Source organism: Equus caballus, chromosome 12, assembly GCF_041296265.1.
Source record: "Equus caballus isolate H_3958 breed thoroughbred chromosome 12, TB-T2T, whole genome shotgun sequence".
Lineage (NCBI taxonomy): Eukaryota > Metazoa > Chordata > Mammalia > Perissodactyla > Equidae > Equus > Equus caballus.
Window position 1 is genome coordinate 37,284,328 of NC_091695.1, and position 144,179 is coordinate 37,428,506.

Sequence of the window (144,179 nt, forward strand, 5' to 3'; positions counted from 1 at the left end):
AAGGATTTGGCAGCCCTAAGCAGGTGACATCTGATCACACTGGTTGACTGCTACCATTGTACTCTCCAGAGTATCAACGTGGATCTTTAAAAAAGGAGAGATCTTTGCAAAAGAAAGAAAGATGACAAACTTAAAAACAAAATGGAGCTTCAGCTGCAGGAAGAGAATAAGAGAGCACAGAGAGCCTTTCTTTCTTGGAACTATCTAGCAAAGGAATCAGAAGAGAAGCTGTGAAAAGGAGAGGATTAATCCATGGACTATGAATCAGAGGACTCTGGTCACTTGGAGCATGGTAACTTCCCTGGAAGACTAGCAACAAGAAGCTTGAAATAAAACCTTGATTTGGGAACATTGAGGAACACAGGGATATTATACATTATCCCACAAACCATCTTAAGGCTAGAGTAATTCTCATGGAAAGAGTAGGTTTTGCCAGATCAGAAAATAACAAGAAATCTAAGGATATGGGAAGAAAGAAAAGCAGGGTACAAATGCATACCATCCATGTATCAATGGGCGTAGGGGATTTATTAGCAGGAGGCTATGGAGTTCCACAGCCGCTTTGAAGCAGAGAAATGAGGTAAAACAACCTCTGGACTAACTCAGTGTGACATTTCCAAGGTTCTTATAGCTAAGCTTATAGAAATCCATAGGATATTTAGCTGATAAAGAACCAACCGAAATAAACTTTGGAAATAATGCAAACACAAAGCAAACAAAGCATCTGGCCACCATGATCAAAACGGTAATAATAATAGAAATAATACTTATTACTATTACTTTTATTATTACAATTTATTTAGCATCCATTATATGCCAGATGCTTTATAATTTACTTGCAATAACCATACAAGATAACAATTCTCATTCCCATTTTAGGATAAGAAATGCAATGTTTTAATAAATATGCAACCTAATATAAACATGTAAGTTAATAAATCACTTAGCCAAGACCCCATAACTAGCAAATAAAAGGACTTAGAGTTAATTCTAGGTTTTTATGCTCTGTGGATTGAGTCTTCAACTGTATCTCCAGAATTGGCTTGCATGAATTCAAAAATAACAAAAAGTTAAAGTTATCTTTCTACCATTTGTCAGATAGTTATTACAACATTGTTCTAGACATCATGCTTAGAGGAAAACAAAAAGAGAGAGAGTGAAACTGGAAAAGGTCCAGAGGAAAGCTGAAACATGAGCAATAGGATAAAATGGTATATTATAAAGGATATTAGAATCCAGTTTGCTTAACTCAGAGAACACTAACCCAACATCAGAGGATTTTCGTAAAGGATTATCACCATTAGGATTCTCTAGTGGAAAACTGAATGAGAGCAGATAAATTGAGAGAAGAGAAATTGTAAGGGGGGTGGTCCTTTAACATGTTCTTACTGGCAAGTGCCTAGAGGCTATCACATCAGGATTTCAATTTAGGAAGATCTGATCTTATTAGGAACATCAGAAGATGACAAAGTAGAGTGTATAAATGAACACACCACCTCCCTTCATCCACGTCCTTGCAATATGACAGTGCGGATCTTCCCATGAAGGTATGGAGTCTATTTACTTAACTCCTCGAGTCTGGGTTGCATATACAATTTGCTTAGGTCAATGGAACATCAGCACACATGAATTGGCAGAGGTTTGAAAAACATTTGTGAATCAGAGGAGAATCAAGAATCTGCCAACTGCCAGAAATGTGACTGAGACCATATTAAATCATCTAGCTCTGGTCGCTCCACCAGTTGACCACAGATGCATGAGAAAACCTGACAGAAAAGAGCTGAGCCAGACCAGACCAGCAGAACCACCCACAACTCATAGAATTGTGAGCAAGATCAAATGGTGGTTGTTTGGAGCCACTAAGTTTTAGAGTGATTTGTTCATAGCTAAAGCTAATAAAATCAGGCGGCAAAAAACAAACTTTTGACAGGCTAAATAGACACTATGTCTACTTCCAGAAGTGGCTAATTAATTCTGTGGCCTGAGAGGTTTCGTCTTCTACCATCTGAAGATAGACAACTAGAATAAGTGTTCATAATACTCATTGATTTGGGAATTGAAATGTCTATAGATCATCTAGTCCAAGCTGATCAATGTACATATAAGAAATCTGAAGCCAAGAGAGGGGAATGTGACTTGCCCAAGTCACAATTAGTTCCTGACTGAACCCAGACTGTCAGTCAGGTCCTCCAACCCCCACTCCTGGGCCTTTTGCTCGCTAACCTTCTTGAGATCTCGACCAGTCCTGAGATTCCGTGACTCTGTGACACTATGGTTCCATAATTCCAAGACAAAGTATAACAACGCCAGTGCTCCAGACAGCCTTGGTACAGGAGAAGAACATGGTCTAAACTGGAGTAGCAACTAAAGCATTTTTTCACTTCAAAATATCAACTACACCATCATGGATTCAAATCCTCCACGCAATCCTGTGTTTCTGGTATTTCCTCCAGAGATCGCCATTCCTGAATTTCAGTCAACGGACTTTACAGCTACGACCTATGAGTCTAGCAGTCCCTTTCCAAAATTACTTGCTGCAAAAATGAAAGTCTTAGGGGTAAGTGAGTTTGCCTCAATGTAAACTCTACTGAGGGTGTGTTATAGAATTAATGTTTGTGTTTCCCAAAATTCATATTTGAAACCATAATCTGAATGTGGTGATATTCGGAGGTGGGGCCTTTGGGAGGTAGTTTATGATGGTGGATCCTTCATGAATGGGATTAGTGCCCTTATAAAAAGTGGTCAGAGAGCCAGTGAGCTCTCTCTCCTTCATGTGAGGATGCAACAGAAAAGTCAGCAGTCTGCAACCCCGAAGAGGGTCTTCACCAGAAACTGACCATGCTAGCCCCTGACCTCAGACTTTCAGCCTCCAGAATTGTGAGAAGTACATTTCTGTTGTTTATAAGACCCCCCAGTCTATGGTACTTTGTTATAGCAGCACAAAACTACTAAGACAGAAATTGGTACCAAGAAGTGTGTGCTGCTGTATCAAACACCTAAAAATGTAGCCGCAGCTTTGGAACTGGGTAGAAGTTAGAAGAGTTTTGAGGCCATGTTAGAAGAAGCTGAGACTGTCATGAAGGGATTTGTATGTGTGTGTAAGATTGTCCCTGAGCTAACATCTGTTGCCAATCTTCCTCTTTTTGCTTGAGGAAGACTGTCACCAAACCAGCATCTACGCCAATCTTCCTCTACTTTATGTGGGATGGCACCACAACATGGCTTGACAAGTAGTGCTAGGTCTGTGCCTGAGATCTGAACCTGCGAACCCTGGGCCACTGCAGTGGAGCAGGCAAATTTAACCACTATGCCACCAGGCCGGCTTCATGAAGGAATTTTTAAAGGCAATTTCAGTGAGGGCTCAGAAAGAAAAGAGGAGAGCTGTAGAGAAAGCCTCCATCTTTTTAGAGGATACATAAGTAATCAGGAACAGAATAATGGTAGAAATACAGATAGCAAAGGCCATTCTGATGAGGTCTCAGATGAAAATGAGGAGCATGTCATTGGACAAAGAAGAAAACGAGATTCTGCAGAAGGCCAGTTAGAAAACAATTTTAATAGTTTACATGAGTGAGTAGTAGCTACTGACTTGAATTTACTCCCCAATATCAGGCTTTCCCATTGTAAGAGCAGTATTTGCCCCTAGAAAATTTAGGGCATTGAGAAACAGAAGAGAATGTTTGCTCCCTGTGAGAGCTCACTTTCAAGAAAAGGGCTGGGTTCTCATTACCCAACTTCTTCTTTGAAACTTACCAACTGTAGATGGAGAAAGGCAAGGAATATTTGTACATATGCATCTACGTATTGGAAGGACTTAGGGTGTACGGTCAGAACAGAATAAATGAAAGGAAAAAAAAGTCAAATATTTGCGATTTTGCAAGTACGGAGAAGAGGAAAGCTTGGCTACTTTTTGATTGTTGAAGATCAAGCGACATTAGGAGAACAGAAGATCATCTTAAGACTTAAAGCCTAAGAAAAAGATGGTGCTCAAAATACAGACAGAGGGGCCGGCCCTGTGGCCCAGTGGTTAAGTTCGCGTGCTGCCCTTTGGCGGCCCAAGGTTTCGCTGATTTGGATCCTGGGCGCGCACATGGCACTGCTCGTCAGGCCACACTGAGGCGGCATCCCACATGCCACAACTAGAAGGACCCACAACTAAAATTACAACTATGTACGGGGGGGATTTGGGGAGAAAAAGCGGAAAAAGAAAAAAAATGAAGATTGGCAACAGTTGTTAGCTCAAGTTCCAATCTTTAAAAAAAAAAAGCACAGAGAAGGCAGAAAGAACAAGGTTTAAAGAGAGAAAAGTGAAACTTGTTTTTGGACATATTGAATATAAGGTGGTAGTGGGACATTCAAGTAGGGATGTTTGACAAGAGCCAAAAATGTGGGTCTGGAGCTGAAGAAAATGAAACTGTTTACAGCTGATCCACTAACCCGTGATAGTTGTTTGAGAGTGAATGAGATTACTCAGACCGAGAAGGAGGATTGAGTGTAAAAGAGGGCAGAGGACAAAGGACAAACACTCATACATTGTCCACCTTCCATCCTTCACCTCGTTCTCATCAATCTTCCTTAGCATTAATCAATCCACTGTTTGGTGTTGTAGTGCATCACAATGTAGCATGGGGAGAAAAAAATAAAGACAAAGGATGGGAAGCGCTCTGTGTCTGAGGATGTGGCAATACCCCCACAGGCTCAGAGGACTGGTCATCAGCAGAAAGGTTTTCTGACAGTCCATTTCTGCTTGAGGCCAGGCTGGTATGGCGATTTAGAATTCAGTGCTTCTCAAACTTTAGCATTTATATGCTAAAGACTTGGAGTGGTTTTTTTTTCCAGCTTTATTGAGATGTAATCGACATCCAACATTGTGTAACTTTAAGATGTACAATATGATGATTTGAAACATATATCTTGCAAAATGTTTACCACAATAAGGTTAGTTATCACATCCTTCACCTCACATAATTACTATTTTGTTGTTGCTGTTATGATGAGAACATTAAAGCTCTACTCTCATAGCAGCTTTCAGTTATACAATATAGTATTGTTATAGTTTTGACATAGTATGTTAACTATGTCACCATGCTGTACCTTAGATCCCCGGAACTTATAACTGGAAATTTGTACCCTTTGACCAACATCTTCCCATTTCCCCCACCCCTCAGCTCCTGGTGATGTTTTTAGATTCTAACTATGAACAAGATCATACAGTATTTGTCTTTCTCTGTCTGACTCATTCCATTTAGCAAATGCCATCAAGTTTCATTCATGTTGTTGAAAATTGCAGGATTCCCTTCTTTTATGGCTGAATAATATTTCATTATATATATAATATATATATAAAATATCTTCTTTATTCATTCATCTGTCAATGAACACTTAGGTTGTTTCCATGACTTGCCCATTGTGAATAACGCTGCAATGAACATGAAAGCACAGATAGCTCTTCAAGACAGTAATTGTATTTCCTTTGGATATATATATACAGAATTGGGATTGCTGGATCACATGGTAGTTCTATTTTTAATTTTTTGAGGAATCTCCATACTGTTTTCCGTAGTGATACATTCCCATCTGGGTTCTCTTTTCTCCACATCTTCGCCACCATTTGCTATCTTGTCTATTTGATGATAGCCATTCTAACAGATATTGGGTAATCTCTCTTTGTGGTTCTCATTTACGTTTCCCTGATGCTTGGAGAGTTTATGACAACACAGACTTCTCAGCCTCACCTGGAGATTCTATCCAGGAAGTTTAGGATAGGGTCTGATAATTTGCATTTCTGATTCCCAGATGATCCTAATGTTGCCAATCCATGGACTACATTTTCAGGAGCATTAATTTAGATCATTTTACCTATTACCAAAGACCAGATAAAAGATTTCAAGAAAATACCTGGGAACATCATACATGGGCTTCTACTATCCTTCCCTTATCTATAAAAGAGGATAATTGCCAAATCTTTTTAACCCAAAGGAGATCTTCTACATTTTTCAGAAAGGGAACTCACCATTTTGCCTTTTCCTCACCATGACTTTTTCCTCTTTTTACAGACTATCCAGATTGTGCTTGGACTGATGAACTTTTCTTTTGGAGTTGTTTTCCTTTTCACCTTTGAAAACCCGTACCCAAGATTCCCCTTTATATTTGTTTCAGGATATCCATTCTGGAGCACCCTTTTGGTGAGTATAGTCAATCAACTTCAATTTGAAGCCATGCCAACAGCGATATTAAGGAATTCTTACTTATGAAATGAGCTGCATTCAGTTGTATGATATACATTGAAAAGTTAAAATAAAAATCCACCTTGTTGAAATTATTTCTCCATTAATTCATCAGAGTTACTAATATTCTATCATTGGGTCTTGAAGTTCCTTTGGGAATATTTTGGGGGGTCTTGATGTTATTTGTCCATTTATTCATTTAAAATTAATTATTCTCTCTTATAAGCCAGATACATAGAGATAAAATGAGGATCCAAAGGTCAATAATATGTGGGCTCTCACTATGGAAAACAGTATGGTGGCTGTTTGAAAATTCAAAATTTTAAATTAAATTTTTAATTAAAAAAATTAAAAACAGCACTACAATATGATTCAGCAATTCTATTTCTGGGAATATATCCAAAGGAAATGAAGACACTATGTCAAAGAGATATCTACCCCCATGTTCATAGCAGCATTATTTACAATAGGCAAGACATGGCAACAACCCAGGTGTCCATCGACAGACAAATGGATAAAAAAGTTGTGAGATACACATATATATACGTACATACATACATACATATATACAATGGAATATTATTCCACTACAAAAAAAACAAGGAAATCCTGCCACTTGTGACAACATAGATGAAACTTGAGCGCATTAAGCTAAGTTAAATAAGCCAGACACAAAAAGACAAATACTGTATGATCTCACTTATATGTGGAGTCTGAAAAAAAAAACCACACATGGAAAAAGAGATCAGATTGTGGTTACCAAAGGTGGGGAGTGGAGGAAGGGAATATTGGATAAAGATTGTCAGAAGGCACAAACTTCCAATTATAAGATACATAAGTTCTAGGAATGCACGTACAATGTGATGACTATAGTTAATACTGCTGTATGATATATAAAAAAATGTTTACAAGAGTAGATCCTAAAAGTTCCCATCACAAGAAAAAAATATATTTTTTCTTCTTTTTCCTTTTTTTGTTTTTGTTTTTTTTGTGTGTGTATCTATATGAGATGATGGCTGTTAACTAAGCTTATTGTGATAATCATTTCACAATATATTTAAGTCAAATCATTATGTACATCCTAAATTTATACAATGCTGTATGTCAGTTGTATCTCAATAAAACTGGGGGGGAAAAGCAAAAAACAAACAAAAATAATAATACTTTGGGCCCTTCCTTCAAAGTGCTCTCAGTCTAGCAAGAAAGAAAACATGTAAACAGGTCATTTCAAGGAAACGTGACAAATGATAATCACAGAGGTGTAGAAAGTGTGTATATAAGCAGAGATGAAGGATCAATTTACTCTTTAGAAAAATGAAATAGATGTACCTTCAAGCTGCACAGAGGCACCTATTTAATCGCATTTAATCACATTCAATAAACATTATTTTGGCAACTAATTTAGTGCAAAGAATGGGCAATGTGTGGGGATTCTGAGAAAAGGCAATCCCTCATTTCAAGATCCAGGTTGAGTGGAGACTCAGACAATTACAGTCATATGGTGTGATGAGTGGTGACAGAGGACACAGAAGCTGCCTCAAAGGAAAGGCACCTATGCAATGGAGGGTAGGCTGCTGAGAGACATTTACAGCTTGACTAGTTTTAGAGGATGAATCAGGTGAGGATACCTATGGAGGAAGGGGTGGGGGATATTGGGTGTAAAAGGTAGGGATATCTGGCCAGGGAAAAACATGAGTAAAAGGCTCAAGGGATGAGAGAACATTGTTTATTCTGAGAATTGTCAGAGTTCAGCACAGAGAGTGAGAGTGGAGGGATGAGGCTGAGGAAATATCAGGCAATAGGACTAGAAATTTAAAAGTGGATGTGCTGTAAATCAGATTTGAAATTTCTCCTAGACAATGATGCTACCACAGATGACTTACTTCCATGAAAATTCTAGGGATTTTTTCAGAATTTCTACCATATTAGCTGCAACTCCACCTATGTTCCCATCCAAGAGAAGACACTAGATTGCAAATAGGTATGAAAGATGTTTCTTATAAGAATGGTGGAATCTGATCCTATTGGTTGTAAACTGATTTGACGTTTGTGTTGTGATATCAACAGGGAGTCCACAGTAGCTATAAAAGGAAGATGGATGAGAAAACGCAAACCCAGTAAGGTTAAAAAAAATTCTCATGTTCAAATAGTTAAGGCTAAAGCAAGTTTCTAGTCCAGTATTTTGTCCACTATTCATTTGTGGACAATCATTAAAGGCGTCTCACCCTTCTCACTGCCCTAACGATTGTGTGAACTAGGAAGGAGGGTATGTAAAAGGAATATTTAGAGGTCTATTCTGTGACCACACTTTAATATCAGCTAAAGATGTCCATCACTAAGCCATTTATTCTTTTTAACAGTTCATTAATTCTGGAGCCTTCCTAATTGCATTGGAAAGAAAACCCACAGAAACTCTGGTGAGTTATATTTCCCCTTTATTAAAAAATTTATAACTTTATTATAATTCTTTATAGCCTTGGAAATGAATTTGGAAAATCATTAAGCCACCATATTGCACAAACTGTCAAGTATGGATACCAATCAATGGCATTTGCTTCTTTTTTCATAGAATCGTACAACATTAGTGCCAAAAGAGAGTTTTCTAGGTCATCCAGTTTAATTCTTAGTTTATATATGAAGACACTGAGGCATAGGATAACTGATTTGTCCCAGTTCCTCAGTCAAATGGCAGAGTGGGTCTCCGTATTCCAAGAACTCATTCATTCATTCTTTCTGTTAAGTATTTTTGGTGCTTACTACATGCCCGACATTTCGAAAGGCACCAGTTTGATTCATATGTTAGGCACACTGTATAGACAACCTAATTAAACCTTATAAACAGAATCTCAAAATAAATAATACGGCGTTAACAAATGCAAATTTTTACCTTGCAGATGAATTATAAGTAGAATATTTTTACTTTTCTTAAGGAATCAAAGATATGAGATATTAATTAATAAGCCAATAAATTATTTTCAGCAAAGGCCATCTCCTTAGTTTTGTAGTTGTAGGAAGAAATAAAAATTGCAAAGAAATACAATGTTTAGCTAAACAGAGTCATAAAACAAAAATGTAAATAGGTCATGACTTCTACTAGAGCATCAAAATGCAACACAGTGTGGCTACCTCTAAGTACGTCTTTTGTCCAGTGTGCATCCCTCCCTCCAATTGAATGAGAGTTAACTTAAGCACAAATTGTGGGGTATGGAAGGGTTATTAAAACTTCACTAGATTCCCTTATCCTGTGGATAAGGGCCTGAAGCCCAAAGAGGTGAAGCGACACATAAGATCACACAGATGCTTTGAGGCGTTGCAATGCTTTGACAACAGCCCTGCTCTCCAGTCTCCCCATCCATTGCTTTGTCTACAAACTCAGGCTGGGCCTGAGTCATTGTGTTATGTTCTCATTTTCTTTCAGGTGGCAAGGAGCCGAATAATGAATTTTCTTAGTGCCCTGGCAGCAACTGCTGGAATCATTCTCCTCACATTTGGCTTCATTCTAGATCAACACTACTTTTGTGGCTATTCTGAAGAAGTGAGTCAATGTCAACCTGTTACCACCCTATTCATTGTAAGTATGCTCCATTTTTAGGGTGAGGAGTGATGGGTTTAATCATATAGATGTATTAGTGTCCAATCAGCACCATCCAAATAATGTTGTGGACACATGTATTTTCTTTTATTCACAAACATTTACAGAAATCAGCATCTGATGGACGTTATACCAGGCATTGTGGAATAGAAAAATAAACACATTATAACCCCCACCTTTAGGAATTCATAGATGAGTAGAGGAGATAAAACATCTACACTAATGAGCATAATATAAAAGACAAAGTGATATACTAAAAGAAAACTACAGGTATAGAAGTATGGTGGTAGCTCATAGTCTTAGATTACATTAGAATCATGAGTGGAGTCTTTTTGTGGTTTTGTTTTTGTTTTTAATATTTAGATTGGACTTCCAATAAAACATAGTAGATTGAAAACAGGCATTTATTTCTATTTCCAAAACACCACTAAAATTAGTGTAAAGAAATGTAAAGACATGAATCTACAAGAAGAGAAAAAAAGTCAACAAGACCCGTCAAAAAACCACTGAGACAGCTGAAAACTAAGCACCTAAGGAAAAAGGAGTCCTAATAGAAGCAAAATATTTCGTCAGGCAGAATCTAAGAAATATTGAGCATTGGATGTACTAGGACCACAGAAGGCAGGGGAGAAGAGAAAAAATAGATTGTTTTTGGTAGTAGTGAATTGGGCTATTTGGTTCAACTCTCCTTTGAAAACAAAGAAAAAGCTACATTAAAAAAATTTTTAAAACACCTTAAAAGCATTGAAGAGCTGAAAAGTCAATTGGAATTCCTAGATCAACTTTTAGATGAAAGCCTAACCTGAAATCTCTCAATGGAACGCCGAAGACCAACAAAGCTGCTTATACCTCCAGTCCATTTGCCAGTGTTGTCCATTTGGAATCTGATTTCCAGCCTAAGTTTAATGAAGGAGATAGAAGCTAAAGCCCAGAATCCACTCAAAGTGGGAAGACTTAGAAGAGATTTTCTCCACATTGAACTAGGTCCTTGACAGACTACTACATTCTTCAGTTAAGGGCAAAAAGACATACAAAGTACTCTGGCCCATAATAGCAGAGACAAATAACTGAACGGAGTGAAAAGATAAAGATAGAAGTCCTTGAGAAATTGTGGCCACATGACAGACCTGACAGACTTCCTGACAACCTCCTCCACCCATCACTCCCACTGGAGTTTTAACCTTGGTAGACACAAACTGGGTGAGCCAAGAATGCTCAAGACATGAATTTGGTCTTGGTATTTGGTGCCCTAGCACCTGACTAAAGCAAAACCAAAGGCTCTCGGGGGGGCGGGGGGGAAACACCCAATAGTCTCACAAAACTCCTACTGAATTTGGTATCGTGTTTGATACTGCACACTAGATAGATGAGAATGGATCCTATTTCATGGAGAAAGGGGATCCAGAAGAGAGGGTAAGAGATATGAAATATACAGTGGAAAAGTCTAACATAAACTTGGGTAGAATTATAGACAGACAGAAAATGAGAAAGAGAAAATGACAATAGATTTTTAGATCAATGAAAAGCATTAGCCCACATATGCTAAGTCAACTGAATCCCAAACACCTAGACCCATTACACAGAAAATGCAGAAAAAAAAAGACAGAGAAAATTTCAAAGCAACTAGTGAAAAGAGGCAGATTATCTTCAAGAAATAGGCCATTAGAATACAGGTTACCTTGGGAGAAATAATAACTGGAAGGAAGTATGATGGGGACTCCGGGTGTTGGTCTATCCTTATGTTCAAAATAAACTTTCTAGGCTCAAACTCTTTTGACATTTTCTAATCTTGACCCATATAATTCTTCAAATGTATTTCAAAGATAAGGTTGCTGTTTTAGTTTACAAAATCTGACCAATCCCTACCTAGATCACCCTTTGACTAACTTTATCCCTTGAACCTTTATATATGCCCTTCTCTATATTCATCTTTTTGAAATACTACTGAGAATTAAACCTAAGAAAATTTTTTGAATTAGTTCATATGATCAATAGCTTTTCCTGGAAGCCTTTGTATGAGGACTTCTACAGGAAAAGACAGATATAATGTTGATGTGTTTGACATATTTTTACAACTTTTTAAAATTTAAGAATAAGTACGTAGCTTGATGAATTTTCATATACTGAATTCATCTGTGTATCAAGTTGTTTTTCCCCCTTTCTGTACATACTAGTCTTCGGAGTGAGGTCACTATGTACAACCAACAGTTAGAGGGAGTTAGGCTCCAACTCCTTCAGGATAGAGTGTAAGTAAATTATTTGAAATTCTTCTAAATGGGAGATTTGCCTATTCTTCCTCTATAACTTATTGACTCAATCATACAAATTTATGGGTATTTATTTTATACTTTGGATTACAATCTAAAAGTATTATTTATTTTGTAGTGCAAATTATTCAATTTTAGCCATTGGGACCTCTTTCAGTTGGCTCCTGTAATCCTCTGACATATCCCTATATTGTGTGTGTGGAGGTGGGGTCGTTTGTCTGTCTTTGCATTTCCTCACTTTCTAGCACTACAAGATACTCCAGATTCCTCTTGTATCTCTCCTGCCCTAGGCCTAAGATAGGCCATTTCTCCAAGGAGCCCTAGTTCCTTTTGTTGGAGAGCGGTATTAGAAACCAAGAAATGGGGACTAGATGTACTTGTTGCTACTGGAATGCCACTGTTTCTTAGACCCTCTCAGCTGATAGAGCAAGGAAATATATGTGTCTCCTAACCCATGTACATACACATAGCTATAAATACTTCTTTATGTATCCATCACTATCTACATTAGTCTGGGCATGAGTTTCATAATGATGTCTACAACTCTAGTCCATTACTATATGGATCATTTTAGCCTGCCTCATTGGTTATATGAAACCTTCCCCTCCAACAGTGAGGAGGAGTCTGACACCCACCATCCTCCATCCGTTTACTTAGTGTCTCAATTACAGTTCATACACGTACAGTAGTGTCAGAATTGTTAACTGATACCTCTGTGGGAAACAACTTATGAATAGTAAATATATCCATTATATTTAACTGATAACTCCATGGAAAACAGTGCTTATGAACAGTTCCTTTTGCATTTACTCTTACAGATTCCATTCCTTTCAAAGTAACTTCAATAAGCAGCTTCCCCCACCCCTAATCCTCTTCAGTGAGCTTATTTCATATATTTGTAATACTATTAGATTATTTTGTCACAGTCTGCTTTACACTCTGCGGTTCCTGGATCATCTAAAGTTTTTTTTTTTAATTTGCATGCATTAAAGTTCACTCTTTGTAAAGCAAAAGTTCTTAATTTAGATGAAGTCAAGTTTATCTATTTTCTCTTTTCTTGCTTGTGCTTTTGGTGTTGTATCTAAGAAACCACTGCTTAACTCAAGGTCATGAAGATGTATTCCTATGTTTTCTTCTAAGAGTTTTATTGTTTCAAGCCTTATATTTAGCTATATGATCCGTTTTGAGTTAATTTTTGTATATGCTGTGAGGAAAGGGTACAACTTCATTATTTTGCATGCTATCCAAGCACCATTTGTTGAAAAGATTATTTTTTAACCTATTTTATTTCCATGGCACACTTGATGAAAATCAATTGAGCATAAATGTAAGGATTTATTCTAGACTCTCAATTCTATTCTATTAATCTATATGTCTATCTTGGTGCCAGAACCACTCTGTCTGATTACTCTAGCTTTGTAGTAAGTTTTGGAAATGGGGACTTCAAGTTCCCCAAATTTGTTCTTTTTCAGGATTGTTTTGGCTGTTATGGGTTCTTGCATATCCATATGAATTTTAGGCTCATCCAGACAATTTCTGGGGGAAAAAAGCCATCTGGGATCTTTATAGGGATTACATTGAGCCTATAGACCAGTTATGAGGAGTACTGATATCTTAGCATACTAAGTCGTCTGATCCATGGACCTAGAATGTCTCTTCAATAAGTGGTATTGGGAAAACTTGACAGCCACATGCAACAGAATGAAACTGGCTCAGCATCTTACACCAGACACAAAAATCAACTCAAAATGGATTAAAAACTTGAACTTAAAACTTGAAATCATAAAACTCCTGGAGGACAACATAGGTGGTAAGCTCCTTGACACAGGTCATGGCAATGATTTTTTGCATTTGACATCAAAAGCAAATGCAACAGAACCAAAAATAAGTGGGACTACACCAAACTAAAAACCTTCTGCACAGGAAAGGAAACATCAGCAAAATGAAAAGGCAATCTATGGATTGGGAAAAGATTTTGCAAATCAAATATCTGAAAAAAGTTAACATATAAAATGTATAAAGAACTTACACAACTCAATGCAAAAAACCAATCCAATTAAAAATGGGCAGAGGATCTGAATAGACATTTTCCTAAAGAAGACATACAGGTGATCAACAGGTACATTAAAAGATGTTCAACATCATGAATCATCAGGAAAACACAAATTAAAACCACAATGAGATCATTTCACATCTCTTAGAATGGCTATTATCAAAAAGACAAAAAATAACAAGGGTTGTTGAGGATGTGGAGAAAAGGGAACTCTTGTACACTGTTGGTGGGAATGTAAATTGGTGCAACTGCTATGGAAAACAGTATGGCGGTTCCTCAAAAAATAAAAAATAGGACTACCATATGATCCAACAATTCCACTTCTGGGTATTTATGTGAAGGAAACAAAAACATTAACTCGAAAAGATATGTGTACCTTCATGGTCATTACAGCATTATTTACAATAGTCAAGCCATGGAAACAACATAAGTTTCCATTGATGGGTGAATGGATAAAGAAAATGTGGTATATATATACAATGGAATATTAGTCAACCATGAGAAAGAATGAAATCCTGCCATTTGCAAAAACACGGATGGACCTTGAGGACATTATGCTAAGCGAGACAAGTCAGATGGAGAAAGACAAATACTATCCAATATCACTTACACGTGGAATCTAAGAAAAGCCAGATTCGTAGAAACAGAGTAGAATGGCAGTTACCAGAGGCTAGTGGGTGGGGGATTTGAGGAGATGTTGGTCAAAGGCATAAACTTTCAGTTAGAAGATGAATAAATTTTGGAGATCTAATGCACAGCATTCTTATTATAGTTAATAATCCTATATTACTTACACTTAAATGTTGCTAAGAGATTAGATCCTAAATGTTCTCACTACAAAAAAAAATGGCAGTTATGTGACAATGAAGGTGTTAGCTAATGAACATTGTAGAGTAGTAATCATATTGCAATATAAATGTATCATATCAACAAGTTGTTCACCTTAAACTTACACAATGTTATATGTCAATTATATCAATTTTTTTAAAAAGTAAGTGAAAAGACAAGGCACAAGATGGGAGAAAATCTCCTCAATACATATATCTAACAGAGGACCCATATACAGAATATATTAAGCACTCCCAAAAGTCAATAATAAAAAGATTTTTAAAAATGAGTCAGACTTGAACAAGCACTTCACAAAGATATACGAATGGCTAGTGAGCATGTAAAAAATGTGCTCAACATTATTAGTTACTAGAGAAATGCAAATTAAAATCACAACAAGATACTACTGCGTGCACACCAGAATGACTTTAATTAAAAGGACTGGCAAAACCAAGTGTTGACAGGAATGTGAAGCAACTGGAATCCTTATACATTTTTGGCTGGAGTGTAAATGGTTCAACCATCTTGTGAAACTATTTGGCAGTTTTTAACAAAATTAAGCATAGACCTATTATATATCTCAGCAATACATACAAGAAGGTGCATATCAAATTTATTCATAATTGTTAAAAACGAGAAACAATTCAAGTGCCTATCAATAACAGAGTAGCTAAGCAAACTGTGATTATTCAAGCAACAGAATACTCTTTAGCAATAAAAATGGAACAACCTACTGATACATGCAACGACACGGACAAATTTCAATCCCTAAATTAAAACACTGAATTCAAATACAAAAAGGAACAGGCAAATTTAATAAATGGTGTTAGACATCAGAATAGTGGTTGCCTGTGGATGGAGTAGGGGGAGTGACTGGGACGGCACAGAAGAGAACTTACTGGGGTGATGGATACATACAGTATATCTTGATCTGGAAAGTAAAAAGGTAAAATATATATATATATATACATTCATATAAACTCCAGAATGGTAAAAGGATTGGAAAAATATTTTTAAAGCAGATAACAGCAAAGTTTTAATGATTTTATATACAAAAGAGCAAACATAACTGACAAAAAGTCAAGAACACATTGGGGCCGGCCTGGTGGCACAGCAGTTAAGTTCACACACTCTGTTTCAGTGGCCTGGGTTTCGCCAGTTCAGATCCTGGGCACGGACCTGTGCACCATTTATCAAGCCATGCTGGGGCAGGTGTCCCACATATAAAATAGAGAAGGATGGGCACAGATGTTAGCTCAGGGCCAATCTTCCTGAAAAAAAAAAAAGGTCAAGAACACAATAAAAAAAATAGACAAAGATTATGAGGAAGGAATATACAAAAATGCAAATCTAGTGGCCAAATATACTCATAGAGTGATGCTCAAATTCACCAGAAGTCAGGGAAATTCCAATTAAATTAACAATGGACTAAGGTTTATCATTAGAATGGCAAAAATTAAAGAGTTTTAATGATAAATTAAAAACTTTTTAATGATAAAAAATTATCATTGGCAGAGAAATGGTGAAAAGGATGCTCTTGTCTATCAGGGGTAGAAATGTGAAATGTTACTAACATTTTGGAAAGCAAGGAGACATTTACTTATATGAAAGATAGGCATAATTTAACGCAGGTAGCTAGCCCCACAGTCATTAAACCACCTACATATAAGGCTATGTGTATAAGGATGCTTACTGAAGCATTGTTCAGAGTGATCAAAAAGAAAAAGAGAGAAAAGAAAAGAAGAAAATTATTTCCTGTCACTAAAGAATAAACAAATTATGGCAATGAGGCCATGAGATTTGATGATGCCATTAAAAACCATGTGACTCTAAAATAAACAGTTTTTCAACCTATAGTCAAAGCATGTAGACAAATTGGTTGTAGAACAGAATGTTAACATATTAATCTCTCCAAACCTTCACCAGCAAAACAGTGGTGCGCCCAGCCTCTGGGCTACAAACAAAGTGCGTATCCCGATTTATGCTCTCACTTGCCAAGATACAAAACATCTGAAGGTCTTTAGCGGTGATAAAAAGAACACAAGATGGTACTATTAGCCTATGCTTCTTTCTATGTGTCTTCTTCTGCATGTTCCTCTTTTTCTGGGCCTGTAATTTTTTCTTCCTTTTTATTTTCTTTTATATTTTTGCTTCTATTTCCTGACGCTTAACTTTCTTTCTCCTTCAACAGACTACTTTTTTAATATTATTTCTTTGTATTTTATGTATTTAGGAAATGGAGTATTTCCTAAACATAATTTAGAAAGTGGATTATTTTTGTATGACATTCTCTAAGAAAATAATACGCTATGCTGTGCCATTACGTGCTGTGCTGTGCCATGCCGTGCTGTACTGTGCTGTGCTATGCTAAAATAGCCGTACAGGGGGCTGGCCCAGAGCCATACTGGTTTGGTTCACACGCTCTGCTTCAGGGTCCCTGGGTTCACGGGTTCGGATCCTGGGTACAGACCTATACACCATTCATTGGGCCATGCTACGGCGATATCCCACATACGAAAAAATAGAGGAAGATTGGCAGAGATGTTAGCTCAGGGCCAATCTTCCTCACACACACATGCACACACAAAAGCTATATATTCTCATGATCCTCTCCTAATTTGCTTCCTAAGCATCAGCTACACCTGAGACATGTGGGAGAGCTTTTCTTACCTGGGCATTGCTACCTCATTGTCATCAGAAAATCCATTATCGTGCTAATAGTATAACTCTTCATTTTTTTTTCTTCTTCTGTTACAGGGAATTTTGACTATGTTGATGGCCTTCAGCATTATGGAATTACTCATTGCTCTGTCTTTCTCAATTTCGAAGAGCAACCTTGACTGTTGTGATTCTGAGGCATGATGTTAAATAGCTCTGTGAGAATAAAGATGTGTTATAATATTATTGAGAGATGAATTATGCTTGTGAGGAAAAGCCAAAAGGAACACAGAATCTTAAGGCTGGCAACTCTTGGAAGCAAAAGGGAGCAACTCAAGGGAATGGGGTCTGGGAACATTTGGCTGATGAAACACATCATGCCTCTCTGCAATGTGGTCTCCTCCTCTCACCAAATCACATGGTCACCTACGTGTCACTTCCTCTCTTAGTCATGCATTCACTGAACTAAAGGACAGCAATGCAGTGTTGCCACTGTACAGAGAAATGAATCAAAGCCCAAGGGGTGGAGTGACCAGGTCCATGACATCCCCTGATGATTTCTCCAAGAGACACCACCTATTGGCTCCTACTCCATTGTCGTGTGGAAAGATAGCTTGGTTGAAATAATGGCTTGGCCCACAAATTTTACATCGATCCTGAGAGATCATCAATGTTAGCCACTTACAACTACTACAATAGTGAACAACAATGGGGGCAAATATTGATGAAAGCCACTACAATGTTCCAGACACCATGCTAAGAATCTTATTTGTGTTACTCATTTAATCTCACAAAACTTCTAGGAGGTAAATTGTATTATTATGCTCATTTTACAGACAAAGAAGCTGAAGCACAGAGAGAGTAAGTAATGTGCCCGAGATCGCAAATTTCGCATTGGCAGAGCCATGATATCAGCAGACTGTCTGGCTCCAGAGCCCAAGGTCTTAATTCCCATAAGCAACATACCAAGGTCCCTTAAACTTTAGGTCTCAGAACTCCTTTATACTCTTAAATATTATTGAAGACTGATTACACATTAATATAAATGACATTTTTATTAAAACCACTATATTTTCCAAATAAAAAACTTAGTACAGACAGTCGCACTGATATATATTTTTGCAAATTTCTTTTTTTAGGTTACTTAACTTTCTTTTTATTAGCTTTATCGAGTTATAGTTTACATACAAAAGAATTGCACACACTTAATTTAGGCATACGCCCCTGATACCATCACCATAACCGAGGTACTAAGCATATCCATCACCTCCAAAGATTTCCTTGTGTTCTTTTGTGGGGTTTTGTTTCTGTTTTTTGGTAAGAACACTTAACATGAGACCTATCCTCTTAACATATTCTAAAGTGCACAATACCATATTAACTGTAAGTACTTTTTTACGGCAGATCTCTCGAACTTAGTCATCTTGCATAACAAAAACTTTATATCCATTGAAAAACAAATCTCCACTTAACTTTACTGCACATTCAAATCACCTGAAAAACTTTTATAAACCTGTCCCCTTCCCTAGCCCACCACATACCACCATACACCAATTTAAATCAGAATGAGGTGAGAGCTTGGCCTTGATATTTTTTTAAAAGATTTCCAGGTTTTCCCAATGCAGAGCAAAGTTAGGAAACCACTGTTTGTCTCCAGCTTAATGGAAGACAACTGGATTCTCTCAACTGCTCTTGCATTCAATCTTTGTGATATCTCACATTCTGTAGCTTGGACAGAATAGCACTGTAAACTCATGGAAAGGAGAAATAAGGTCTTAGTATTATTATGAAAATTGTTTTCAGGTCACAGACCCCTAAAAGGGTCTCAAGGACTCCAGGAGATTCCCAGACCTTGCTTGGATAACAGCTGCCTTATATTATATTGCATTCCACTGACAATACTTGCTGAGTTTTAGAGATCTTACTTCTACCATCTCATTGATTGCCCTCTGAGATGGGTATAACTAGCTTATGCCACAGATAGGAAAACTGAAGCTCAAACTGCTTAACTTTTCTGTGACCACATATGGGAGTCACAGAAAGTGACTATGATTTAGAACCAGGATTTGAATGAAGATTCCTCACTCCGAATCCCATTATCCTCTGCTTCTTTTGGCGTAGGAAAACTTAGCATACTCCAAGAAATAAACTATCAGGCTTTCATTTCTTCCAGAAGCTGGAAGGAGAAAGGCCGATAGGTGTATGTGTGGGGGCAGAAGATGGAGAGAGAGGTTCTGATGAAAAATGTTTTATTTATTTTTAAATATTTATTTCCAGTGGAGTGAGGTTCTGATGAAAAAATAGTTGGCGACTGAGTGAGGTTCAGACGTGTGCGGTTTGAGATCTATTTAAGGGTGAGAGGACCTGTCACCTACCAGCAGGGGCTTTAAAGTCACACCTAGGTTTAAATGTCAGTTTTGCCATTTATAGCTGAGTGACTTGAGGCCCCGTCACCCGGCAGGGGCTTTAAAGTGGGTTTAAATGTCAGTTTTGCCATTTAAAGCTGAGTGACTTGAATAAATGATTTAACCTTTGTGAGCTTTAAATTCCCAAAGATGCAATAATCAGACCTATCTAATGGGCTTAGCGTGAGCCTTAAGTAAAACACGTGAACTGATCTATCAGTGCCTGGAACTTAAAAATCACTTAGTAAATGGTAGGTTTTCTTTTAAACTTATAATTGAGGTTTTCCTGCTTCCTAAACATCACATTCTATCACTTACTATGTTACTTTGGGCCAGTTTCCCCATTTCCTGCACTTTAGTTTCCACAATTATAAAATAGATTTAATATTAAAGGTGTTAACTGGACAGTGCTTGGCATATAAGTAGGTATTCAACTAATGTTACTTTCCTAACTGTTAAGAATGTCAGGTAGGGCTGGCCCCGTGGCCGAGTGGTTAAGTTCATGTGCTCCGCTTCAGCAGCCCAGGGTTTCACCAGTTGGATCCTGGGCACGAACATGGCAGCGCTCATCAGGCCATGCTGAGGAGCCGTCCCACACAGCACAATCAGAAGGACCCACAACTAGAATATACAACTATGTACTGGGGGACTTTGGGGAGAACAAAAAAAAAAAAAAAAAAGAGAAGATTGGCAACAGATGTTAGCTCAGGTGCCAATCTTTAAAAAAAAAAAAAAAGTGAGCTTCCTTAAAATAAAAAAGAATGTAAGGTAGTCCCTCAGAAAAGAAAGAAGACCTCATAAACTACAAAGCTAAGTACTCAAATTTATATTTTCCTTAGTATTAATTATTTATTAAGGACAACATGGGGATTTTCCAGCTTGTAACCAAGTTCTATTTGCAATAGCAACTTTAATTTCACCTCTGAGGGACCCCGCATCACCTTACCAATTCTGTGAAACCAACACCTTCCAACACCAGATAATTCTGGGTGCCAATGCCTTGCTGAGCAACTGGGAGCACACCCTAACATTACTTCCTGATACTGGACAGCATTGTGATAACCATCTGGACGGGTAAAAAAACCAAAGCAGAACCATTATTTCTCACAGCACTGTGGAGAACCCAGCAATCAGAAAAACCAGCCCTGCTTTCAAGGGACATATAGACCAATGGCAGTATAGGGCAAACACACAAGTAATTATGATCTAGAATGTAGTTTTTGTAAGAGGGGCAAAATGCTTTAAGCAGAAAAAATAAAATCAGAGTGCTAGGAAGTAGAAATAAAAAAATAAAAATTCCTATCAGGCAAATATTAAGTAATTAAAAGTTGAGTTACTAAGCTTTTATGTAGACTTGAAGAAAGAGATCATCATTTGGGAGCAAGAAGGCCACTAGACAAAGACAAGAAGTTTAATTCAGAGAGAGAAATTTTAAACACGTAATAGATCTGATAAAATGCCCTCAAACATTACAGAGAAAAAAATAATAATAGAACAAAGAAAGTGCTACTGACAAATGCAAATTGTAGTAAGATTTCAACACACTCAACAGCTGAAAGGTCAATTGATCCAAACCAGCAAAGACAAAATGAAAGTTTATTTATTTATATACATTCAAATTCAAGTTTATTCAGGAGAAATCACACAGAGAGCCACCTAAGTGATCGCGCCGGCCACAAAAATCAGAGTAGCAAACCACCCCAGACAGACTTGGGAAAAACAGGGCCTACATGCCAGAAAAGGATACGAAAAATCAGGTTGTGCGATTTCAATCCAAGCCTCAACAATGCCATACATTTGCCAAGTCCTGACCCTGCTCCCACACTCACTAAAATGAAGACACACACCTCTAACCAGCCGTCCTCCTGGACTCAAACCTCAGGCCTCACAATCATCCACAACTCAGACCCCAAGTAATTGGCCTTCCTGTCACCAACCACTCAAGCCCTTTAGCATACTCATACTCATAAACCCACAACCAGAATCTTAAATGGTTGGTGGAGCTTATGTTTCCACTCCTCTCCTCCCTATAGCATCGATGAGAGGTGACTGCACAGTTTTCACTTGCACATTCTTGATGGCAGCAAGTTCTCTATTCAAATGGTAGCCTGTTCCACTAATGAAGTGCTCTAGTGGTGGGAGATAGCATCTTTTTATATTACACCAAAATCAGTGTCTCCAGAACTGCTTCTACCCATTGGTTCTAACCCTATGATTCCAAACCATCTTAAGGAAAAAAGAGGCAGAGGGAGAAACAGAGAAGAGAAGAGAAGAGAAGAGAGAGAGAGAGTGAGGGGGGAGGGGGAGAGAGAGAGAGAAGATATGAATTAATCTCAGATTCATCAATAGAGCTGCCATATGTCAGTCCTTTAGATTAGGCAAACAGGGGCCGGCCCTGTGGCTGAGTGGTTAAGTTCACCAGCTCTGCTTCGGCGGCCCAAGGTTTCGCCGGTTCGAATCCTGGGTGCCGACATGGCGCCACTCGTCAGGCCATGCTGAGGCAGTGTCCCACATGCCACAACTAGAAGGACCCACAACTAAAAAAAAAAATACACAGCTATGTACAATGGGGATTTGTGAGAAAAAGGAAAAATAAAATCTTTATAAATTAGGCAAACAAATAATTACCTAACTACAGCCCTGGATCTCTGATGAAATACAGGAATGGACAAGGAAATTAAAAAGTAAGGAAAAACCCAAAATATGAACATAAAGCTTTCATATGGTGGGGGCAGGAGGTATAATCTCTTTGGGCAAAACTTTGATTCATCTCCCAAGTGTTTACACATCCCTGGCCACCAGCTTCCTCCATTTGCTCACTTGATCTACATTGCACTTGATGGTCACACAGCTCCAGACCAGACTGAAAAGAGAGGATACAAGGGAACGAGAAAGATGGTAGGAAAAGGTGGGTTTGTAGGTAAAAGTGCTACTTTAATTTATATCCCAAAATATGGAATTCTCACCTCAAGCTTCTGGGCATGTGTTCTACAGCATCAAAGTATATTTTAAGGCGATTTCTACTAAATCTGACACAAAATATACATGGTCCCACTAGAACCCTAGTGTGCACAAATGAGGACAATATCTGGAGACTGATACATACAACACTCCCAGGTGGATGGGCTTAATGATCCTTCAGTCTCTCTGCATAGACGCCTCCTTCCCACCTACCCTCTCGTAAAAGTGAAGTAAAAAGGTAAAAGTCCTAACAGCCCATCTTTGGAGAATTTCTAGAGCCCTACGTGCCCTTGGGGACCCACCATCAACACCTGCTTACCGGGTGGGGGCTGCAAAATTCTTCTAATTAAGGTAGTGTGAAGTACGCCAGGCAGTCCCCTGGGGTCTTTTTCAAGAAGTGAAACCTCCTGGTAAGGCAGAAACTTTTTTGTATATCCTTCAGCTCTGATGAGTGTGTTTTAAACCCAAGTAATTGGGGCAAAGCCCAAGGCAGCAGAAGCCGCTGATTTCCTGTCACCTGGTATCTATCAGAGATCCCAGGCCCGGCCCATCTCACTCACCCCCTGTGTACTTGAGAAACAAGCAGCAGAAGTGAACACAGCAGCAGGCGTCCAAAACAACCCTTGAGCCCCAAGGCCTTGGAGACTCAGGTAAGGAATCAATTTGCTTTGTTTAAATGACTAAAAGGGAGTGATGGATGGATAAGGCATGGGATGGTTTTGAAAACTGGAGATTCTGGGCTGTGATTCCACAGCTTCTCTGGTCAGGTTTTCTGATAGTGTGATGATCTGAGGAGGGATGATACCAAGGCTTGCTGCCCACCCACCCCTTAACCACTCTCTCTCAGGAATGACCCTGGCCAATCAACTGTGAGTCATTCTACAAAGGTAGCAGATTACCGCATGTAGATTAAAGCATGGTTACTAAGCTGCTGGGCTCCATCACTCACAAGCCATATAACCTTCCACAAGTTACTAAACCTCTATGTTCCTCAGCTTCCTCATCTATAAAAGGGGGACAGTGGTAATAGCCATGGCACTAGGAAGATTAAATGAGCTCAAATCCCAAAGCTCTTAGAACCACCTGGTACCAAATAAGAAATAATCAGTCACGGCTATAGTGAAAATAACTCCATTCCTCTTCCTTTAACTGCTTTTGTTTTCAAAGACACCCCACTAAATGGAAATACCCCTAGATGTTGTTAAGACTCACAGGCTGCTCACATTTTCTGGTGGGGATTAGTGGACACCAAATTGAGCACAAAATCTTGCCTCAACTCTATCACAGAAACCTAGAGTGAGAGGGGGCACTGGAGACGAGGAGGCTTCAATAACAGAGAACAAAGGTGAATTTTAACCCTGTTACAATTGTTTCCTGAAAGTAGTATATAATGTGATTCCCTTTCCTTGTTTCCCTTAAAATGATCCCACAAAATGAGATCATTTCCCATAAGATGATCTCACTGATCCTCAGGTGAGGTGAAATTGTCCCCTTTTGGTCTGACATCCTGAGCATTTGTACACCTGCCCGGAGGAGGCAGCTCAGTTTAATGTTTTTTGAGCTCAAAGTATGTAGAACACAGGTGCCCTGTGTAATCCTGGTAAAACATTCCCTTTGGGAATTTACAGCCCATTAGAGAAGTAGTTACAATATGACATAGAAAGAAAACAGCTGGTGACAAGTAAGGAATGCAAAGAGCCTTGGGCTTTGAAGAAGTCCTGCCATCAGGTGAGGAGAACAGGAACAGCCTCAGGTGATGTGAATATCTAACAGGGAGTTTGAAAGTGAAGAGGTGGGAGGAAGAGCATTTCAACGGAGGGGGTTCAGAGAAGAGAGCAGGAGGCATGTCCAGACCAGGGCCCTGGTGGGGAACAGTGGGATACGAGCTTCAGAAGTTATGTAGAGCTGACCTGCGAAGGGCAGGAGGAGCCAGGTGAAGGGTTTCTCCAAAAGGCAAGGACAGATCAGAGAAAGTTCAGACTCAGGAAGAGCATGACTTAAGTCAGTGATTTAGGGAGTCTGACCTAGCAGCCTTATGGAGGATGGATTAGAAAAGAGAAAGACTCAAGGCAGAAAAGCACCATTTTTGGGCTTAAACCAGGAGAGGAAATGAGAGTCAAACTCATGGGGTGACACTGAAAGTAGAAAAAACGTGCACATGCAAGATGAGGTATGTTCCAAAGAAATGAGATGACTTGGCCAGTGATGGAATATGGGAGATAAAGGAGCTGAGTGAAACGTTGCTCCAACGTTTTCAGATTGGGTGAGAGGGGAAACAAAAATAGAGCAGTCTGAGGGATGAGGCCTGGGGAAATGCCAGTGACTCTGCAGCACGGTCCTTGAAGAGAGGAGTTTCAGTTGAGTGACTCTGGCAGAAATGGGTTGTGAAGCGTTGAGTGGGTGGGTGGGTGGTCAGGAAGTAGAGGAAGAGACTGGAACCATCAGCTTTTAAGAAGCTGTGGGTAAAGGAGAGGGGAGAGTGGGCAGTGGCTGGGATGTCGCTAGATTAAAGGAAGGGGCTTTGGGATTGGGGAACACTGCAGCACACTTTAATCATAAAAAATGGTCTAGGGGCCGGCCTGGTGGTGCGAGGGTTATGTTTGCACGTTCCACTTAGGTAACCTGGGGTTTGCGGGTTCAGATCTCCGGTGCGGACCTATGCACTGCTTGTCAAGCCATGCTGTGGCAGGCGCCCCACATATAAAGTAGAGGAAGATGGGCACAGATGTTAGCTCAGGGCCAGGCTTCCTCAGCAAAAAGAGGAAGATTGGCAGCAGATGTTAGCTAAGGGCTACTCTTCCTCAAAAAAAAAAAAAAAAAAAGTCCAGTAATAACTATTGTTCTTTGAGTATTTAGTTCTTTATGAACTGCAAATTATTTCATGTTATCAAAACAATACTTTGAATAGATAAATCACAAAAACGGCCAGTAACAGAGCTGGGACTAGCTCTTTCTGCTCCATACCACCACGAATAGAGAGGTGAGAACCAATTTCTTTGAAGGACTGACATCTTAGAGGAAGGAGATGGGTTGAAGAATACAAGCAGAGGGAAAGGAAGTAAGAACACTCCTCCTCAGAGATAAGTGTGCAGGGGGCCAGAAAGGATAAAAATGAAAACCCATTTTGAGGGCAAAGGAGGAATGTGAGGAAATAAAAGCTAGGTAGCTTTGAACTTCTCAGTAAAAGATGGAATTATTGGACCTAAAAGCCATTACTCAACCCAAAACCCATAAAGCTGTGAGCTCTTCTTCAGTGGATGGACACAGAAACCGTAGTACATTTTAAAAATCAAAAAAAGATTTGCAGAAGTTGCTGTAATAAAATGGGGCAGTGCCTGATAAAGTGAGTCCTGATTTTAATATAGTTTAGTGGAAATAAAATCCTATTACTATCACATTTTGCCCAATGTGGTCAGTATGCCTACTAAGGTACCAAAAAGTCTTTGAGCATAATTGTTTGTTGGGCAATGCTTAAGTCATTGTGAACATTTTTTTTTAATGATAAGTAAAGATGCAGGAATCTACAATATCCTTAGGAGTATGTGGTCTAGTTTTATATATTCCCATAGAATGAAATTTTTCATTGCCCAGTCTGTCTACAATGCCCTGGCATTGAAATAAATATTTTAGAGAGATTACTCCCATAAAAAATTGAAAGTAGAGAATAGAAACAGGTGTGTTCGTGTTTACAGTAATATTTGTTGAAGGCTTTGTAGAAATGTCGTTTCCGAAGTGAGACGACATTTTACCAGAGGAGTAAAATATGGTCATTACTGCCATCAGCCATTGCAGACACAGCCTGAGTAGAACTTGCTTATGTAAAAGGTTTATCTCACCAACAATACAGATATAGCCTTAAGCAGTTGATGAAGAAGGAGAAATTAAAACAAGGGTAGTCCAATCATCTCCTTCTGGCTGGCTTACTGAAGACCTTTGCTCTTTAGTGAGTGTTCTACTAAAACCACCCCTCTGGAGAGCAGTGTGGTGACTCCCAGCTCACTCCATACTTACAATGGGGAAATTAATTAACCTCCCTGAACCTCCATTTCTACGTCTGCACAAATGACCAAATGCCTACTTAAGGAAGGTGTTGGAAGAGTTGGAACTAGGTACGCAATATCCCGGCCCACAGTAGGTACTCAGTAAACACCTGTCACCATCTGGTCTAGCCTGGGGTGCAGCAGAAAGAGCACCAGGCTAGCGACTACCTTCTAGTTTGGCTCTGTCACTAACTGTGAGGGCTTTAACAAGCATGTCCCTTCCCTGGGCTGCAGTTTCATCCGTCAGATGAAGAGAATGGTTTCTGAGGTTCTGACTAGCTCTAAAACTTCTGCCTGGTGACCAGAATCCATCTGTAAACTCCTTAGTGGGCTGTATTAATATATTCCCTTTTGTTGGTGGTCTTGTGGGGCAGTTTGTGGTGCAAGGCAGATCCCCAAGACCACACGACATCTGATAATCTAGAGCTCGGGCAAAATCAAATGGGAAGCACCCAGTCAAAGCTCCCCGCTTCATTTCAGCCTGTGGCCCCGACAGATACTCCATTTGCAACTGATTTACAGTCATCCAAATAGCACCTCTATTTGAAGGAGAAGGGAGAGCTTCGTAAGTAAAAGGCTGAATTCCTAGTCCCCGCACGGGACAAAGCAGCCTAGTACCATAGATTACCTCATTATATAGGCCCAAATCCTCAGCTTAAATCTCTAAAAGTTGTGTAACTTTGAATAAGTTACCTAACTTTTCTGTGCCCTTGTTACCTTTTCTACAAAATAGGGCCAATGATTCATCTCTTGTCTATTCTGTGAGGCTCCAATGAGATGCCAGATGTGAAATCTCTTTGTAACTATGAAGTGAGTACAAATGTGAGACCAAGGAGACTCCCAGGCACCTGTCTTACAGCATCCCTGCAGGTGCCCAGCTCTGCGTGACTTCACTAAGATAAGTGAGCTGGACAGACAGTCCCGGTCTCCAAGGCCCCTTACATGAATGACTTACAGTCAATAAAGACAAGATCAAAGATGTGTCCCTACAGAGAGATTTCCAGGGCCCAGGAAAGACCCAATAGAATTCATGGAAGTAACTGACATAAACACATGAATACCAAAAGGAAGCACGAGATGAAGAACGTTGACAGTCTTTAAATGTTAGAGCTGGAAAGGAGCTTGGTAATAATCACTAACTGCAGAAATTAATAAACCATGAATTCTAAGAATAAACAGCATTTACTACTTTCTTCCTAGGTACTAGTTGCTTTCATTTGTTAACTTATTTCTCACATAGCATGTCTGTGAAAGGGGTATTGTTCTCATTTTTCAGATGGGAAAAGACAGAAACTAATGTTCATAAAGGTAATAATACTAAGAATGAGAATAGCAACAAACAGTATGGTGATTCCTCAAAAAAAGTTGAAACTAAAACTACCATATGATCCAACTATTCCACCTCTGGGTGTTTATCCAGGGAACAGGAAAACAATAATTCAACAAGATGTATGCACCCCTATGTTCACTGCAGCATTATTCACAATAGACAAGACCTGGAACCAACCTAAGTGCCCACTGACGGATGAATAGCTAAAGAAGATGTGGTATCTATATATACAATGGAATACTACTCAGCCATAAAAAAGATGAAACTTGTCATTTGTGACAACATGCATGGACCTTGAGGGTATTATGCTAAGCAAAATAAGTCAGATGTAGAAAGACAATGTATGATTTCACTCATATGTAGAAGACAAAACAACAACAACAAACACATGAATACAGAGAACAGACTGGTGGTTACCAGAAGGGAAGTAGGGGGAGAGTGAAAGGGGTTAAGGGGCACATTTGTACGGTGAGGGATGGCAATTAGACACTTAGTGGTGAACATGATGTGGTCTATACAGAGGTCAAAATATAAGGATGTACACCTGAAATTTATGAAATGTTATAAACCAATGTGACCTCAATAAAGAAAAAGAAAAAAGAACTATGAGTAAAAAAAAAGAGTAGCAACAAAACAGGTAATAATTATTCAGATATGGGTACTTTACATACATTTATTTCTTCAATAATATTTATTAAACTACTAAATTCAGGCATGATTTTAGATACTGAACAAGAGAGAAGAAGGTCTCTGCTTTGATGGAATTTACATTCTAGTGGGGAGAGAGACAATAAACCAGCAGGCAAATAATCAAGGTGATTTCCCACAGTGATAAGTGCCACGAGGCAAATAAATGGGGTGTTGCGGGAGAGAGTAATTTGGAGGATGCACTGTGAGTTGAGGGTTCAGTGAAGGCTTCTCTGAGGAGCTGACATTTGAGCTACACCTGAATGAAAAGACACCAGCCAGGCACAAACCATCACCCCATTTAAGTCTTATAACAACCCTATGAGACAAGAAATATTACTATTCCCATTTTACAAATGAAGAACTTGAGGCCCAGAGAATTTAAAGAACTTGCCCAAAGTTTCACAGAGAATACAAGAATCATGATACAAAAGTGGGCAGTTTGACTCAGGAGGCCGTGGTCTTCTACACAACCTTAGAGAGCCTCCTTGAAGGGATTTACTCAAGGTCACGGAGTTAGAGGTAGAAGAAGGACTAGAATTAGCCTTTCCTGATTCTGAGGACGGTCCTCATAATAATCTGTCATGAGGCCTCTCGCCCATCACAATGGACAAAAGCAGATAAGCAATGGGACAAGGACAAGTCAATACAAAATATATTTTCCAGTATTAAAGCACAAGAAAAGCATCCAGGGATGAGAGACAAGCAGCACATGCGGATACATGAGCATGGTGTTCTCTACAAAGATGAAGCATTCCCCAAACACGGCTGCCAAGAATACTCGCAGGGACCCCTGGGCCCATATGTTCTCGCCTGAGATGGCCCCTCTGGATCCTGTCTCAGAACATGGCAGTGGGCCTGGCCTTAGAGCCAAAGCCACTAGGAGGAGGCCATGTGTACTCTCAATGACACCCATGGAGAGAATACAGAGAAAAGTATTCAGATGCATGGCACAAGATACAAGAATGCCAAAAATCCTGTCCTCTCTCTCCTCATTTTATTATTTGTTTTATTTTTAGGAGTTTTGAGAGTGAAATGACAACACCCAGAAATTCAATGAGTGGGGCTTTCCCAGCAGAGACTAGGAAAGGCCCTATTGCCACACATCCTATTCAAAAAGGAATGTCCAGGAGGATGCCTTCAGTGGTGGGCCCCACACAAAGCTTCTTCATGAGGGAATCTAAGGCCTTGGGGGTAAGTCAGTTGCCCTCCATTTCATATCCCAGGGGTTTTCTGGCCTATGGAAGCAGCTGCTGTATGTCACAAAATTCAATCCAACCTGAAAGTATTTGATCCAACCTGAGGTATCCTTTATGTCTGACACAGTGGGCCAAATCAAGGATGTATCAGAGAAGTTATCACGGTGATCTTCTGCCTCCTTTTCATTTTGAGGTTTGCATATTTAGGGGTTTCTCATCTTAGTTCATTGCCAGCATCCCAGGCATATCTGCCTAGGAAATGCCCCAGGTGGTGGGGAAATGGATCCGAACAAGGCAAAGGTCTTGGCACCTCCACCACTTCCTTTGGGTATTTTACACAGTCCCAGGTCAGGGGCCAGGGTCCTATCTTGGCTTTCTGACTTGATGATGATTCCAGTTCATCCATCAGTGCCCTCTTCTCTCCCCAGGCTGTCCAGATTATGAATGGGCTCTTCCACATTGCCCTAGGTGGCCTTCTGATGATCCACAAGAACGTCTATGCACCCATCTCTGTAACTTTGTGGTACCCTCTCTGGGGAGGCATTATGGTGAGTAAAAAATAAGCCTAAAAACACTAAAAAGCTCCACAGAAATATACCAGCTTATTTCTGTGTTGAGGAACCTATGTGGGTAGGAAATAAGTTATCAGGTTAAAGTAATGTCATGGAAAGTGGTTGACTAAATTGAGCATGAATCTCATGGTTGAGAGTGGGTGGTCATGCTTCCTGTGAATTCAGAGAAAGATGCCGTACATGGATCTACACAGGGAAGGAACACTGTTCAAAGCAGGATCTCTCCAAAGTCAATTTGGGCAAGGGTAGAGGGGCACAAGACATTTGGACTGTACAGCATGGCATTTTAGAAAACAAGAGGGAAAAGAAACGTCCCGCTTGCTCCCACCTGGTCCATCTTCCCTACAATTCTGTTTAGTTACTATCACACGTGGTGAAATCAGTCCCATCCCAAATAAACATCCTCTTGCTTATCAGCAGAGCAGCACTCCTGATGGCCGTTTCATGTCCATGTTTCCAAGCTTATGACCCCATCCGGGTCTGGTATGGGGCAGTGATGTTTACATCGCCATTATACTTTCATAGTTGCTAAGACAAAGATAAGTCCAGGATTGAAATTTTCAGAACAAGGAGAGATGGATTGTGGATGGCTTTTTTACAACCAGTTCTCAATGTTAAAAAGCGATCTCCCTCTCTGCTTCTCTCCTTCTCTGCTGCTTCTCCCATCTCTCCCACACCCTTCCTCACCCATCACCTCTCTTTTTACAGTATATCATTTCTGGATCACTCCTGGCAGCAGCGGAGAAAAGCCCCAGGAAGAGCTTGGCAAGTAATCGTATGTTCTTCTTTCCCAAACATCAGAGAAATATCTATTTTTTCAGTTGAAAACAGGGACCCTTAAAGACCTTTGGAATCACAGTAGCATTGAGTTCTCTCTCAACCCTAAAAAGCAAAAGATCCTCTACAATACTGTTGTGTTTTTATTCATAAAAAACTTGGAAATGAGATCTACCTGAAAAAATGTCCACGGAAACAGCATTAAAGGCAGATCAATGAAAAGCAGGCTTCTGGTCTTATGAATATTAAAGGTCATGTGAGACTGATAGATCTCTTTGAAAACTGTGTCATTTCTCTCAGACCACTATTTAGGAAAACTGTCCAATCAATGCTGTGATTGACTCAAGTCCTCGTTGACCTTGAGCTGTAACCTTGAGTGAGTCAGTTTACCTCTATGTACCTCTGAGTTCCACCTATAAATGGAGATAACGGCCCTTGCTACCATATGAAATGTCCAAGAGGATGAAATAGAGTAGTGCACATGAAAGTGGGCTTCAGAGGCTATACAGAGCTAGAGTGGGCTTGTTCATATAACCCCTAGGGAGACATTCATACTCAGAAAGAGCTGCCAATTCTCTATGGATCAAGGGCTTACCAGCAAGTTTCCCCCTAACTTTTTTATACTTACTAAGCTCTTACTAATTTGAGACACTTCCAAAATCAGTGAGGACCTGAGTGGATTGAGATGGCTCCTTTCTAGGGGTGGTCTGACAAACTCAGTTTTGGGGGAAAACACTGTTCATGAAGATTAAGTTGTTTTATTCTCCAAATACAGCCATTCCTACTGACTTGCCATCTATAGGTCATAAAGCCAGGGATAAAAATATGTGTGTCTTAAAATAATTGTCAAGAATCTCATACCATTATGGTACTCGTCACATATATTTTTCCTGTTTCAATCTTTTATCATCCCTGCAAGGTAGAACATTCACACTGACATCATCTTACCTATGCTACCCAGAGACATCAGCTCTAATTGCATTTTGAAAGATGGTTCCCTGGGGCTAATTGTAACCTATGTCAATAGGGAGTAGGTGTTGTTTTGTTTTTGCTGCTGTTTCTGCTTGATGGTACAGACCTAGATGGTTCTATCTGCTCTTTCCCTTCCTATACCCATAATGCCATCCTGCCTCATTGTGATCGAAAACCTCCCTTCTTTCTCCTCTCTAACTTCCCATGCAGACGGATATAATCTGAATACCATTTATCTTCATTTACTCAACAAATATTTATTGAACACCTACTAGGATGCTGGCAGTGGCAGTGAAAGGAAGTGCAAGGATACAAGATATAGAGTGAGGGATCACTCCTAGAATTTGTTCTTGATCAACTGATTGGATAGTGGTGGTATAAAATGAGATGGGGAAGCCTGAGAAAGGAACAGGACTGGGAGATGCAGGTTTACATTGCATGGTAACAAAGAGAATAAAAATAACTGAGAGAAGAACTTTAGCATGTTTAGGTATAGGACTTTTGTGAGTAAGGCAAATGGGGTCTGAAATCCCTTCCTAGCTTATATTCTCCAAATGGAAATCAAACCCAATTAATAAATCTTTATGTCTCCGTTTCAGGTCAAAGGGAAAATGATAATGAACTCATTGAGTCTCTTTGGTGCCATTTCTGGAATAATTTTTTTGATCATGGACATATTTAATATTACAATTTCCCATTTTTTTAAATGGGAAGGTCTGAAAGATGATAAACCTTCTGAGCCATATGTTAACATATACAACTGTGAATCGGCAAACCCTGCTGAGAGAAACACTCTGTCTATTCAATATTGTAAGAGCATACGGTCTGTGTTCTTGGTAAGTGGAAAGTCGGGTTTCTTTTCAGGGAGGAGGTATGGCATTTTTATTATGATCATCAACTCTGGATCTAGACTGTCTGCATCTGCTACTTGTTGCCTATATGGCTTTGGGCGAGAATTTTAACCTCACTCTGCCTCAATTTCTTTAACTTTAAAATGGAGAAGGTAACGGTACTTCTGTCATAAGGCTGTTTTGAGGGATAAATGAATTAATAAATGCAAAACACTTAGAATGGTGTCCAGTACATAGAAAGTGATACATAAGTGTGTGCTTGAACATTAGTTATTATTAAATATTATTAATTATTATGATTACTATTGATGGTATTAATATTTTTTATTGTTAAGATGAACAGTGAAGAAATACCTAAGTTGTTATGAAAATCTTTTGCCTCAAGGAGCTTTTAGTGTAGAATTTGAAGGAAAAAAACGCATCTCCCAAATGTGGAGAGGTTTTCTTGGTTGTGATAGCATACCACCTAAAGGTGGATGCAACATACTTTTTTCTACATAGAATTGATTCTTCAACTAATTACTATTTCCTTACTTTCCATCAGCAGCAAGCATTAACTACTGTTGTGTGCCAGGAGTTGTGCTAAGTGTTCGGGTTATAGAGATACTAGTAATTCTTAGTTAGTCATTACTCACTGGAAGAATTGATCTTTTAATCATTTAATTTTAGCCAACAGTCATTTACTGAACATCAACCACATTCTTTGAGCCATTATTACATTTTCACCCTCATTTTTCTGTTGTTCTTCAGAGCATTTTTGCAGTGATGCTGATCTTTGCCTTCTTCCAGAAACTTGTGGCAGCTGGCACTGTTGAGAACGAATGGAAAAAACTGTGCTCCAGGCCCAAAGCTGTAAGTAGTAGCCACTCTGTCCACACCTCCCTCTAGAAAAATCACATCTACAAAAGATCGCTTATGGAGAATGTAATCTGATAAGACTCTGAGACTGGGAGCTTCATGAAAAACAGTCTTGGGGGGCTGGCCCCGTGGCCGAGTGGTTAAGTTCGCGCGCTCCGCTGCAGGCGGCCCAGTGTTTCGTTGGTTCGAATCCTGGGCGCGGACATGGCACTGCTCATCAAACCACGCTGAGGCAGCGTCCCACATGCCACAACTAGAAGGACCCACAACGAAGAATACACAACTATGTACTAGGGGGCTTTGGGGAGAAAAAGGAAAAAAAAAATCTTTAAAAAAAACAGTCTTGGCATATTTCTGGAAAGGTAAAATACCAGTAATGAGGAAAAATGTCTTGAAATTTGAAACAAGTCTAAAGGCTAAATAGAGGACACAGTTTTATAATATGTGCATCCTCTTACTCACCTCGAGTTCTGCTTGACTTCAGGCATCCAACTTGACTTCATGATTCCATTCTTAATGTGTGAAAGCAGGATGGCTGAAGGTTGAAGGCTGATTAAAGCCACCAGGTCTTCCACTTCGTTTCTCAGTGTTCCACCCCCATCTCACCTTTTCATCTAATCCCTCCTCCAAAGCAATAGGTTCACAGAGGCTCCACAATTGGGAGATATGAATATCTCAGGAATATATCTATTATCAACTGCTTCAGAACCATAGAATGTTAGATTTAGAAACCAGCACTAAGTCCTTTGTTTTGCCAATGAGGAAAACAGTATTAGAGAGAAAATTACTTTCCCAATTATTTCCAATAAAGACAAATCAAAACTAGAATCTAAATTCCTCTATTACTGCAGTGTTCTTTCCCAAATACTGCATGATGATTCTAGGCAAATTGGCAAGTATCTGCTGGCTTTGAAGATGAGTTCTGGTAAGTGATTTGAAAAGAATTTGTGCACATGGGAAATAAATCCTGGTATCTGGAGGCATATGGGAAATAACATGAGTAGCATAAAAACTAGGAGATATTTGACAAATATTCATAGGGATTGTTGAGAAATGTGCCAATGGTAAAGTTTGAGAAAAGCTTGTTTAATTTTGTGTTCTAGAATGTAGTTCTCTTGTCAGCTGAAGAAAAAAAGGAACAGACAATTGAAATAAAAGAAGAAGTGGTTGAGCTGACTGAAGTATCATCCCAACCAAAGAATGAAGAAGACATCGAAATTATTCCAGTCCAAGAAGAAGAAGAAGAAGAAGAAGAAGAAGAAGAAGAAAAAGAAGAAGAAGAAGAAGCAGCAACAGCAGCAGAAACAAACTTTCCAGAACCTCCTCAAGAGGAGGAATCCTCACCAATAGAAAATGATAGCATCCCTTAAACTAGCTTTTCTGTTTTCTCTTTCCTTTCTTTTATTAAGCATTAGTGTTTATAGCTTCTGAGAGATACATTTAAGCCCACTTCTTGAGGCACTCTGCTTGTATCCTCCACATCTCTCTCTGGTCTTTGCGTGGAGTGGCCAGCTCCCTCTCTCTCGTTCAGACAATTATAGCCACTTTAGCAGACTGTGTCCTCATGTTTGTTGTTTGGGGCACCTTTTTTACATTGAAAAAGGCAGAATAAATGCCACAGAATGTGATTTCTCACGAGCCTTTTCCTTAGAGAAGGCTTTGTAGGAATAGTAATAGTAGTAGTTTTTTCATTTCTTCCCTCGGCAACAGGGAGACTCTGTACTGATGAAAAAGATAAATGACTGCTTCATGCCATCCCTAAACTATCTTTAATGCCTTCCACATCTTAATTTTTGGTGGAGTCCCTTTTGCACCATTATCTTCAGGAAAGTAAAAAGTAATAATAATGGGTGTAATAACGAACCTATTCCATCTATCTTTCCATGGGCCTGACACTGTGGCACATTCTTAGAGCCTCCACACCCCATCAGGGAAGCTCTGAGTGGCCAACACTCAACCCTTTCATTTTACAAACAGCACAGCTTATCCATGGAGATGTCTTTATCTGTCTTAACTTTCCCCAACTCCTGCTCTAGGCTCTTGGTTGCGTCGTCTACCTACTTTGAACCTTTAGGCAAGAGAAGAAAGAATGAAAGCAAAATGCCGCAATGAGTCCCCAGATCTCAAATAATAATCAAGACTTGTATTTATAGAATATTTTTCAGTTCACAAAGTATTTTATCAAATAATTGCCTTCGATCTTCCATGATCAGGAAAAAAAATCCCTATCTCTATTTTACAAATGATTCAAAGAGGTTAAGTAAATTGTAAATAAATAAAACGAATTTTTCAATGGTCACAGCTAGTAATTTTGAGAGCCTTGTTTCAGACTCAGATCTTCTCACTGTTTGAAAATCAGTAATGTTCGAAATAACCATATTGCTTGTCCAATGCCTGTGTAAGCTACTAGAGCCAAGTCAACAGGTTTTACCGAGCCTCTACTCTCTGATCAGCACAAAACAGGTGTTGAGAGAGACACAAAAGAGTCAGAAATCAGGTTAGACATTCACAACATTTGGAAAACTACTTACATCATTAATATATAATTAGCTATTAGGCTATATAATGCAAACACTGAATGCTATAGACATTCTTAGAAAGAAGACCATGCTTGAAAATAATTAGTTACAACATCAAATCTCAGGCAACAGCTACTCTACGCCTCGATTCCTGTTCATGGCAGAGATACTAGTACCTACATGGAAAGAATGTTAACCTACAAAGATGCCACTTTAATCTAATAATTACATTTGAGCCTTTTCTACATGTTGAGTGCTACCAGATTCTAGCAGGTGTACAGACAATGTACTTTCTACTGCCTGTGATAATTCTACTTTGTTAGGGACTACCAATGGAAGATATTTCCTGAGATTAGAAAAAAGGAGGTAGGACATTTCTCTGTCTATGTAAAGTCCTCAAAATTAGCTTTAAATGAATAAAACTATATTTGCGTTCTTGTCTGCAACGGCTGGTTTCCAACATGGTGTTTTCTTAGTCTTCTTTCCTCATGTAATGTCAGACCAAGGGAGGTTCCTATAGCCCTAAGCGCATATTCACATAACTCCAATCTGGGTTTGAACTGTGAAACGTAGGACCTCGAAGATTCATGTCAGTATATTCTTACAGACACACATTCCCAAGGAACATTTTTGTAGAATAGGTCATTAATAATGTATCTCTCCCTCTCAGCACTCCAGAAAGTGACTCAAATATGTAGCAGGCTCTCCTGCCTTGAACTAGAGGAAAGGGAAGAAGTGTGGCAATAGTAGACTCAATAAAAAATTTTAATGAGAAAATTTTTTAAAAAGACAAGATCCTGGGGCCAGCCGGGTGGCACAGCAGTTAAGTTCACAAGTTCCACCTCAGCGGCCCCGGCTTAGCCAGTTTGGATCCTGGGTGTAGACCTATGCACTGCTTGTCAAGCCATGCTGTGGCAGCCATCCCACATATAAAGTAGAGGAAGATGGGCACAGATGTTAGCTCAGTGCCAGTCTTCCCCAGCAAAAAGAGGAGGATTGGTGGTGGATGTTAGCACAGGGCTGATCTTCCTCAAAAAAAAAAAAAAAAAAAAGACAAGATCTTATTTCTATCTTATTTTCTCCACTTTTGAAATACATATGAGGAGCCCTCTCCAAACCCATGGTTTTCTTAAGAATTTTATTTTCTTTTATTCACTTATATGATCTCAAATAATTCATTTTTACTGACCTCACATAACTCCTTCCAACATGTGACGCTGCTAACGTCTACTGTTAAAGAAGCATGATAATCCTGGCTACACCTTCCTCCCCAACTACCCCTTTGGCAGTCTGTTCATGGTAGGGTGACTGACCCCCCCCCCCCCCCAGTTTGCCCAGGAATGAGGGATTTCCCAAGATGGGGGACGTTCAGTGCTAAAACCCAGAGAGCCAGTGACAAACCAGGATGCTTGATCGGCCTAGTTCACAGTAATTTGCATAATTGTACCCAGTTGCAATCACTGCATAATATAATCTGCTTTTTATACTTAACACTATACCATAAATATTTTTCCTTATTGATATACAATTTTCATAAGTATTATTTTTAGCTGCAACTTAGCACTTCACTGAATCAGTATAGAATAATTCGCCATTTCTCTATAATTGGGTACTTAGGGTATTTCCAAATTTTTTTTGTTTGTTTTCAAATCACTTTTGAAGCTCCTGAAACCATGAGCAAGACACATATTTCCTCTTCTCCTTATTTAAAATGTGGCTTCACACTTCAAGCTTTATCTAAGTCTGTCAGTAGAAAGTAATGGCACCTATTAAGAACCAAGAAATTAATTTTTATCATACTTTGACAACAGAATAGTCAAAGATCGAATACACAGAAATAGCAGCTGCAGATTGATTTAGCATGGGTTTATTTATGGATCTGATTTATTTAAATCCTTGGTACACAAACTAAAACACTGATGGAGAGGGTTCAAATCAGAAATTTTCCTAAATTGAGTCTGCAATCCTTAAAGGGGTTTCCTTTAATTCAAAACCTGGTTGTGTATTCTGAGCTAAAGAGGACCAAGCAATATAAAATGAATACAGTGGAACTGTATGGCAGCAAAATCAAAGCTAATTTAGGGTTATCCTATGGAGTCACATTTGCCCCTCACTCACGTCTTCCCTTGGTGACTTGCTGTAAGTAAGTTAGTCTCACCTAGTAAGCTTTCTGCTGCAAGAGAAAACCAAAATCCTAAAGTAAGACACAAACTAATCACTGGGAAATCATTAATTCGTTCATCCAAAAGTATTCATTGATCCCCTACTGGTGAGCAAAACTAAGAGAGTCCCCTCCTCTTAGAGCTTGCTATCTGGTTGTAGAGAGAGACAGTAAAGTATCCATCAGGGACCTACCATGGGTAAGGCTGTTAAGTACACAGGGATTTACCTAAAGATAAGAGAAGCCCCCTGTCCTCAAAAATCTTAGTGCCTAATTGGAGATGACAAAAAACAGATGTATTAAAAGATAACCAGTAGGGGTCCAAGAAAATTCAATGGGAAAGAATAATCTTTTCAATAAACTGTGGTGAGAAAACTGGATAGCCACACACAAAAGCACAAAATTGGACAATTACTTCTCACTATATACAAAAATTAACTCAAAATGGATCAGAAGCCTAAATGTAAGAGCTAAAACTATAAAATTCTTAGAACAAAGTGTAAGTGTAAACTGTGTAACCTTGGATTATACAACAGTTTCTTAGCAGTGGCACCAAAACCACAAGCAAGCAAAGAAAAAAATAAATTGGACATCATCAAAATTAAAAACTTTTGTCCTCCAAGGGTACTATAAAGAAAGTGAAGACACAACCCACAGAAGGAGAGAAAATATTGCAAATCACATGTTGGATAAGGGTCTAGTAGACAGAATGTATAAACAAAGTTTACATTCAACAATACAAAGACAAATAACCCAATTCTAAAAATTGGCAAAGGATTTGAATACATGTTTCTCCAGGGAAAATATACCAATTGTCGATAAGCACATGAAAAGATGCTCAACGTCATTAGTCACTAGGGAGATGCAAATCAAAACCACAATGAGATACTACATCATACCCACGGGGATGGCTAGAATCAAAAAGAAAGTAACGAGTGTTGATGAGGATTTGGGGAAATTGAAACCCTCATACATTGCTAGTGGCAATATAAAATGGTGTAGCTGCTTGAAAAAATTATTTGGCAGTTCCTCAAAAAGCTAAATGTAAAGTTACTATAAAACCCAGTAGCCTACTAATAGGTATATGCCCAAGAGAATTAAAAATGTATGATCACACAGAAAACTGCATACAAATGTTCATAGGAGCATTACTTACAATAGCCAAAAAGTAGAAACAACCCAAGTGTCTATAAACTGATGAAGAGATAAATAAAATATGGCATATCCATATAATGAAACATTATTCAGCCATCAAAAGGAATGATGTACTAGTACCTGCCACAGTATGGATGAACCTTGAAAATATCATGTTAAGTACAAGAAACCAGAAACAAGAAGCCATATATTGTATGATTCCATTGATAAGAAATGCCTATGGAAGGCAAATCCATAAAGAAAGTAGATTCACGGTCTCCAGAGGCTGGGAGGGTGAGGGGGAGAGAATGGAGAGTGATGGCTAATTAATTCAGGTTTCGTTTGGGGGTGATGAAAATATTCTGGAATTATATAGTGGTGATCCACAGTAGCACCACTTTGAGAATATAGAATACATTTTATGGTGTGTGAATTATATTCCAATAAAAATAATCTAAAAAGAGATAACCAGTGGTATAAGACAGCCAGGAAGGACTAAAGAACAGTAAAATGCCCTAGTGACCAGCACAAAATAATTGCTCAATAACATTACAGGATAGGAGTGAGCTCAATGAAAGCTACAGTATCACAAGAAAATCTCATGGAATAGGAGGGATTTGAATTAAATCTTAAGGATAGGTAGAAATTGTATAGTAAGAGAAAAAGAAAAGAATATTCAAGGCAGAGGGAGCAATATCTATACAGGATGGATGCAGAAACCTTCCAGTTGTGTTCAGGGGCAATAACAGAACAACCTAGATGGGCAACAGTTAAATCAGGATGTAATTAGACTTAAGGCAGTAGGTAAAGGCTGGGACCACACTATGCAGGGTCTTAAATGCCCACGGCCCCTGGACTTTAATCCATAAGCATTAGGGAATCACTGGAGGTGTTTGAATAGAGAAGTAAGAAATTACAATTAATAGTTTAGAAAATAAGTGAGACAGCAGGAGTAAACAAGAAACTAGAACTAAATTAAACACTAGAGAAAAGGGGTATATTTTAGGGATATTTGGGGGTAGACAGGACTTAATGGAGGTGAAGGGCTTTATTAGATATAAAGAAAAGGAGGAAGAAATCAAAGACGTCTCTCAGCTTTGAGTTTGGATAACAGGAAGGCAGGAAGGGCATCAGATGGTGATGATGCTAATGGTGAGACATGGAAGCTGAGAAAGGAGAAACATGGGGATTGGATTATGAGCTCAGATTGGACCAGTTCTATAATTTTACACTGTAGATTGAAGATTCATTGTGATACGTATTGCAAATACCTGGAAATGCAAGTTTGAAAATCAGAGGAGAGAATGGAATTGGAAATGGAATTGCATGAAGTGTTCACCTAAAACTAGTAAGCTATGAATTCCCAGGGGAGGGTAGCACTTTGCAAGGAATGCCCACATTTAGCTGTCAGAGAAAGTCAAACTAGTGAAGATGAAATTGCAGGTGTCGAAGAGAGTAGGAGAGGGACTGAACAGAGTGTTCTGTCTCGGAAGCTAAGGAAGGACAGTGTCTCAAAGGGCAAGGAGACAGCAGAGCGGTGTTGCTGAGAAATCCTAAAGAACGTAGAGTGAGTAGAGGCCACTGCATTCAGTGGTTAGGAGGTCCCAGGCAGCATTAGGAGAAAGCATTTTAGAAAAGTACTAAGGAGAGAAGACAGACTGCAATTCACTGAAAAATGGATACAACACGAAAACATTTAAACCATGAGAGCAGCCTCTACTTTGGGGATGTCTGGTCATTAAAAGGACGGAGAAAGATGATCCAGTGGTTTGAGTGACAAACTGAGGAAGGAATTACCCAGAATGGTGGGTGGTCTAAAACCTGCAGGCACAGATTAGAACAAGGCTAAATTCATTTAACAAATTCAAATAGTTATTGAGCACCTACCATGTGCATGGTACCATTGGAACTGATGAGGATACAAGCAGTGAACAAAATAGACAAAAATTCCTGCCTCTGTGGAGTTTATATCATTCAGATGCATTAATCTGCTGACACCCGTAAGTGGTCAAGTAGACGTTGTGAAGTTCGGACCTTCTGTTCACTTAAGTGCTAGAGTTCAGTTGTATCACTTCCAATTTACCGACATTCTAACATCTTACAATTGTGAGCAGCTTTCACAATCTTCTTGATCTTCAAATAAATATTTTCTATTACAACAACCAATACAGTAGGAACAAATTTGTGGGCTGCAGCATCAATGACAAGAGCAATATTACTCCACAAACCAGGTGAACTCAAGGAAGAGAGAAGTTGCTGGTCCTAAGCATGAAAAAGCTCTCATTGTGTAAATTACTCTGGCACCATTTTCCATCAGCTTCTTCAGTAAAAGAGCTGGCCAGAGATCTTCCCACAACTCTCTGTGCTTTTATCTGTATAGGAAATGAAACTTGTTATGCTTTTGCATTTTGCAGGAAACAGCTGCAATGAATCTAAGTTTATGACAGGAAGAATCCAAGTCACAAGATGGTAGAGAACTCTATTCAAACTTATTAAATGAAGCAGACACATAAATGTGTTCACTGGAATTAGGTGCTTGTCAAAATAACAAGCTGAGCTGTGTCCAGGATGTATGATTTACAGACCTTTTGTTTGTCAATGTAGCATGGCAAGAGATTCTTTTAAACACTTTCTCTTTCCTGAGCCCTCTTGAAAATTGTATTATTAGGAAAGCTCTGAGAAAGACATTTTTAAAAGGGTATCATTGAATGGAGGGTAAAAAAGGAGTAGATTTAAGCTGAACTGAGTTTCATGCAGGCATTTTAGCATTAAAAGAAGCTAGATGTCTGACATTTTTTAAACCACTGATTTTCAGCTATAGCTGGACGTTGAAATCACCCTGGGAGTTTTTTAAGACTCCTGATGCCTGAGTGCCAGCCCGGAGAGTCTAACAATTGATCTGGACTCAGCTTTGGCATCAGGATTTTTCAAAACTCTCATGTGATTCCAATGTGGATCAGTTTGAGGACCACTATTGTAAATTTCTTCTATAGATCCAAATTATTAAGATAAAGTAATTTGGGTAACTAGTAAAGAAAATATTTCAAAACTTTTGAAGAAATAACAGGGAAAACAACAACATAAAACTTCATCAAACAGGCCTTTTCCGACCATCCAATTTCACCTTGTCCTCTAGACACTCCTTTACACTTCATCTTAATTCTCTGCCTGGCACTCACTTGTCACAATCTGATGTTTCTATCATTTGTTTGTTTCTCCTTCGTAGAACAGAAGTTCCTGAGAGCCGGGACCTGTCTATTGTGTTTACCACTAAAACTCTGGCACCTAAAAGCGTGTGGCCCACAGCAGGTCCCCAACCAAGATTTATTGAATGATGATGGTTGAAAATCACTTCTTATGGTTACTTGTTTTTATATTAGTCAATAGGCATATTCTTTTCTCTATCTAACATTTATTGCGTTTCATGTATATATTTTTATCTTTCCATATTTTCATTTTTATGGTTGTATAATGGTCCACCACTAGAAATGTCAAAATTATTTTACCCATTTACCCTGTTGGTGAACCGTAAAGTTGACAATGACTATATATCTACCTAGCTATCTACCTATCTGTCTTTTTCATTTATCTATTAAAACATGAGCAGGGAGTTTTATTCTTTTATTCCTTTATTAAAGGAGTTACATTAGAAGTCACTGAAATATTGAATCAAAGAGATTTCAATATTTTAGTTGTTTTTATGTGTGACAATTTTTTCTACATAGTTTATAGTTAAAAAGGTATAGTTCCCCCACAAAATAGATGTACCTTGTTCACTAAATTTAGAATAATTTTAATAAATTATCACTCTCTTTTTCATACCCTTTTATTCATTTAAGCAGAAAATTTCTTATTGCTAATGAAATGGAATAGCATTGTAACATATTAATTGAATTTCTTCTTTTTATTTTCTATTCCGGTCTTCTGTCCACTAAAGTGCAATTTACCTTTGTTTATGCTTTTACTAAATTAATGATATAAAATATTCAAAACATAGTGGAAATGTAAGACATACCAAACCACAAAACTCAGTGTGAAATAAAGTTGTCTCCATTCCTCCCTCCCTCTCTCTCTTTTTCTTCTTTCCTTCCTTCTTTTCTTTCTTTATTTTTATTCTTTTTTTTTTTTGAGGGGACACCTTTAAAGAAGGTGAATGATATAATTCCTGAAGAAATGAAATAAAGTGAATCCCTTTGAAGAGATAACTTAATAAGAAGAGAAGAGTTGGTGACAGAGAAGATACAATGCGTTAAAGAGGATATGATTAGAATGTTACCCAAGAAAATGAAGAGGCAATATTTAACAACATTTTATAGTATTATCTAAGAGAAAGGCACTGAATAGGGGGAATAACCTTGCTGAGCCAAGCTACTTTTCACAATAGGAGAAATGAGAATGGCCCTTTCCATGATCATATATGGATATTCAAACAAGTAGAGAATAAGAGGACAGACAAGAGATTTTACGGGCAATCAGAGGGTAAGATGGAAGAAAAAAGGGTAATCTTCTTACAAAAGAAGGTAAAACCAAGGACTGGATGAGAAACCCAGAGGCAAATGACCCCATCCTGCTTACGTCTAAATGGAAAGCAGTCCAGGTGACGAGTCACTGAAGTCTACATTTCAACCAGCAGGGCAGGAACAACGACAAAGAGGAAGAAGACAGTGATGGTAAGAAAGAGCAGTGCTCTGCTCCAACTAAGACTCTTCTTTACAAGGCGTCTCTCAGTGTAGAACCATGCCTACAGATCAAAGGACTGAAACAAGAGGAAATTGATTTAATTTAATACAAGAAATATACTGGTTTAAATAAGGGGAAGAGAAACTCCCTTTTGTTAAATAGACACCATGTGGCAGGCATTAGGGCAGAAACACTATATCCAGTAAATTAGTTATTCCTCATCTCAACCCAGTTGAGGTGAGTGTGAATCCATTTTATAGATGAAGAAATGGAGTTTAAAGAAATGTCACTTCCCAAGGTCACACAGCGAGTAAGAGGGGAGCCGGGACTCAAACTTCAGCCTAACCACAAATTCCTCATCCTTTCTCCTACTGTCTCTCTTAAGACTAAAGAGGAAAATTCCTGTCTTCCATCTAAAGTTACACCATCTGTATCAATTCTATAATTCACTTTTTTTTCACGTTATAACATCTTTGAAATCTCATGGTGTCATAGGTTGAGTGGCAGTATTTCCCTTTCTTAGTGTTACATAAAATAATGGTGCATAAAGTAGTTTAGATTTGGAAATTCGCTCTTAGATGGACGGCAGGCATCTGGAATAGAACTTTTCCAAGAGGTGGGTTCCTTGTTTAGCTGTACGTTCTTTACATTAAAATGATGGCTCTTCTCTGAAATAGTCTACCTTCTAACACTCGGCAAAAATCATTTTCTACAGGAGCTCTTTTGCTTTTCTTGTCTGAAAAACATGAACACTTTATTACAGACAGCACCCACAAAAAGAACTTTTCATTAATAACGCAAAGCTGAGGTGTGTTTGGGGGTATCCTGTAAAATCAGAGAAGGATCAGGGAGGAGAAAACTCAGGGCCCCAAGAGATGAGGCCCACACCACGCCTCCTTCACCTCTTACTCCAGAAAGCAAGAACTCGTAGGAGGAAGAGGAAGTGAACAGGATGTCCATCTGGCGATGGTGATAGGGGCTGGCCAGCCCTCTGTTCCCCACTCCCCCACCTCTGTTTCCTAACATGGGGATGGGGTGGGCCTCCATTTCTCCCACTCGCAACCCTAGGGGAGAATATGAAAGATGACTGCCAAACAGGACCAGGGTGCTCATCCTTTTTAATAAGGGTGACTCAGACCTGGGGAAGAGTCAGAGTGGGGATAAAGAGGCCACTAGTGGCCCATCGTATTGGCCAAAATTAAATTCTCATGCTGCTACTTTTAAACCAAAGATTGCTTCTCAGCCCCGGGGACCCCACAGACCCTCTCATCTCAGAGGGTGTCCCTCTCTAAGGCAGATTCAACAATGACCCCCTGTGAAGCCTTTCCCCACCAAGCACTTTAAACTCTTATCTTATGGGCTGATTGGATTTCATAGTGACTGCCTACTTCATTGACTTTCATTCACTGACTCTCTCATGAGGATACGAGCTTTTTGAAGGTAAAAACCACTTTTTTTCCCTTCAGTTTTTTTTTTATTTTATCAAGATTATCATAGTTTACAACCTTGTGGAATTTCAGTTGTACATTATTGTTTTTCATTCATGTTGTAGGTGCACCCCTTCACCCTTTGTTCTCACCCCCCACCCGCCTTTCCCCTGGTAGCCACTAATCTGTTCTCTTTGTCTACATGTTTAACTTCCACATATGAGTGGACTCATGCAGAGATTGTCTTTCTCTATCTGGCTTATTTCACTTAACATAACACCCTCAAGGTCCATACATGTTGGTGTGAATGGGACGATTTTATCCTTTTTTTATGACTTAGTATTCCATTGTATATAGATACACCATATCTTCTTTATCCATTCATCAGTTGATGGGCACTTAGGTTGCTTCCACATCCTGGCTATTGTAAACAAGGCTGCAAAGAACATAGGGGTGCATGGGACTTTTGGAATTGCTGATTTCAAGTTCTTTGGATACCCACCCAGGAGTGGGATGGCTGGGTCATATGTAAAAACCACTTTTTACTCACCTCAGCATTCAGAAGATAAATACTTTCTTTACGTTCAAGATACTTGACCCAAATAGCCATACTGTAGAAGCATTGTTATGAGTCCCAACCATTTGTCACTTTCTAGGGTTGCACAGTGTCAAGGGAGAAGTAGAGGGACGTGTTTTCTTGCTTCTCCAAGATTCCAAGGTCATTTCCTTGTATTTCAGGAAAAGAGTAAAAGTGTAATTGCCCAAAACATGAAAGAAATTAGGAAAAAAAAAAAACACGAAGCAAAGATTGACCATGAAGGACATCTGGTGGTGATATCTGTCATCATCATGTCACAATTACTTCTCTGCACCACAGTTGCCATTCCAGGCTGCTACTCAGGCCCAGACACTACACACACAGTTACGAGCCTTATGAAAACTTGCACCATGGAAGCCCCATGCAATTGTTCATGAGCACTCTGCCTCTGTCAACTCCACTGCCTGGCTGGCTCACACTGACCTACAAACTCAGTTAGACCCAGTTTCCTGCAGGTGCCCCACTTCAGTGCAGGGTTTGAACTCAGACACACCTGAACATAGACCCTCTGCCATTTCCTAATTGTATGATCTTAATCAGACTGCTCTTCATGCTAAAACTCAGTTTCCCCATGTATAAAATGACAGTTAAATCTATTACAGGGTTTTTGTCAGAACTAAATAAAGGAGATTAATATAAAGCCAAGTGGTGCCCAATAAATGGCATGTGGCATTATTTCTAAACCAATCCTAAACTGATATTGAATATACTACCATCCTTTGACCAACAGTGATTGAGGTTTAGAATCTGTCTTATTTCCATGGACTTTCTAGAAGCCCTAAGCATTCTGGCTCTTCTCCTCCTGTCTTTATTCTGATCCAGTTTATATGACTGGGCCTTGGTTTCTTTACTGAGCCCTGAGGAACCTATCCTTCACTATTCCCATTCCCAGAAAACTGGATCTGGCTCCCTATACCTCTAGAAGCAGGACAGAGCCTGTCTGGGAAACATGGAGCCATAATGCTTGATATAGGCTGGTGCTCCTCAAATTGTGGACCACAGACCAATGCTGAAACACTCTTTTTTTTTTTTAACTAATCCATGAAAATATAAATACAAAAAACAAGAGTGAAAGAAGAAATAAAAAAAAATACCTGGAAACAAATGAAAATGATAGCATGCCATACCAACTCATATGGGATACAGCAAAAGCTGTATTAAGAGGAAAATTCATCACAATACAGGCACATCTTAACAAACAAGAAAAATCCCAAATAAGCAACCTTAAAGCACACCTAACTGAACTAGAGAAAAAAGAACAAATGAAGCCCAAAATCAGCAGAAGGAGAGAAAAAATAAAAATCAGAGCAGAAATAAATACTATTGAAATGAAAAAGGCAGTAGAAAGGATCAATGAGACAAAGAGCTGGTTTTTTGAGAAGATAAATAAAATTGACAAACCACTAGCCAGACTTACAAAGAAAAAAAGGGAGAAAGCTCAAATAAATAAAATCAGAAATGAGCGAGGAGAAATAACAACAGACTCTGCAGAAATACAACAGATTATAAGAGAATACTACAAAAAACTATATGCCAACAGAATGGATAACTTAGAGGAAATGGATAAATTCTTGGACTCCTACAATCTCCCAAAGCTCACTCAAGAAGAGGCAGACAATTCGAACAGACCAATCACAAGGAAAGAGATTGAAACAGCAATCAAAAACATCCCAAAGAATAAAACCCCAGGACCAGATGGCTTTCCTGGGGAATTCTACCAAACTTTCAGAGAGGATTTAATACCTATCCTTTTCAAGCTATTCCAAAAAATTAGGGAAGATGGAACACTTCCTAACACATTCTATGAGGCCAACATCACGCTGATACCAAAACCTGATAAGGACACTACGAAGAAAGAGAACTACAGGCCAATATCACTGATGAACATAGATGCAAAAATTCTAAACGAAATTTTGGCAACCAGAATTCAGCAATTCATCAAAAGAATCATACATCAGGATCAGGTGGGATTCATACCAGGGACACAGGGATGGTTCAACATCTGCAAATCAATCAACGTGATACACCACATCAACAAACTGGGGAATAAAAACCACATGATCATCTCAATAGATGCAGAGAAGGCATTTGACAAGATCCAACAGCCATTTATGATAAAAACTCTGAACAAAATGGGCATAGAAGGAAACTACCTCAACATAATAAAGGCCATATACAACAAACCCATAGCCAACATCATACTCAATGGGCAAAAACTGAACCCCATCCCCCTGAAAACAGGAACGAGACAAGGATGCCCTCTATCACCACTCTTATTTAACATAGTGCTGGAGGTCCTGGCCAGAGCAATCAGGCAAGAAAAAGGAATAAAAGGAATCCAAATAGGGAGGGAAGAAGTGAAACTCTCGCTGTTTGCAGACGACATGATCTTATATGTAGAAAACCCCAAAGCATCCATTGGAAAACTGTTAGAAGTAATCAACAACTACAGCAAAGTTGCAGGGTATAAAATCAATTTGCATACATCAGTAGCATTTCTATATTCCAGTAATGAACCAACAGAAAAAGAACTCAAGAATACAATACCATTCACAATTGCAACAAAAAGAATAAAATACCTTGGGGTAAACTTAACTAAGGAAGCGAAGGACCTATATAATGAAAATTACAAGGCCTTTCTGAGAGAATTGGATAACGACATAAGGAGATGGAAAGACATTCCATGTACATGGATTGGAAGAATAAACATAGTTAAAATCTCTGTTCTACCTAAAGCAATCTACAGATTCAACGCCATCCCAATCAGAATCCCAATGACATTCTTTACAGAATTAGAACAAAGAATCCTAAAATTCATATGGGGCAACAAAAGACCCCGAATTGCTAAAGCAATCCTGAGAAAAAAGAACAAAATGGGAGGCGTCACAATCCCTGACTTCAAAACATACTACAAAGCTACAGTAATCAAAACAGCATGGTACTGGTACAAAAACAGGTGCACAGATCAATGGAACAGAATTGAAAGCCCAGAAATAAAACCACACATCCATGGACAGCTTATCTTTGACAAAGGAGCTGAGGGCATACAATGGAGAAAAGAAAGTCTTTTCAACAAATGGTGCTGGGAAAACTGGAAAGCCACATGTAAAAGAATGAAAATTGACCATTCTTTTTCACCATTCACCAAAATAAACTCAAAATGGATTAAAGACCTAAAGGTGAGACCTGAAACCATAAGGCTTCTGGAAGAAAACGTAGGCAGTACACTCTTTGACATCAGTATTAAAAGGATCTTTTCGGACACCATGCTTTCTCAGAGAAGGGAAACAATAGAAAGAATAAACAAATGGGACTTCATCAGATTAAAGAGCTTCTTCAAGGCAAATGAAAACAGGATTGAAACAAAAAAACAACCCACTAACTGGGAAAAAATATTAGCAAGTCATATATCTGACAAAGGCTTAATATCCATAGTATATAAAGAACTCTCGCAACTCAACAACAAAACATCAAACAACCCAATCAAAAAATGGGCTGGAGACATGAACAGACATTTCTCCAAAGAAGATATACTGATGGCCAATAGGCACATGAAAAGATGCTCATCATCGCTGATCATCATGGAAATGCAAATCAAAACTACACTAAGATATCACCTTACACCCGTTAGAATGACAAAAATATCTAAAACTAATAGCAACAAATGTTGGAGAGGTTGCGGAGAAAAAGGAACCCTCATACACTGCTGGTGGGAATGCAAACTGGTGCAGCCACTATGGAAAACAGTATGGAGATTCCTCAAAAAATTAAAAATAGAACTACCATACGATCCAGCCATCCCACTACTGGGTATTTATCCAAAGAGCTTGAAGTCAGCAATCCAAAAAGTCCTATGCACCCCAATGTTTATTGCAGCATTATTTACAATAGCCAAGACGTGGAAGCAACCTAAGTGTCCAGCAACACACGAATGGATAAAGAAGATGTGGTACATATATACAACGGAATACTACTCAGCTGCAAAACAGAACAAAATCATTCCATTTGCAATAACATGGATGGACCTTGAGAGAATTATGTTAAGTGAAATAAGCCAGCGAGAGAAAGATACTCTGTGTATGACTCCACTCATATGAGGATTTAAAATTATGGACTAAGAACAGTTTAGTGGATACCAGGGGAAAGGTGGGGTGGGGGGTGGGCACAAAGGGTGAAGTGGTGCACCTACAACATGACTGACAAACATTAATGTACAATTGAAATTTCACAAGATTGTAACCTATCAATAACTCAATTTAAAAAAAAAAGACAGTATGATCATGTGCATCAAAAAAAAAAAAAAAAACAAGAGTAAAGCATTTAGTGATTTTCACTTCACTGAATAGAGTTATGGACCATTCTGGCCATTGTCAAACTTGTGAGCAAGTTGCCTGTGGTTTGAGCTTCATGTTGGTCATGCCCTACAGTCCACAATACATGTGATATGTTGAGGTTGGTGTGTCAACTGTAACTCCCAAAAAATGTGAAAATTTAAGAAAGGTAAGCATTTTTGTAACTTATTATTTAATGAGAAAAGTTCTGTTGAGTATATATGAAACAGGAAGTGAACTGTTTGTGTTTCAAGGTAAGAAGCCAGCTTGGTCTCAACTTTCCAAAGGTGGTATTGTGACCAGACTCGCTTATTTGCTTGATATCTTCAACATTTGGATGATCATAATAATTCCATGCAAACAAGGCCTGCAGAATGTTTTACTGCATTTTTACGAAAAAAATGCTAGAAGGTTAGGGGCTGGGCCCGTGGCCGAGCGGTTAAGTTTTGCAGGCGGCCCAGTGTTTCATTGGTTCGAATCCTGGGTGCGGACATGGCACTGCTCATCAAACCACGCTGAGGCAGCGTCCCACATGCCACAAGTAGAAGGACCGACAACGAAGAATATACAACTATGTACCGGGGGGCTTTGGGGAGAAAAAGGAAAAAATAAAATCTTTAAAAAAAAATGCTAGAAGGTTAGAAAAACAGAATATTTACAGATAGTGATGGCATGTGGCCCAATTTAACACTAACTAGCAAGGAAATGCTTGATGATTTTGATATCACACATCTGCAAAAAGTTATTGCCAATCACCTTACGAATTTTATATTCCATCAAAGAAGATCCATAAATTAAAAATTAATCTTTCCAGAATCCATTTTTGTAATCAAAAGAAAAAAGTTATTCTATAACTTTACAGGATAAATTGTTGGAACTGACTACCGATGCACTGAAGATGTATTTTGAAAATATATCATCACATCTTATTTTAGATAAAATTTTAAAATCAATATCCTATAGTTGCTGAAGTCATTTTAAACTCTCTCTTGTTCATGTCAACAAACCCCTTTGAGATTAATTTCTCTCTACTCTGTATATTATTGAAACAAAACGTAGAAATAGTTTACAAATGCATTATCCTCTGCAAATAGCACTGCTATCAATCCAATTTAGAGTAAACAAATTGATAAACAAGGAACAAGCTCATTCAAATGTGGAACTTTAAATAGGCACATACACAAATGTTGCTTCCAAGCATGAGTGTAGACTTTTAACAAAGGAACTCTGTTTCCTTTGTAACTTTTTGTTCAGCTACAATTGTGAAAGAACAAAAAGTTATGTGTAACATGATTATATTAACTGCCTTGATCAAACAATGTTTTCAGATTTGTGATTGTTTTCCACTTTCCCATGTTATGGTTGTTTAGATTATATTTATTAGAACATAATTTTAAGCCTACTGATTCTAACAAAACAATTTGGCTTGAATTATTGTCTTTTTGCTTTCATTTTTCCCAGTAAGTCATTTTTATCTTACAAAAGTGTTGGTCCACAATGGATTGGAAATTTTTTTAAATAGTCTTTCTTCACAGATATTTTGTGAAGCATGAGCTAGAGGGTTAGGCCAGAGCTCCTGTGACTCGACCTCACATGCAGAACCATGCTGTGGCCTCACACCTGCAGAAACGAAGCTTGTGGACCACACCTCTCTAGATCTTACCCGATATCTGTACTGTTGATTCATTTCTTAGGAATCCAGCTCCATAATTAGGCTGATTTCCCCAGACCTGAAACTTTCTAAAATAATGATTTACTTATTAGAAAAGCTAACTAGAGAAGTATGTTCATTGTATTTAAATTGTAGTGATGGATCTGGTAGTGAGAAATCAAGTAGGCATGGATTAAGGTACTTCTAAAATGATAATTCAGTGACAACATAAAGCCAATAAGAGGGGCTATGTATTTGCAACAGCGATTCTGCAAGAAAAGTTAAATGCAACACTGTCCACTTTTTAGAGAAATAGAGCAAGGAAGTACTTTGAGTTACCAAGAAATTAGTATAGTTGATGTAAATGACACGATAATAATTGAAATCCTGCTGAAAATTCATAGAGAGGCAGCAGGGGTATCGTCTTGTTGGTAAAAGGGAAGTAACTCTAAAAAAAGCATGTGAGTCTTAAATTCAAGAATTAATATTAACAAAATAAAACAGCAATTCATGCATAAGCATCTTATTTTCCTTCTATGAAACAAAGGAATGTGATCACAGAAAAGAAATTTGGATTATGATGTAGTTACCCTGTTTAATAAGGTAGGGAACCCACTGAGAGAATTCCACCAAAAAATGTTGAAAGGAAACTATTTGCATGCTTAAAGGGTTGATGCTTGCTTTGCTACAGAAACTACTCTAGTCAGAAAGCAGCCCAATTTCCTAATTAAGCTTTGAAAGTTAGGTGTTACAATATATGTAAAAGTGGTACAGTGGGGCCTTAGTCTTCAGCATTTACTAGCTCTGTGACCCTGGGCAAGTTACTCAACCTCTCTGTGGCTCCATTTAGAAAGTTAATCTATGAAAAAGGCTTAGAACTAGCATGTCAAAGTATAAGTTTTTAGTAATTGTTAGTCACATTATCATAATAATAATAGCAACTATTATTAAATACCCCTTGTTCAGTTAGAAATTCATTATCTACTGATATAATTCCCATGCTTTCCCTGGGGGTCCTTTCAGTCATAAACCTTATAATTTCAACCCCGCAGGATACCGCTGATATAACTTTCTCTCAGCTACTTTCTCTCAGTGGGTATGGAACGCATTCTCTAGAACACTTAAAGACCCTGAGAGCCCCTGTTTCAGAACTCTCAATTCTGACTAATGAACTCCCTGTTGACTTAAGAGAGAAGTGTGCTCTTCCCTTTCAAAAACGATGGAAGCATTTTATTTCAAAAATCAATGTTTAGTAACATTAGTCATCTTTCTTTAATGTAAAACTCAGTTTTACAAGCTCGTTCCTAAACTAGTGAATGCGAAAGAGATTATAAAATTGCTATATACATCCTGCCTTCTGGGAAGTTAGAGGGTGGTTGAAGAAATAAGAACGAAAAGAATACACAGGAGAATCATATCACTGATGATGCCAACTATAGTCATGAGACCAGGAAGGAGTAAGAATAGCGCAGAAGTTTTATTAAATAAGATTTACTGCACGGAGATAGATCTGGAAGGCCAATCGGAGAAGGGAGGGCATTCTAGGCTTAGAAAACATCATTCATTTTGACCTTTCTCTTTCTGCTGTCCACGTAGCATGAATTGCATCATCATGTGATGCCTTGCCAGACAGTCACCATGATTCTGTAGTCTTTCCAGAACAATGCTGATTTCTTGGTCCTTTATTTACCTTCAGCCTTTGAGCAACTTTATTGCCAGAAACTGTCACTTTCTTAAGCTCATAGCATTATTAAATCTTCAGTATCTTTTTTTTTTCCATTTTAGAAAAATACATAAAGATGTAAAACCAGAAGAGGAAGAAAATCTTCAATACATAAGAAAAAAAAAACATGGAAGAGGAACCTGTATTTACTTCAGTAACTTATTTAACATACATTTAATGTCTTACCACATTCGAGTCATTGTGCAATACACAAGGCTCGGGGTAGAGAGAGATGTCAGACTCCACCCCAATGATCTCTGCCCTCAAAAGCACTCATTTGGATCTGTGAGATAGGACTGAAAACTAATAATTGGAATGTGATAGGACACTTCCAAAAAGTGGAATAGCATGCCACTATTAAGAATTACAATGAGTAGAGTATGTTTATTGACCTGAAGAGGTGTTTATAAGACATTAAGCTAAAAAAGCAGGTTGCAAATTATATAACAACATGATCCTAATTTGGTGATTTTACCAAATCATATACGTCTCTATGTAAAATAGATATTTACATACAAACGTTTAAAATCCAAATGAAAATAGTATTGCTGATTATGTGTGGATGGTGGGATTATAAATGTTTTTTTCTTTCTCTTCTTTCCTTTTTTATTATCTACATTTTCCAATTTTGTTTGTCTAATTTAACAGACATTAAAATGCAGTATGATGTTGCACTAATTCATATCAGAAAGTGCAAAGGGCTGGAGAAAATGGGCACTTCCGTGTTTGGGGTGTCAGAAAAGGCTTTCCAGTCCAAGGCTGAGGGAGGTGTGACAGCAGAGCATATTCCAAGATTTACAGAAGAGCCATTAAGGTGGAAGAGAGTCAACCACAAAAGGACTTTGGAACGAACTAAAAATAGGAGAGGGGATAGTTTGAAGCAAGGAAGTATAAAAAGTACCTATCTTATCAAGGTAAATATCTCAGACTAGCACAGAGCTTGGAGAAGAGAAAGAGAAAGCAGAGAAGTGCTGCAGGAACACGGTAAGTCCACTGAAACACCTCTACCTATTGCTTCCCTCAAGTCAATGGGCATGAATGGTGGGGCCGGTCTATCTGCATGGGTTCTCTGCAGCAACCCACGCTCTAAGCTGGAGAGGTGAAGACAGCTCCTGACTCTATTTAGGCAAGTAGATGAGTAGGGGAAAGAAACAACGAGAGGGATAGAACAGGAAAGAAATGAAACAGGAGAGAAACGAAAGAGAATGTCAGTTGCTATAAAACAGGTAAAAGATACTTCTAGAAAAAATATCAAAATATGATGCTAAGAAAGGTGACATAGAAGGTTCAAATGTCTGCTATTCCATGAATATTAATGAACGAGGAGAAGGGAATGTCCCATTGTGAGCACTTGATGATAATGTGGCTACCACATGACCACATAGCACAGTAGAAACACTGCAGCACTTGGTTTTGTAATGCATTTTAATTAAGGTGCTTTTTTTACAGCAAAAACAAAACACAGGTGCTGAAGATAACTGATTTTCACTAGGTCAGTATTTTCATTTGTGGATGTACTGGGTGATAGGGTGAGAATGATTTAGTACTGTTTCACCATATGCTACAACATCTTCTCAAAGATAGTAATCATCTTCACTCTGTAATGTTAAAAGTGGAATTAACATGGAGGGGAGGTAGCAAGAAACTAGAAAAAAGTAAATTTTTCCAATTTTTATTTGAAATTACCTGATCAAAGAGCAAATGGGTGAGCTTTCCTCTTATTGCTATAGTCATGTCCTTTCGATCTCATCAGACCTTCTATTTTTTTATGTGTTCTTTGTGCTTAAAAATAACTGCAGTTGCTCTAATTTTTAGAAAAAAAGACAACTGAGAGTAAATTTTTTCCCAAAGGTCAAGAGAAAAATTTTAGTAAGTCAATAGATGGAATTTATAGAAAAAGTCTATTCACTGGTTTCCCTTTTCTGCTATCATTTCCAGGATTATCCTCATTTCAACTGGACGCTCGCTTAGTTATTCCCCCAAGCATTTTTCCCTCCCTTTGTACCAAATTATGTAACCAGAAAGGCTCTTTACACATTAAGTTATTTTGGTATAAACTAAAAGGACTGAGACTGGCTCAGCTCTTTAATCCTTTTTATAAAACCAGAATTTGAGCTGGTAAAAATGCATCTGAGACTAGCATCATCTTTATAAAGCTATTAGCAATCTGGGTTCTATAGGGAACTCACAGGCCTTAGTCCAGAAACTAAATAGCAGATATGAAATCAAAAAATGTTGATAAATACATGAAAAGCTTTGAGTTTTCATATCAAATTTCTCAATGAGACAAAAAATTACAATGACCAAGAGCAAAGGAAGTAGGTAATGAGATCACCTACATGCAGAAATTGTTTAATTGTTTTAATACTTAAAAAAAACTCAAGAAAATTCTTGTTCTGGTTAATTACTGTACCCAGACCCCCCATCTCCTATCTCCTTGATTTCGGCATTGACCCTCTCAAGTTCAGTCTCTATTTAAACTTTTCATATGGCCACATCCACTGCTTACACTGGGATGGAAGACTTTGGGCTCTAATGATAGAATGAGAGCCACATTTCATCCAGTTCTGCCATACGCTGGGCACTGATCCTACAGCTTCACAGGAATTAGAATTATCTGGTCTTCACACTAGCCCCTTTGAATGGCACTGTCAGTCTCATTTTACAGTTGAGACACAGGGATGAATAGGGATCTAGTTAAGAAAGTTTCTCGAGGGCCCAGAGTCAGTGAAGGAGGAGACTGCGGATTAAAGAAGTAGCCGAGTGGGAGGGCTTGAGCACTAAACGGCCACAGAAACCAGATCCACGGATACAAAAACTTCGTGTTCTCAAACGTTATTTCAGCATTATCAGGAGTCACTCCAAGAATCTCAGCTATGGAACTGTTTATTTTTCCTTGTTTAAAATAACCTTTTGTGGATTAAAATATGTTTCCACTCTGACGAAGTAACCCCTTTGTCATCAGATGTTTCCAAAATGTGTTTTCTGCCTTTCGATTGAGTTTTCAACCTTTTTCAGTTGTGTCTAGCATCTGAGCAGCTTAGAGTAAGGGTTCTGAGTGTAGGTTCTGGATTCAATTCTCTCACTGTGAAATGGGATGATATTAGTACCTACCTCATAGGGGAGTTGAAAAGACTAAGAGAGAGAACATATCTCATCCACTTTACATAGCAATAATAATAGAGACAACCTGTGCAGTTGTAACAGGCACAGATTCTGAGAATTTTACATGGAATAATCCTTTAATACTCAAAGTGACCCTATAAAGAAGGTACTTATTATCCTCATCTTACAGATGAGAAACTAAGGCAAAGAGAGGTTAACAAATTTACCAAAGACACAAAGCTGGTTTCAGCGCCAGGATTCTAACCCTGAGTCCACACTCCTAACCAGAACACAATACACCCCCTAGTGTCCCTACAGGAAATGTCAGATGAAATGCTAGCTCTCTAGACAGCTCACCTGAGGAAGACAGTAGTTTTGTTGTTGGGTAGTTGTAGGTACAGAGTCAATAACCTGTCACCTTGGCTGGCCTGGAAGATGGAAGACAAACTCTGCAAGCATCCAGAGGGGGCAGTGTGAGTGGAGTGGGGAAGTCCACACCAACAGTCAAGACCTCAACTTTCTAGTCCTGGCTCTGCCGTACATTTCCTATGTAACCTTGATCACAACATTTCATTTCTCTTCTGTAAAACAAGGGGAATGGGACAGGATAATTGGAAAGGCTCTTTCTTACTCTGAAATTTCAGGATTCTATGAGGACATGGTGTGAATAAGTGTTTCAGTTAAAACACCAGTGGTGAAATGCACCAGTAGGCTATTCACACTTCCTACCAAGGATGAGGGCATTCAGAACTCCTGCTTTCTTGATATTCATAATGTACAAGAAAATGGTTTGGGGATAAGGTCTCAAAAAAAGAATCTACGAACATTGAAGACAAATTTGTGAAAGTGTCATGGTTTTTTTTCAAGGATTAACTGTGATTGCTGTCCATATCCAGTTCCCCTTGGCCACAAGGGATGTGAGATACTCTACACATCCAGAAGGACAAAAATTAACAGGGAATCTCAAGAGTATTTTTTCTTAAAGAACAAGAGAATCAACTTAATTGGTCTTATGTGAATTATCTATTTGGAAAAGTACTAACACATAATTTTAAATCTTGGACTGCCTTTCTTACCATCCAGTTGTATTCTTGGCCTCTGTATTAGTTTTCTATTTATTGATGTAACAAATTACCATCAACTTAGTGGCTTAAAACCATACAAATTCATTATCTGACCATTCTGTAGGTCAGAGGTCCAACACCGGTTTCACTGAGCTAAAACCAAGGTGTTGGCAGAGCTGCATTCCTTTCTGGAGGCTCCAGGAAAGAATCTGTTTTTCTTGTTTTTGCCAACTTCTAGAGGCCACCTCTATTCCTTGGCTCATGGTCCACTTCCTCCATCTTCAAAGCCAGCATCACAGCATCTCTCTGACCCTACTTTCATCATCACATCTCTTTCTCTGACTCTCTTCTACCTCCCTCTTCCACTTTTAAGGACTCTTGTGATTACACTGGCCCACTGAAATAATCCAAAATAATCTCCCTGTTTTAAGGTCAGCTTATTATCCACCTTAATTCCATTTGCAACCCTAAATCTGCTTTGCCACAAAACACTTTCCTGGATTAGAAAGTGGACAACTTTGGGGGAAGGAGGAGGGTGCAGTGTTCTGCCTACACTTGTCTCTTCCCTCTTTCTGTTCTCCTTCAGATTCAATGGACTCAGGGAAAATCAGTATAAATACCTGATAAAAGCAAATAGGAATTGGAAAATAAATTTGTTCCCCAGCTTCCCCTCTTTCACTTCCTTCAAACTAAAGCATATACAGGATTCCAAAGTCAAATGTGAATTATGTTTATGTTAACTGTCACTGCTCATTATCTGCTCACTTGTTCTCCTCCATTTGCATAGATAATTGACATTTGACAAAATTTTCTTTAGTTTCCTTGCTGGGTAAATTTATCACTTTGTTATGTTTTGTAATACTTAGGACATAAGGATGTTCTCCAAGCCAACAACCCAGCCTGGAGTGTATGGAACCACACCCAATCCTTACATAGCGAATAACTCTATGGCTCCTGGGTCTCAACAACCCCTGAGTTTCATAATCCCAAGAAACCAACCTCAGAGTGGTCAGCCTCCCTTCATCACTTCTCCAGAAATCCGCACTAACAATCAGCAGGGTCAAGGAAATGTACTAATGGTAAATCCAGCTACAGTAACAGCAACCACAAACTTTAAAGAAGAAGGAAAGACACTAGGGGTAAGTCTGTTTACTATTAGAATTTTAATTTTGCATTTGCAAGGTTTTATTGTACTTAGAAGTTACAGGTGGAGAGAAGCTTATGATCTCATGACATACATCCAATCATTAAAAAGTTCTGAATGTTACTCTGGAAACTGTATCCCTTTTAGGTAGAAATAGTTAGTCTGCACATAGACATTACCATAAGTTCATTTTATTTTAGATTCAAGCAAGAACCTAACAGGTGACAAAGGACTCATCCTAGCAGGACAACTCGGTAACATTGACATTATGGGAGCACCACTATTTCTAGCTTGATCTCACTTCCCCCACCCTCAATCCTGTCTCTGGATTAGTTTCAAGACTGGTATTTGTATACAGGTGAATTCACATTAAAATAAACATTGATGGCTGCCTTAAAAACAGAAGGAACTACAAATGGGCAGTCTGGGGAAACCGGCTGTGAAAGCATTAGGGGCCATTCCATCTGCGTGCTTCACCCAATGCCCATGGAGATGTTATGACTTAACTGCCACACTACTTCTAAAAAGGGTACTTTAAACATTCATAGTCTTGTATATGTCAGCAGTATACACTACGCCCTATTTGGAGATGAAGATTCCACTCGCCTAGACAGAATCCTTAGTCCCTTTGTTGTGCTTTCCAGGCACCTCAATTCCACCAAACTGTATTGTCTCTCCTGTGTGCACATCTAACTTCTCTGCTAGAGCATTCAGTAAATGATATTCAGTGCCCATTAGGTACCAGAAACTCTTCTAGCCATCTTTCTATTTCAAGTTTCAATGTTGTAGGGAAATAAAAAAGAACATTGGTTCCCCTCCAGCAAGCAGGCAGATCTAAATTGTGAAGCTGGCCACTCAGATCCTCCTCCTGCCAGAGAGAGGAGATTCCCTACTCCCATTGAGCAAACGGGACAGACTAGCACCCCACACAGCCGATCCACACACAGGTGTGGGGAATATTGCAGAGAACAACATAGGCAGTCTCTTCCCTCATGGAGCTTAGAACCTAGTGGGGGAAATCATACCACACACATAATAAAGATTTAAAGGACACAGTGTGTTACAAGGTGATCAATGATATGGTGAAAAAGAGAAGTGTAGAAGGATAAGAAGTGCCAGCAGTGAGGGGGCAACAATCCAAGTGGGTCAGAGTAGGCCCTCCTTAGAAGATGACATCAGAGCAAAGACAGGAAGTGAGGGGTGAGCTGTGCAGCTATCAGGGCAAGGGCTTCTGGGTAAAGCTGGAAAGGTCCTTAGAGGAAATGAGTGTGATGTGTTTGGAGAACAGGGAGGAGGCCAATAAAGTAGAATAGAATGAGGGAAGGAAGCAGAAGGAGGGCAGAGGGGTGATGGGAGACAGACCCTGTAAAGCCTGGAGAACAGAAAACTCTGGCTTCTACTCTGAGTCCAATGGGCAGCCATTGGAGCATTCCACTGGGTACTGAAAAGGCTCACAATAAAAGTATTTTAAAGTGGTAAGTGCAATTTTGTTTTTTAAAAGCTCTGGTTGGCAGAAGTTACTTCCTCTCCCTGAAAATTGTATATCTGTGCCATTAGCAGCCCCCAGTCATCACCAGCGGTGCAGAGGCCCCAGGTCGTAGGACGTAGAGCATCTGCCCCAAATGACTCACAACTTACAGTGGTTCTGTGGCCAAATATTCAGAATGAATGAAATGACCAAATTACTAAGTCTGGGCTATAGGCAATTTTGATCAGTAAGTGGTACAGCCAGGGCTACACTAGGAGAAAAGGCTGGTATTAATCCAAGATCTAATCGCTCCTCATCAAGACGATGACAAGGATAAGGATGGGAAGTTTGTAGCCAGATGATGGAATTGCTGCTCTAGAGAAGAGGTTGTAAAAACCAAATATAATGTCTAATGCAGGAGATCTTCAACTGAGATCCACGACGGGCTACAAGAGGCCCAGGACACCTCTGAAGTTACCTACAAAAGTGTGGTGTGTGTACACATGAAGGTGTAAGACTAGTTTTTCAGAGGAGACGGCTCACAGCTTTTATCAGAGTCTCAAAGGACTTCATTATTCAAAAAAATTAATTTCTTAGCACTATTTAAGAAGCTGTGTTTTCTTTTAATTCTGATACAATTTAATTGTATTCAGTAGCTACTTATTGAAGAAATCAACACAACCACCCTTTATTTGCAGTCTTGCTGAACAGATAAGCTATAAACTTGGGAAGAAAGACTTAACTTCTGGTCCAATCTAGCAACAGTTATTTCTCACAAATCTATTTATCCAGGATGAGGGGAGGTGCCCTAAGCGGTACAAAGATGAATCCACTGTCTTTAAGAATACATGTCTTGGCCAATAAGAAAATCTTTGTGCAGCTGCAATTAAAAAAGGAATATAAATAAACAGAAAACCAAGTAATAAAGTGTGTGACTTACAGCATAAGATACAACAGAAATTTGGAAAGAAAAAAGGCAGCTTGAATTGACTGGTGTAACCAGGAAGACTTCATGGAAGAAGCAGAGCTGAGCTGAGCCTGAGGGGAGGCTGTCCTGAATAGTCAAGACGTGGGCTCTGGAGTCAATTTGCTGCATTTGGTTCCCAGACTTGCCCCTCAGTATCTTGTGACCTTGGACACTGCTATAGTGGTGAAATGTTTGTGTCGCCCCCAAATTCATATGTTGAAATCCTAACTCCCAAAGATGATAATATTAGGAGATGCTTAGGTCATGAGGGTGGAGCCCTCATGAGTGCGATTAATACCTTAAAAAAGAGGTTCCACGGGGCTGGCCCCGTGGCCGAGTGGTTAAGTTCCAGCGTTCTGCTTCGGCGGCCCAGGGTTTCGCTTGTTCAGATCTTGGGCGTGTACGTGGCACTGCTCATCAGGCCACACTGAGGTGGCGTCCCACATGCCACAACTAGAAGGACCCACAACTGAAAATATACAAGTATGTGCTGGGGGGATTTGGGGATAAAAAAGCAGAAGAAAAAAAAGAGGCTCCACAGAAGTCCCCAGCCCTTTCGACCATGTGAGGACACTGTGAAAAGGTGCCAGCTGTGAACCGGGAAAAGGTCCCTCACCAGAAGGTGACCATGCTCGCACCTTGATCCTGGATTTCTCAGCCTGCAGAACTGTGAGCAATAAATTCCTGTTGTTCATAAGCCACTGAGTGTGTGGTACTTTGTTATAGCCAGAATTAACTAAGACAGACCCCTAATTTCTCTCTGTCTCTGTGTCTCCATCCAGTTGTTGGAAGGAGTACACAAAGTAATAAATGTAAAATGTTTAGAACATTATCAAGCATATGGTTAATACTCCCAAAATTGTTTTTTCTTCATTGATACTTTCCACGTGAGTAGGATTACCCAAGCAAAAAAATCAGTCCATTTGTAAAGGATGGCCATCAAAGTCACAATGAAAGCATTTTTTTCTAAGACTCTTTAGAAGCTCTCAGGAAATGCTAATGCATGCCAAAGTGGCACTTTCTGAAGAACTCTCCTCGGGCCACCCCAGCAAGCCTACCCAAATACCTCAGACAAGGCCTTATGCTGAGGCCTTGGCTCTAGTGTGTCAAATGTTCACGGCCCACCTCCTGCTGTAGAGGTCTGCCCAAATGACACCCATGCACCTTGGCAGAGTCGACAATAAGAAGCAGCAGCAGCAATGACAGTAGTGTTTCAGTAGTGCCTGAAAATGAAGAAGCAATTTACAAATGCCTGTTTTCTTTTTTCAGGCAATCCAGATTGTGATTGGATTGATGCACATTGGTTTCGGTGTTATTTTGGGTTTAATAAGCGCCATTTACGGTGGAGTTTGGAATTTTGCTTCCAGTACCTTTGTCAGTGGATATCCATTCTGGGGCGGCATTTCGGTGAGTATATTGCTAGAACACCTCTCCTTCTCAGTTTGTAAATTATAGATATCTTCAACCTATGCACAACTCATTTTTTTATAAGCTCTGCATCTGATCAGTTGGAGAACTGAGAGAATTAACAGCTCTGATTGGGTATAAATAAGGGAGAGCTTTTGTTCTCCATTTTAACTTGCAGCTTAAACTCATAACCTAAAGTTTATTCTGATCAAGTAATCAACAAGCTGAAGTTTTAATTCCTTACTACATTTTAGATGGAAATGTATATGTTAGAGAGTTGCAAAAAGAGGTGACTGGGAAATAACTAACAACACGCACTTGATCATGAGAAGAGATTGAGTAGTGAGCTCAGAAGTCATCAGAACGAGGAAAGCTTACAAGAGAATGAGTCCTTTACATTCTAGAAACTAAGGAGAGAAAAAAAAAGAAGTCAAAAAGACAATTTCTGAGAGTTACTCCAGAAAAAATGAGAAGTATATGAGGAATTTTTGAAAAGGAAATTAAATGAATATAAGTAGACCAGCTTTTCATATAAAGAGAAGTCATTCCCAGGAACAATCAAAGAATCCATCATTCACAAATAAATCTGTCCATTTCCACAGTTCATCATCACTGGCGCTCTCTCAGTATCAGGGTCCAAGCACCTTTCCCTTTGTCTGGTAAGTCAGAATGTTTCTACTTTTTAAACCTGTTTAAAGATTAGTTTATTTGGGGAGGAAAACTGAGAAGGTGGATTCAGAACACGTAAAGGGGAGCACTTTGTCCCAAAATGTATATTGGTTGCCTCCATGGCATGTGTGTCCCCACATGGTCCACACAATTTGCCACTCATAAATGGCAGAGCTCCACATCCTGACTCTTGAACTCACTTGAGAGGGACTCAGTAAAGATAGGGTTCCTTTAACTTTATTCTAAAGGCCCCTGGTTCAGTTGGGTCACTGCATTAGGGGAACTCCAAAGAAAAATCCAAGACCCAGGAAACCCCCACTTGCCACTTCAGTATCAAAAACTCTACTATTCATTTGCCATTTCTCAGTTCTGCCTTGCCTTGTATTTTTACTTTTTATTTGCACATATCTCCTATTCTTATTCAGATTTGACTTTTGTTTTACAGTTCGTTAAATCGTCACTAAAAACACCTAGATCTGTATGTAAGAAGAGTTTATAAAAATAATCACTGAGACAAGACTTGCAATTCTCTCAGCCACAGTACTCCACCTTTTGCAATTTCCTGGTCTACTTCTTTTTTTTTCAGACAAGGCTATACTTTTTTCAAAAGTTATTTTATTGAGGTCATACTGGATTACAACACTGTGTAATTTCCAGGTGTACATTACTCTATGTCAGTTTCTATATAGACTGCATTGTGCTCACCACTGACACTCTAGTTTTTATCCATCACCACAAATGTGCCCTTTACCTCTTTTGCCCTCCTTCCCACCCTTTCCTCTCTGCTAACTACTAATCTGTTCCCCTTATCTATGTGTTTATTTATCTATGTGTTTATTCCACCAGCAGTGAATGACAGTTCCCTTTTTTCCACATCCTTTCCAACACACGTTATTTCTTATCTTGTTAATTACAGCCATTCTAACAGGTGTAAGGTGATATCTCCTTGTAGTTTTGATTTGCATTTTCCTAATAATTAGTGATGTTGAACATCTTTTCATGTGCATGTTGGCCATTCTGCATATCTTCTTTGGAAAAAATGAATATTCATATCCTCTGCCCATTTTCTGATCGGGTTGTCCATTTTTTTGTTAAGTTATATGAGTTCTTTATATATTTTGGAAATTAACCCCTTGTGGGATACATGATTTCCAAATATTCTCCCCAGTTGGTGAGCTTTTTGTTTTGTTGATGGTTTCCTTTGCCATGCAGAAGCTTTTTAGTCTAACGTAGTCCCATGTGTTTATTTTTTGTTTCCCTTGCCTGAGTAGACATGGTATTCAAAAAGATGCTGCTAAGACCAATGTCAAAGAGCATACTGCCTATGTTTTCTTCTAAGAGTTTTATGGTCTTGGGTCTTACATGCAAGTCTTTGATCCATTTTGAGTTAGTTTTTGTGTATGTTATAAGATAAAGGTCTACTTTTATTCTTTTGCACATGGCTGTCCACTTTTCCCAACCCCATTTATTGAAGAGACTTTCTTTTCTCCATTGTATGTTCTTAGCTCCTTTGTCAAAGATTAGCTGTCCAGAGATGTGGGGCTTTATTACTGGGCTCTCAATTCTGTTCCATTGATCTGTGTGTCTGGTTTTCTGCCAGCACCATACTGTTTTGATTACTACAGCTTTGTAGAATATTTTGAAGTCAAGGATTGTGATGCCTCCAGCTTTGTTTTCTCAAGATTGCTTTGGCTATTCAGGGTCTTTTGTTGTTCCATATAAATTTTAGGGTTCTTTGTTCTATTTCTGCGAAGAACATCATTGGGATTCTGAGTGAGATTACATTGAATCTGTAGATTGCTTTAGGTAACATGGACATTTGAACCATGTTTATTCTTCCAATCCACGTGCATGGAATATCTTTCCATTTCTTTATGTTCTCTTCAATTTCTTTCAATAATGTCTTACAGTTTTCAGTGTATAGGTCTTTCATCTCCCTGGTTAAATTTATTCCTAGGTATTTTATTCTTTGTTGCAATTGTAAATGGGATTATATTCTTGATATCTCTTTCGGCTAGTTCATTATTAGGGTAAAGAAACGCAACTGATTTTTATATGTTGATTTTGTACTATGCAACTTTAGTGTATTCATTGATTATTTATAATGGTTTTTGGTGGATTCTGTAGGCTTATATAAATATAGAGTCATATCATCGGCAAATAGAGACAGTTTTACTTCTTCTTTTCCAATTTGGATCCCTTGCTTGAACAATCTCAGTTAGAAGGACAGATTCATAAATGATGCAGAGAAAGAATGCTGTATTTTGTTTTGGGATTACAACAGGAGTGTTTAATCAGGATTAGGCTCCTTTATTTTAGTCTAGTCTAATTCTGCCTGGGAGAGCATGAGCAACATGATTCTGTGTTTCCACTTTTCCATTCTTTCTTCTTATGCTGGATTAAATATATCAAATCAGTTTTTAGTTCATTGGCAGATCCCTGGCCTACAGTTTTGAAACAGGAGAAAGCAAATGATTCGCCAAGAACTAAAGACAACTAGAGCAGAGGTGGTTTCAAGATTTTTTTTTAATTTTATTGCAGTAACATTGGATTATAACATTATATAGCTTTAAGATGTACATCGTAATATAGTTCAAATTCTGTGTAGATCATGTTCACCACCCAAAAACTAATTATAGTTCATCACCTCACATGTGAACCTAATCACCCCTTTTGCCCTCCCCCGACCCTTCCCCTATGGTAACCACCAATCCAATCTCCATTGCTATGTGTTTGTTTGTCGTTGTTTTTATCTTCTACTCATGAGTGAGATCATACGGTATTTAACTTTCTCCCTCTGACTTATTTCACTTAGCATAATACCCTTGTGGTCCTTCCATGTTGTCACAAATGGCCGGATTTCATCATTTCTTATGGCTGAGTAGTATTCCATCGTGTATATATACCACATCTTCTTTATCCATTCGTCCCTTGATGGGCTCCTAGGTTGCTTCCAAATCTTGGCTATTGTGAATAATGCTGGCAATGAACAGAGGGGTGCATGTATCTTTATGCATTTGTATTTTCAAGTTCTTTGGATAAATACCCAGCAGTGGGATAGCTGGATCATATGGTAGATCTATTCTTAACTTTCTGAGGATACTCCATACTGCTTTCCATAGTGGCTGCACCAATGTGCACTCCCACCAGCAGTGTACGAGAGTTCCCTTCTCTCCACATCCTCTCCAACACTTGTTGTTTCCTGTCTTGTTAATTATAGCCATTCTGACTGGAGGGAGGTGATACCTCATTGTAGTTTTGATTTGCATTTCCCTGATAGCTAATGATGTTGAGCATCTTTTCATATGCCTGTTGGCCATCCGTACATCTTCTTTGGAGAAATCTCTGTTCAGCAGCATATTTTCAAGCACCATGTCTGACTGGGTAAGGGAAACAAAAGAAAAGATGAACAAATGGGGCTACATCAAACTAAAAAGCTTCGGCACAGCAAAGGAAACCATCAACAAAATGAAAAGACAACCTAACAACTGAGAGAAGATATTTGCAAACCATATATCAGATAAGGGGTTAATATCCAAAATATACAAAGGACTCATATATCTCAACAACAAAAAAAAACAACAACCTAGTTAAAAAATGGGCAAAAGGTCTGAACAGAGATTTCAAGATTGTGTTTAATCCAGCAGAGGAGGAAAGAATGGAAAAGTGGAAACAGAATCATGTTGCTCATCCTCTCCCAGACTAGACTAGACTAAAATAAAAGAACCTAATCCTAATTAACCACTCCTGTTGTAATCCAAAACCAAAATAAAGCGTTCTTTCTCTGCATCATTTATGGATCCTTCCTTCTAACTGAGATTATCCAGGCATAGAATCTGTCTATTTAGAGAAGACAGAACTAAAACTATACCTAAAGCAATTTTTCTTGGAGCCTTTCAGAGGCCTTCAGGAGACTCTAAGGCATGCTGAAGCAGCAGCACATTCTTAAGAACTCTAGCCGAGCCAGTCTTAGCAAGTCAGCTCAGGACTTGGTTTCACAATCATTCAGCTGAATCTCAAAACTTTCCTGTAGAAACTGGGGTAACTTTTGGACTCTGCCCATACCCCTCTACTCACAAAATCCTAACGAGTTCCTCGTTCTAAATCCGGCGTTATCTAGCCCCTAGAAAGACTTTAGGGTTTTCATAAATTCCTAAATTTATCAGCAAAGTTTTTTTGCATATACTTTTTCATCTATAAAATTGGATGCTGTATAGTACTACCTCACATGATGGTTGTAAGAGTTCAATGAGATAATGTGTTTAAATAATCTAACACAGTGCCTGTCACAGAAAAATGCTCATTAAAAGTTTCTTGTTTTAAAAAGGGAATACAATTGTTACTGTGCATGAGGCATTTAGACAAATGTAATAGATGAGCTTCTGCTTTGCATTATTTACATTTTTCTACGGATTTTAAAAATAACCCACATTTAGGCTGCATACAGAATAGTTTTCATAGTAACTACCCAGAAGGGCAGAGGGAAAAAAAATCATTTCAACTTCAAAACTTTTTTTGAGATTTCAAAGATTAAGAACCATTAAATTTAATTAATCCTTACTTCATTTAATTTAACTTATCCTACATATATTTCTCCTGTTGTCTCCATTAGATAAAAGGCAGCCTAGGAATGAATATTGTTAGTGCTATCTTTGCCTTAACTGGAGTGATTCTGTTGCTGGTAGATGTGAGCATCAATGGGCTACCCACACAAGACTTTTGGGCAGTGGTAAGTATCCCATAATCTTCCACGTGCCTCCTCTCTTTCCACTCTCATAGAGTGAGTCTATTTTTTAATCTCTTATTACTGTGTAGCAGCTCTAGTGGAAAATCCCTTTTTATATTCCAGCCCTACTCCTAGTAATGTGATCTCTAGGACTATAGAACAAAGTGGGAGAGTTACCTCTACAGATGCACTAGGGCAGAGGGGCATCCCTTATTGGTCCATCTCATTGCCAATCATATGAACAATGCAGAAGACTCCTAAAGACACCCAGATACTATTTCCAAAATATTTAAAATCCTATGTAAATAAGATAGTTATTGAACAGTTTTATTTTAGACTAAGAATGGGATGAGAGGAGAATGGCAGTGAGAAGGACATCCACTTTTTATGAGAGAAACACACAGAACGAAGCAATTGCAAAATGAAGCACATGCCTCAGAATGTTCTCAAAAACAAAATCACCCATTTATTATTGTTATATAGGCCAAGCATGGACTTCATTACCTCAGGAGCAGAGAAAGGTGTAGAGAAGAGCTTTTAGGGAGGCAAGAATATGAGGTGACTTCATAGTAAATAAGGTGGACTGAAGCAAGAACACAAAACTTATCCTCTACAATACCAAACAAAAAGAACAAAAATTAGTCAAAAACCGGGGGCTGGCCCCGTGGCTGAGTGGTTAAGTTCATGCGCTCCACTTTGGCAGCTGGCAGCCAGTTCATATCCTGGGCACAGACCTAGTCCTGCTCATCAAGCCATGCTATGGCAGCATCCTGCACAGAAGAACTAGAATGACTTACAACTAGGATACACAACCATGTACTGGGGCTTTGGGGAGAAAAAAAAAAGAGGAAGATGGGCAACAGACGTTAGCTCAGGGCCAATCTCTCCTCACACACAAAAATTAGTCAAAAACCAGCTTTTAAATCGGCATCTTGGGAAAGAAACAAATGATTCTGCTGTGTTTCAAGGTGGTAGAAGAAAGCACAGCTCCTGGCCCTGCCTCTTACTCCCCAGGAACAAAACTGAGGAAAGGAGGATGCCAAAAAATACTGAGAAGTTTCGCTAATGCTCTCCAGTCTAGAGCTAAGAATACTTAGGTGGAGAGCAGTCAATTCTGAGAAAGGATAAAGCAAATCCTGTATGGTAAAGCCGTTGTGCCCCAGGACCTCAAGAGAAGTAGGGAAGTCACCAGAGTTCACACCTTCCAGTGCACTTTGCTAATGTGGAAGCATGAGCAGAAATCCACAGGAATAGAACAGACCTCCGACCTCGAAGCAGGACTTGGTACAGGGCATTTCTCAGAGGAGAGAGACAGCAAGCCCACGTTCACTAGCAAGAAGTGTGCTCACTGCCAGCTAAGCTACTGCTCTCCCGAGCAGCTACAGCTGCATGATTAGCATTCAGCAAAATGGACAGAAAACAATATCTAGCCCTCAAACTGTAGCTGGAAACAAGCAGGACAAATTGGACCCAGTTAGGTGGAAATAAAAATCAACGAAAATTTTCCTATACTGTATCTGAACAAACATAAGGCCTACACAGAATGGTTCACTTTAAGAATGAGAAAGTTGAAAACAAATGGCAGTGAAACTACCCAAATACATTAGAGTGATTAAAACAAGGAATGGAAGAAAAAAAGAAAGGAAGGAGGAAAGAAGGCCTAAGATTCCTGTGGGTTAGTGGGTCAGCAAAAACACTCAGATGCCTGCTGTTCATTTTCAGTAAAAGACACAATCCAAGTAATCAGGACAAAAGATATCAGATAGTAAAATGGATGCAAATACATGTGCCTTCCTTCTCCCTCACAAGATGTGCTCTGGTTTAATGAAAATGTGGGTCACAATAACCAGGAAAACATTGAGTTTCCTCATTCTCATGGTTTGATCCCTTACTAACCTGGGAAGCCATATCTTCAAGATCTACCCCAAATTCCAGATAATAGATAATAAAACTATAAGATAATAAAACTACTCTGTGATTACCACATGATCCATACCTAGCATCTTGGTTTCCAAGAATTGAGTTTTTCAATTTAAAATAGGGACTTATAAACAACAAAAAGGAATTTCGGAGTAGCAGGTTCAGCCATGTTCTACCACAGCACACTAGTAGTAGAGATAAAAAACCCAACATGGAAGAAAACATCACTCAATTATCAATAAAGATTCCCCATGAGCATTTTATGCTGTTGAAACTCTTAATAAGAAAAGAAACTGAGAGAATGAAATAAAAAGAGCATTGCAGCACTATAGAAACCAACTGAGTACCAAAAACTACTATTATAGATCTAATTTAAAAAATCACACACAGCAAGAAACAGAATGGACTCAGATAAAAACAGCAGAGAGAAAAACTGTACTCATAGTCTTACAGAAGAAAAAGACAAATATATTAAGTAATGAGAAGATGATAAACATGAAAGATAGGCAAGTTTGACCCAACATAACAATAAGTCGTCTCCCTGAGTTAGTCTCCGATAAATGGTACAGAAAATAAGTATTTAGAAACACTGAAAAAAAATTCCTGAAATAAGAGATAATTGAATTTGTAGACTGAAAGAGAATAACCTATATTAGGAGATAGAGATGCAAAATAAGTGAGATATACACTTACTCTTGTTAATATATAAGGTATAGAAAAGGATTCTTTAAGGTTTTAGGCACAAAAATCAAATAACCTACGAGTTGGAAAAAAACCAGCTTGGCTCAGTCTCTACCACAGCAACCTTGGATGAGAGAAGCTAACAGTGCAATGTCCATAAAATTTTGATGAAAAGAAACTGTGACTCAAGAATAACACATCCTGATTGCCTAGTGGTTAAAGCTCAGTGCACTCCGCTTCGGCAGCCTGGGTTCGATTCCCGGACACAGAACCACACCACCCGTCTGTCAGTTGCCATGCTGTGGTGGCAGCTCACATAGGAGAACCAGAAGAACTTACAACTATACGCAACCATGTACTGGGGTTTTGAGAGGGAGAGGAGGAAGAAGAAAAAAAGGAGGAAGATCGGCAACAGATGTTAGCTTAGGGGGAATCTTTTTCTGCTAAAATAAAAAAAGAATGCATCTAATAAAATTCTCATGCAAGTATAAAAGCAACAAGAAGATATTCTCAGTAAAACAACAACAACACACATGGGCACTGCTGCTAAAAAAAAAAAGCATTATTCAACCATCCATGGGGTAAACTAAATCAAGAATTCAGAAAGGCAAGGAGAAGTTGCGTAAAGAGATTAGTGAAGAGCATGAAAGCATTTAAATATTCATCTAAGACTGTAAGACGCAACAAGTGGGGAAATAACTACAAAACTGAACGTAAATGTTTTAATGTTTCACTCAAAAAAAGTGAAAAATGACATAATCGCCAAGTACTGGGAAGTGAACAGAGGGGAGGTAAGATGAGAGAGATATAAAATAAGAATGCAATGCTAATCACCTCATTTTTCATAATAAACAATCATTTGATATTGTCCAAAACTGAAACTTGTAGGTTTAAAATGGCTTCAACTTCTTCATGGATTTCATGAACTTTTTATTTTAATTTTAGCCAATTTAATTTGACTTAACTTCTTTTTATACTTTTAAAATCAAGCAACGCTTTGATTTCAAAATAGTAAGTACAAAATGATGCCATTCTTAAAGAATGATGTTTCTCTCTCTGGCTCACGCTCTCTCATTCCCTCTCTTGCTTTTTCTTGTCTCTCACTCTCTCCATGCGTTTTTCTATTTGCCTTTTGCCTATACATAAAGATCTAAAATAACAGGTATCAATTGTTAATTTTGCTTATTTCTATGCTGTGGCATTTGGAATGATTGTTGTTTTCTATATAGCCTGATTCTTTCTTTTTTAATGAGCAGGTAACATTTTTATAAAAACAAGAAAGCCATTGCAAAGAAGAAAAAATCTACCTCCTTTCTAAAGTTTCTAAATAAAACAGTCTACTGGCAAAGAGGAAAGTCTTCCAGCATTTTAAAGAAAAGCTGAAATTAAGTCACATTCCCTTGAAATAAGCATTTGATGATAATAGAGAAATAATCACGGAGCGAGTTGAGTATGAGCACTCACACGTTTGACGAGTCAGTAACTTTCTGAAGCCTGTGTGAGGCCATCTTGATTAGCCAAAATCTCAGTGTGTTTTATTCCTGATTTCAGCTTTCTGGGAAAGGAATTTCAGCTATACTGATTATCTTCTCTCTTTTGGAGTTCTGCATAACTTGCACCACAGCCCATTTTGCCATGCAAGAAATCACCAAGTGGGTGAGTTGGGCCTCTTCTTTGGAAATCATCTGAATATATGCTAGAGAAATATAGACTTAAGCGTCAGCTAAGTCCCATTATGGGTTTACCAGAGCACTCTTTGTCCTTGACTCTGATGGGACCAGGGAGGGACTGAACAGGATTTCAGTAACAATATTGCATGCTTTATTCATCCCTTCCAGTCTGTCCTGACTATTCCAAATGTGTATGCAACCAGTCCCTTGACACCAGGGTTTGCCTCAGCTCCTCCCAGAAGTGATGGCCACCCAGCTAACATCATTCAATATTAAAATAAAAAGAAGCATTATCCAGTCTCATGGGGTGAAACCACTCTGCAGAAACTTCTTGAGAGGCTGGCCTCTACTGTCCCCGATGATTGCTAATCTTTAAAGGCTGTGTTTGAGACGTGTTCTTAATTTATTATTAATGATAACTGACGTATCTCCAAGTCACTGCTCCTTCCGAAACACCACCACCATATATCGGCAAAGGAAGGACCAGAGGACTGAAAATGACTCTGCAACTCTCCAGAAGTTAGAAAATCTCCTGGGAATGTTACCCTTTCCTCAATAAAATGTTTCTAGAAACATAGCCTTTTTGGTATTTTTTTTTAATTCATTTTGGTTTGATATTAGTTGCAGAGGAAACACTGCAAAGCAGACTAATAAAATTGCTTTCATGATGATTTGCAAGGTGTCCAAGTCACTGGAGTTCCCTTACTCATCCCCTCCTCCACTTTCTGTTTAGAAAGAAAACGCCCAATTGCCCTTGTTGGGGGCCACATTATTTTGTACATTAATATCATCGAATACCTTGCCTCTTGGATATCTACAAAGCTTTGCTATTTACAGGCTATTTTTATGTGCATTAAACTCATTTGCAAGGGGATAAGAGCAGAACACGGATGGTACATCAAGGGCATTTTATTTGGATTTTGGCTGTTTTGTTTTTGAAATGGGAGAAAGACTGGCATGTTTAAAAGCCAATGGGAACAATACAGGTAAGAGAGAGAGAGATGTGACTATATTATAGATAAGAGACAAATGGTAGAGTAAGTTTCAAGAAATCAAAAGTGTATATGGAGGTCATGGCCTAAATCATGAGGAAGGGTGGTTTATCTACATAACAGGAGGTAAGGAAGATGTCACTGATACAGATATCAACAGGTTTGCAGTGATGGTGGTGAGTATGCAAGAGGCTCCAGTGTGATGGCTCATGTCATCCCTGTCAAGGTAGAAGTGAGGTCATGGCCGAGGTGGGGGCCATGGGTAGAGTCAGAACACTGAACAGAAAAGGTAATTCTGGAAAAGTGATAGAAATAGAGGATAAACTGATCAGAGAAACAGAAGTGGACTGCCAAGCTGCAGTGAGGGCACATTTCGGGGGTAGTCACACATTTATAGTACAAACTGCTTCAGCAAGACTTGGTTGATCAGATGTGGGTCCACATAAAGTGCCTATTTGATTTCATCCAGGGTTAGGGTTTTTCTAGAGGGGATGATAAAATACCAGAAAGGCAAAAGAGCTTAGGATATTGTCAAAGTATTATTAAAATGACAGACTGTAGAATCTAAACTGGATAATGAGGGAAGTGAAAAAAAGGACAGATAAATTGATCAAAAATTGAGATATCTGCCTTTCTCCAGTAGAGTTGTGAAGATAAAATGGCATAATGTTATGTGAAAACGGTTTGGAAACAGCAAAGTGTACCCATTTTTGAAGCTTTAAAATTATTTAAAAAGCCAGAGGAGGGGCTGGCCCAGTGGTACAGCGGTTAAGTTTGCACATTCCACTTCGGTGGTTTGCCAGTTTGGATCCCGGGTGTGGACCTATGCACCGCTCATCAAGCCATGCTGTGGCAGGTATCCCACATATAAAATAGAGGAAGATGGGCACAGATGCTAGCTCAGGGTCAGTCTTCCTCAGCAAAAAGAGGAGGACTGGTGGCAGATGTTAGCTCAGGGCTAATCTTCCTCAAAAAAAAAAAAAAAAAAAGCCAGAGAGGTCAGAATATGTAGGGAAAGAGTAGGCAGAGAAATCAAAATCAAGGAAGAGGGAGATGAAAAGAACAGAATTTTTGCACGTGAGAATGCAGATGTATTATGTCAGGTGAGAGTTACATGGTTTCAGATTTCTGGGCCTGCTTGGGTCCCAACTATTTAGAAATCTGGGTCATCAGTAATGCTGTGTCCTTCACCATGAAGCTTAGCAGCGAAGTGAAAGTAAAGACACATCCTCCATGGTTGGAGGGTCTAGGAACTAAATAGGGCCCCCCAAAATGTCTGGAGGGGTGGTACACTGTTTATCCACATAAACAACTTTAAAAGTAATACTTGCTTCAGGGAAGAGAAGCATTTCCAGCAAAGCTGATTTTTTAAATAAATTTCCATTGAACATACTCTATTTTTCACTTGACTTTAGTAAAAGCAATAATGATAACAGCAAACATCTAGCCCACTCTATGTGCCAGTCACATCCCAAACACTTACATAAATTAATGCATTTCATGCTCACAACAACCCTGTGAGGTAGGTACTATAATTGGCATCATTTTCAGAGGAGAAAACTGTGGCAGAGAGGGTAAAACTTGCCATTAAGACATGAAGCTAGCAAAGAGGGAATCTGGCTCCCAAGTCCAGGCAGTATTCCTTCCAACTCTTCTTCTTATCTCAGATAAATCAGATTTGTAGCTCCAAATCAAACAAACGAAAATTTTGTCTATAGTAAATCTGTAGTACATTTGGGACTACCCGACTCTGATGGCAGAGGGGGGTTTAGTAATATGACGATACTACTTTCAACACTTGCTTCCTGATAATTACTCTGCTACCGGAAAATCCCCTAACTCAATACGTAGAGTGTCAACTGATTCACCCTCTAACTCCTCTTTTTGCTGGATAGTCAAAAGGTGCTAACAGAGTTGAGTTTCAACCATTTAAAACTGGTACTTGAGTTGAGGCTTTTTAGAGTATGAAAAACAAAATCGCCTACTTCAGCAATTTTAACAACGCTGCAAGCATAAATTTCTTATACAGAGGATTCATTTTAAACAATGCAATCCTGTTTTCATGCCACTGGGGAAAACATCCATTCATTCACTCATCAAATATTTATTGAGTGCCTACTCCATACAGGGCTTTGTTCTGTGTGCTTGAGAAAACAAAGATTCTGTTCCCTGGAAGCTTATCTTATCTAAGCGTTAGACTTCCTGTGAAAAATAAAATCAAATAAGTTAAATTGTAAAGTTTAAATCTTATAAGTTTTCTAAAAACGTACCCGTGATCTGAGACCTAAGTAAGTGACTGGAGTAGACAAATTCTATCCCAGCATGAAAGTCATGTGCCTATTAGTAATGTGTTACTATTTTTAAAAGGCCTTATGGTATCTGCATTCTGGAATATCTAAAAGCTTATTCACTTACTCATTCATTTGCCCCAAAAAATGTATTACACTGCTATTTTGTGACCAAACACTGTGCTAGGATATTACATAAAATGTAGCTTTAATGTATTTTTAATTTGGGGTAATATAAAATGGGATGGAGAGGGCTTTATCTAAACACCGGTGTACACATGCTTTTTTCATGCACAAGTAATAAATGCTGGGTTTGAGGACAAAGGCTTCTGCCAAAAAATATAACTTAAGCTACATAAGGAAAACCAAAGTGATCCTATATTTAGTGTCTTCCCTCCTCAGAAGAACCAGGTTAAATCAGATTTCTAGGGCTCTAGCATGTCTTCCAATTTTAAGTTCTAAGGCTTTAGAGAAGAAGGTCAATAATTCATCATGAAATGCATGGGTTCAAGAGTTATCTTTCCCGGGCCAGCCCTGGCGGCCTAGTGGTGAAGTTCAGCATACTCTGCTTTGGCAGCCTGAGTTCAGGTCCCAGATGTGGACCTACACCACTCGCCTGTCAGTGGCCATGCTGTGACAGTGGCTCACATACAAAAAGAGGAATATTGGCAGTGCATGTTAGCTCAGGGTGACTCTTGCTCAGGAAAAAAAAAAGTTATCTTTCCAGAATCCATAAGTGTATCTTAGATACACACATATCATTGATTCAGGCCAAGCCTACACATTTCTGACAGTTCTTTTTCCCAGAGCATGTTTTACATTTCTTACATCCCTCTGAAAATCAATTAGTCACAATTGTCCCCTGCTGCCATGGAGCAGATGCTGGCCAAACCTATTGTTAATTTGAGTGACTGGGAGGCGGGTGCAGAGCATCCCTAGGCATCTGTTTATATGCGTGATCTGAATCAGGGAAAAGATCCTACAGGGAGTGTGGAGTTCAGACATCTGCTCAGGCTGAAAGTCCATGTCCCAGGCTGGCTCCCCTGACTGGGTTTGATCCCTCTGGAGAAAGGGGTGTTCTCCTCATTTGTGCATTGTGTAAGCAGCCTGTTGCTCTGTAAAGAGGACGGAAGAAAACGTAAGGCTGCTTGAACACCCCCATGGCTCTGGAGTTGGGGAGTACTGGGAGACAGCACCTGGGGCAAAGCAGCCTGCTCCCAGAGCAGCAGCTGCAAAGCTGGAGAAGATGAAAATATAGAGGGAAAGTGATTGCCACACACATGCCACAGAGGTTCAGCAGGAGCCTGCTGTGCTAGAGAAGAAATGGAAAATTCTAGGGATTCCACAGAAAGACTGTGGAAGTGGGGATTTGCAGAGAACTGATGTGTGCTCAAGCAGATAGAGGTGCAAGCCAGGCCAATGGAGCCACATTGCCAGTATGTCCTAATTCCCATAGGCTGGAGAGGCCTCAGACATCAGCATTTCTCTAACACTGGCCGACTTCTGCCTTTCTCCCTTCATTTTGCAATTAAAACAAATGAAGCCTTCCTCTCTCCAGGCTATTGTTTACAAGACAATTTATAATTTTGAAGTATTCACTCTACTTCCAGATCCACCTCTGCTCCACTCCTCAACTCCCTGATTTCACTCTGAAAGTTGATAGCTGCTTACTCAGTTCCCCCAGCTCAGCAGCACTCAGCTGGCTTCATACAATCTCTTTCTCCACACTTGGCCTCTACCCAGTTTAAGCTCACTCAGAATTCAACTTTATTTTTCACAACTCCTGCCACTCCCCCAAGTATTTAGCAACACCTTAAAATATGGTATAGACTTGCAGGCCAAAGGTCACTTCATATATTCATGCAATGATTGCCACAATGTCTAGTTCAAGATCTGTTCTGTTAGTCTCAGCCTATTGATAGTGATGCTATTAGCTAGAAATACTCACCTGGGCCCACACTACTCACGGAGAGCCCCCACAGACATTTCCCCAACCAGAGCCAATGCTGTGGCTGGACCAGTCCTTGTGGTTCTTATTATGACTGTAGGATGCACCTCAGCAAAAAACCATCAAAGAACTTTGAAAAACAAGATTCACTACTCACAGGTCTTGCAGGGCATACCGCATGCCCAGTGGCCACACAGTGAGAGCACCAGCGCAGAGAGAGAAAAGGCATGGAGCTGGGGCTCTGCCTTTATCAGGGCTGCGGGTGGGGTTATCTACAGTTTCTTCTTACTCTTCATGGGCAAATTTAAAACAAAAGAGCAGGAATTAAGGTTGGGAAGGGAAAAGTGGGGTCACTCAAGTGGCCAGTTATCTAGGTTACCCCGGGCTTTCTAAAACGAGAACTTCATAGGTGGGGTGGCCTGGTTCCTAACCTGGTTGTTTTGCAAGTAGCAGTGTCATACAGCTGGCATTATGTTTATTCCAGATGGATGTCTTTGAAACGTATGCATCGGCAAGCAAAAGCTTAATTTGAGGAACTTACACCACAAGACCCTCATTTTACAGATGGGAAAGGAAACTCAAAGAGTAATACAGTGGAGTACGGGCAGCCAGAGCTGGGGCTGAGAACCATTCCTAGACCTTGTGATGATGTCAACAGTCTTTATGCAATTTCAGGGCAGCCATAAGGCAGAGCTCTTCCTGAAGGAGGCCTGGAGAAAGCAAAGGGGTGCAGATTCTGGAGCTAGACTGCTGGAGTCAGAATCACAACTCTCACATTTATAAACTGGGTGACCATGAACAAGACTCTTAACCTCCCCAAGGAGGTTAAAATGGGAATAACAAGGGTATGTCATCATAGGCACATTGTGAAGTTTAAGTAAGATAAGCCAGTGTGTTAAAGTAGTTAAACAAGGAGGCCTTTGGACTGGGGTGGCTCTAACACCTTGGTAACTTAGGTAAGCAAACCAAAACCCAAGCCAGAGTCAACACATTCGAACCTGAGAAAATGAAACTTAAGAACAGCTAACCACAAACAGCCAACTAGGCTTTCACAAATAAGGCAACCATTTCAACTACTGCCAATCAAATAATTTCCTTGCTTTGCTTCCAAGTCTCCTCTATAAAAACTTATTCTTGGCTCCTGTCGGCAGAGTGCTCCTAACCATTTTCAGTTTGGCACTGCCCAATTTAAATCAATATTTACTCAAATAAACTCTTCAAAATTTTAATGTACCTCAGTTTAGCTTTAAATACATGAAAGGCACATAATATATTGCCTGGACACAGTAACTGAAAAAGAAAAGCACAATAATTTTTAAATTATTAATTAGCATTCTATTAATGAATTGTATTTAAGTAACGAGAACTATATGAAAACTGAAATCTACTACATATGTTTATATGTGTGCATGGATGGGTATGCATATTTACAGACACACTATACTTTATATAAATATACATATATACATATAACTCTTCTAAAATAAACTCAATTTCTTACTGTCCCCAGTGTTACACAGATTTATTTGCATTTTTCTTACTAGAACAGGCTGATGTTTACACAGAGGAAGTATCTGTTTTCTCCTATGTTTAAGTAAAACGACATTCCTCGTAGAAACTTGCACAAGATATTTCACCAAGGCTTACAGCCAAAAGTCCTTGTAATGATCCCCAACAATGGCTTTAACAACATTCTATCAAGGTGGTCTCAGCACATTTCTTCCTAATGTCTTTTCTATCCTGGGAACCAATTCAAGGGAAATTAACAACAGAATCTGCATGGAGAAATATTTAAGATGACAAACTAAACAGTAAGTCACATCGGATGCCAAGCCATGACTGGTTGCCTCTTCATTGTTGAAGGATGCAGTTTTTGGGGACCAAAGGATAAAAACAAATGAATTCTGAATTGCAAAATCCAGGTTATGGGGACATAGAAAAGCAAGTTTGGTTTACTTATCTGTGATATTATCAGAGGAATTAAGAAGTGTCAAGGAATTCTGCCCGTCTCCCAGTTTGACTGGCTCAACTAGTCTCGCCTATGTTCCTATTGAAAGCACATGAATGAACATGTATTTGTATTCATTGAATAAATACGAATATACATTTGGGGCCCTGTCCAAGGAAATCATCAAATCCAAGATAACTGCCAGAGACTGTTGGTTAAACCTTAAATGAAAGGAAAAGATACATCACCTCTCTCACAATGAGTCATTCAATCAATCATAGCAGCAAGTTACAACAGGGGACCATCTCATCAGACTGATTCTTATTTCTACTAAATCCATAATCTTGAGGTTGACGACACATTCAAGTGAGTTCCTCCTTCTATAGCACATAGAAGGCCTAACAGTGTCAGATCCCTCTCTGCTCAGAGACAGGTACAGCACAAAAGAATGATACTAATGTTAGAAACTAAAGTGCGCTATCACTTAAGAATAAAACTAATATCCTCAATGATATACTGACCAATACAAAACGTAAAGACTTTAGAAGAGCCTGGGCATATTTTTTTTTCTTTTAACTGAGGAGACTTTAGAGTCAAAAGGTAAGGAAGCTAGCTGTGGGGTTAAAGACATTGTTTGTAATTAATTTTCAGGCTCCAAAATGATCATAAAAGATCTTGGCAGCTTTAAGACATTCTCCTAATTTAGCTTTGGCAAAGAAGGGGATTAGCGGCACTTAAGCAATTTCTTTATAAAAGAAAAATCAGTCTCTCTCAATGTTTTGCTCACTGGCTTATCATTTACTAAATATTTATATAATTGTAACTTTTTATTTTATTTATTTATTCAGTGATTTATAACACCGAATTTTGACTTTTCCAAAATATCAATATAAAATTTCCTGGAATAAATGAGAGCTCCTAACATTCAGTAGCTGCAGGAATGTCTGCTCTCCAGGTACTGGAAGCCTCGCTAAGTCACGACAGGCGCAAAGCAAGAGGATCTGTACTTGTCCGTTAATTTAAGATTTTTTGCATTGTTTGCTTGAGTTTATTTGGGGTTTTTCCCACTTCCTCATCCACCTTCCCAGATCCGACTCTTCTATATCTTCTAGCTGCTACCTCTACATCTTTACACATCTCTTCATAAACAGTGTTTTAACTACTGCCCACATCAAACAGAAAACTGATGCCAGGTAGAACCTGAAAGGTAAACTCACCTCTGAAGGTGATCAAAAAGTCATTTTGGTGTCTTGCTAAATATCCTCTTCCTTCATTCCCTTCTTTGGCTATTTATGTTTAGAAAAAAAAAAGTGAGTCATTCACAGCCTTTTTCCCTCATTACTTGCCTTTTTCAATATTTACACCTTCTAAAGCGCATTCGTGGCCCAAGTTTTTCTTTGAGGACAGAGAAGGCGAAGGACTGACTTTTTATCAGTGAGGCTGGTCCTTCTACAGCGGACGTGTATGGAACAAAACCACCAGAAAGGCCAATATCAGAAAACGAGGTTTGCACGAACCACTTCTAGACACACCAGACGGCGGTTGGGAGCGGGTCACGTGGCCCGCCGACCCTAGTGAGTCTGCGCACATGCCCTTCCTCGTGCCCCCTCCCTTGGCAGCTGGAGTAGCGCGCGTGCGCATGAGGACCACGCCCCTGCCGTTGGACACCCACGCGGCCTGAGGAGGCGGAGGCGCCGGAGGAGCCGGAGGGCCTGCCGGGTCCTGGGCTCTTTGTTAGCTCAGGGATGACCACTGGGCAGAGTCTGGGGACCTGGCCCTGAGGGCGCCGCCAGCCAAGATCGGCCTGTTCAGCCTGGGCTGGGCGCTGGCGGGAGGACCCGGACAGGGTGCTGGACAAGCACTCCAGGGCAGAGTGACCGGCCTGTGTGGGGACCCCCTTCGCCTGGGCCTGGACCTGAGAGGGCAAAACTCCATCCTTGGGACCTTGAACAAGTACAATGCAGGTTAATGATGTCGCCTTGCTTACGGGCTCTCTTAAGGGTTCAAACCCGTCAAGGGACATGGAGATAGAATTCGGTGTCCCCCACCCTCCTCCTCCTGTCTCCTTCCCTCTGCAGAGGCTGCACCCACCCACCTTTATTTCAGTCTTTATTTCCTCACGTCTGAGCCTCTTGGTCACTGCCTACAGACGTGAATTCCTGACTTATGGGAGCTCACACGGACTTGGCAGCTCCTGGAAATCCCAAATTAGACTACCCGTGATAAGCATTCAGCGCAGAACATTAGGGGAACCAGGAGAGAGGTGTGTGACACACTCATGAGGCAGTGGAGGCTCCCCAGACAAGGCTGCCGTGGGAGCTGTTAGGGCTGAAAGCCAGGCAGTGACCGGGATGCGGCCGCAAAGGTGGCAGGAGCATCACTCTGGGATGCAGCTCATGGGAGCAGTTCCGGTAGGGCTTTAGACGCCCTGCCCAAGAATTTGAACTTTATTTTGGAGATGCTGAGGAGCTGCATCCCTCTAAAGATGCTCACGATGGAGAGGCGGTTTCTAGACATGAGTTCGACGTAGCTGTTCCAAAACTTCTCTGTCTGGCAAATTTAGGTCATTAGGATGGGGTTGGCAATAAGGGTTGGGGGCGTGTCCTGCAGCTGCTTTTTAGATTAAGTGATGGGATCACCAGAAAAATCAAAGAAATGATTGATTTTATTTTTTTTATTTCATGTTTTTTTTTTTTTACAAAAATGGGATACTTGGTTGTAGAGTAACCAAATTTAGAATGTTTTTTTAAAAATTCTAAACATCATTTATTCCAGGAATATATTGTAGCATTTCGTAGTTTCTTTTTTCCATCAATTAAGCTGAGGATTTTAAACACACACGTACACCCTTTTTTTTCTTAGTATTTTAGTGAATACTTCATTTGGGCTGGTTTTGGTGGAGGCCTGATGGAAATGATAGTGATACTAAATATTCTACTTCCCAAGTCACTCCTGGTGCTTCCACTACCAACTAGGAATGTGAAAATAATTTTTCTACATACACAAAAGGGCTTATTATTTTTATTACTATTAATTTTAGTATTTTTACTATAATTTATATTATATAAATTATATTATTAAATATATAAATATAGTATAAATATATAAAAATTATAAATTATATTGGTAATTTAATAATAATAATACATTTATTATTAAAATTATAAAATAATATATTTATTATTTTATTATTATGTGAAAAGTGACAATCTAGATATGGCTTTTCCTCATTACTCTCTATATATGAATTCTGTAATTCTGTGACTTTTATTTAAACATGACAGAGTGATTAATGTTGGTTACCTATAAACCTATACCTTTTCTTTGGTATTTTTCAGAGATGATGTTTGAATATATAAAGCTTACTGTTTATACTTAAGTTATTAACATACTGCTTTCTCTATTTGCTATCATTAGCTCTTGTATTCCTATCCAGCTTGCTTTGTCTCTAGAATAGACCTTATGGAGTTAAGAAACATTCAGAAAATCAATTTTAGAAACCAAAGACTCATGGAAATAATCAAGACATGAGATTTTAAGGGTGCAGGAAATGAGAAGTCATTTAGTCAAACTCTCTCTTTTCTGAAAGAACTGAGGCTCAAGTTTTAAGATCCTCCATTAAGATGATCATCTCAGTAAATGGCATGACTCACGTTATTGACCCAAGTGTGAAATGTTAGAAGATGTAGAACAATGTAATTTCAGATCTACAAGAGGATACAATTATTAGCCAGGTTTTCATCTTAATATAAATAAGAAGATGATCTAAACACCAGGGAGAAATACCAGGATAACAGGAAAAAAACAAAAAAGAATAGGAGAAGGCTTTAGGATTGTGGAAGCGACTTTGGTAAGTTGTCTGATGGAAGAAAAAGGTTTTTCACACAGAAAGAATTAGTTTACAGGTATGTGTCAGGAAAAAATCACAAGTTAAGTAATGAACTTAAGTACAAGAACTTGGTTTTGAAAATACAAACACAGCATTATGAATTGCATTGAATTAATTATGAATTGCAAATGAATTGTTAAAAGCTTTACTGAAAATTCTCTAACACTGTTCCTTAGGTGTTCTTTATACTTTATCAACGAGGGACTCTTTACTACTCAGAGAAAATATCTGTAATATACTAGTATTTTTTTTAGTCGTGGAGAGAGGCTTTTCAGTTATGGAGGCTGTTATTCAGAACAGATGGATATAAGTTGATGCCTCTAAGAATTAAGGCATGGAAAGAAGAAAGTTATTACTTCTGAGTTTGGGGAGGTGGTTACAAAACAGAATCAAACTAAAGTATTTTCTTTTGAGCAAAGCATGTATATGTGTTTTGTGTTATTTTTTAGAATCTTACTAATAACAATATCACCTAAGATTAGAGACATAATCATCTGGAGGAAATGCTGGGAGTATGGCTGGATGTAGATGTCCGAAACTCTCTACAGCAGATGGTCTTGTTTTAGGGGTAAGTAAGACTTCGCTTTGACTAAATTCAGGATCATGCACTATTTCAATTTAATAAGGAATAATCTTGGATCTGGAGAGGGGAAGATTTGGTGAAGTCAGAAGGGTAAAAGTTGTTTTGTTTTTTTTTAAATATTGGTTGTATTCCACAAATTTTGACTGATCTCATGTCTGTTCATGAACAAATATGTGCTTAGATATAAGCATACTGTCTAAATCAACATACACAAGGTAATAGCTAAATCCAAAAGAATAAAAGAAAAAAGATAGTTTTTTTTAACTGTGAGAGAGATCTATTGCTGATCTCTTTTAATCACTTTACTGATGTCTATGCAGTAGGATAATTGTTAATTTCTCTCTTCTAGTAAGTTATAAACAGAGAGTTTATCTATCTCAAGAAATTCCAAGGCGTTGTGAATATCATGCTCTTTCACATCTGAAGGGGAAAACACTTTTCCACTGGCTGTGAACTTTTCCTTGGGATTTGGCTGGTGTATAGACCAAGTGTCTGTCTTCTACCTGAGTGTTCAGCAGAGGTTCTTAACCTCTTTGGACTCACAGACCCCTTTGGACATAGGAAGAAAACTGGGAATCTTCTCCCCAGATGCATAAACACATCATAATCTTTTACACTCATTTTGTGTGTGAGGGTAGCGGGAGGCCTATGACCTCGTGGAACCCATTCATTGACTCTAAGTTAAGAGCCATTTTCAATTAAGAAAACCCATCTAGTGTGTCCTTCACACACTAGCAGCCTTTCTTTCTTGTAGAGTTCTTTACAAGCTTTGGCTACTTGGATATTTCATAGTTTTATATAGAACCACTGCCACTATTCTTCAAGCCCACTCACTCCCTTTAACATTTGGGGAAGTCATTAATGTTCTTGATACTGATGTGCTTATACAAGAGGTATTTACTGGATGCCTGCTCCATGCTGGGGACAATATTGGAAGCTAGTGACAACATCGAGACAAAGTCCAGGCCCTTGAAGATTTTGCAATCTACTAGAGGATTTTCTCCCAGTAAAATCCAAAGTACTTCTGGAAAAAAAATGTCATTCTTCTAAATTTGATGCAGAGCAAATGTTAAATTCTAAATCTATAAAAATATATGAGATTGTACCCAAAAAGTGGTCTTTCCATACAAAAAAAAACCCCTGAAAATGTATCTTTAATATTAGCTAATTGCATTTATGTGTTTTGCAGACTACTTGCTTTACAACGAGCTAGAACTATTAAAGTCAAAACGTTAAATAGCTTCCTATTAAAGTTTATATGAAAGTAAAAATAATGTAGCCTCTGAAATTTTTAAAAAGTAATTTAAAATGTGATTCAGTATGTGAAATCTCAGTTCATATATAAATTCAAAATAAATTTACTGGGACGTACTTACTGGGATTATAATTATCCTCCTATAAATTAAAGTTGAGTGATAATTCTCCCCTATGCTAACCCATCTGCTATCCAATAGGAAGACCTTATGCAAGCAAATCTACTTTGGATATTCTTTGTATCTCTGTGTTGGACTGGACCTCACCCCAGCACACTTGTGAAAAAGATCCATACCAATTTCTAATGTACAAGAAAATATTGGATATATGGCTTCCTGCATCCAAATAGATTAGTAAGCACATATTCTCTCAAGTACCTTCAGTATTCTCCTCTCATGCCGTTACTTGATAGATAGGGAGGACAGCCAGTAGTAGATTGGATTGTCAACTTTCTTATAGGAGATTTGGCCGGAATTATTATTGAACTTTCTGATGTTCCAGGTATGCCTGATTTCTATTTGGTGAACTTCAGTTAGGGCCTTCTTTTGAGGCTAACCAAACCAGGAAATATATGGTTAAGTGCATTGCTATTTTACTTTTATCTTTTGTAAAAGTGTTGAATATTGCTCATAATTAACACTTACTGGAATTATGTTATAAATTCCTTGGTTTCAGTACTAATAGCATTCTCTTCTCACAGGCTATGCAGATTATGCTCGGCATCTTTCATGTTTTCATGTGGTATTTCCTATTCGTCTTGTATATGGGACAAATAAAAGGAGTCTTTGGGAAGTATGAACCTATAACTTACAAAACAGGATGTTCTTTATGGGGAATTATTGTGAGTAGAATAATTTATATGATTTAATCATTCAGTAAATAATATTCATGCCACTAGTGGAAGACAGGGAACAGTTTCTAAACAAAGTTTTCAGGAGAATTCTTTAACTAAATCCCATGTTGGTAATTCATTCAAAATCAAATTCCTTTTTTCAACAAATATTTTTTTGAGCACCTTTAATTTATCAGTGCTATTACAAGAGATGTGCATACAAGAGTGAACACACAATGACAACCATAGGTTAGATTGTCCTTAGGTATGCAAAAGACAAAGAGTCTTAGCATTGTTAATTTTCATATTTAGGGTCTTTACTTTAGCTTCTTCACATAATGAGTCTATCCTCACACATTTTGTAAATTTGCCATTACCTGTACTCTTCTCTGGTTTCTAGACAGCCAAAAGGTAGGAGGAAAATCTGGAGAGAGTGGCATCCTCGAAACCAAGTGAACAAAGAAGTAGGGAAAGATCAACTATATTAAATTCTGTTATTTTGTCAAATAAGACAAGTGCTGAGGATTAACCATTGGATTTAGCAGTATGGATGCCAGCAGTAAACCTGACAAGTACTTTCAGTGGAATGGGGCAGGGGGCAAAAGCTTGATTAGAGTGGTTTAAGAAATAGTGGGAGGAGAGGAATAAAGAGCAAATACAAATGACTCCTCTAAGGACTTTGGTGTAATGTGGTATAGAGAAATCAGGTGGTAACTAGGGGAAATTTGGGTCAAGAGAGAGGAAATTTTGTTTCAATAAGTTGGAAATATCATGTCTTTTCTTGAGGGGACTGAACTAGAAGAGAGAAAATTGATGATAAGAGATAAGTTGGGGGAGGGGAGGATTATTAGAATCATATACTCGTGTATGCAAGAGATAATGAATCTTAATACACAAATAGCTAGGAACATGGATAGTTCATCTCTAGCAGTGGTTCTCAACTAAAGTTGACTTTGCCCCTCAGAGGACATTTGGTAATGTCCGGAGACATTTTTGGTTTTCACAGCTGGGGATGTGTGTCTAGTAGCCAGAGGCCAAGGATGCTGCTAAACATCCTACAATGCATAGGACAGCCCCACAACAAAGAACTATCCACCTTTAATATAAATAATGTCAAATAGGTAAAAAGGGGAAGGCAGAGGAACAGAGAGAAAGGACAAATTTTGATAGGTAGGTAGATGGGGTGTTGGGAACTTGTGAAACTTTTTTCTGATGGCTTCAAACAGTGAATTAGGAAGCAAGATCATGAGCTGAGAATCGGAGAATGGATTGGTTGCTTGAGGAGAGAGGAAAGAATATAAAATAGTTATCTAGGAAATGTAAGAGAGTGCATGGATTGTGAGAAAGTTTGATTGTCATGTAGCATGAAGGGCTCACTTAAATTTTAGGAACATGATTGGATAGTGAGATGGGTCAAGATGGTTGTGTGTCTTTCTCAGGCCATGTTTGGCTGCATGGGTGCAGGTGTACAGTAAGAAGGAAAACTGCATTTAATCAGGATTTTGGTCTAATCATGCAACTGTGATCAAACAAGAAGGGTACAAAGGAGTTGAGAGTATATATAAGTGAGTGTTTGTAATAGTTGACCGTGGAATTTAAGCTGGTGATGGAGAGAATATAACAGATGAGGGGCTCACATTACAGATCCAGTTGGGGTCAAAGGATTGTTAGAGTTGTAATACTACAGGGCATGAGCTAGAAAGATATAAGTGGGATACTTGAAACTGAAATTTGACAGGTGTTAACACTTATTGGCAGAAACAAGGATAAGACAATGAATATGGGAGTGAGTGACTGGGATAGGATGGAGTCAAAAGATAAGGAGGAAAGAAATGCAAAGAACCACAAGCCCAGGGTCTTAGAAGGATCATATATGTATATACTGAAATTATGAAAGATTAAGAGGTGTTAGAGAGACAAGAATTAAAATCACCTAGAAAGAGAGAGCAACCAAAGGGTCAATAGATGGCTTCAACTGGGAGGGATAGTAGGTTATAAAATCCAATAATGTTTGATTCAAAGCTGGAGGAGAGGGAATGGTTGGAAGTAACAATAAGGAGCAAAGAGACCACTTACCCCAGGCTTAGAACCAATGGTTTAAGGGCTGTAGGAGATAAGATGGCCACCACTTGAGAGGGTTGTAGAGGAAGCCGTGGCCCCTAGGAGATTCCCTGCCTTTATACATTGACTCATAAGTGTCAAAGCATTGCCTTGGAAAACAACAGGTTAAAAACTGTGCATTTGCAGACAAAATCCAGATAAATGATTCATGACCTTCAGTGTTTAATTGTTCATGTTATAAAAATAGCATATTTAGCTCCTAGAATAAATCATCTAAAATTTCAATTAAATTTAGATGAATGCAAAATGTCTCCTTTAGGTCATCAGCTTTGAAAAGCATTTGGTAAAGCACATGGTTTGGTAATCTAGTTAAGAGCACTCAAGTTTAAAATTTACAAGATATTTTCACTTTATATTCTGAACTAGTTCTTCCCTTCACTGTGTACCTCCCTGGAAATCTCAGCTTTTGGTACAGAATGAAGTGCTGAGCGTGTTAACTTAAGTTATCCTTGAGGAGTTAGTAAGCTTTGGGTTTGGCCTTTCTATATATCACATATAGCATGAATGCTATTTTTCCACAAGTTAGCCTTTGACTTGGATCTTTGTCAAAGCCACTGAAACAAATAAGACAAAAGGAATATTTCCAGGGAATTGTGCAGTCCACCTTCAAATAACATGGCATATCTTTACACTTCTGGGAAGTAGACGAAGTAGTGTAGTATGAAATAATGTAACCTCTTTTTAGAAAACAAAGGCAAAAATGTGAATAGCAGCTATAACCTTAATAATGGCTACAGTCTCAGTTAAGAGATATATTTTGTACAAATACAATTTGGAATAGACTCATGGACCACTCTTTTTGCATCTGGATATGTACACAGTAATTACACTCAATAGCGTCTTCTCATTAGGAAGGATAGCATTAGAAGTAATAATTGAATAAGTTCAGAAAACATGCACGGAAATACAAACATGCACAGAAATACAACAGTCCCTGATTCAGGACTGCTTAAGTCATCTTTGGCATATACCACAACCTAAATTCTGCCCACTGGCTCCTAAATATTTCAGTTATTAGTGACCCTACCTTTCAAGTGATTACTATATGATGGAAACTTGTCCTGACCTCTCCTACTAAAATTTCTTTATATTTTGTTACTCTTAGTATTCTTAAAATAATTGACTTAGAAAGGGAGTTGTTAAAAGTACATTTTAAGTTGATGAGCATTATCAATGAGTATTTATAAATATATGTTTTTATATCCAGTTTATCATTTCAGGAGTGTCCATAATAAGAGCAACAAAATATCCAAATCAAAGACTGGTAAGTTGAAATGTTTAGGGTATCCTAGAAATCGCTTGTCAGAAAGATAAATAGGTTTTAATGAAACAATAGTGGGTATCTAAACAATGAAGGAATCTACCCTACCTGTAAAATAAATTAAAGAATTAAGTGAAAATCCAGCGCACATAATTTAATGTAGACAAACATGCCATATTAATTAGAATCATGATTGTGTAAAGGTTTCTAAGTTTAAATGTAGGGGGGTTTTTTTGGTTTGGTATTCTACCTTCTTTTAACATTGTATGACCTTTACTATTAGAAAAAATTTAGTAGGACCTAATGCCTTTATATATAAACATAACACTGTAAAACTTCATTTTCCTAGCTATCCAGTTTGGGAATAGGATTTTATCTTGTAACAAAATAGAAGACCTGTCCAGAATAAAGATCCATCTATGGTATAGGTGAAAAGATTTGGAAGGAAAAACATCCTAAAATCTTAAAGCTAATAGGTACCTTAGAAATTAAGGTATCTGATCTCATAATTGTACAGATAAAAAACTGATATCCAAAGATATTGATGGATTTCCCTAAAGAATGAAAACCCAGTATTAAAAATCATTGAATCCTATTTGGCTTGTTTCTAAAAACAGCATTTTCCATCTTTTTTTCTTTCTGCAGTGGAACTCCTTTGGTTCAAATCATATAAGTCTTTCTTCCAACTGACTCAGGAGATTGTAAAATACAATATTTTTGAACCTAAATGGAAGATTGATGCTTATTGGTGTGATGATATTTCAGTTTTTGCTCCAGGTTAACTGAGTTTCATGTAAACCAGAAAAATATTTTACTCCAATGGCGAGCATACCAACACTTCTAAAGCTTCAGAAACTAGATCAAAATTTTAACTAGATGATGTTTTCCAGCAATACAAACTGTTTACCCAAAGAGTTTATTCTAAATATAATAAGTGTACGCTGTATCTTCTTTTCAGATTACATGTGCTTTGGTCACGAGCATCCTGTGCATAGTTACTGCAATTGCTGCGACAGTTATAACAATAATGGAGTTGGTTAAGTTTGAGTCTGTGTCATATAGGAATTATGGACAAGCGGTAAGTGACCAATTCTATAGGAACATCTTAATTTCAAAATGATTCTTTTCAGAGGTTTTGAAGCCTTAGGAGGTAAAATAGGGCTTTTATTAGTCGTCACGAAATTCTTTGGTTTAGTAAGCTCTTCATTGAAAGTTTTAATTCAAAAATAATTCTAATGTGATTTTTTGGGTAAAGATTAATAGAATGTTTGAAATCTTGACATGCCCAATTAAAATAAAGCAAGTAAAAAATTTGAAGGCTTCCGTGATAATTGTTTATGCATTAGGCTAGGGGTCACTGATGATTCTCTTAATGAAAGAAAAGTATAATCCTAGACTTTAAAACCATTCCCAAAGTCAACAAAAGAATTCTGCTATTAATGCATATAGTTGGGATTATAGACACCTGGTAATTTCTGGTTTAACATAGAGCTTTTCATACACAGCCTATTTTTGTATCTTGCGTGAATTTTGCTTTAAGTCCCCAAATGCTAAATATGTATGAATCTATCTTGCTTTCATTTAGTTGAATATCCAGTCACATACTTTGTACCACAGAAAAAAGTTTATTTCTTCTTAAGATAGTGACATTCTCAGGTAAATGTGAATATCTTTACTGATACCACAATAGATTTATTTCAATTGCGTTGGCTTTAAATTCAGAATCCCAGAATATTAGTGCTGCAAAAGACTTTAGCAATGCTTACAAAAATCATCCATTTAAAATGAGAACAGATTGGAGTGGAGCTCCTCTTCGTTATGGAACAACAAAAAATAGTAACAATTTGAAAGTTTTCATTCAAAACTAAATCTAATGAGTAGAAGAGTCATTGCAGGTGAGGGGTAAACTTGCTGCTCCTCTCCTGTACAACCCCTATACCTGAGTATATTATAGTATACAGCATTATGCTGTGTAATATTGTATTATGGTATACAGCATTACAAAGGGGACCGTCACTAGAAGGAATCAAAGCATGGAGAACAGAAGCCTAATCGGCAATGAGATGATGAGAGAGGATGCAGTAATCCCTCAAAATAGATTGTGTGCGATGAATGATGTATTGATTTAAATAAGTATGCACCAGATTTTCCCTATAAATTATAAAATTTTCCATTTCCCCTGGGAATCCAATCTAGATATCTCCAATTCTAAATTGGGGGACAGAGATAGGGAGGGGGAAATCAAATTATTAAGTGTAGAATTGTTTCAAGTTATTTTAGCTTACCACTCGTATTCATAAGCTTATAATCGTCAGTTGAAGATGATATGGCATAATTTCCAGGACCTACCTTTTGCAAACAGTATTACAAACCATTGTAGACTGTATTTATTTGACCTGAACTCAGTATTAATTATCAGTTTCACAGTCTCCCAAACACATAAATTTCAGCTCTATTTGCTGTGATTAGTTACACAAAATGAACTTGTATATTAGCCCTACAGCTCTAACCCACCATATTTTCCTAGAGGCACTGTCGAATTATAGACTTACATTTACTATATTTACCTACATTTACCACAATTACAAGATTTTCCATATGCCCACTTTTCTAGCATAAGCAAGTGGCTTGGCTAAATCCACAAACTCATGAAGTTATCAGTATTCCCAGGTAGGTTCAGCTATCCCAAAAAGTGTATGCCTCTGAAATATACTCCCCACATAGCAAAATGGTTAATAGTATTAATTCAAAACCAGACTGCCTTTATCCAAACACCATCTTCGGTATTCACTGTCTGTGACCCCTTGGACAATTCCTTAACTTCACTGTTTCTTAGTTTCTTCGTGTGTAAATGGAGAAATGCTAACATATACCTGTTAGCTAACTGCTTTGTCTGGCTCCCAAACACCAAGCTGTTGTTCTCATAGCCAGCGTACTCTTCTACTTGGATATGCTTCTATTGTCTTTATCTCAAACTCAACAGATATGAAATGGAAAATATTTACCTCCTCTAAAGTACTGAACTGCAAGCCGGCCTTATTTCAATCTCCTAGACTCAAAACCTTGATGTAATCCTTCACCTTTCTCTTTCTACTGTCTTCCCAAGCACCAAAAATTGTTTATTATTTACTTGGATTTTTATTAATTAGGGCTCTCTTGGCTGTAGTGACAGGAAATACAACCCAAATTGACTTAAACAAAGAAAGGGCACTTACTGACTTAAGCTGGACTCAGAGGTTTAAATCCTGTGTCAAGAACTCAGCCACTCTCTCTGTTGTTTTCCTATTTGAACTTCTTTGGCAGGCATCTTGTCGCTTTTAGGGGAGAGTTTGAGAATAACACTAACACATATAAATTAAGGAATGTGGGCAAAATGACTTTTTACAGTTTTACCAGCTAAGAGGTCACAAGCACTTTCCAGCCAAAATGCTATGATTGTGTTTCTGCCAACAAAATTAAATCAGAATCCTTATCTTGCTACTTCCAACCCTGTACAGCCTTTTCTTTATCCTCCTGTTAACACCATTTGTGAATAAACACTATACCTGAGTTAAACTTGTTTTATCATCTTCTCAGAACGTATTATATTCATTCTTGCATTCAGTTTTTGCTCACATTATCAAACTGTAGGTCATGTGATATGTATTTTAGCCATATTATTTGTTCTATTTTTTGTCTCTATTTCTTAATTATTTTGTCATACTTTTAATTTGTGCTATTAAATTCTTTCTGGAACAAGGTAGGTTACAAAGAAAAAGTAAGTAAAAATTTAAAACTGCCTAGAATGTTGCTTCTCCCTTCATTTTTCTCAGTCCTGCCCTCATTTCAAAAGTCCTGCCTCTTTGTGAAGCCTTCCTAGATATGGATGGCTCAGGGTGAACCTCCTGTTAGTCATTTTGACATATTCACCCTTAACATATGTTACCTTATATTGTCTTCTGTCTTTTCTACTTGAATATAAACTTTGAAAAAGCAGGAATCTTTTGTCATTTCATTCTTACCATCTAATCCCTACCACCTAATAGTTTCTTGCATATAAAAGATATTAAGTAAACCTAACGAAAAAGGAGAAGGCGTGGGGCCAGCCCTGTGGCGTAGTGATTAAGTTTGTGTGCTCCGTTTCAGCGGCCCAGGGTCTGCAGGTTTGGATTCCCGACACGAACCTAGGACCGCTCATCAGGCCACACTGTGGCAGCATCCCACATAAAGCAGAGGAAGCTTAGCACAGATGTTAGCTCAGCGACAGTCTTCCTCAAGCAAAAAGAGGAAGGTTGGCAATAGATGTAAACTCAGGGCCAATCTTCCTCCCCCCCCAAGAAAAAAAAATAGAAGGAAGAAGAGAAGAAATTGAAGGAGAGAGAATTAGAATGTTTTTCTTTCTAGGTCTGAATATCATTCTTGTCTTTCCACAGCCAGTACAAAAACTACATTTATTTCAGCATTGTTACCAGTATCATTAATCCTGATATGTAGTTGAAAATATCTTTCTGATAGCAACAGAAGAGCTCTGCTTTATTTACCCCAGCAATTGCAATCACTTTATACTCCCAAGTGAAATGTTCTTTGAACTCTTATTGAATTTGCTTATCTTTCCATATGATGTTATAGCAATTTCTATGTGAGATTTTCATCACCACATGTGTAAATTTAAGTAGGTTTGTAATTAATAACAGCTGTTTTAATACATGAGGATTGCTTGATAAAACCTCTTGGTAGCCATATTGTCATTGGAGTTAGGAGGGTCAAATCTTATTGACTGAAGGGTTGGATAGTGAACTGTGCTAGGGATTCTGTGCTAAAGAGAATTATGAAAATGAAGAGTTGTGAGAAGTGAGACAAGAATGCTGAGCGATGAAGATCAAGAATGGAAGCTGTAGATAATGAATTGAGGGAAGGAAAGCTAGGAAAAGTGGAGCAGAAGGCAAAGGAGTAGAAATGCCTAGGGAAATCAACTGGTGAAGGAGGCTTACTTATTCTTCCTATTTTCCTTCTTTTCTTTGACTCTCATACTAGGAGCTACTTCTATGAACATATTTGCACTTAACTGAAGATAGTAATGCAAGATTTCTCCCTATTTTCTGGTTTCAGAAACTTGGGAGGGAAGTTTCAGCTATTTTACTGTCCACCTACCCCCTGGAAGTTTCTATTGCACTTGCATACTCGATCTTTGGCTGTATTGGTTTGGTAAGTGTTTATCTACTCTCTGGCAAATCAAGAGATGTTGATTTCTAGTAAGAACACTATGAGGAGTTGAAGTGCACTGATACAGTTTGTTTAGAACTAATAAAAATGGAATATGTGATAATATATCATTTACTTTTTAATTTTTTCTTTATTTTTATTGTTTATAAAATTACAAAAGTAATACATGAAACTGTGTATTAAAAAGTTAAAAAATGATTATTGCCCTCTTTAATGTAGTCCTCATCGTATCCACACATCCAAATCTACACTAAAAGATACATATACACACACACATACAGTTTTCCTTTTTACTACCTGTGTGATCATATTAATATTGTTTTGTCACATGTATTTTTCTCAACTATTATAAACATCTTCTCATTATAAAACATATCTAAACAATGCCTTCTGGAAGTGTAATTGCAAGTTTAATAACATCCCAATATGCTGTAATAATTCACAATACCACAAAAGTTTATGAGAATCTTTATTTTCTCACAATCTTAAAAAACTAGATATGTAACATTCATTCATTCTCTTACAAATATTTATGGAGTGCCTACTATTTACTAGGCATTGTAATAGACACAAAGGATGCAATGATTAACAAGACAACATCCCTACCATCAGGGAGCTTGCATTCCAGTGGGAGAGAAAAACAATAAACAAGTAAACAAATGATATATATAATAATTTGAGGAAGTAGAAAAATGTTATGGAGTAAATAAAACAAACAGCTTAAGGAGATAAGGCATGGATTATTTTACATAGGATTGTAAGGGAAGACCACTGAGCAAGGACTAACTGAAGTGCAGAAGTAACTATGAGACTACATGGAAAAAAAGTTTTCCAAGAATAGGGAATGGGTGGGGCTTCCAGAATGGCTGAGTGAGGATATGGTAAATCTCCCTAAAAAGAAATGATAAAACTGGACAAAATTGTCAATAAACCTTTTAAAGATTCTGGAAATTTACCAAAGCATACAACAAATTGAGAAATATTTATTTTAGAAAATTTGCTGAACTTCAGTAAGAATGGTGGATGCCTGTGACATTTTATTTTTTTTTAGCTTGAGGCTTCTCAGTGTCTTCCAACATATGAACATAGGGGGATAGAATTTAGCCCATAACAAGATGTTTAAGCTGACCAATCATTGACTGACCACTTATGCTGACCTGGGAAGAACCCTAGGAAACCAGTCTTAAAAATAACAAAATAAGGGGCTGGCCCCATGGCCAAGTGGTTAAGTTCGCTTGCTCCGCTGCAGGCGACCCAGTGTTTCGTTGGTTCGAATCCTGGGCGCGGACATGGCACTGCTCATCAAACCATGCTGAGGTGGTGTTCCACATGCCACAACTAGAAGGACCCACAACAAAGAATATACAACTATGTACTGGGGGGCTTTGGGGAGAAAAAGGAAAAAAATAAAATCTTTAAAAAAAAAATAACAAAATGAAAAAAGTGAGCAGATATATCAGAAGTGACACCCTGCAAGGGACACGGACTCCACAAAATTAGTACAGGCAAGTCATGAAAGACAGCAATAACAAACACTTCTGGGGGAAGATGAGGCAATCAGAATCCAAAGTCACTACGATATGTTGTCTAAAATACCCATTTTTCAACAACAAAATAAGACATGCAAAGAACAGGAAATAGTGGCCCATACACTTGAAAAAAGCAATCAATAGATACAGTCTTTTGGAGGGAGGGGAAGACAAATGTTGGTCTTCACAAAGAAAGACTTCATGGGCTGGCCTGGTGGCATAGCGGTTAAGTGTGCACATTCCACTTCGGCAGCCCAGGGTTTGCTGGTTGAGGTCCCGGATGCAGACATGGCACCACTTGGCAAGCCATGCTGTGGCAGGCATCCCACATATAAAGTAGAGGAAGATGGGCACAGATGTTAGCTCAGGGCCAATCTTCCTCAGCAAAAAGAGGAGGATTGGCAGTGGATGTTAGCTCAGGGCTAATCTTCCTCAAAAAAAAAAAAAGGAAAGACTTCAAAGAACTAAAGGAAAACATGTTTAAAGAATTTATGGATGATAATAACTTAGCAAATAAGAGTATCAATGTCCCTTACCTTGCTTGTGGTTATGATGTCATAGCATTTGCATATGTTTAAATACACCAAATTATACACACTAAATATGTGCGGTTCTTTGTATATCAAGTATACCTCAGTAATACTGTTAAATTTTTTTAAATAAGAATATCAATAAAAGAAATAGAAATTATTAAGAAGAACCAAATGGAAATTCTGGAGTTTAAAAATATAGTTACTAAAATGAAAAACTCACTAGAGGGGCTCAAGAGCAGATGGGAGCTGACAGGAGACATGCGGACAGAAAATCAGCCAACATGATAGAACAATACAATTCATCCAGTCTGAAGAACAGGAAAAAAAGAAGAAAATAAACAGAGTCTCAGAGATCTTTGGCACACTATCTAGTGCACCAATATATGCTTAATGAGAATCCCAGAAAATGAAGGAAAAGGAAAAAAGCTTGAAGAAATAATGGCCAAAAATTTCCCAAATTTGATTAAAAATTATACTTCTATACATCCAAGAAGCTCAATAATCTCCAATTAGAATAAACACAAAGAGATCCACTCTTAGACACCTCAGGGCCAAATGAATAAAAAAAAGGAAATCTTGAAAGCAGCAAGAGAAAAATGACTCTTCATGTACAGTGTAAGCACAATAAGATTTACAGCTTACTTCTCATCAGAAATAATGGAGGCCTGAAGGTAGTGGGATAGAATATTAAGGTGTTAGAGTAAAAAAGAGTCAGGCATGAATTCTATAGCTTATTAAACTCTCCTTCAAAAGAATGCATACTTTATGATTCCATTCATAGGAAGTTTGAAACCATGTAAAACTAAAGCTAAACCCTAATGTTTAGAGAGGGATGCAAGCTAGTTGGTAAAACTAGAAAGATAAGAAAGGATTGATTACCTAAAAGTCAAAATCACATTTGCTTTTGGAGGGAAGGAATACGTAGTAATTGGAAATATGACAAAGTGACCTTTGGGGTGCTGGCTGGTGTCTGTTCATGTTCAAGAAGATCATGAATATTTTTATTATAAAAGTCTAGAAGTATACCAAACATTAAAAGTGGTCCAATAGGAATTAAGAGAGTGGTTTGAGGTAGAGATGGGACATAAAGAGGAAAAATGGCACTTTAACATTTTATTCTATAAACATCAATATTGCTTATTTTTTAAAAACTAAGTATTTATTACATGTATGATTTTAGGAAACATGATATGATTTATAAGAGGTTAATTTTTTTTTCAGAGTCGTGGTAATGAAGATACTCTTTCAACTGTTACTATAGAAGAAGCTGAGAGCCCTCTTTAGAAACTTTAGAAATGTGAGAGTTTTTCCTGGTGCTCATACCTGATGGGGCCCTAATGATATTTCTGCATAACAAAGCTGCTACAAAGCCCACAGATTTTGTGCAAAGGAAAATACAAAACAAATTGGATTTTTCCTCTAAGTATTCGAGAAATCTCTCCAGAGATATTTTTGTAGGCTCCTACTGGAAAGCTTTTCCCTATTTACATATGCTATTATTACAAGGAAGAATTTATGTTCTAGGTACTCTGAGTAGCTGTCAACTCTCCCTAATGGAGCTTTTGTAAGAGACCATAAAAAAAGATTTGTGATTGTCTCTAGAGTTCAGGCTACAAAGACTTGGAGCATAATATTATATAATTCTGAGGAAAACGTTAAATAATTTATGTCCCTACAAGTAAAGAATACATTTCAGTCTGAGTTCTTCTGCCTGAGCTGGCTCCTACCTGAACAAAGTGTGACTCAAAAGGCATCCATTCATAGTCCCTTCATTGTTCTTCTCTGACTGCTCCTCTCCTCATTAAAGTTCCTTTCTGCCCTGAAAGTCTCTGCTGTTGTCCTTCTCTTTCATTCCCCCTGCTTCTTATTTCTTATTGGTTGGATCATCTGTTCTATTGCTTTTCAAAGCAAGCAGGCAGCTTTTCCACAATAAGGAGAATTTCCCAAAGATCTGTTCTGAATTCAGATTCACCCTATCTTCTAAGATGGAACAGACTTTCAGAAAGCCTTGCTCAGCAATATTAATCATGCCAGTGAGTACATGTGGCTCTCTTTTAAATGTGCTATTTTGTTTCTGCCTTGTCTCTCAATTGTTGTCTAATACTATCAGATTTCATGGTTCTAAGATTTCAGCACTTAGCTCATGTCTGTCAGTTCAACATATTAATTGAGTGTCTACTGTGTGTTAAGGAGTATATTAAGCTCTGGAGTATGAAAGATTAATAAGGTACCTCACCACAAAGAGTTTTTATTTTAGGGGAGGAAACAAACAGGTAACAAGTCAAGACTATGCAGTGTTATAAATGTGTTAACAGAAGTATGAAAAAATTGAAGTAGTGTAGAAAAGATGATCCTTCCGTTGGGAATAAGAGAGAATAAAGCTTTTTGGAGGATATGGCCTCTGAGCAGGGGACTAAACATCATTTACCAAGCAGATCCAAGGGTGGAAGGACATTTCAAATAGAAGGATTCGCTCATGCAAAAACAGAAATGTGAAAAAGATGATACTATATTCCAGTAGCTAAAATAAATATATATCATAAAACATAATGACAAGGAGGAGTAGGTAAAGAGTGAAAGTTGGAGAAGTAGGAAGAGGCCAGATAATAAAGAAGTCAAATCATCAAAGACTGAAGACTAAAGTATTGAACTATAACTTGCAGGCAGTGGGAAGCCATTGAAAAGTTTTTAGTAGGGAAATCATAGGCTCGGATTTACATTTGAGGAAAAAGTATTAAGGAGGGAGAAATGCACAAGAAAGGATAAATTTGATAAGAACAACTAGAGTGTGGGAGAGAGTAATGGATAATTAGTTCAATGATTCAGACAAGCAGCAAAAAAGAGAAGGTGAGTTGTAGCTTTGTTGATTGAGTAAACAAAAGGTATGGAAGAAAAAAAGAATCCAAAGTAACCCCCAGTTTCTGGATTAGGTGACCCCTGCAGTGATTTAAAAAAAAAAAAAGGTAAAAGACAGAAGGAATTGGATAAAATGACAACTTCTGTTTTGGATAAGTTGAGTTTGAGATAACTAGGGGACATTAAAGTAGAAACGTCTGATAGGCAGTTGAAAATACATATCTAGAGGTTAGAGAAAGGTTAGCTATGTAGAGAGAGGTTGATTTTAATGGTAATTAAAAATATGTAAATGGGAGCGTTTCCATTTCCAGCAATTAAAGACTAGGTTCTTACAGCCCAAGCTTCCTACAAAAAACACAGCAAAAGTGAGCCAAAATTTTAAAACATCATCTATTTGGAGGTATTGGAGATCTAGGATTTAAGGGGCCAAGATTCCAGAGTGGAAAGCAAGAGATGATCCAGACTTTTGGCATAGCATTTCCCCAGATGCACTTTCTGAATCACAGACAGCAGGTGAGAGGTTAAGAAGCTGAGAAGAACTTCTAGTATTCTTATAGGGTTGTGAAGACAGTAATTGGAGTTCTGGCTCACCAAAGGGTGAGAATGTCATAAACATCCAGGACTTTCTGTCGTGATCCCCAGAAGGGCTATATCTTAACAGGAAAGGTGAGCAAAAATGGGTCATCCCTCCCATAGACTGATGCTTAGACCCAAGTCAACTCAATTACAGATTGTAATAAAGTAAGCTTCTCCAAATCTAACATTCTACCAAAACAAAGATAAATCATTTCAAGAGAAAGATAGCATTGTCCACAGCATCAAGTTATCACTCCAATTTTTGATACACAACGTTTAGGATTCAATCAAAGTAAAACAAGAATTAACTGAAATCCAAGAAAAAATACAGGCCCACCATAGATCCAAATAACATGATTATAAAATCTTAAATGACAAGATTTCAGGAGAGAAATGAAAATTCCGAAAATGAATCACATGGAAATGAGAATGACACAATAACTGAAATTAAAATCAAAATATATGAATGTAACAGCAATTAGACGTAACTGACAAGAAAATCAATGAACTGAAAGAGGAGAAGGAAAAATCAGACTGAAGCATTTTGACAAAATGATAGAAAATGTAATGCAGGAGGTAGAGAGAGAAAGAGACATATGGTACTGATAAAAAGTTCCAACAGCATATATTTAGACTTTTAGGGAGTAGAGATAAAAGCAAATAAGTAATATTTGAAGAGATTATATCTGAGAATTTTCCCAAGTTAATTAAAAAAAAGACAAACTATTGATTCAAGAAGAGTTACAATCCTAAACTAAGTAAATACAAAGAAACCCACATCTAAGTACATCATAGTAAAACTGCATAAAACCAGCTACAAAGAAAAAAGTCTTAAAAGTAGACAAGGAGAAAAGGCATTTCACCTTCAAAAAACAACAATGAAAAGAATGGTGGCTGGCTTGTTGGCAAAAAGAAAAAAAACCAAGTCATCAGCACTGAATTGAAATATTAACAAGACTTCTTTAGACAAAAGGGAAATTATCCCAGAAGGAAGGAAAAAAGTAAAATGAAAAAGGATAAATATCTGAGTAAATATAAATGAATAGTGACCACGTAATCCATAATTTCTAGGCACAGTAAAATTTATTTAAAAGAGACCTGAAATAGCACAAGACAGGTGATAAATGGAGTTAAAGTGTTCTAGGGTCCTGGCCTTGTCTGGAAAGCAGTAAAGAACTAATTTAAAACAGCCTTTAATAAGTTGAGGTTGCATGTTGTAATCTCTAAAAGAATAATAAAAGGCTGTATAACAACCTGATAGTTCATAAAAGTGAAACAAAAATATGTGAGAAATCCAAAAGAAGACAAGAAAGGAAAGAAAAGAAACAGAACAAAGGTAGGCAAACTAGTATTAGAGTCAATATTAAAGCAAGAAAAATTCTTGAGATGAAGAGGATATTTCATCAAAGTGTCAGTCCACCAGGAAGATGTAATTCTGTTTGTACGTGAATAATGACATATCATTTTTAAAAAGCAGAAGTTGAAAGAACTACAATTAGGAATAGACCTATCCATGACTATACAGGGAAAATTTTAATAACTTTTCTCAATAATTAATGGATCAAGCAGACAAAAAAAAGTAAGATCATAGAAGATCTGAATAAAACATAACACTACTCACCAACCTGAATGGCAAAAAATTAAAAAGAGTGATAATACTAACTCTTTGGGATCCTGTGGAGAACCTGTAGCTTACATACCCTGCTGGTAGAAATATATAAAGTGGTTAATACCACTTTGGATAACAGTTTAAGAATATCCAATACTAGAAACTCCATTCCTAGGTTTATAGCCTAAAAATTAGTACATATGTTCAACAAAAGACAAGAATATTTATATAATAGTCACAGAATCAGTATTCCACACCTCAATTGGAAAAAATCTAAAGTTCCAAATCCAAATGCTCATCATGGTAGGATGGATTTCACAAATTTAATGTTGAGCAAAAACATTATGTACTTGAAGTATTATATAATTCAAGATTCAATTTTCCTAAAGATCAAAAACAAGTAAAATACCTATTGGAAGTCAAGATAGTGGTAACTTTTCAGAAGAAAAGGTAGAAATTAAACAGTATATTTCTAAATAATACACAGGTCAAACAAAAAGTCTCAGGGAGAATTTTTTTTAATGTATTGAACTGCATGATAATTAAAATGCAACATATGAATTTTTTGTGATGCAGCTACAACAGTGAAACTCATAGCATTTAATGTTTACATTAGAAAATAGGAAAAGCCTTAAATCAATAATGGAAGCTCTGCCCTCAGGAAACTAGAAAAACAGCAAACAAACCCAGAGCAAGCAGAAGAAGCCAAAAATATGAAGAAACCAAGGAAACTGAAAACAGGAAAATAAAGAAAATGAAACAAAAAGCTGGTGCTTGAAATGATTAACAAAATTGACAAAACCTTAGCAAAACTGACAAAGAGAAGAAACACATTACTAATATAAGATATGAAACAAGAGATATCAATATAGATCCTGCAGACATCAAAAGGACAATAAGGGACTACTACAAACAACTCTATATGCTAAATTTGTCAACTTACATGAAATGCACCAGTTCCTTGAAAAGTGTAAGCTACCACAACTCCCTAAGATGAAATAGATCATTTGAATAGCCCTATAACTATTTTTAAAACTGAATTCATAATTTAAAACCTGCGGAAGAAATTTCCAAGCCTACGTGATTTCACTGGAGATTTCTACCAAATGTTTTAAGAAAAATTAACACAAATTCTACACAATCTCTTCCTGAAAATGGAAGAGGAAAAAATACTTCCCATCTCACTCTAGGAAGCCAATATCACCTTGATGGCAACAGAATACAAAAGCAGTACAGAAAAAGAAAACTACAAACCATATCCCTAATGAATACAAATGCAAAAATTCTTAAAATATTAACAAATATAATAACTTGAATGAATCTCAACAGCATTACTCTGAGTGAAAAAAAGCCAATCTCAAAAGGTCACATACTGTATAATTCTATTTATATAAACATTCTTGAATGACAAACATGTAGAGATGGAAAACAGATTACTGATTGCCAGGGTTTAAAGATGTTGGGGAGGAAGGGGATGAGTTTGACTACAAAGGGGTAGCATGAAGGAGATCTTTGTGGTAATGGAATAGTTCTGTATCTTGATTGTGGTAGAGGTTACATGAATCTACATATATAATAAAATGACATAGAACTGTACACATACATATTACCAACATCAAATTCCTAGTTTTGAAATTATACTACAACTATGTAAGATATAACCATTGGGTATACTGGGTAAAGGCAACATGGGAATCTCTCTCTACTATCTTTGTAAGCTTTGTGATTCTAAAATTATTACAAAATAAAAAGTTAAAAACAAAAAAGATATCACAGGCTGGAGGGGTGCTTCTCAAGAGATGGTAATGTTTTCTCTCTTAAACTGGATGGGGATTATGTCTATTTTGACTTTGGTTAATTCATCTAGCTGTATACTTGATATGTTAAGCCTTCTGTATATTTAATTCAACCTAACTTTTTTTTAATATGAGAGTGGGTGAAACCAACCAGGATAAAATATTGAATGAGTAGTAAAGAGTACTGTGGAAAGAACCCTCAAAAAAACTAATTTTGAGATTCATGACAAGAAAGATGCAACAGAGTCTGGACAATGGTCATAGAAAGAAAAGAAAATTAGGTAGTTATAGTATCATGAACACGAAAGGAGAAGTAAGTTCCAAGGAAGGGATTCAAGGGTATCAAGTATTTGAAATGGCAAATAATAAATTGTTAGTACTTATATCTGGGCCAAATTTCAGAAAGTTAAAAGGTTTTAACAGGATAAGAGAAAAAGTAGAGATAAGAGACAAACTAACATACTATTTATAGTCTCAAGAAGATTAGGAGAAACTTGAGCTTGCATATAGCCAAGAGAAAGGAGAGGGTACAGAGAATTGATAACTGATAGATTACTCAAATGGTCACAAATTCTTTACATCCCCAGACTCATGCTCTTTTTAAATGTGACTTTGAAGTTCCTAAATATATTAAACAATTATTAACAGATCTGAAGGCAAAAAGAGACAGCAATGCAATAATATTGATAATAATGGATAGATCACCTAGACAGAAATTCAATAGGGAAATAGTGGACTTGAAGTGTACTTTAGAACAAATGGACCTAACAGACATATGCAGAACATTCCATCCAACAGCAGCAGGATACACATTATTCTTAAGGGCACATGGAACATTTTCCAGGATAGATCATATATTAGGTCACAAAACAAGTCTTCAAAAATTTAAGATGATTGAAACCATATAAAGCATCTTTTCCAACCACAATGGTATGAAACTACAAATCACTAATATGAGGAAAGCTGAAAAACTCGCAAAAATGTGAAAATTAAACAGCACATTTCTGAACAACCAATGGGCCAAAGAAGAACTCAAAAGAGAAATGAAAAACATATCTTCAAACAGAAATGGAAACACCACATATCAAAACGTATGGGATGCAGTAAAAGCAGTTCTAAGAGAGAAGTTTATAGCAATCAATTCCTACATTAAGAAACAAGAAAGATCTCAAGGAACCTAACCTTACACCTCAAGGAACTAGAAAAGAAACACTAAGCCCAAAGTTAGTAGAAGGAAGGATATAATAAAAAATTAGAGCAGAAATAAATGAAATAGAGACAGAAAGACAACAGAAAAGATCAACAAAACTGAATTGGATTTTCAAAAAGATAAACCAAATTGACAAACTGTTAGCTAGACTAAGAAAAAAAGAGATGACTCTAATAAAATTATAAAAGAAAGAGGAGACATTACAACTGATACCAAACAAATACGAATGATCATAAGAGACGACTATGAACAATTATATGCTGATAAATTTAGATAAAAGAAATTGATAAATTCCTAGAAACCTGCAAACTACTAAGATGGATCATGAAATAATAGAAAATCTGGACAGACCAGTAATAAGCAAAGATATTGAATCAGTAATCAAAAATCTCCCAAGAAACAGAAGCCCAGGACTAGATGGCTTCACTGGTGAATTCTACCAAAGATTTAGAGAATAATTAACACCAGTCCTTCTCAAACTCTTCCAAAACACTGAAGAGCAAGGAAAAATTCCAAACTCATTTTACAAGGCCAGCATTACCCTGATACAAAAGCCAGACAAGTACACTACAAGAAAATAAATTATAGGCCAAGATCCCTGATAAACAAAGATGCAAAAATCCTCAAGAAAATATTAGCAAACTAGGGGGCCAGCTCCATGGCCAAGTGGTTAAGTTCATGTGCTCCACTTTGGTGGCCCAGGGCTCACTGGTTCAGATCCTGGGCATGGACTATGCACTGCTCATGGAGCCATGGTGTGGTGGCATGCCACATAGAGGAACTAGAATGACCTACAACTAGGATATACCACTATGTACTGGGGCTTTGGGGAGAAAAAAAAGGAGGAATATTGGCAACAGATATTAGCTCAGGGCCAATCTCTGAAAGAAAGAAAGAAGGAAGGAAGGAAGGGAGGGAGGGAGGAAGGAAGGAAAGAGAAAAAGAAAGCCACAGGTGATCCTTTAAAAAAAAATATTAGTAAACTGAATGTAACAGTACCTTTAAAAAGATCATATGCCATGATCAAGTGAGATTATCCCTGGGATGCAAGGATGGTTTAACATACACAAATAAATAAATGTGATACACCACATTAACATAATAAGGGATAAAAATTATATAATTTCAAGTCTTTTCAATAAGTGGTGTTGAGAAAACTGGATTTCCACATGCAAAAGAATGAAACTGGATCTCTGTCTCACACCACTCACAAAAATTAACTCAAAATGGATCAAAAATATAAAGACATGAAACCATAAAACTCCTAGAAGAAAACATAGAGGAAAAGATCCTTGACATTGGTCTTGGCAATGTTTTCTTGAAGAAGACACCGAAAGCATAGGCAACAAAAATTAAACAAGTGGGACTATATCAAACCAAAGAGCTTCTGCACAGGAAAGAAAATCATCAATGAAATGAAAAGGCAACCTACAGAATAGGAGAAAATATTTGCAAACCATATATCTGATTAGAGGTTAATATCCAAAATATATGAAGAATTCATACAACTCAATAGCAAAAAAAACAGTTTGATCAAAAAAATGGGCAAAGGACCTGAAAAGACATTTTTCCCAAGAAGACATTCAAATATCCAATATGTGTATAAAATAGTGCTCTATATCATTAATCGTCAGGGAAATGCAAACCAAAATCACAATTAAATGTCACCTCACACCTGTTAGAATGACTACTATCAAAAAGATGAGATGACAAAGTTGGTGAGGATTTTGGGAAAAGAGGGCCCTTATACGTGGTTGGTGGGAATGTAAATTGGTATAGCCATTATGGAAAACAGTATGGCAGTTCCTCTAAAACTTAAAAATAGAACTACCATATGACCTAGCAGTCCCATTCCTGGGTCTATATCCAGAGGAAATAAATCAGTACCTCGAAGAGGTATCTGTACACCCACGTTCACTGCAGCATTATTCACAGCCTCCAAGATATGGCAACAGCCTAAACATCCTTTGACAGATGAATGGATAAAGAAAATGTGGAGTATGTGTCTACAATGGAATATTATTTAGCCATAAAAAATAAAGAAATCCTGCTGTTTGTGACAACATAGATAAACCTGGAGGGCATTATGCTAAGTGAAATAAGCCAGACAGAGAAAGACAAATATTGTATGATCTCACTTATATAGAGAATCTTTAAAAAAAAAAAAAGTCAATTTCATAGAAACAATAGAATGGTAGTTGCGAGGGACTGAGGGGAGTAGGAAATGGGGAGATGTAGGTCAAAGTGTACAAACTCTCAGTTGTGAGAAGAACAAGTTCTGAGGATCTAATGTACAGCATGGTAACTATGGTTAATAATACAGTATTGTATACTTGAAAGTTGCTGAGAGTAAATCTTAAGCATTCTCACCATTAAAAAAATGAATTAACTATATGAAGTGATGGATGTGTTAATTGTCTTGATCTTGGTAATTATTCCACAAAGTATATGTATATAAAATCATCACGTTGTACACTTGAAATATATACAATTATATTTATCAATTATTCCTCAATCAAGTTGAGGGAAAAAACTTTCAGAAAACAGAATAGAGGGAAAATTCTTTAACATGATAAACGGCATTTATGAAAAAACACAGATAAGATCATACTCAATGGTGAAAGGGTGAAAACTTCCCCCCTAAAATCAGGATGAAGGTAAGGATGCCCACTTCTACCTCTGCTATTTAATATCATGCTGGAAGTTCTAGCTCAAGCTATTAGACAAAGAAAGAAAAGACATCCAAATTGGAAAGAAAGTGGTAAAACTCTCTCTGTTCATAGATAACATGATCCTCTAAATAGAAAATCTAAAATAATCCACAAGAAAGCTACTGAGTGAATTCAGAAAATTTGCAAGATACAAGATCAACACAAAAAAATCAGTTATATTTCTATATACTAGGATTGAACAATCTGAAAAGAAAATTTAAAAAGTGATTCTATTTACAATAGCATCGAAAAGAATTAAATACTTAGAAATAAATCTAACGAAGAAGTGAAAGACTTACATGCTAAAAACTAAAAGCTATTACTGAAGTTAAAGAAGATCTAAATAAACAGAAAAACATCTGTGTTCATGGATTGGAAAACTTAACATTGTTAACATGTTACTACAACCCAAAGCAGTCTACAGATTCAACTCAATCTCTATCAAAATTCCAACAGCCTTTTAGGGAGAAATGGAAAAGCGGATCTTCAAATTCCTATGGAATATGAAATTCATCCTCAAATCCATATGGAATATGACCTTGAATAGTCAAAACAATCTTGAAAAAGACAAATAAAGTTGAAGGACTCACATTTCTCGACTTTGAAAATTATTGCAAAGCTACAGTAATTAAAACAATGTAGTACCAACATAAAAATAGACATACAGACTGATGGAATAGAATAGAAAGACCAGAAATAATTCTTCATATATATGTTCAATTGCTTTTTAACAGGTTTCCAAGACCATTCAATGAGGAAAGTACAGTTTTTTCAACAAATGGTGCTGGGGGAACTGGATATCCACATGCAAAAGAGTGAAGTTTGACTCTTACCTTATACCATATACAAAAATTAACTCAAGATAGACCAAAGACCTCAGTTTAAGAGCTAGAACTATAAAATTCTTATGAGAAAACTTTGGGAAAAATCTTCATAACATTGGATTTTTGACTATTTCATGGATATGGCACCAAAAGCCCAGGCCACAAAAGAAAAAGTAGATAAACTGGACTTCATCAAAATTAAGAACTTTAGTACATCAAAGAACACTATAAATAAAGTGAAAAGACAACCTATAAAAATGAGAAAAAATATTTGCAAATCATACATACGACAAAGGATTAATATCCAGAATGTATTAAAAACTCCCAAAACTCAACAATAATAACAATAAAAAATAGAAAAATAGGCAAAGGACTAGAATAAACATTTCTCCAAAGAAGATGTACAAATGGCCAATAAGAGAATGAAAATATGCTCAACATCACTAATAATTAGAAAAATACAAATCAAAACCACAGTGAGATACCACTTTACACCCATTAGGATGGCTATTATTAAAATATATATATACAGAAAATAAGGTGAAGATGTAGAGAAATTGCAACCCTGTGCATTGCTGTTAGGCATGTACAATGGTGTAGCCTCTTGGAAAACAGTTGAGTAGTTCCTCAGAAAGTAAAACATAGCATTACCATATTCCAGCAATTCTACTTCTAGGTGTATACCCCAAGGAATTGAAAGCAGAGACTCAAACAGATACTTGTACACCAATGTTCACAGCAGCACTATTCACAATAGGTAAAAAGTGGAAACAACCCAAATGTCCATCAACAGATGAAGGGATAAACAAAATGTGATATATGCATACAATTAAATATTATTTATTCTTAAAAAGGAATGAAATTCTGATGCATGCTACAATACAAATGAACTTTGAGAACATTATGCATAGTTATATAAGCCAGACACAGAAGGACAACCATTGTGTGAATCCACTTACATAAGTTACATAGAATAGACAAATTAATAACGACAGAAAACAGAATAGAGGTTACCAGGTACTAGAAGAAGGAGAGAAGGGAAATCATCGTTTAATGCATACAGAGTTATGATGGGGATGATGGAAAAGTTTTGGCTATAGGTAGTGGTGACGGGCACACAATATTGTGAATGTATTCAATGCCAGTGAACCACTCACAAATGGTTTAAATAATAAATATTATGTTATGTATATTACCACAATTTAAAAAAAGATAACATAATAAGCTTCCAGATTTTAACACAGGTGAGTATCTCCATGATGTCGGGGCAGGTAAAGATTTCTTAAATCAATACAGAAAGCACTGACCATCAGAAAAATTTTGATAAAATGCTATACATTAAAATTAAGAAGATCTGTTCATCAAAGGATACTGTTTAAAAAGTGGAAAGGCGAGCCACAGACTAGAAGGTATTCCAACTTATACAGTGTCTTAAAAGGCTTAGTATGGTTTTAAGCTTTGATAACTTCAGAAGTACAAACTTACAAAACAACTCATTTTATAGTTTAGTTATTTAAATTCCTCTTTCATTTATTTAGTTTTGTGACTTTTTAATAATAAATTCTTTTTTCCTTTCTCTTTTTTTTTCTTTTGCTGGGGAAGATTGTCCCTGAGCTAACATCTGTGCCCATCTTCCTCTATTTTGTATGTGGGATGCCACCACAACATGGTTGGATGAGTGATACGTAGGTCTGTGCCCAGGATCCAAACCCGTGAACCCCCAGACACAGAAGCAGAGTGTGAGAACTTAACCACTATGCCACTGGGACAGCCCCTTTAATAATAAATTCTTAATGTTAATTTCTTATTTCAGTCTCTCTGATTGAAGATGGCAAATGTTAACCTATGGAGTCAATTAGTAAATATGTAAAACTAGTCCCGCATAGCAGAGGGAGGCCTCCAAGAACCCTTACACCTTTCTGTTGAGCTCAAAGGCACCATCCAGATCTCTTCCTTCCTGGTGAGTTCCCCATTAATGCCCTTTTCTGAAAGCAGACCTAATTCGGGACCACGTCAGTCCATCAGGGAAGTTCTAAAAACTATAGCTCAAAGGGAATGTGTCACCACTGCATTTCCTTTGTCCTCAGATGCCTCTTGCCCTCTACACAAATTCTCTCACCTTATCCTCAGCAACCACTTCTGTGTACAAGCTCTAGGAGAGGCATCCTGTGTCAAGTCCCCACCATGTCTCCCCCAAAAAAGTTCTGTTACGTTTTTCCCTTTGTACACTAGACTCCAATCTCCTTAAACGTGTAGCCAAATATGTGGTCAGAGAAGAATCCAAAAAGATCACACTCCAAAACAACGTTTTGTATCACTTACACAGAGAAATGGCAAACTGCTCACTCTGCTGAAAAGTATTTTCAGTCCTGAATACACCAAACACCTTATGACATATTTTTAAGTTTAGAACTCGCAGAACATATAGTACCTGTTAATAATGAAGTTTAACTAGCTAAAGATATTGCTATGAATAATTCCTAAAATCATCCTGCTATTATGGGTGCTTTTTCTCTTTTATAAACTTCCTGTAATTTTCTATTATTGTATACTTAAAATATATAACATATATTTGTATATATTATACATTTTCTTTTCAGGCTGTGGAAAGAAATTTTATTCATATTCAGCATCCTGGAGTGAGCACAGAGTCTCATTGGACATAAAAAGTAACATTTTAATCATTTATTACTGCTAGAGAGAGTATTTCATTTCTCTCTGGTAAATCAGGACATAAACTCACAATGAACAGCTAAAATATTGACAGAATTGGAAAATCGAAAATTTTCCCTCTAAAGAGTTTTCCTAGGAAGCTGAAAAATTCTGGGATAAATGCATACTTCATTTTTTTGGTTTTTTCCTTGTTTGGCTTACAATTGAGTGTAAAAAAAAAAAGCCTCCTATACAAAACTGTGAATAAATTAGAAGTTTGTTTTCTAATCTCCACCCTCCTAAGACAATAGAAGTAGATAGGTATGATTTCTGTCTCAGACGTGTGTTATCAATATATGTACCCCTAGGACCAAGGACATTTGGCACATCATCACCAGACACAGGATTAAAGGCACATTAAAATCTGTGTTCACTACATTTTATAATTTGCTGTATACAAAAATACAAGATATTCTAATATCTTCAAAAACCAAATGTTTTAGAGCTAGAGAGTTAAAACATCAGGTATTATCCCAAGAAAAGTTGGTGCAGAAGTTATTCAGTAAAGCTGGATATAGTTCTACCATCTCTACATTTACCTTTCCAAATCTGGAGGACAAAATTTATCTTTGACTTGTTTCATCCATCACTGACTCAGAGAACTCTTGTCAAAGGCACATCTACCTCTTCCACTTCCGTGCCAACTATTTTTAAAACTCATGTCAAAGGCCCAGACTTAATGAACAATCCAAAGGCAATACTAGGTTCCAATAGGGAGGGTACTTGTCTATAATCTTGCTCCAAAAGAGTATGGGGAGTCAGGAATTTGGGGAACAGCTTCCGGCATCTGGGAGCATTGGAACTGATTTGGGGTAGGGGAAGTTCTGAGGGTCAGGACTGTGGGAGGCAGGAAGGGATTAGGAACCAGATGGTAACAGGGCCTATTTTCAGATACTGCATTTATGTCTAGATAAAATCAGAGATGCCCAGATAGTCCTTTTATTCTAATCCTAGGTTCTCACCAGAATTGACTAACAGCAGCTCCAACTTTGAAATTCATTCATATTAAAGTACAAATGATTGATAAAAGATGAGGGAGAAAAACAAAGAGTTCAAATTTTGTGAAGAAATACAATTACATGGGACTTCTAGGTATGAGTTTTAAGCTGGGAGTATAGGAAATCAATAAACACACTCATTTACCAAATTAGGCCTAGGACTTCTCAGTTTTATTCATAACAAATGTTTCAAATAATGGGAAATATTCATCAATAAAGATTATAGTTACTGAAATATGAAAAAGCTTCCCAAAGGGACAATTCTATGAAGGAAGCCAGTAAGAGGCAAGAAAAGATATAGAGATAATTTGACAATAATGCCTCAGTGTTATTAATTAACCAAATTTTCAAGAACTCAAGCTACCTGGACTGACCTTAAACCCACACATTTTAAGAACACTAAATGTTTTCAACCATTAAAAATTAAGGGCCAGCCTCTGAGAATGAATGAAAAAGGACAATAGACTCATGCAACCCACACACATAAAAGTTCTAATGTCTGATAATGGTATCTCCCTACTTACTCAACTTTATCAGATTCATACAAAAATAAAGATCTAATCAAAATGACTTCATATTGCAAAGGCGACATGACCTGCTCTGACCAAGGGAAAAAAATCATGGTTTATTTACAGAATCGCAAGTAACTTGATGAAGATAACCACAGCGTCTATGGAGAGAAGGTGGAAAATGAGGCCGTACAGGTAGACAAGGGGAGAACGTGATATCACCCCAATGCCATGCTAAGGCGTTGGAATTTCAGCCTGTAAGTCATGGAGCACTGTGGAAACATAGTAAGTAGAATCATTATTAGACTCCGTTAGTTCTTTGTAGCTGTAACATGGAGGATGGAACCGAGGCAGCCGTTATACTAAAAGCGAGTTATCTAGGTTAGAAGATTACTGCAGTTTTCCAGAGGAGAGAAAATACATACTTCAACTAGAATAGTGAGAAATAAAGAGAAGGAGGAAAAATTTGAACTGTATACGGAAGATAAAATCAAAAGGATTTAGAGATGCGTTATATTTGTGAGTGACGCCAGTGCTCTGGTTTGGGCAGTTAGCTGGATAGTGATGCTATTGACTGGAATAGCAGAAAAAAGAAAAGCTTTATAGGCAAATGATTAATTTAGATTAGATTATTTTTTATCTAAGGTGCCTTTGGATAATCTATGTAGAAATATTTAGTAGGAAGTTGGAAATATGAGACTAGGAATTTAGTAGAGAGCCCTAAGATGAAAATCAGCTTTGGAAGTGATTTATAAGATTGTAGTGCAGTCTCTCTACACAAATGGCATTTCCCATTGAGACAGCTCAGATCCAGCGCTCCAAATGTCCCCAAGAAACCAGGTACAAAACTTTACAAAGTAGTGGCCAGACAGTGTCCTAGAGAACCAGGCCCCAACTAAAGGCCCTCAAAATCCCCATTAAAAAAGTAAATCACTGGATTAGTCAAACAAACAAAACCCCTTAAAGTTTGTAAACTAAATTGTTAAGATTAGTCCAAAGGTCTTTCTAATTGTGATTTCTGAAGAGAGTAAAAATAGAAAGGACCCAAGGTAAGAATATCATTTAAGAAAAATGTAAGGCCATGGAAAGGAGTCAACAGAAAACTAGGAGAGAGTCAAATGTTGGAAACTAAAGGAAGAGACAACAGTGGTGAAAAACAAGTTGTTTTAACCATAATTACTTAAATTAACTGTTAATCATTTATTTCTAATTTCAACAATTTTTTTTTCTCTTAAAGATTGGCACCTGAGCTAACAACTGTGGCCAATCTTTTTTTTTTTTTTCCTGCTTTATCTCCCCCAGTCTCCCCTGGTACATAGTTATATATCTTAGTTTCAGGTCCTTCTAGTTGTGGCATATGGGACGCTGCCTCAACGTGGCCTGACGAGTGGTGCCATGTCGGCGCCCAGGATCCGAACCCTGGGCCACCGCGGCGGAGCGCGCGAACTTAGCCACTGGGCCACGGGGCCGGCCCCAAATTCCAACAATTTCTATTTTAACATTTAAACATTGTTGTAATATTTAAACATTGTTTCTAATACTACCCAACCATCCTCATACTATTTGACTAAAAAATTAAATATTCCTGTTATCACATACATAGTCAATCTTTATTGCTTGTGCTCGTTTAGCATATATTTAGGCATCCACCCTTGTTTTAGACACTGGGTGGAACAAGACAGATAAGACCCTTACTCTAATGGAGCAAGAGAATTTTAGGAAATATAGCATTAGCAAATGCTTTTTAAGAAATAAACAGGATGATGGGAGGAGAGGTGGGGTGGATAGTTGGCACTGTTTTAGATAGGAAATAAATGCTTGGCTAAGAAGGTGACATTTAGGTTGAAACTAGCAGGAACTGTAGCCAGCCATTTTAAAAGTCAGCAGACAAGTGCTCCAAGCAGAGGAAATAGAAGAACAAAATCCTGAAAAGGGAAAGGGATTGGCTGGTTTGAGAGGATGGGGTGACTAGAACTCATTGAGCGAAAACGAAGGTGCTTAAGGATGAAGTTGGAAAGGCAGAGCCGGCTCCCATAGTGCATTTTTGGCCTTGTTAAGTTTTTAGGATTTTATGTAAATGCAGAGAAAAGACATTAAGAAGATGAGAAGAAGAGGTGAAACAGGGAAGAGGTTTACAAGGCAGTGAAAAGATCTGGAACAGTACTATCCAAGAGAAATATAATACAAGCCACTTGTGTAATTTTTAATTTTCTAGTAGCCACACTGAGAAAGTAAACAACAGGTGAAATTAATTTTAATAATAAATTTCATTAACCCCATGCATCAAAAATATTTAGATATTTTACATTCTTTTTATCATATCAAGTCTTCAACATTTGATGTGCATTTTACACTTAAAAGACATGTCAATTCAGACCAACTACATTTCAGTTGCTTAATTGCCACATGTGGCTAGTGATTGCTGTATTGGACAGTGTGGGTCTTGAAGTTTCAGCAGAATTCACAGAAAATATATTCTTCATTCTCCCTATCCAAGGACTTGGTTCCAGAGAGTGAGAAAGCATTTAGGACAGTATTAACCTCAAAAAGAAGCTAGCTTTCAGGCCAAGGAGGTGCAGAAAGTTTCCTGTGAAGAGATTGAGGATGTTCAGGGGTCTGTGCACAATAGAAGGTAGATTCCAGGGCACACAGAAAAAAGACCTCCCGCCCTATCTCATCCCAGCCCATGATTTCAGGCTTTCCTTCTCGTCCGGATTAGTCTCATCAGCATGTAAACGTGTTATTATTTCTCCTGTTTAAAAAAAATAAACTCTTGACTACTTCTCCCTCTACCTATGACTCCAATTCTCTCCTTTCCTTAAAAACAAAATTCAAAACAACAATCTGTATTGACTCTCCCCAAATTACCTCCTCTCATTCTCTCTTGAATCCACTCCAATTAGGGTTCAGCTTCCATCTCTCCCCAAAAGCTATCCCTGTCAATGACAACAGTGACTTCCATACTGCAAAATCTAATGACCAATGCTCCGTCCTCACCTTAACTGACCGTTCGGGAGGCTTTTACCATAATTTAACATTTTCTTTCCTTAAATTCCAGGACTCTTCAGGTGCCTTTCTGGCTGCTCCTTACCTCCTATGCTGGAACCTATTCATCTCCCTGGCCTCCTAAGACCAGCACTTATCACCTCCTTTCACCCCGATCCTCTCCACAAGGTAAGCTCCCAGAGATCCAGGGATAGATATGTTTTTTCTTCACTGCTTTATCCCCAATATGTAGAACAGTACCCCACACATATTGATGCCTAAGAGATAATTTGTTCAATAAATTATGCAATATGTAAAACACCTGACACCTAAAGCCTCAACAACAACAAGGTTGCCTTTAGTTAGCAAAGCAAATCTTTCATACTTTTTTTTTTTGAGGAAGATTAGCCCTCAGCTAACATCCACTGCCAAGTCTCCTCTTTGTTGCTAAGCAAGAGTGGCCCTGAGCTAACATCTGTGCCCATCTTCCTCTATTTTATATGTGGGACGCCTGCCACAGTATGGCTTGATAAGTGGTGCATAGGTCTGCGCCCAGGATCCAAATGTGGAAACTCAGGCCGCTGGAGCAGAGCACACGAACTTAACTTCTACGCCACCAGGCAGGCCCCAAAATCATTTATACTTTTAAGCTGGGACTCAGTATAAACTCAGTATAAAAGGAGTTTGAAGAGATAGGTTCTAGGTAGTTTCCCCGTAAGCATCTTTGCCGTAGACATTTTTGCTGAGAGCATTTCAGCCGCCAAGCTAATTGGCCACAAGGCAATTTTGCCATGAAAGTTAAAAGAACTAGTTGACAGTTTAGTTTCATTTCTCCATTGACGAATCAACCGCCTTAGATAACAAATACAAGTATGGACTTGACAGAAAATACAGTGATAAGACAGTGGAAGTGTGAAATGAGAAAGTGTAAAGCCAGATTGCATACTATACTAGAAAATGATAACACATCAGTTTGCAAATTCTTTGGAGAGCACCATCCTCCCTCCCACCCATCAAAAGCAAAAGTTTACCACGCTATGGCAAATATAAAAGAGGCGGCTAGTAATTCACAGCAGTCTTCTAGGGCATCATTGATTCTTTAGCTAATGTAGATACCACAGCTTGTTCTCAACAGCCAGATTGCATACTGTACTAGAAAACTAATGGCGCAGTATTGCCATGAATCTACACACATTTTAAATATATTCAAATATTTTGTATTTTGCAAGTCTTTTTAATTTTGTTATTCATTTTTCAGGTGTCATCATGCGCTTTTTAATGTCCCTCTTATTTTTTGTGATTGTATCTTTTACAGCAAAATTGCCTTGCAGCCAATCAATTCTGTGTGGAAAATGCTTGCGTTGAAAACATCTACGGCAAATATGCTTAGCGTGAAACTACCTAGAATCAAATAGATGACCTTGAATCCGTTTATTCTTTCTACTATGTGCCAGACACAGTGCCCTTACATTGTGTTCAGTGGTTGAAAAAAAAAACAAGAAAACAAAAACGTTCTACATAGCACCTGGCTTCATGGAGATGGCCCCCAAGTTAGGATTCTAATATATTAGTTGTTGGGACCTGCTTATAGCAGATTTTAAACCTGTATAATTTGATTTCGGTTTTCAGAGTATGTTAGTGTGAACGTGGGAGGTACAAAGAACATATATTATCTCACTGTACAGAAAAACAATCTAAGGAACAGGGAAGATAAATATTTTCCTCAAGCTTTCAAGTATCTAATAAAAAGGAGAGCTAAGGACTAGAGCCAAGGTTTGCTGACCAGTACGCTTCCCTCTACACCTGGTGGAGATTAAAGTAGAAAGACTCGCTGATCCTAACCTAGCAGAAAACTGGAGAGGAGGCATTTGTTGGATGGAAATGTCTCTGCAGATGCAGCCAGGGAATCAGGCGCGGCCCAGATGCGAGGTCAGAGTGGTGCTAACACAGGCAGGAAAGGTTTTATTTGTGTCACTCCCTCCCCCAAATCTCATTCCCTGTTCGTGTCCTGGGAGCCTGCATGCAAACAGAGCTTCCAGCCTCCTACCGCGCAAGCGCCCCCGCAGGTGTCCGCGTGGGGCTCCTCGTGCAGCCTCTCCGAAGCCGCGCTCTCGGCCACAACCGCGGCGTTGGAACAGCTCGAGCAGGGGATGGGGGTCCCCTCCGAGGAAGCAGCGCCCTCTCAGCGAGCGCTGCTGCCGGGACTCCCGGAGCAGAAAGGTCTGGGACAAAGGGTGCCACCTAGGAGAGAGAGAGATCATGCCCCTCTAGCCGTGTCATGAAGAGAATGTAGGGATCCGCAGTCGGTGAGGACCACGCTGAGGGCAGGCATTCCGAACGCTAGTTCTTCTTTGAGTTTCAATTTCGTACCATTTTCTCTTATTTGCTCCAAAATACAGTCCTGCGGGTGTTTTGCTACTGAGGAAACAGCCTGTGAAAGAATAAATGATACAGGCAAGGTCACAAAGTAACCGGTAAGGACAAGACTGGAACTCAAGTTTGACTTTTTCCACTAAACCTACATTTTCTCAATTTCAAGCGTCAATAGACCATCTCTGGGGCATCTCAAACCTCAAGAGTTTGTGGTTTATGTAAATGGAAGGAAAAAATTATAAGTGAAGAACTTGAAGACAAAGTCTTAGACTTCATATAAGGCTATAGATAAGAGGTTGAAGAAAACAGAGCCATTGGACATTGGAGATTTGAGAGAGTAGATTGTCAAAGCCGTGTGAGAAAAGTTAGAAGACAAGGCAATTAAAAAAAGACTTTTTGGTTGCAAGAAACAGAAAGTCTCTCTTAACTAGTTTTAGCAAAATGAAGATATATTTATTGTAATATATGAACAGATATGTTTACATAATGTAAGGGCAAGAAGTCAGCCAGGTTTCCAAAAGAAATTAGAACTCGAAAGTTGAAAGCCTCGGAAACTCAGGAAGTTCTTCTTCTCCTTCTCTGCTTTTCTCTGGGTGTCTCTCTATTCTTCTCACTCTCAAAACTCACTTTCTCTACAACTGTTCATTAGGGTCGAATGTGGCAATGCCACTGCTGCTAACATGAAGAGACCAGCCCAGACAACCTGGGAAAGAGTATGGTATGGACCCAACTTGAGTTAGATGTTCACCTTTGACCCAATCAGCTAGGATCAGAAAAAAATCCCCAAATATTAAACATGGAGACTGGGGAGGACTGATATGAGTTATACAGAAATCCCAAAGGTTGTCCATAATTTTAATGATCATTATCTGTGAGTTTTTATTGTCTTATCTACTGAACACCTTCCCTACGTTTTCCTAGGTCCCTACCTTGTGAAGCCTACCTTTCCAAAATAGAATTATAGCACTTTACTTCTCAGCATCTGATGCAGCTCATGTAGGCATGTGATATGGGTTCTGCCAGTTAGGCACCCCTGCACCAGACTTTAATGTGGAAGGAAACTACATGGAGTAAGTGAATAAACCAGAGCAAGCAGAAGTCTGATTTTCCTGACCCTGTAAATGGGGGTAGGAGGTGGGGGGAGGGGGTGGGTAATGGGTAATTTCTAAAGGGATTGATGGATTGGGGCAGCCATCATATACTATTTATGCAGTCCAATTTAAGGCTGGCAAATGAACAAAACTATTTGAGCAACAATCGTTGGTGATTTTTTCAAGATAGTAATATTGATGGTGTGATAAAAAATATGTGCCAGGGGATTATGAAGCAGTGAAAAATTAGCAGCTCTAGGATTAGATTTCCCTCAGTTTTAAGGATCCTAACCTAGAAAATAAGTAATATTAATTTGTCTCCATATTTTCTTACAGAAAAGAAACACATTTATCCTCTCATTTCTCTATTGTGTCTTAGGGAAAATGCCACAAAGTCTGAATCACGTGTGGATAAAAAAGGAAGCAAGAATGTTGGGGGTAAGAGTTAAATACTACTTGAGCAGATAAATGATTCTATTTTTGCAAGTAAATATAAAAAGGAGATTTTAACCACCTCTATTACGAACTCCCCAAATAGGGGAGAGTTAATAAAAGTGTCCTGAAATGGTTGTGTAAATCTGCATTTTCTACATGCAGCTGGAACATATAAGTGGTATATCAAGCTAAAGTTAAATAAAGCAGAAATTATGAATCTATCAACTACATTTAAATAACCCAAAATCATTACAACCTAGTCATACTCCGAGAAAATATACTCTGAGACTAGAAAAGTATATAAATTCCCTTTGTGGCATCTATAAATTAGTTCAAGCTAAGCTGATGATGACATGCCTAAATGAGATGGTCAGATTGTGGAAACTATAGTCAGGAGAAGCTGCGGACCATGGAGCTTTGGGGTAAGTTGTCATAATGGCACTATGTTCCTGATATCATCCCCAACATGCCACTGTTTTCCCAGTAAACTCCCATCAAATCTAGTAGATGATATTCTTTTCTTTTTATTATCCACCAATGTTGTTGGATGATGGAGCCAGATCAGGCATCAAATCAGCAAGATTAAAGCTTGGGCCAGGAATATTCCCAACATCTCAAGTCTGTTATTGCCTTCGCATATTTAAGATCTACGTGATCCTCTGCCAGAATTGTACTAAAAACTTTACATAAAGCAAGCAACGAATCCAACGTTTCCTCTCCTAATTCCCTATGTTATGATGTTAAAGATCTGAATTCCTAACACCCTTGTCCACTTATCTGGTCTGGGTATTGAGAAGGAATAGTTAAAGTGTGTCTGAGAATAAATCGGTCTGTTACTGGCCACATTCCTGTTCTTCTAATGAGATCTACCACCATGCAAGTGTTCAGGTCTCATTTCATTCAATAAAACATTCCAACTTCCAGTTCTGACAAGATGGAGTGGATACACTTCTCCCTATTCCTACTACTAATTACAGATAAAACTGGACAAATATAAGAAGACTCTGAAAGGTACAGAGAAGGCAGAAAAGCTAGGGGCCTTGGAACCCAAGGAATGGTATGGTGGTGAGTTTCCTTGGTTTTCTTTTTGCTTCAAATATCCCAAAACTCAAGAAGCCTCCCCAAAACACTAATAAGCACAGACACACACACAAAAAACACACAAAAACACCAAGAAAAGCCTGTTTTCTCCAGCCATAGATCCAGGTAAGGGACAACCTAGCCAGGTAGAAAACTTTTAGCAATAACTGCCCTACTGTAGCCAAACACCATAGGAAAAACTATGATCCCAACCACACCTCCATAAACAAAGGCCATGTGGGAACCTAGACTTCCACCATCGCCTGACTGTAATAAAATATCCCTTCCCTTCTCCAGGGTGGTGTCAGAGGCAGCTAAATGGGAGGCTGAGACCTTCATCATCTCTCAGCAAGAATGAGCCCCCTACCCCTGCCTCCCTGGTGTCCATAGAGGCCACATGGGAAAGCACTACTGTGTTGACCCTATCGCAGCCAGTCATAATGGTGTCATCAGAGGCCTGGTGAGGAGCCCTAAGGTGCCCCTCTCCCCACCAGTGTCAATGGAGGCTGACTGGGAAATCTAATTCCCACCTAGCAGTGACAAGGCTTTGCCCCCAGGCCCTTGCCAGCACCATATCAGAGACGATCTGCTGAAACAGAAGATTTAAGAATATGATTTTTTTAATTGTACTAAAATACACATAAAATAAAATTTGCCATCAAAACATTTTTTTTCTCCACAAAGCCCCTGTACATAGTTGTTTATCCTGGTTGTAAGTCATTCTAGTTCTTCTATGTGTGACGCCACCACAGCATGGCTTGATGAGAGGTGTGTAGGTCCGCACCCAGGATCTGAACCTGGAGGTGGAGCACACAAACCTAACCACTTGGCCGTGGGGCCGGCACCTCAAAACCATTTTAAGTGTACAGTTCAGGGGCATTAAGTACCTCTGCAATGTTGCACTACCATCACGACTATCCATCCACAGAACTCTTTGCATCTTACAAAACGAAGACTCCGTACTTATTAAACAATAACTCCCCCATTCCTTCCTCCCCCAGCCCCTGGCAATAACTGTTCTATTTTCTGTCTTTATGAACTTGACTACTCTAGTACGTCAGCTAAGAGGAATCATGCAGCACGTGTCTTTTTGTGATTAGATTATTTTACTGACCATAATGTCTTCAAGGTTCATCCATGTTATAGTATATGTTAGAATTTCCTTCCTTTTCAAGGTGAATAATATTTCATTGTATGTATAACCACATTTTGTTTACACAGTCATCCATCAATGAACACTTGGGTTGCTTCCTTTGGTTATTGCAGATACTGCTGCTATGAACATAGGTGTACAAATGTCTATCCAAGTCCCTGCTTTCAATTCATATGCACACAAACACACACCCATATGCACACACCCTGTGGAGTGGAATTGCCGAGGCATATGGTAGTTCTATATTTAACCTTTGAGAAACTGCCAAACTGTTTCCATAGCAGCAGCAGGATTTTACCTTCTCACCAATAGTGCACAAGGCGTCTAATTTCTCCATGTCCTCTCCAACACTTGCTATATTCTGCTTTTTTGATAGTAGCTATCTTAGTGAATGTAAAGCAGTATCTTATTGTGGCTTTGATTAGCATAATGATTAGAGATGTTGAGCATCTTTTCATGTGCTTATTGGCCATTTGTATATCTTCTTTGGATATATGTCAAGTCATTTACTCATTTCTTAAATGGGTCGTACAGCATGTTTTGTTGTTGTTGTCAAGTGGCAGGAGTTCTTTATATTTTCTACATATTTACTCTTTACCAGATATATGGTTCACAAATTTTTTCTACCATTCTCTGGGTTGCCTTTTCACTGTCTTGATTGTATCCCTTGATGCAAATAAGTTTTAAATTTTGATGTAGTTCAATTTATCTATTTTTTCTTCTGTTGCCTGTGCTTTTAGTCTCATATCCAAAACATCATTTCCAAATCCAATGTCATGAAACTTTTACCCAGTACTTTCTACTAAGAGTTTGTGTTGTCCCAGCCTGTCGATAGTGAGTTTCCCACCTAGGAATGCCTGAGGCACTTGCCCAGCCTGTATTTATTCATAGTGAGCCCCACACATTCTCCACCCCGCCCCACTCCCACCAGGGCCCATGTTGTGTCTGGGCCAGCCTTTATGGTTCTTATTGTGATCGCAGAAGGCACTTCAGCAAGAAATCGTCAGACAACTTTTAAGAAAAAGATTTATTACTCACAGGTCCTGGAGGATACAGAGCGTGCCCAGAGGCAACATAAGGATGTAGGTAGTAAGGATGTATGTAGACGAAGAGGGAAGGATTATGGATCTGGGGCTCTGCCTTTATTTCAGGCCCAAGGGTGGGGTGTCTAGGATTTCACAGGTTCACTCTTTATTGGTGAATTTGAAGCATTACAGTGGGAATTAGGGCATGGAAAGGGAGATGATGAGTCACTCACACAGTTAGTTTTCTAGGTTACCCAGGGCTTTCTAAAAGGAGAACTTCAGGGAGTTTGGGGGCACCCGGTTTCTAGTCTGGTTGTTTTGCTAGCAGCTGTGTCATAAAGCTGGCAATATGTTTATTCGCGAGGAATGTCTTGTCTTTGAAATGAATGCTTCGGCAAGCAAAAGTCTAATGCCAAGCACTTACATTACAATCAAAAAGCTTGATGTGAGGCACGTACACTACAGAGTTTTATAGTTTCAGGTCTTGGATCCATTTTGAATTAATTTTTGTATATGGTGTAGGGTAAGGGTCTGACCTCATTCTTTTGTATGTGAATATACAGTTTTCCCAACACTATTTGTTGAAAAGATTGTCTTTCCCCATTGAATGGTCTTGGCACCCTCGCCAAAAAAAAATTTGATCAGATATGTGAGAGTTTATTTCTGGACTCTATATTCTATTCCACTGGTCTGTCTTTATGCCAGTACCACACTGGGCTTTTTTGTTTGGTTTGTTTGGTTTGGTTTTTGTTAAGATTTTATTTTTTAGAGCAGTTTTAGGTGCACAGCAAAGTTGAGGGGAAGGTACAGATATTTCCCATTTACCCCTGCCCCTACACATGAATAATCTCCCCCATTATCAACATCCCTCACCAGAGTGGTACATTTTTGTTGCAATTGGTGAACCTATATTGACACATTAAAACCACCTGAAGTCCATAGTTTATGTTATGATTTACTCTTGGTGTTGTAGATTGTATGGGTTTTGACAAATGTATAACCACATGTATCCATCATTATGATATCACACAGAGTATTTTTCACTGACATGTAAGTTTTCTGTGCATCACCTAGTCCCCCCCCACCCTGACCCCCTGCATAATCTCTGGCAACCACTGATCTCTTTATGGTCTCCACAGTTTTGCCATTTCCAGAATGTCATATACTTGGAATCAAACAGTATGTAGCATTTTCACATTGGCTTCTTTCACTTAGTAATATGCATTTAAGGTTCCTCTAGGTCTGTTCATGGCAGCTCATTTGTTTGTAGCGCTGAATAATATTCTGTTGTCTGAATGTACCTCAGTTTATTTATCCATTCACTTACTGAAGGACACCTTGGTTGCTTCCCAAGTTTTGGCAATTAGGAATAAAGCTGCTATAAATATCTGTGTTCATGTTTTTGCAGACATAAGTTTTCAGCTCCTTTGGGTAAATACCAAGGAGTGCAATTGCTAGACATTAAGGTAAAAGTATGTTTAGTTTTAAAAGAAATTGCCAAACTGTATTCCAAAGTGGCTATACCATTTTGCATTCCCACCAGCAATGAATGAGGGGTCCTGTTGCCCTACATTCTCACCAGCATTTGGTGTGGTCAGTGTTCTGGATTTTGGCCATTCTAACGGGTGTGTAGTGTACCTCATAATTGTTTTTATTTGCATTTCCTTATGACATATGATGTGGAGCATCTTTTCATATGCTTCTTTGACATCTGTTTATCTTCTTTGGTGTTTGTTCAGCTCTTTTGCGCATTTTTTAATTGGATTGTTTTTATTTATTGTTGAGTTTTAAGAGATTTTGTGTACTTTGGATAACAGTCCTTTATCAGATGTGTCTTTTGCAAATATTTACTCCCAGTCTCTGGCTTTTCTTCTCATTTTCTTGACATTGTCTTTTGCAGAGAAGTTTTTAATTTTAATGAAGTCCTGCTTATCAATTATTTCTTCATGGACCATACCTTTGATGTTGTATCTAAAAAGTCATCATACCTAAATCATCTAGGTTTTTGCCTGTGGTATCTTCTAGGAGTTTTATAATTTTATGTTTTGCATTTAGATCTGTGATCCATTTTAAGTTAATTTTTGTGAAGGGCATAAGTTCTGAGTCTAGATTCATTTTTTGGAATGTTAATGTCCAGTTACTCCAGCACCATTTGTTGAAAAGATTGTCTTTGCACCATTAAATTACCTTTGCTCCTTTGTCAAAGATCAGTTGACTTATTTGTGTGGGTCTATTTCTGGGCTCTCTGTTCTGTTCATTGACTTATTTGTCTATTCTTTTGCCAATACCACACTGTCTTTATTATTGTAGCTTTATAGTAAGTCTTGTTGAGTGGTGCCAGTCCTCTGAATTTATTCTACTCCTTCAATATTGTATTGGGGATTCTGAGTTATTAGCCTTTCCATATAAACATTAGAATCCATTTGTTGATATCCACAGAATAACTTTCTGGGATTTGGATTGTAACTGCCTTGAATCTATAGATCAAGTTGGGAAGAACTGACATCTTGACAATATTGAGTCTTCCCATCCGTGAACATGGAAATCTCTCTATGTATTTAGTTCTTATTTGATTTCATTCATCAGAGTTGTGTAGTTTTCCTCGTAGAGATCTTGTACATATTTTGCTAGGTTTATACCTAAGTATTACATTTTCTTGAGTGCTAATGTAAATTGTATTGTGTTTTTAATTTCAAATTCCACTTTTTCACTGTTCATATATAGAAAAGTGATTGTTGTATATTAACTTTGTATTCTGCAACCTTGCTATTATCATTTATTAGTTCCAGGAGTTTTTTTGTTGGTTCTTTTGGCTTTTCTATATAAATGCTCATGTCATCTGCAAAGAAGACAGTTTTATTTCTTCCTTCCCAATATATACCTTTCATTTCCTTTTCTTGTCTTATTGCATTAGCTATATAACTTCCAGTATAGTGTTGAAATGGAGTGATGAGAGAGAATATCCTTGCCTTGTGCCTGATCTTAGTGGGAAAGCTTTGCGTTTCTCACAATTAAGTGTGATACTAGCTGTAGGGTTTTTTGTAGATATTCTTTATCAAGTTGAGGAAGTACCCCCTCTATTCCTAGTTTACTGAGAGTTTTTGTCATTAATGGGTGTTGGATTTTTGTCAAATTCTCCTTCTGCCTCTATTGATATGATCATGTGATTTTACTTTTCTATCCTGTTTATGTGGTCGATTATATTAAATGATTTTTGAATGCTGAACTAGCTTTGCACACTTGGGATAAATCATACTTCGTCATGGTGTATAATTCTTTTTATACATTGTTGGATTTAATTTGATAATTTGTTGAGGATTTTCACATCCATGTTTATGAGAGATATTGGTCTGTAGTATTCATATAATATCTTTGTCTGGCTTTTTAGGGTAATTCTGGCATCAGAATGAGTTAAGAAGTATTCTCTCTGCTTCTGTCCTCTGAAAGAGAATATACAGAATTGGTATTTTTAGAATTCACCAGTGAGCTCATCTGGGCCTGCTGCTTTCTGTTTTGGAAGGTTATTAATTATTGATATAATTTCTTTAATAGATATAGGTCTAATCAGCTTTTCTATTTCTTCTTGTGTGAGAATGGCAAATTGTGTCTTTCAAGGAATTGGTCCACTTCATCTAGGTTTCCAAATTTGTGGGCATAGAGTTCTTCATAGTATTCCTTTATTATCTTTTTAATGTTAACAATATTTTGATTACTGTAGCTTTAATGTAAGTTTTGAAATCAGAAAGTGTGAGACTTCTAACTCTCTCCTTCTTTTTCAAGATTGTTTTGATGATTCAAGTTTGCTTGATATTCCATATGAATTTTAGGATTTATTTTCTATTTCTGCAGAAAATTTTGAGATTTTTATAGGGATTGTATTTCCTTTGTAGATCACTTTTGGTAGTATTGACATCTTAAAAATGTTAAGTCTTCCAAATCATGAACATGTGCTGTCTTTCCATTTATTGGTATCTTCTTTAATTTTTTTCAGCACCGCTTTATAATTTTCAGCTTGCAAGTCTTTCACCTCCTTGGTTAAATTTATTCTTGAATATTTTATTCTTTTTTATGCTATTACAAATGGAAATGCTTTCTTACTTTATATTTCTGATTGTTAATTGCTAGTGCACAGAAACACAACTGATGTTTTTTCATGTTGATTTTGTATCCTGAAACTTTGCTGAATTCCTTTGTAAGTTCTACCTTTTTTTTGTGGATAATTTATGTTTTTCTACGTGTAAGATTGTATAGTCTGCAAATAAAGATCATTTGACTTCTTTCCAGTTTGGATGCCTTTTTTTTCATGCCAAATTGCTCTGGCTAGAACTTCCAGTACTATGTTGAGAAGAAGTAACAAAAGTGGGCATTCTTGTCTTGTTCCTGATCTTAGAGGAAAAGCTTTCAGTCTCTCATTATGATGATCAACTGAGCTGTGGAATTTTCATATATGACCTCTGTTATGTTGAAGTAGCTTCTTTCTATTCCATTTGTTGAGTATTTTTATGATGAAAGAGTGTTGAACTCTTGGAAACATATTTTAGTCAGTCTATTGTTTTTTACTTGATATTTCCATGGGAAAGAAGAGCCTGGAGCTTCCTTGTCTGCCATCTTGCTGACTTTAAGTAACATCTTGAGTCTTATAACACAGTACACAAAATGTCCAGGGTACAATCAGAAATCACCCATCCAAAAAAGAACCAGGAAAATCTCAATTTGTATGAGAAAAGGCAATAAATAGATGGCAACACCAGGATGACACAGATGTTAGAATTATGTGACAAGAATTTTTAAGTGGCCATTTGAAAAATGTTTCAACAAGCAACTATGAACATGCTTAAAACAAATAATAAAATAGAAAGCTTAAGCAAATAAATAGAAGAAGTAGAGAGAACCAAATGGAAATTTTATACCTGAAAAATACAGTAACTGAAAAAAAAACCTCACTGGATAGGTTCAACAACAGTATGGAGAAGACAGAGGAAAGAATCAATAAACTTGAGGATATAACTATAAAAGTTATCCAAAGTAAACAACACAGAGGGAATACACTAAACAAAAAAAAAATGAACAGAAGCCTCAGGGACTTGTGGGAATGTAACGAGGTATCTAACATTTGTGACACTGGAGTCTTGGAAGGAAAAGAGAAAGGGCAGGGCTGAAAAAGTAGTCAAAGAAGTAACGGCTTAAAATTTTCCAAATTTTGCAAAAGACATAAATCTACAGATTTAAGAAGGTGAGACAGCTTCAAACAGGATAAAACCAAAGAAACTGATGCCAAGACATATCATGATCAAACTTCTGAAAACTAAGGAAAAAATCATGACAACAGCAAAAGAAAAATAAGCCCTTACTTACAGAGGAAAAGCAACTGAAATGACAGAGATTTCTCATCAGAAATCATGGAAGCCAGAAAGAAGTGACACAGCATTTTCCATTTTGACAGGAAAAGTACTGTCAACTCAGAATTCTATACAAAGTAAAAAATATTCTCCAGGGATTAGGGGAGAAATCAAGACAATTTCAGATGAAGAAAAACTAAGAAAATTTTCCCCAGCAGATTTACCCTAAAAGAATGGTTAAAGTTCTATAAATAGAAAATAAATGATAAAAGAGAAAACCTTGGAACATCAGGAAGGAAAAAAAACAATGAAAAGAGTAAAAATATTGATAAGTACAATATACTTTCCTTTTGAGCTTTTTAAGTTATGTTTGACATTTGAAGAAAATATTATAACATTATCTGAGGTGGTTCTCAATAAAAGTGGAGGAATTATGGTATAAATGGTAGAAGGTAAAGGGAGGGAGTAAAATGTCAATACCAGTAAATTGTGATAAACTATGTATGTATAATATAATGCATAGAGCGACTATTGAAAACATCTCTACAAAGCAATACTCCCAAAAATATTGTAGATACATCAAAATAGAATCCTAAAAAATGTTCAAGTAACCCAGTGTAGGGCAATAAAAAGAAAGCAGAAAACAAAAAAGAAGAGACAAACACAAAACAAAACAGACTTAAGCCCTAATATATCAATAATTACATTAAGTATAAATGGTCTAAGATAGAGATTAGCAAAATCAATTTTTTTAAAAAATGACAGAACTACATAATGTCTCCAAAAAAACCTCACTTTAAACATGATGATATAGGTAGGTTTAAAGTAAAAGACCAGAAAAAGGTATACCATACAAACATTAATTAAAATAAAGTAGGAATAGCTGTGTTAATAACAGATAAATTAGATTTTAAAGCAAGGAAAATTATCAGGTTCAGAGACTTTTATGTAATGGTGAAATGGTCAAGAAACCAAGAAGATATAATAATCTTCAATGTGTACGCACCAAAAAACAAAGCTGCACAATACATAGAACAAAAACTGATAGAACTCAAAGGAAAACAATAAACAAATCTACAATTTTAATTATAACCGCAACACCCCCTTCTCAAAAATTGATATAACTACACAAGAATCAGCAAGGATATAAAGTAACAACACTATTAGTCAATAGGATCTAATTAATATTTATAGACTACTCCACCCAACAGCAGAATACACATTCTTTCCAAGAGCCCATGGAACATTAACCAAATAGACAACATCTGGGCCATAAAACAAACCTCAAAATATTTATAAGAATTGAAATCATATAGATGTGTTCTCTGACCAAAATGGAATCAAACTAGAAATCAATAAGAGAAATATAACAGAAAAGCTCCAAACACTTGAGAGCTAATACACTTCTAAATAATTAATGGATAAAAGAGGAAGTTTCAATGGAAATTTTTTTAAAAATCCAACTGAATGATAATAAAAATAAAATGCATCAAAATTTACAGCACTAAATGTTTACATAAGAAAACTGTCAAACAATACTCTAAACTCCCACCTCAAGAAACTAGAAAAAGAAGAGCAGAAATACCCAAAGCAAGCAGGAGACAAGAATAAAGATAAGCGCAGAAACCAATGAAATTGAAAATAGAAAAATAGAGAAAATCACTGAAGCAAAGAGTTGGCTGATGCAAATTATAAATATCAGTAATGAAATAGAGGATATCACTACAGATCCTACAGATCTCAAAAGAATAAAAGACTACCATGAACAACTCTACACACGTTAATTTGACATCTTTAGATGAAATGAACCAATTCCCCCAAAAAGTACCAACTACCACAACTCATCCATGTGTAGAAAATCCCAAGCAGTCAAAAATAAAAAGAACTCCTAGAACTAATAACTTGAGTTCAGCAGGGTCACAGAATACAAGATCAATACTCAAAAATGAATTGTATTTCTATGTAACAGCAATGAACATGCTGAAACCAAAATTCTAGATGCAGTACTATTTGCAAGTTATCAAAAAATTAAATACTTAGGTATAAATCCAACAAAACATGTACAGGACTTGTATTTTGAAAACTACCAAATACTCAGGCTCCGAGTACAATTTTATTGTGCATGTAAATAGTCCTTGTATCTGCAAACTGCTCTGAAATAATAACAAACCCTCCTCTTCTGAGTTGAATGTTGAGAATCTTGAAATCCTATTAGATTGTCACCTTCCTTCTCCATCTTGGCCTTTCCTTGAAGTGTATTCCTTTCAAAGATTGGACTGGAATAGTAGTAATTAATGGTGTTCTTTTCTCCCAGGCCATACAAATAGCAAGTGGTGTGATTAATCTTTTCCTGGGAATGATCTGGGCACGTTTGTTAGTTTCACAACTTGATACATTTGGAAAAACATATATTCCTATCGCAGGAGTATCAGCATATGGAGTGTGGTCATCTTTCTTTGTAAGTAAATTATCTACTCCCTGATAGTTATTCATTAATTTATTCATAAGATATATCTTATAAGATGTCTTATATCTTATATATTGAAAAGGAATATGTCAATATGAAAAAAACTTATCAGTAATATTCTTTCTTAATAAGAGTCTATTTTGTTAAAGTGTCACTTTTTATATGCTCTTAGATATGGGGAACATCAAGAAGATGCACAAGGGGCATTTTGGGAAAACAGAAAATGGTGACCATTCTACTATCCATCAAGCATTTATTTTGCCAGTGGGGCAAGCAAGATGAGAGAGCATAATTGCTAAGGATATAGTAGGATATACAGAACTTGTGTAGGAAAAGAAAAATGAAATATTTTTGTTCTATTGGTCCAAGAAGAACTTGTAGAACTGAACAGAGATTTCTAAGGTAAATTTTATTGTGTCTGACAGTATGGTAGGTGATGTGCCATTGTCCCCACAAAATCCTGAGTGAAATAATAATAATAATACATTTGAGATTTGGTCATTCAACCAGAATTTACTGAGTACCCACTATGCATCAGGTGTCTGGTCTAGGTGCCTGAAATATATCAACAAACAAAACAAAGGTCCCAGCCCTATGGGACTTTATTCAAGCAGGGGACAGTATGTTAGATGATAAGGCTATAGGAGGAAAAAAGAAAAAGTAGAGCAGGGTAAGGGGGAATGGAATTTCTGGGGAAGTAGCAAAGGGGTATGGGTTATCATTTTAAATTGGATGGTCAAGGTAGGCCTCATTGAAAAAGTTACTATTAGTAATTTATTGTTAAATAACAAACCACCACAAAACCCAGTGGCATACAACTACAAGTATTTATTTCTTACTCACACATCTGTAAGTTGGCAGAGATTCAGCTGATCTATGCTGGGACTAGCCAGGTTTGGCTTCAAGCTACAGGTCAGGTACAGATCTCATCCTCCTTAGACTAGTGGCTACTAAAAGCATGCTCTTTTGACAGTGAAAGGCAGGGATGCAAGAGGGCAAGCCTAATCATACAAGAACATTTCAAGTCTTGACTTGGCTTGTGTCTACTAACATCCCAGTCAAAGCAAATAAAATGGCCAAGTCCTAAATGGAGGGACAGAGAAGCATAGTCCAAACACCATGAAACCATGGCAAGAGTGTGGAGGTATAATGTTATTACCTAGAAGTAAAGAATTGTGACCAAAAATTCAAGCTATCATGGCGACATTTGAGCAAAGACTTGAAAAAGTGAATTTTGGCCAAATATGGAGAAAGAACATTCTAGGACGGGAAGCAGCCAGAACAAAGTCTTCAATGTCTGGTGTGCCTGAAATGTTCCTAGAAAAATATGACTAGTATGGCTGAAGCAGAGTGAGAAAGAGCAAAAGCAGCAGAAAAGAAGTCAGAAAAAGTAATGGAGGGACAGATAATATAGGACTTTATAAGCCATCGTAAGCACTTTGGCTCTTATTGTAAGTGAAATCAGAATTTCATGAACGGAGATAAATAATCTAGCATAAGTTTTAAAAAGATCACTTTGGATGCTGTGTTGAAAAGATAATGAAGCGGGCCAAGAAGAACTTTTAGAAAGATACTGAAGAAATCCAGGTAGACTAAACAAAGTTGGTAGTAGTGAAGGTTGTGAAAATAACATGATTTTAGATATATTGTTGACGTAGAGCTAATTGAATATCCTAATGGATTGGGTGTGGAATGTAAGAGAAAGAGAGAAGTTAAGGATAACGCCAGGATTTTGGTTTAGGCTAATAGAAGGAATGACTTGTCATCAGCTAACACAGCGAAGACCGTGGATAGAGCCAGTTTTCAGGGAAGATGATGAGTTTATTTTGAATATGTTGAGTTTGAGATATCTGTTTTATATTCAGCTGGAGATGTCAAGTAGCCTCTTGGATATAGTATCTAGAGTTTAGCTGAGAGAGCTAGGCTTAAGATATAAGTTTAGAATTCACTAGCAGGTAGATATTTGAAAGCCATGAGACTGGATGAGACCACCAAGGAGTTGAGTGAAAATAGAGAAGAGAAGATGACTAAGCACTGGAGCTGCGCTGTCCAGTACAGTAGCCGCCAGTAACACGGAGCTATTGAGCACTCACAGTGTGGCTGTCCCACACTGAGAAGCACTGTAAATGTGAAGTACACACCAGATGTCAAAACCTTAATAGAAAAGTATAACGTGTAAAATAATGAAAATATGTAGTAAAAATGTAAAATATATCATAATTTTATATTGATTCTATGTTGAAAAAGATGAACAAAAGTGAGTCCTACAGAAAATTAAGCTTGAAGTGTCACTGGAGACAAGAATGATAAAACTGAGGCTGCGCTACTTTGGGTACATCAAGAGAAGACAGGATTCTTTGGATGGCATATGACGACTACGTCGAAATGATAGTATTTTGGATATATAGGGTCATATAAAATATAATAAAATCAATTTCACATCTTTTTTTCCTTTTCCTGATGTGGTACTGGAAGAGTTAAAATTCCGTATATTCTTTGCATTATATTTCTGTTGGACAGCCCTGGACAAGAGTATTCTGACTAAAGGCAGTGCCACAGTTACTGTTTTAATACCCTCATTCTATGAGTAGTAAGAGATTAGATCTCAGGAAGCGAGGAGGCCCCTGCAGTTTGGACAAGAAAAGTGAGGGCCTTAATTCGCTTTAGAGGTGCCAAATAAAATAGATTCTAAGTGAAGAACAGATGAGTCAATTGTATTATTATCTCAAATAATATCCTGGTTAAAAACCAGGTTGCCATTGTAAAAATTGTCACATATATCCACATTCATGATATAAAAGTAGTATTTTAAATGATCTGGGATTTTTTTATTTGTTTAACTCAAACAATTTTTCTTAGACTATTTCCTCTGTTAATATATATTTTGATTCTATTCAAGAAACATTTATTTACCATTTAATTTGTGTTTGGCATTTTGCTAGATGTGAGAATTAAAAGAAAAATAAATAATATGTTACTTAATCTCAACAAACTTACGCTTCAGACTAAGATAAATTCTTTTATTCTTTAAAAAAAAGGTATTTTGAGGGCCACCCTGATGACACAGCAGTTAAGTTCACACATTCCACTTTGGCAGCCCGGGGTTCACCAGTTTGGATCTTGAGTGTGGACAGACGCACCGCTTGTCAAGCCATGCTGCGGCAGGCATCCCACATATAAAGTAGAGGAAGATGACCATGGATGTTAGCTCAGGGCCAGTCTTCCTCAGCAAAAAGAGGAGGATTGGCAGCAGATGTTAGCTCAGGGCTAATCTTCCTCAAAAAAAAATTAAAAAAATTTTTTAAAGTATTTTGAGTCCATTAAGTACCAGACTGATTGCGGGGAAATGGGAGAAAGGGCCTTTGAAGGTATTCCTGGGTGAGGGAGTAGTAAGGATGTTGTTCACGATCAAGAATATTTTAACTGTTATGAGTTCATCTCTCATCCCGTCAAAATACCTTCTCTATTTTCAATTATTTTTACGAGATCTTCATAGGAATATTAGCTCTGGCTCTTAGAGGATGTCACCAGCATTTTCCATGTACCTATTTCAACGTAAACAGGAAGACATTATAACCACTCATACTTGGATGGGGTTATTAAAACATTGACTCAAAATTTTAATGAGAGAAAAAACTCAAGTTTTCCCACTCAATATAAAACAATTCCAGAAGAAAACTGCTGACAGTGAATTGGATTTGGTACGTTAGCTTCTGTATTAATTCTCTGAATAATCTGAAGTGATTCAAGAGAATGTGTGTGAGTTAGGTGCTATTGTTATTCTGTTTTTAATTTTTTTTAATGTTTAAATAAAATATAAAGTCCAAAACCATAATTTTACATCTCAATTATCACAAAGTGAATACATCGGTGTAACAACACCTAGATCAAAAAAAAAGTCTTAGCACCTCAGAAGTCCCTCTCAGATCCCTTCCAGTCGGTAACCTCTCCCTCCTATCCTAACCACTAATCTGACTCCTAATATCATATATTACTCTTAGATGTTTTTATGCTTTATATAATTAGAATCATACAGTATGTATTATTTTGTATCTGGCTTCTTTGCTCAACTTATGATGGTGAAATCCAGCCTTGTTATTGATACAACTGTAGTTCATTCAGATTATTGCTGATTAGTATTCCATTGTATTAATCTACTCTAGTTTATTTATTTAATCTAATGGATGCATATTTGTGTTGCTTCCAGTTTGGAGTATTACAATACTCCTAGTTTGGGCTATTAGTAACTTTCATGTACATGCCTTCAGTTGGACATGTACAGAAAAATCTTTTAGGTTTATATACAAAAATGAAATTGCCAGGTCTTCAGTTATGCATATACTCAACTTTAGTATATAAAGCCAAGCTTTTCTCAAGTAGCTTTACCAATATACACACCCGTTAGCAGGTTATGAAAATTACTGTTGTTCTGTATCCTCAGCAGTACTTTGTGTTGTCAGTTTTGTTAATTTTAGCCATTCTGGTTAGTGCTTTTAATTTGCGGTTTTAGTTTGCATTGCCTTGATGACTAATGAGGTAGAGAACCTTCTCATTTGTTCATTGGCTATTTTCACATCCTATTTTTTTAAGTACTTATACAAGTTTCTTCACATTTTTAAATCGGATTGTCTCTCCTTTTTTGTACTAATTTGCTGTACTTCTTTATATATTCTGGATACAAACTCTTTGTCAGTATATGTGTCCTAAACATCTTTTCTGTGGTGTGGGCTTTTCTCTCCCTTAAATGTGTCTTTTGATTAAAAAGTTCTTAATCTTAGTATAGCCCAATGTAGCAATCTTTTCCTGTATGGGTAGTATTTTTTTCAGGTATACATCGTAATATATTTCAAATTCTGTGTAGATTACATCATGTTCACTACCAAGAGACTAGTTATAATCCATCACCACACACATGTGCCTAATCACCCATTTCGCCCTCTTCCCTCCCCTCTTCCCCTCTGGTAACCACCAATCCAATCTCTGTTGCTATGTGTTCATTTGTCGTTTTTATCGTCTACTTATGAGTGAGATCATATGCTATTTGACTTTCTCCCTCTGACTTATTTTACTTAGAATAACAGCCTACAGACCCATCCATGTTGTCACAAGTGGCCGGATTTCATGATTTCTTATGGCTGAATAATTTTCCATTGTGTATATATACCACATCTTCTTTATCCATTTGTGCCCTAATGGGCACCTAGGTTGCTTCCAAGTCTTGGCTATTGTGAATAGTGCTGCCATGAACATAGAGGTGCATGTATCTTTAGGCATTTGTGTTTTCAAGTTCTCTGGATAAATACCCAGCAGTGGGATAGCTGGAGCATATGGTAGATCTAGTCTTAATTTTCTGAGGATACTCCATACTGTTTTCCGTAGTGGCTGTGCCAGTTTGCACTCCCACCAGCAGTGTACAAGGGTTCCCTTCTCTCCACATCCTCTCCAACACTTGTTGTTTCCTGTCTTATTCATTATAGCCATTCTGACAGGAGTGAGGTGAAATCTCATTGTAGTTATGATTTGCATTTCTCTGATAGTTAATGATGTTGAACATGTTTTCATGTATCTCTTGGCCATCTGTATATCTTCTTTGGAGAAATCTCTGTTCAGGTCTTTTGCCCAGTTTTTAATTGGGTTGTTAGTTTTTATGTTATTGAGATGTATGAGTTCTTTGTATATTTTGAATATTAACCCCTTATCTGATATATGCTTTGCAAGTGTCTTCTCTCAGTTGTTAGGTTGTCTTTTTGTTTTGTTGATGGTTTCTTTGCTGTGAAGAAGCTTTTTAGTTTGATGTAGTCCCGTTTGTTTATTTTTTCTATTGTTTCCCTTGCCTGGTCAGACACAGTATTTGAAAAAATGCTGCTAAGACTAATGTCAAAGAGTGTACTGCCTATGTTTTGTTCTAGAAGTTTCATGGTTTCAGATCTTACATTCATGTCTTTAATCCATTTTGAGTTGATTTTTGTGCATGGTGTAAGATGATCTACTTTCATTCTTTTCCATGTGGCTGTCCGGTTTTCACAACACCATTTATTGAAGAGACTGTCCTTTCTCCATTGCATGTTCATGGCTCCCTCGTCGAAAATTAGTTGTCCACAAATGTGTGGGTTTATTTCTGGGCTCTCGATTCTGTTCCATCGATCTATGTGTCTGTTTTTCTGCCAGCACCATGCTGTTTTGGTTACTATGGCTTTGTAGTATGTTTTGAAATCAGAGAGTGTGATACCTCCAGCTTCCTTTTTATTCCTCAGGATTCCTTTGGCTATTTGTGGTCTTTTGTGGTTCTATATAAATTTTAGGATTCTTTGTTCTATTTCTGTGAAAAATGTTATTGGAACTTTGAAAGGGATTGCATTGAATCTGTAAATTATTTTAGGAAGTATGGACACTTTAACTATGTTAATTCTTCCAATCCAAGAGCACAGAATATCTTTGCATTTCTTTGTGTCTTCAATTTCCTTCAACAATGTTTTATAGTTTTAGGTCTACAGATCTTTCACCTCTTTGGTTAAGTTTATTCCTAGATATTTTATTCCTCTTGCTGCAGTTGTAAATGGGATTGTATTCTTAATTTATCTTTCTGCTACTCCATGGTTAGTGTATAGAAATACAACTGATTTTTGTATGTTAATTTTGTATCCTCCAACTTGACTGTATTCATTTATTATTTCTAAAAGTTTTTTAGTGGATTCTTTAGGGTTATCTAAATATAAAATCATGTTGTCTGCGAATAGTGATAGTTTCACTTCTTCCTTTCCAATTTGGATCCCTTTTATTTCTCTTTCTTGCCTGATTGCTCTGGCTAAGACTTCCAATACTATGTTAAATAAGAGTGGTGACAATGGGCATCCTTGTCTGGTTCCTGTTCTTAGAGGGATAGCTTTCAGTTTTTCTCCATTGAGAATGACATTTGCTGTGGACTTTATTATGTTGAGGTCCTTTCCTTCTCTACCCATTTTATTCAGTTTTTTTTAATCATAAATGGATGCTGTATCTTATAAATGTTTTTTCAGCATCTGTTGAGATGGTCATGTGATTTTTATTCTTCATTTTGTTAATGTGGTGTATCACATTGATTGATTTGTGGATGTTGAACCATCTTTACATCCCTGGAATAAATCCCACTTGATCATGGTGTATGATTTTTTAATGTATGGTTGTATTCGATTTGCAAGTATTTTGTTGAGGATTTTTGCATCAATGTTCATCAGTGATATTGGCGTGTGATTTTCTTTTTTTGTGATGTCCTTGTCTGGTTTTGGTATCAGGATAATATTGGCTTCATAGAATGAGTTAGGAAGTTTCCCCTCCTCTTCAATTTTCTGGACGATTTTGAGAAAGATGGATATTAAGTCTTCTTTGAATGTTTGGTAGAATTTACCAAAGGAGCCGTCTTGTCCTGGACTTTTATTTTTGAGATTTTTGGTTACTTTTTCAATCTCGTTACATGTTATTGGTCTATTAAAATTCTCTATTTCTTCTTGATTCAGTTTTGGAAGGTTGTATGGTTCTAAGAATTTATCCACTTCTTCTAGATTATCAATTTGTTGGGTTATAGCTTTTCATAGTATTCTCTTATAATCTTTTGTATTTCTTAGATGTCTGTTGTAATTTTTCCTCTTTCATTTCTGATTTTATTTATTTGAGCCTTCTCTCTTATTTTCTTGGTGAATCTAGCTAAAGGTTTGTCAATTTTGTTTATCTTTTTAAAGAACCAGCTCCTGGTTTCATTGATTTTTTTCTACTTTCTTTTAGTCTCTATTTCATTTATTTCTGCTCTGATTTTATTATTTCCTTCCTTCTGCTAATTTTTGGCTTTGTTTGTTGTTCTTTTTCCAGGTCCTTTAGGTGAACTGTTAGATTGTTTATTTGGGATTTTTCTTGTTCATTGAGGTAGGCCTGAATTGCTATAAACTTCCATCTTAGAACCTCTTTTGCTATATCCCATAGATCTTGGCATGTCATGTTTTCATTTTCATTTGTCTCCAGGTATTTTTTGATTTCTCCTTTGATTTCTTCATTGACCAAATCATTGTTCAGTAGCATTTTATTTAATCTCCACATATTTATGGCTTTTCTGATTTTCTTCCTGTAGTTGATTTCTAGTTTCATACCTTTGAGGTCAGAAAAGATGTTTATTATTATTTCAATCTTAAATTTATTGAGACTTGTTTTGTGGCCTAATATGTGAGCAATCCTGGAGAATCCTCCATGAGCATTTGAAAAGAATGTGTATTCTGCGGGTTTTGGATGTAATGTTCTATATGTATCTACTAAGTTCATCTGGTCTAATGTGTCATTTAAGACCAATGTTTCCTCATTGATCTTCTGTTTGGATGATCTATCCATTGCTGTAAGTGGAGTGTTAAAGTCCCCTACTGTTATTGTGTCACTATTTCTCTTTTTATGTCTTTTAATAATTGCTTTACATATTTAGGTGCTCCTATGTTTGGTGCATAGATATTTATGAGTGTCATATCATTTTGTTGGATTGTTCCCTTTATCATTATGTACTGCCCTTCTTTGTCTCTCGTTACAGTTTTTGTTTTAAAGTCTATTTTGTCTGATATAAGTATTGCTACCCTCGCTTTCTTTTCTTTGCCATTTGCATGGAGTATGTTTTTCCATCCCTTCACTTTCAGTTTGCGAGTCTCTTTAGGTCTGAAGTATCTCTTGTATGCAGCATAAATGTGTCTTGTCTTTAATCCAGTTGGCCACCCTATACCTTTTGATTAGAGCATTTTGTCCATTAACATTTAAAGCAGCTATTGATAAATATGTATTTAATGTCATTTTGTTACTGTTTTTCTGGGTGTTTTAGTAGTTCTTCTCCATTCTTTTCTTCTTCTCTTACTCTCTTCCCTGGTGTTTTGATGGCTTTCTTTAGTAAAATGTTTGACTTCCTTTTTCTAACTTATTTGTGTATTTATTATGGGTTTCTGATTCGTGATTACCATGAGGTTCATATATAATATTCTATGTATATAGGAATCTATATCGAGTTGATAGTCTCTTTAGTTTGACCTCTTTCTAAAAGCTCTACTCTTTTACTCCCCTCCTCCATTTTGTGTTTTTGAAATCATATCTAACCTCTTATTTTGTGTGTGTCTATCCTTTACACTCTTATCATAGAAATAGGTAATTTTAGTACTTTTGTCTTTTAACCTAAATATTATTGTCATAGGTGGTTGATCTACCTATGATATTGTACTATCTTTACTGTATTTTTGCCTTTGCCAGTGATTTTATTGCATATTTGTTTTTTGGATTTTTTGATAATTTTTTTTGTTCTTGTTTGTGGTCTTCTCTTTCCCACTTAAATAAGTCACTTTAGCATTTCATGAACAACTGGTTTCTTGGTAATAAACTCCTTTAATTTTTGCTTGTCTGGGAAAATCTTTCTCTCTCCTTCCATTCTGAATGATAATCTTGCCAGACAGAGTATTCTTGGCTCTAGGTTTTTTCCTTTCAGCACTTTAACATGTCATGCCACTCCATTCTAGCCTGTAATGTTTCCACTAAGTCAGCTGATAACCTTATGGGATTTCATTTGTATGTAACTTGTTGCCCTTCTCTTGTGGCTTTTAGGACCCTAACTTTATCTTTAATTCTCAACATTTTACTTATAATGTGTCATGGTGTGGGCCCCTTTGGGTTCATCTAGTTTGGTGCTCTCTGTGCTTCCTCCACCTGGAGTTCTTCCTTCCTTAGGTTAGGAAAGGTTTCAGCTATTATTTATTCAAATAGATTCGCTGCCCCTTTGTCTCTCTCTTCTCTTTCTGGGACACCTATTATATGAATGTTAATGTGCTTGATGATGTCCCACAGGTACCTTAGATTGTACTTGCTCTTTTTAATTCTTTTTTATTTTAACTGTTCAGCTTGGGTGATTTTCTCTAGTCTTTTGTCCAGCTTGCTGATCCAATCTTCTGTATCATCTACTCTGCTATTGAGTCCCTTTAGTAAATTTTTCATTTCCAGTTTTATAGTCTTCATTTCTGATTGGTTCTTTTTTTATATTTTCCAATTCTTTGTTGACGTTCTCACTGTGTTCATCCAGTGTTCTCTCAAAATCAGTGAGCATCCTTATGACTTTTTGTTTGAACTGTTTGTCAGGTAGACTGTTTACTTCTGTTTCATTTAGTTCTTTTTCTGGGGTTTTGTCCTGTTCTCTTGCTTGGAACGTGTTCCTTTACCTCTTCATTTTGCCTTTTTCTCTGGGCTTATATCTGTGTTTTAGGAGAGTCAGCTATGTCTCCTAATCTTGGAGAAGTGGCCTTTTGTAAGAGACGCCTTTTGAAGCCCAACAGTGTGCTTCCCTCTTGTGATGAGTCCAAATTTTCCAGGAGTGACTCCTGTGTAGATTACGTGTGTTCTTCTGCTGCAGCAGGATTGCTCTTAGTGTAGGTACCCAGGGAGTCTAGGCTTTCCCCCTCCCAGCCAGCTGTTTGTAAACTGGTTTTGGGGAGCCCCATAACAGTTGGCTGCAAGGTCTAATAGCACACTCCTGTTGCAGTTTTTCTGTTAAGTGAGTAGGCACCCATTGTGGCTGGTTTCTATGCTCAGGGGCTTATAATTGCTGTAGGCCTCAGGCCTGCAAGGCTGTTGTGAGCCCTCTTAGGATTGCAGCTAAGTGGGGCTGTCCCCAGGCATGGAAGCACCCAATTGTTTCAGGCTTTGTAAGGTGGAGCCGATCCCCTTTGTGGCTTTTTGTGAAGTACAGGTCTTCTGCCACTGATAAGCCCCTTCTCTCACAGGTCCACACACACTATCAACACAGTCCTGGCCCATGCACACTTCCCAACTCCCTGGAGTGTAGCCAGTTGTCCCATTGCAGAGGCCAGCATGCTCTCCACCAATGCCCCACACACACACACTTCACCTGCTCCTCTCACAGACCCTGTCCCACAGAGGCGAACACACTTGCCTGCCTGCAGAGGTTTGAGGCACCCAGTCTATGCAGGCCAACAAGTAGCCTGAGGGCTTCCTGTTGGGCAGGGCCAGTCCTTGGGCAGGCAGCCTGCTCTGGCTGAGCTGGATTAAATTGACACTCTACTGGGCATGGCAGACCCCTCGGCTAACAAGCCAAGGGCAGAACTCAATGGCATCTGACAGCATCTGTGTCAGCATCCCTGTGCTAGATCATAACAATGGCTGACAACAATGTCTCAGATCCCAGGGAGGTCTCACCAAGATGCACCCAGAGCCTACCAGGTGAGTCTCTTTTCGCCAAAGGACTATGCACCTTTCTTTCTGATGATTCTAGATTGCTTTCCAAGATGGGTGAAGTTTTGCGTGGGCCCTTTTAGAGCTGGCTTTATTCTGCTATGTCAATCTTTTCTAGGACTATTCTCCATTGCAGTTAATTGCCAGCAAAGCCAGATAATATGACACTCATCTCAGTTGTGCTGAGTCTGAAGGATGCTTATAGCAGTATTGCATCCCCCCACTCAGATCCCCGCTCTTTCAGGGAAGGCTGTATACCTTAGGGTTTCTCCCAGCCAGCTATGAAGCTCCATGACTCACAAAGGTGGCTTTTTTCTCTCCAGAAAGAATTTATGCCTCTTTCACCTCAGCCAAGACTGTCCCTTGTTATGGGGGTTATATTTATCTAGTTTTCAGTTCTCTCTCAGAGGTAATTTTTCCAAGAATGGTTGTAACCTGGTTGTATTCATGGGAGGAGATGAGTTTAGAGTCTGCCTATGCTGCCATCTTGAGATCTCTGGGTAGCATTTTTTATACCCAATTTAATGAATCATTTCATCCTTTAAGGTCAAGGAGATATTTTTATATTACAGTCTAGAAGCTGAATTGTTTTACCTTTTGCATTAGATTTCCAATGTACCTAGAATTTATTTTTGTTTATGATATGAATTAGGGGTTAAATTTCATGTTTTTATAATATAGATATTTCAAAAGCACCATTTATTGGATGTAAGATTATTTTTGCCTCTATAAATCAAGTGTCCATATAGGTTTGAATACACTTCTGAACTCTCTATTTTTCTATAATTGTACTGGTATTGCAATTGTACTAGTACTACTATGGTTTTAAGTAACTTTTAATGTCACTATAGTGAGTCCTACTGTCTTGTTCTTCTTCGAGATTATCTTGGCTTTCTTGCATCACTTTTGTAAATTTTGGAATCAGTTAGTAATTAACATACACACACATACATACCAAATAAACCTGAAGGGATCTTGATTGAGATTTCACAAGATGCTCTCTCTTATGGTCTCTATCATCTGGGACCTAGTTGAAAGCGAACTCTGAAGGAATAAATCAGAAGACACAGAATCTATTGAAAGGGCTTTTCACACATTTGTTTAACTTAATTTTTAAATGTTCATGTTATGTTGTTTAAATTATATTTTCATTCTTTCAGTAAAGAAATATATTGGACAACCACTATTTGCAAGAACTGCTCTAGGGACTGGAATAAAACAATAAACAAGACATGCATTAAGTTTAAGTAAGATAAAAAATTCCTCTACTTTCATAGACCTCACTTTCTTAGTTGAGGAGATAGAGAGTAAACAAGCAAGCATATATTTAAAAATTTCTTTTTTTTTTAAAAGATTTTATTTTTTTCCTTTTTCTCTCCAAAGCCCCCTGGTACACAGTTGTATATTCTTAGTTGTGGTCCTTCTAGTTGTGGCACGTGGGACGCTGCCTCAGCGTGGTTTGATGAGCAGTGCCATGTCCATGCCCAGGATTCGAACCA

General features: G+C 37.8%; 5 protein-coding genes and 2 long non-coding RNA genes across 15 annotated transcripts in view; 5 read left to right on the plus strand and 2 right to left on the minus strand.

Moving 5' to 3' along the window:
* Positions 1-2,265: 2,265 nt before the first annotated feature.
* MS4A5 (membrane spanning 4-domains A5) lies at positions 2,266-17,871 on the plus strand. The gene is made up of 5 exons (XM_001493446.5): positions 2,266-2,557; positions 6,057-6,185; positions 8,588-8,644; positions 9,646-9,798; positions 17,725-17,871. Exons 1-5 carry the CDS (start codon positions 2,405-2,407, stop codon positions 17,827-17,829), a joined length of 597 nt encoding a protein of 198 aa, XP_001493496.3. The 5' UTR covers positions 2,266-2,404; the 3' UTR covers positions 17,830-17,871.
* Positions 15,374-23,517, minus strand: LOC111775945 (uncharacterized). The gene is made up of 3 exons (XR_002811905.2): positions 23,311-23,517; positions 17,638-17,841; positions 15,374-16,238 (listed from the first exon to the last, which is right to left on the minus strand). It is a non-coding gene; the product is annotated as an uncharacterized lncRNA (long non-coding RNA).
* Positions 23,445-37,242, plus strand: MS4A1 (membrane spanning 4-domains A1). 3 transcript variants are annotated; one of them, NM_001309429.2, is given in 7 exon segments: positions 23,445-23,641; positions 30,068-30,242; positions 30,676-30,795; positions 31,528-31,584; positions 33,168-33,404; positions 34,170-34,271; positions 35,381-37,241. In NM_001309429.2, coding segments are annotated over 6 exon segments (942 nt in total). In that variant the 5' UTR covers positions 23,445-23,641; positions 30,068-30,083; the 3' UTR covers positions 35,648-37,241.
* Positions 37,243-55,081: 17,839 nt separating this feature from the next.
* On the minus strand, positions 55,082-82,048 carry LOC111775944 (uncharacterized). Its single transcript, XR_011423674.1, has 4 exons — positions 81,845-82,048; positions 57,964-58,187; positions 56,188-56,305; positions 55,082-56,099 (listed from the first exon to the last, which is right to left on the minus strand). It is a non-coding gene; the product is annotated as an uncharacterized lncRNA (long non-coding RNA).
* On the plus strand, positions 55,267-73,892 carry LOC100061613 (membrane-spanning 4-domains subfamily A member 12). The gene is made up of 7 exons (XM_001493495.6): positions 55,267-55,485; positions 59,537-59,809; positions 63,519-63,656; positions 64,259-64,315; positions 68,938-69,054; positions 73,204-73,308; positions 73,491-73,892. Exons 2-7 carry the CDS (start codon positions 59,546-59,548, stop codon positions 73,596-73,598), a joined length of 789 nt encoding a protein of 262 aa, XP_001493545.4. The 5' UTR covers positions 55,267-55,485; positions 59,537-59,545; the 3' UTR covers positions 73,599-73,892.
* A 34-nt stretch (positions 82,049-82,082) lies between the features above and the next one.
* Positions 82,083-99,527, plus strand: MS4A13 (membrane spanning 4-domains A13). 2 transcript variants are annotated; one of them, XM_070228763.1, is made up of 8 exons: positions 82,121-82,462; positions 84,837-84,955; positions 86,425-86,577; positions 86,925-87,065; positions 90,385-90,441; positions 91,397-91,516; positions 95,527-95,622; positions 98,924-99,527. In XM_070228763.1, the coding sequence occupies exons 4-8, from the start codon at positions 86,928-86,930 to the stop codon at positions 98,984-98,986; spliced, it is 474 nt and encodes a 157-aa protein (XP_070084864.1). In that variant the 5' UTR covers positions 82,121-82,462; positions 84,837-84,955; positions 86,425-86,577; positions 86,925-86,927; the 3' UTR covers positions 98,987-99,527. The 2 variants fall into 2 exon arrangements, with proteins under 2 accessions (XP_003362696.2, XP_070084864.1); XM_003362648.5 differs by lacking the exon at positions 86,425-86,577 and having other exon boundaries at positions 82,083-82,462.
* An 11,570-nt stretch (positions 99,528-111,097) lies between these two features.
* LOC102148134 (membrane-spanning 4-domains subfamily A member 12) overlaps positions 111,098-144,179 on the plus strand; it is a 50,519-nt gene continuing 17,437 nt past the window's right edge. Inside the window, exons 1-7 of one of the 6 annotated variants that reach the window (XM_070228761.1) lie at positions 111,098-111,244; positions 113,630-113,760; positions 116,562-116,677; positions 117,804-119,579; positions 119,783-119,931; positions 120,332-120,390; positions 131,299-131,442. In XM_070228761.1, coding sequence (XP_070084862.1) covers positions 119,910-119,931; positions 120,332-120,390; positions 131,299-131,442 — 225 coding nt within the window. In that variant the 5' untranslated portion in view covers positions 111,098-111,244; positions 113,630-113,760; positions 116,562-116,677; positions 117,804-119,579; positions 119,783-119,909. Of the gene's footprint in view, positions 111,245-113,629; positions 113,789-116,561; positions 116,678-117,803; positions 119,580-119,782; positions 119,932-120,331; positions 120,391-131,298; positions 131,443-144,179 lie in introns of those variants that run through there. The other 5 variants (XM_023654131.2, XM_023654132.2, XM_023654126.2 and 2 more) reach the window with 5 other exon arrangements.

Bases quoted from the DNA above. Each gene is read 5' to 3' on its own strand.
- MS4A1 (XM_005598201.4), top strand. From the start codon at position 30,084: ATGACAACACCCAGAAATTCAATGAGTGGGGCTTTCCCAGCAGAGACT. The intron at 31,585-33,167 runs GCAAGTAATCGT...TCTCCGTTTCAG, and splicing joins AAAGCCCCAGGAAGAGCTTG to GTCAAAGGGAAAATGATAAT. The intron at 34,272-35,380 runs GTAAGTAGTAGC...TTTGTGTTCTAG, and splicing joins TGTGCTCCAGGCCCAAAGCT to AATGTAGTTCTCTTGTCAGC.
- MS4A5 (XM_001493446.5), top strand. From the start codon at position 2,405: ATGGATTCAAATCCTCCACGCAATCCTGTGTTTCTGGTATTTCCTCCA. The intron at 6,186-8,587 runs GTGAGTATAGTC...TCTTTTTAACAG, and splicing joins CATTCTGGAGCACCCTTTTG to TTCATTAATTCTGGAGCCTT. The intron at 8,645-9,645 runs GTGAGTTATATT...ATTTTCTTTCAG, and splicing joins GAAAACCCACAGAAACTCTG to GTGGCAAGGAGCCGAATAAT.
- MS4A13 (XM_003362648.5), top strand. From the start codon at position 84,902: ATGGCTGGATGTAGATGTCCGAAACTCTCTACAGCAGATGGTCTTGTT. The intron at 90,442-91,396 runs GTAAGTTGAAAT...TCTTCTTTTCAG, and splicing joins AATATCCAAATCAAAGACTG to ATTACATGTGCTTTGGTCAC. The intron at 95,623-98,923 runs GTAAGTGTTTAT...TTTTTTTTTCAG, and splicing joins TCTTTGGCTGTATTGGTTTG to AGTCGTGGTAATGAAGATAC.
- LOC100061613 (XM_001493495.6), top strand. From the start codon at position 59,546: ATGTTCTCCAAGCCAACAACCCAGCCTGGAGTGTATGGAACCACACCC. The intron at 59,810-63,518 runs GTAAGTCTGTTT...TTCTTTTTTCAG, and splicing joins AAGAAGGAAAGACACTAGGG to GCAATCCAGATTGTGATTGG. The intron at 64,316-68,937 runs GTAAGTCAGAAT...TGTCTCCATTAG, and splicing joins AGCACCTTTCCCTTTGTCTG to ATAAAAGGCAGCCTAGGAAT.